The sequence below is a fragment of the Symphodus melops genome (genome assembly GCF_947650265.1).
Source record: "Symphodus melops genome assembly, chromosome: 17".
Classification (NCBI taxonomy): domain Eukaryota; kingdom Metazoa; phylum Chordata; class Actinopteri; order Labriformes; family Labridae; genus Symphodus; species Symphodus melops.
Window position 1 is genome coordinate 3,891,685 of NC_136707.1, and position 139,484 is coordinate 4,031,168.

Here is a 139,484-nt window from a genome sequence, read left to right on the forward strand (position 1 = left end):
TCAGTTAAGTGGTCTCTAATGAGGCTGAAGTTATTTGTCCCATGATAAGCCACGTGTGACTTTACTGTGTTGTGTTTCTGGCACTGCGACACATCATGAGACTTTTATCATGCCATATTTTAATAATTAAACAATGTTTGTGACTTATGAACAATCCAGGCTGGATATATTGAGTTATTGAGAGGGAGTCTAACTCTAGTTTAACTCTTAAAAATACATAGATGGAGTTTAAATTAACCACCTCAACAACTTCAAATACCTTATTATCTCATGGTTGACTACAGCATGTTCCAGACCCAACCTATTTAAAGGCCAAATACACAGTGCATCCACACAGCTGTCATTATTCCTATTTGCACATATTAAACATTAAAAAACAGGACACATCCATAATAAAAATAACTTTAGCTTTAATATTTGCCACTTTGTGTGTGCTTTTTCAAAAACGCACTATTTTTTAGTAGGCCTATCATGATAAAGAGACAGAAGGCCGGTTTTGTAGCCAGCTGAAACATGATTAATTGTACTTTAAAGTTGACTTTCTGGGCCTGATAGAGATCGACTCTCCTAAGAAGACAGCCCCCTGGTGGCCACTCTAGAAAGTGCTATTTTTGGCTTTATTCCTCATCTCCGGAGACTAACGCTTGTGTGTCTCCATACTTTATTGAAGTAGCCTATTATTATACTGATTATCTGGAACAGAGCTACCTCTTAAAGGCCACGATCAAAAAACAAATCAAAGAAAGGTAGCAGCATGGAGGCACCGATAGGATTTTTATGGGATTAAAAAACACAATAATTTTAATACAACTATAATTTATACAATTCAGTATTTGTATTTTAATATAAAGATGTTTCTTAATGCATTTACCCATCAAATACGCTAAAGCGGGCACATAGCTCGTGCATACTCCCACACTCTCGCGGCGTCCTCCTGACCGTGCACGCGCGCCTCTGGGTGCGCGCAGGACCCGTCCCTACAGCAGAGCGCAGCAACGCATCCATCCTGCCGTGGAGCCGTGAGCGTGGAGCCGCGAGGAGCGCACTGACACATACGGAGAGAGAGCGAGAGAGAGAGAGAGAGACACAGTCAGAAGATGGACGGAGTGGGATCGTTCGGAGCCGGCCGGGCCGGAACCACTATCGACCCGATTACCTTTGCAAAACAGCCGCAGACCATCCTCCGAGTGTTGTCCTGGGTGAGAACTGGGTTTTTTTCTTTAACGGACTGCTGTTTTTTCTTGTGTGTAGGTTATGTGTATGTTTGTGAGAGAGGGGGTGAGGGGGTTTCTCTCTGTTGTCGCTGCTGCACGAGATCCATGACGGTTCCTCCCTGTAAAAATAGACCCAAGAAAAGTGATAGGCTCATTAATAAGCAGTGTGTGTAAATTACATTTTAAACGGGTGTATTTATGTGAAAACCTTGCGTCCAGGGTGTAACCAGGGCCTGGTGGCTGTCTGACTGACACCCTGACCATGAAAGTGATCCCACAGCAGAGATTTTTTTTAATGGAGGAGAAACAGATATCCTTAAAAATGTTGTTTTGTTTGCTTTACTGGAAACGGGCTCAAATGTGCAATGGACCGGACCCGGATTGTGTAGAAAAAACAGATTCGCATCTTATTCGATCCTCAGCCTCCTCATTCCTGTCACATATCAGCTGCTATTTATTTTCTTTTTTCCCCCCTATTTTTCAACTGTTAATTAACATTCTCATTACACTCACACACATTGCATTAATATCTCACATACCGTATTCAGCCAATGATTTTGCTGATTTGCCCTAAACGGTCGTTGTCCGTCATCTCACCTCTGATTGGTCCGTGATTATCATTACGCTCGCGGGCCGGGCCACGGAGAAGCGTCGTGCCCTGACGTTTGATGTAACGCATCACCTTTAAGTGACACGCAGAAGGTCTCCTCTACCAGTGCAGAGATGAGGAGAGAGAGAGGATAAACTATGAACCGTGTTCACAATCCATATGATTGCATGACTGTACTGTCGTTATTATTTTACACATAACTGATTTGATTCTCTATATTGTGGATGGAAAGGTTACACAGAAACCCGATATCCGGATGAGCCAATTAAAGAGGAAAACAACAGACACCTACAATTCAAGCAGCCCAAATCATTCATATAACAATTTGGGATATCATGCTTTGAAGTTTATTCTTCTTTAGCTGCTTATGGTTGAAAACCTTCAACATGTTTAACATCATTTCACCTTGCAGGTTTATACTCAACATGCATCTGCAATATGTGTCCAAAGAACTACAATTTACTGTAAAAGTAAAACTGGTTTCCACTGAAAGTACAAAAGTCCCGCTCTCCATATCCTACGCAAATCTTTTATATAAGGCTGAGGAGACACACAGTTGATGGATCGTTGCTGAGGTACATGTTCATTAAGTCAGTGGATAAAAGTGATTTGAATAGCTGGTTAATTCTGAGCTTTTATTCATGTAATTCTCCAACTTTGGCTCAGGCTTTTAAGTAGCAGTAAATGAAAATATTCCAGGAGAGTTGCATTATCTTAAAATTGTAGAAAAATTAAAATAACTTTAAAAGTACTGGCTACAAAATATCAAGTTTTTCAAAATGGTTTGAAGTTGTCATATTTTCAATACCCATGTTTTAAAATGATACGATCTTTTTGATATTAATGGTTGATGGTAAAAAGAAAAAGAGAGGAATGAATCCTTCATTCATTCCTTCATTCATTCATTCCGGACTTATTTTTTGTTGCTGTGGTATTAAAGCAGGTATTGATATCTTTCTTTTATTTCAAACTTCAAAATTCTTTTACTGCAAGAGCCCTAAATACAAGAACACTTAAATGTCAAGAAGAACAAAAAGTTCTTAAAACAACAGGGCATGCTGCGACACTCTTCTTAAACCTTTAACCCCTCAGTGGATTAAACAAGTTTACTGATTGGGCAACATGTTTATGAGTAAAGCTGTAGAAGAACGTATAGCAAATAAGGAAACTAAATATCACAAATAAAAAAAAAGTTACCCAAAATACTCAATAGTGTAATTTCCTTTCAGCTTGACTCACACATGCATTCATTTTTCTAAAACCACAAACAGCAGTCAGTTTAAGGTCCTTGTTCTAAGTGGAGATGCAGAGCTTGGACTCATAAGCAGCGTTCTCGTGCTGATTCACTAAAATCCTGAGTGTGTATCTGCTCCGATTATACGCACACATATGATTTGTTTCAATTGTAGAGCTGACATTATCCCAATGTGTTGCCCTCCGCCATCATATGACCCACCCCCCCCATGTGTATGTCCATGTTTGTATGTGTGTGTGTGTGTATCACATGACCCTGTTCTGCCATTGAGTGTTAGTCAGCTGACGAGGTTCAACGAGCCAGTCCAGATCAGAGAAAGAAAATACAGTGAAATCAGAGCAGATCAAACTTAAAGAAGGGTGTTATTCATAAAAAGGGGAAAACAGGAAACAGAAAGTTAATAGCATGCGCTAAAGCAGCAGCCTCGTATAGCGTACACACACACACACACACACACACACATTGCCTCAGGACTGTGTGATTCTTGAGGGGAAGTGAAGCATCCACCTTCTCAGTCAGTCAAAGGGAAACAGAGGAAATTAGGTTAATGCTTTCGGTCTGAGCATGCTCAAAGAGAAGCTCTCGAGTCGTCCTGATGTAATCCTGTTTCCAGTGAGCCTGGGAAAATGTTTTTGTGAAACAGACAATGATCGATTCGATTGATCATCTATTTTTCCTCCCCTTCTAAAGATATTCTCCCTGGTTGTCTTCGCCTCCATCGTGAACGAGGGCTACGTTAACTTCGGCAGCGAGCGTCTCCACTGCGTGTTCAACCAGAATGCAGACGCGTGCAACTACGGCGTGTTCATGGGCCTGGTGGGCCTGCTGGCGTGCTCCTTCTTCTTCCTGCTCGACTACAAGTTCTCCTCCATCAGCTCCGTCAAAGACAGAAAGAAGGCCATCATGCTGGAGATCGGCTTCTCGGGTGAGGAGGCGAATCAATCAACCAATCAATCTTATCAATCTTATCTCGGGACACTTTACAAACAGCAGCTAAAAGACCTTACTCATTGTTATATTACAAAGACCCCACATTAATCCATCGTGAGCACAGCCTTAAGCTACATTTAGGAAGGAAACAGTGGAAAGAAGAGGCAGAAAACTTGAGCCAAACCAAACTCACGATGAACAGCCATCTACCGAAACTGTGAACAGTGAAAATGGGATTGGGGGAGATGGGATAAGATTCAGTAAGAAGGATAGGGACGAGTTCAGGCAGGCTGCCCACCAATGATCCAGAGGAACCTGGAACATGAGAGCTCAGGAGCTCCCAAATGTGTTCACACCTGACAGAAATAAGATTTATTTTCCCCAAGATTCAGGGGGTTCACTGGACAGCGTCCGCAATTTGATTGTTTCTTAGTCAGAATTTGAATGTCGGCTCTTTTTAGACAAGTGACAGATATGACAGTTTGTTTAAGACAAGAGTGACAGATATGACTGTTTGTTTCAGACAAGAGTGACAGATATGACTGTTTGTTTCAGACAAGAGTGACAGATATGACTGTCCTGACAACGAGGGTAACATGAACAGAAGTTGATTGGCTATAGAAACAGTTGACAAGGGGATAAAAAGGGTAAAAAAAAATCTATATATCTGACAGTTGGTAATCAGATACAGTTTATCATATGTCAACAATCACAGAATCACTATATTGTGATATTATCGCTAGCTTGAGCCTTGTATCCCATCACACAGTGAGTTACTCTGCCCTTAACAAACTAACAAGCTTATTACAGACACACACACACACACACACACACACACACACACCCACACCCACACACACACCTTGAACAATGCTCTCTTAGATGCTTGATTGGGTTTCAAAAGCAGCATTGAACGACCGTATTTCCCCAAATTGTCACTATGAGGTTCACTTCTTTCTTCTTTCGTCAGCTGCTTCCTGAGACACAAGAGAAATGAAACCTGTTGCATCTGATCAAAGATATACGAGAAATGAGACTGTTTTTAATTTTCAAAAGTGAACAAATGTCAGTTGTGAAACAATGACAGGAACCGAGAAATCAACGTCTGCGGTTTGATCTGTTTCAAAGTTAGATTGGAAATCACCTTAAAAAAGTATCATGTTTTCCTGCAGGTGCCTGGACTTTCCTGTACTTTGTGAGTTTCTGCTTCCTCGCTAATCAGTGGTCTCGGACCTCACCTGATGATCTGCCGCTCAACCAGGGGGCAGACGCAGCTCGGGCGGCCATCACCTTCTCTTTCTTCTCGATAATAACCTGGGTAAGAACGTGCGAAAAGCCCAATGTCTTTGTAAACTCACGAGCTGGTCGGTGGTGTTAGGGGCGCTGTTACGTGGTGAAACATTAACCTAAACCTCTCCTGCACCTTACCGGGCAAATATTTGGCTACTTACAATCAGTTTTTTCCCCACAATACACACCGCTATTGAATTAATACCACATGTTATCGAAGCCAGGATCAGATATTGAGACAATAGACTCCTGCGTACTGATGCATGCAAGGCCTCATTTTGTTTTGTCGCAGTAAGAGGTTACAAAACGACTTTATTTCACAACAAAACGCAGCTTGGTTACTATCTAATATCTTATGAGAAAACATCAGAGAAAAGAGATTTATAATGATGTGAGTAAAGTGATTTGGATACTTCCGTTTTTTCACTGAGCTGAAGAGAAAAGTTATTGACGTTTAAAACAGGCTCTGGATTATCCTGACCACTGCGCCTTCATCCACTCTAATAATCCTTCGATGACCTCAACTATTGACAGTAATCCATTTCTGATAGATATTTTAAACTGATCATGTTTCACTCTAAATATGTTACCCTGCACCTACTTTAAATAGTTATCAACATGGTTTGTTAGTTAACAGAATCCAACCGGTTTTAACACCTCAACCGGTGTCTGTATCATGAACATGTCTCTAATTGCCAAGGTTGTTTAAAAAAATAAAAAAAGAAGTGAAGCAAGGAAACCCACTGCCACGGGCACTGACATATTGAACAGTAGACTATGCATCTATTTTGATGCCCCTCCTGTTCTGCTAATCGAAAAGGCAAAGACCCCTCAGGTCGCCAACGTCAACAGCAGAACAGATTCCTCTGTCGGTCTTAAGGCTAAAACTAGCTGTTGTCTAACGGTAGCTAAAGAGTTATCGAGTACATTTAATTAACAAAACATGACGCATTGTTCCTCCTGATGTTCAAAGCATATGATATTTTCAGTTGCAAATAAATCTTGCAGAGATAAAATGATTCAATTTCTCAATTTCTCATTATGCTTAAACCACTAAAAGCCTGGAGCACAGCAGTGCAGCATCTGAACTGTGATGGAGGGGAAAATGGCCGCCATGTGAATATGGTGTATAATAGCTCTTAGTACTTAACAACCACCGCACAGTTTGGCAGTATTCATCAGACGTCTGTCGGGAAAGTAATTTCCTAGAATCTCTGTTGGTTGCTTGGCAAATAGTTAAAAGCCAATCGTACTGACCTAGCTTCATTGTAGATTTTCATTCTCATAAGTGTTGTGGGTTTTTTTGTTTCATACAATGAGAAGTATCATCCATTAGCGTTTCACCTGGCATGGGCTATTCAGGAAAAACGTCTGTGTGGAGGGCATGAGAGGCAGAATGCAGTCCTGCCCAAGGCAATGTCTGAACCCACTGGCAAGCATCTTGGCGAGAAGCCTTGGCTCGTAGTCATTTATCCTTAACGGCCGGAATCCCCCAGAAGTTGGCCAATGCTTCTGGAGGCCACATAATTGTCAGCCAATAACCAATGGGCTCCAAGATTGCCTTCAGGGATATCCAGGCTAGCTGTCTCCAACTGGGCCCAGTCTTTATGTTAAGCTAACCAACTGCTAGCTACTGTCTTGGTATTACTCTTGTTGTAAATGCATTTTCCAGACATCCCTTAAAGGCAAGTCAAGTCAGCTTTATGTCCTCAGTAAATATCTTGAAACAAATCTATTTTTAATTATTTTTAAGACTGTATTGAAAGGTTGCTTCTTCACTGCCCTCTGTCCCTGCAGGCTGGTCTAACAGTGCGTGCCGTCCAGAAGTATCTTCTTGGCACAGACATGACTCTCTTCACCACGGAGCACATGGACGGCGGCGCACCCACCCAGCCTTACCCCTCCAACTCACCAGTAGGTGCCACCACTGAGACCACAGAGACCTACCAGAGCCCACCATTCACCGAGAACAACGCAGCACCCACGTACCAGGTTCCTATTTACTAGAAGTGAAAGACCTGAAGAAGAAGAGCTTAAGACAGGAAGAGGAGGAAAGTAATAGAAAATTGCTTTCTGCGATGTTAAACCTGCAGTTGTTTGGGTGTTTATCTGGACTGAGTTTTCAAAAATGGTTGAACATCGGCCTCGCCTTCTTCGTTTCCTCTTCTTGTACCCTTTCCCTTCTTGACATTCCAGCTTTTTCTGCACTTTTTTAGACCTCTGTTACGAACAGTATTTCCTGTTTAGCACATCAAGTGTTGTCAGATAAGAGCAGATGAGAAAAAGAGAAAACAAGAGGAGGAAATGTAGAGGAGGAGGCCGCTGTGCTGCGCTCAAACACGAGAATATAAAAGAGATGAAGGGATCAACAGGTGTGTGACTCAACCACAAAAGCAACAGTCGACAGAAATAGAGCATAAGGCATTCACATGCAGCACCTTCATCGTTTTCTTTTCTTTCATTCAAGTGTTAAATCCCCTTTTCATGCCAAACAGTACGGGGAATGTGATTTTGTTTCAGCTTCAGGTCTGAATGCACCTCCCCTCTTTTTCCCTGCTGCAGTTAGAAGTGATCATGTGTGTTGAATCTGCATGTTTCAAAACTTAGAAAACAACTAAGTGCCATACTGTAACGTGTGTCTCAGACAGTGACTTAATTTAGTAGATTTCCACATGCTGTAAGAAACGACGACAATGTTTTGTGACGAAGTGCAATATCTCAACTTCTCATGTAGGTAGGTGTATTATACTCACTGTCTGATTTGAAGAAGAAAAAAAATGTAGACACTGTCTCAAATGACATACTAGTCTCCAATTGTGATGAGACATTTCAGGCTTATTTATAAATGAGAATATTTGACCTGACTTTGATTGAGCTTCTCAGATAGTGAGGGAACCTTTCACCCGCTTGTTGCCAATGTAGGTATCCATCAAGACACTTAAATATCCTCTCATCAAATATTATAGTCTTCCTGTATGTAGTGGGACTTTTCTTTTGAACACAATTTAAAGAATAAACAGTGTTGTGACGCAAAAAGTTCCTTACATTGGCACAGAAGCCGGATCTGTGTGATTCCAGTTCACTACGAAACAACGGGCAGTTTCTCCATGTTGTTCGTTGGGGCAAACTCTTAATCCCCCATTGAATAACTTTTCAGTGTTGTGTTTCTGTGCCAGGCATAGATGGATTACTGAATTGGCTTAGCGAGCACAGGAGCCACCTGACCCCCATGGGCCCGAAACTCTGTTTGATGTGACTTTGAACGACTTGGGTTATAAAGTCAAGCAATGCTAAAATGGCAACAAAGAGACCAAAAAGTAGACCAAGAATTACGTACAACAAACTGCAAAGAAACACAACTAAAAACAAGGAGATGTGTGAAACCTAAAAAGACACGAATTAACTCAAAGAGACAAAAGAACATCTTTGAAGAGACAAAAAAAAAGACAACTTCTGGGGTTTTATTTCTGCCCCTGAGAAGTGGGTGGCCCAGTGTGTCTCTGTTCAAAAAGGCCTGTTGTGTTACATTTCCTTTATGTTAGCAGGGACTGTTTGGAGTGTGTTATTTGAGACAGCCGTACTGTAAGTGGAGTGCTGTACGTGTTAAATCGGGGCGAGTTTGGGGGGTGGATTCTGGGGAAGTCAGGTCTTTTTATGTTTACTCTTTAGAAGCTGCCAAACTGCCCTGTTTTCTTATTGCTGTCTTTTTCTTACCATGTTACTACGATGATGTTAATGTCCATTTTAAGTGATCACAGAGCAGAATGGGGCCGCAAAAGAGAGTTCAGTCTCAGGCAAAGAAAAAAATCGGTTTGTTGGATAAGGATAGCTAACTGGCTAATTCAGGAATGGGGGGGGGGTTGGAATTTGTTGCCATGGTGACATAGACAGTGTTGGAGTGGATGAGAGTCACTCGAGGGCCCTGGATGAACTAACCATGACAACTATGTCGGTGTGTAGCAGTGTCTGTGTTGTGGTTCACGTGCACTCGCCATCAGACAACCTGTAGATTTAGTGTGTGTGTGTGTGTATGTGTGTGTGTGTATGTGTGTGTGCGTGTGTGTGTCAGAGTGTGAGAGAGAGGTGCATTAATTGTACATGTGCACACGCCAGAGAGATGTGTGGGTCTGCGTGAAGAGTGACCGTGTGTTGATGTGTAAAAAGTTTTTGTGGTGCATAAAAGTTATTTTTCTTGAACATGTGTTTGTCAAAGTTTTAGGAGGAAATCAAACATCTGTAACAAAGTTTTATCATTTCCCCAACTGTAAAAAAAAAAAAAGAAAAAAAGAAGTTTTTCTGCTTCCAATGTTATCAGTTTGCCTAAAAGTATAAAAGTAACATTTTTCTTTCCTGGGTAACAGAGTCAAAATGAACCCAAAAAAATGTCAGTGATATAACTGACGTGTAGAAAGCCTGATTTTCTTACAGATCGTGTATGAACAGTGCCCTCTGCAGAACAGAGTCGGTACTGCAGCATCAGGACATCTGGCTTTATTGAAAATATCATGAGAATAACGCATGAAAATATTGTATAGAATCATTATATATTGAATACTATGTCATTCTCAACTTGAAAATATGCTTTACAAAGTGAGATCCAGCCAACAGTGCAGCAGACAGGATCGTCTCTCGTTTGATTTATCATCGTGTAAAGTCCTGGAAAAGAGCGAGAGCCCCCTGGTCCAGTACTGTCAGCCGCTCTCTAGAACAGTTTCTGGATTTCCACTTCAAGTCCTTAAAAGTTATATTTAAGAGCAAAATGGTTTATTAACTTTCTAAATTATCTAAAACTCACAGCAAAAGAGTTTAAAGTGAGACGTAATGACTCACTTTATGACACTGCAGGAGTGTTGGAAAAAAACAGAGCCGCATAAAGATTTACTTGTGACCTTTTTCTCTTTTTTTCCAAGTTGAATCACTAAACTATTATTGAGTTCATAGTTTAAAAGGTGATTTAAAAAAAAAAAAAAAAAAAGGATAAAATAATGGCATTTTCCTGTCAGGGTTTGGATTTGGGAAAAGGTGCGACACCACAGGGTGTTAAGAGTTTTAATGGGTGGGGTTTTGGTACCATTAAATCTCTCTGATATATAAAGGACTATACTTTGTAGTTTTTCATGTTGTAGTAGAATGAACAATGAGAAAAATGACTTCCTAAAAGAAAGGGATCCTTAAAACTGCCTGCTGTCTTTATTCTAATATCAAACGAGCATGCAGCGACCTCAGACAAGAAACGTTCAAAACTGACATGAGGCTTTTTGTCAATCACTCAGGTTTGACATCTAGACAAAGTCTGTGAATGCGATGAGTTTGAAATGCTCTCTTTAAGGGAGACACGGAAAAAAAACAATTCCGATGCTGTTTAAGGTTATTAAAAATATTTAAATTCAGAATTTTACCTCCTTGTTGGTGACAAAGTTCACCATCATAAACTAACGTCATGTGACCACAGCAAATTAAAACATTCTTGCAGGATTATTGTCATTCTCACAGTAAGGAATTCAATTCTCGACAATGTGGCATGCTTTTGAAAATGTATGACATTGGATGACATTGCTAAAATATGAAAGACACCAGTATAGTTCTTTAAGTCTTATATTCCAGGTCTGCTAGTTACCTGTATACTAGTTAGACAAAGGGGGGGGGTTATTGGGTACTACTGGGGTACTATCGGGTAGTTTGGGGTACTGTGAGGTCAGGTTGTGTTATTGTTCTCAGTGCTTCAGTACGTGTGGTAGATAAAAACGATAAAAGCATTCTCTGTTTTATGTTCTGGCCCACGTACACTACTGTGGTATCGGTTGATTGTAAAACTCAGTATGTTATTGAAGTAAATGGAACCTGTTTGTGATGATGTCTCGGGTCTGCTTTGTCCTGTATTACTGAAAATAAATTGAAAACATACATAATGATTATTTATGAACATGAATTCACATACTTTGATTGCCCACTCTCGAACTTCAAATCAAAGTCTGATGTGATCATGCTGCCACTTCATTTGATCGACATAATAAAAGGTGATGATATGTGGTGACCCTGGTGCCATCAGTTGTGTGGATTCAAGTATAATTCATTGCATGGATGTAACAGTATCTCCCCCACAATATTAATAAGAATTAAATCCCCATCAACCACCAAATAGGTAAATATGGATTTTCGTAGCGTGCTTCCCCTTTAAATATGTTACTTTGTAATGGTTTCTTCCTGTTCTGAAGGTGTTCGACCTCTTCAGTGTAAAAACGCTGTACAGAGATGTGTGTCACTGTCTATTACCTGAATGTCTCTGGACTGAAGTCTGACCGTCACTTAAATAAAAAAATAAAAAAAAGATAACATCTTTTGGACTACTTGTTTGAACTGTGTGCATATTTGCGTCATCTTTGACGGGTAATTAAAATAATATTCTTTGTAATAACTGGAGATTTGGGGGCGGGGCTCTGGAGCATGTTTCATTTCATGGTGTCAAATCTGAAATTAAAAGAGCAAAAAAAAAGAAAAGAAAAGAAAGACACCATCTTCAGAAGGTGGTTGCCTGACTTCTTTCTTGTTCGTCTAAATTACATGAAGAAATAGCAACATAAATAGAAAAAATGATGGGGTCATATTTTGACCATTTGTATTAATATCGATAGTTAAAACATTTTTCCTTTCCAGTTTTGATTTGTCCTTGTATAGAAAACTTGTATTTCACAATCTCATTTGGATGATAAACACCATGCAAAACCTGCATTCGCCAGAGAACATCGGAGCAGGCAGGTTCGCTACTGGCGGTTTCAGATGAGAACGCGGGTTCACACAGGGCTCATGTGACAGGTGTGAAAGAGTCTGGAGGAGAACAGGGGGGCTAATGTTGGGCCTGCCAATTTTAGTGTTCTCTGGCAAATGCCAATCAAGCTCTGGATCGCTGTGCTGTGAGCAGAGGACACACTGGAGGACGTTGGGCCCTCATGGTCTCCGTTTCTGACAGTGTGTCTGGCCACACTGTCAGCCTGCTTGAGGTCAGGAGTTTTTTGGCAGTGCTCCTACGTTCCGACGGTTCGTCCTCGCACAAAAGGAGAAGACACCGTTCCTACTGCTGGATTGATGCCCTTCCACTGCTTCGTTGAGCTCTCGCCGTGTAACTGCTGCTCTCCTGGGATCTCCTCCATGTTTTTGGGACGAAGCTGGGAGTAACAGCAAACCTTCGTGTAACTACACAGGATGGATGTGCAACCTGACACTGTGCAGTTGAGCGCCTAAGAAAAGTTTAAACTTAAAATCCCCCCACTGGCTTGTCTACTGTTTCGGAAGTGGATGCTTGAGGAAAGAGGAAACAAGAGATTTTGATATAACATTTCAAAATAAAAGCTTTTGAATGAGTAGGGATGACAAATTAGAGCAGCCAATTCATGTTGCATGTAAATACTATAAGGTGCATTGAGAGCAGTATTAAAATGTACATGGTGCCCAGAGAGCAGTAAGAACGCTGCTGCTGCAAAAAAGTCCTCAGAGCAGATGAGCTAACGTTACAGTTTAAACTACATGTAGCTATGATCCTTTCATAGCAGCTCCAACATGGGCAAGTTCAAGCATAGCCAATAAAAGAAATCACATGTATTTGAATTTCTATCAGGCAAAGCTCATTTTGAGTAAATAACAGGACAAAACAGGAAGCAGCTGCGGCTGTTTTTTTGTGTGTTGTGAGCAACGTGATAGAAGAGGGTAAATCTCCCTGGTACCATTATTTAACTGTAAATGCTAAAACGTCTCATTTAGAGGTTTAAAATTAGACAAGTCATGACTGAAACTAATTAGTTTCTATTTGACAAACTAATAAATCCATTAACCGATAAATCACGTTTATTGCTAAATGATGTTCAAAAAAACAATTTTTACAAAAACTGAACTGAATTGAACCTTAAAGAGCTTTTACTTCTCACTTCTCTTCTCGTGCGACACCTCTAACAACCCTTTCCTCTACATCGAGCAACAAACAAGTAAAGACAATTAAACAGCTTAAAAACATCAGTGCTCCATCGTTGAATGTTTTTTTTTGTTTTTATTTTGTTGTTCAACCAAGCAGCTCTGCTGGGAAATCATACATACTTCATCGACCTTGATGTTAACAAAACAGCGTCTTCTGTTAAAACACAAAGCAAGGTAGAAAATGTTTCTGCACATTTTTGTTTTTCGAGAGAAATGATTTGTGTTAAAGCAGTCTCTCGTCTTTCGTTAAATAAATTCAAAGTGCCAGGTCCAGCTGGAGGCAGCCTCAAGAGGATGCGAGTGGAAATGAAGGTTGAAATGGAGCCACGCTAAACTGTGAAAAGCATTCACGGGAACCCGCCGATGTTATCCCCGTTGAAAGTAAAAAAACAAACCGTGTTAGATTCCTATTAAAATGATATATAAGCTCCGCGTTCCCCTCGGAGACGCTCTCACATGGACACGGGCCGCCGCGTCCCACACTGGCAGCTGAAGGGCTTTGACAGGGCATCCGAACATTTTGCCGAATGGCCGGCAAACGGATCAGAAATGGAGAAGAAATAAAGGCTAGCTTATGATACGGCTAATTGACTGCAGGGAAGGGAACTCCTCATTGTCCCGGTTGTGCAGGGTCTTGTGGGAGTTGAAGTCTTTCGGGGCCAGTACCTGTCTACAAGTGGGACACACCTGGCAGTCCAGGTCGGCTGCTGCGTTGTCGGCTGTGGTCGGCTTCTGCCAGGCGTTCTTCTTGTTCTTGTTCTTCTTTCCTCCTCCGGCGCCCGACTGCTTCTCCAGCGCCTTACAGTCTCCGTGCGCAGTCAGAAGCTCCTGCTGCTTGCTCGTGTCCGGCAGGAGAACCAGCAGCTCGTTGAAGATGCGGTTGAAGTCGTCGCCGAGCAGTTCTCTGCAGCTGCAGTGGTACTGAGCGGCTGAGATCACACCCTGGGAATCAAGAAGAAAGAGGACGACTTGAATATTAAACTGGAGTTTCAGAACCGTCATATTACTTTTTATCAACACCTATGAAATGTCACAACTGAAGAGAAAATCAGATATATTCTGAAATGTTGTGCCTCATTTGAATGACTTCGTATTAATAAGTGATGAACTTCTTACTTTGGATTAGTAGCATTAAATTATATTTGTGCTTTTATTGGTTTTATTTGTTTATATGGATCAAGATAGCTATCAGTGCCCCTTTAGTTTGTCCTGCTGTCATTAAGCACAGCCTCGTGTCATTCGTCTGAGCAGGACAGGCTGTGAAACGTTTTTTTTGATAGTCGCCTTAATAGTGTTTTTATTGATTTTCTAACGATCAATTTCATACGATAAATTGTCCGATTGTTTCATTGGATTACATGGAACCTGAATGAAATGACCTGTGAGTGACATGAACACAGAGAGTGGGTGAAAATGAGGAGAGACCTGTCTGAACTGTGCAGAGAAGTTCTTGAACTCGTTGAACTTGGACTCGTCGTTGTGGAGGTACATCCTGATGGACTGGATCAGCTCCAGGTTCCTCTGGTGAAAGTCCTCTGGGACCAGGTAACCACTGCTCGACATCTTGGGGGGTCTGAGAGATTCGGGGGGGGGGGGAGGGGAAGGACGGACGGACGTGTAAACTCACTTTGCTTCTGAAAAAGCCAATGTTGACATATGGAAAGGAGCTGGTTTGTGGAAAAAGAAAGAAGTCTCACATGTTGACTGCAGAAGGAGCCGGCTCTACCACGTTGCTGTTGAGGGGGATTCCAGTGAAGCCTGGAGGAGGTTTAGTGGCCGAGACTCCCAGGCCGGGTGGAGGTGGGGGCAAAGCCGAGGATGGGGCAGGAGCTGAGGACTTCACTGGGAAGGCAGTTTTGAAGCCTGAAAGATAATAACAAATGTTTTTTAAAAACAGTGTGAGCCGTCTGAATGGTGGTGGGGGCAGCAGTAGATAAATCTGTACGGACTTGGGTTGAGAACTTGAAGGTCACTAGTTCACTCCTGGTATCGACCAAATATGGAAATATATACTAGTTGCTGGAAAGGCAGAATTGAAGTAAATAAATTCAGCAAAGACAAACCAACTAAAAAAACACCCAAAGAGACTTTTACTACCTCGGTATTTTCAGAGATATACTTCTTCATTTCTAATTCTCATGTTCTCACATACACTTTGTATCATGCATATTGACGCCTCTCCTCATGACTAATGAATAAAATGAAGTGCTGCACCTGGTGGAGGTTTATTGGTGATGAGAGCAGGGAACTCTTCCTCCTGTTCCAGAGGGGGGTCCGCCGTGTTGGGCTTCGACTTCACTGCCACGGCCTCCTTGCTCAGTCGTGTTGATTTTTCCACGTGGCCGTTAGCCAACCCACTTGTCAGAGGTGCCGTCACAGTACCTGACGCTTTGTTCCAGTTTTTCTCGGGCACGTTCTCCTTCTGCGCCGCCGTTTCCACCGAGATTGAACTCGCCGTCTGTGTGGTCGCCGACGCCGAGGGCACGGACGTGGAGGGAGCGGGAGTGTTCTTCTGCGTTTTTTTCTTCTTGCTGGCCTTGGAGGCAGACGGGTCGTTGTTTGGGGTCGGGTCGGGAGCGTTGGACGTCCCGGTCGGAGTTTTCCTGTTCCCTCCTTTAACTGTGAGCAGAGAAGAGATATCCAACATGGTGGGCACGGCGCGGAACTCCTTCTGCGTCAATCCTCCGCCATCTTCGTCCGAGGATGGAGGAGAGCGACTGGTCGCCGCTGCTTTCCCATTCTCCCCTACTTTTTTTTTCCTGCGTGAGGACGAAGAGGTGGAGGAGGAGGAGGAGAGGAGCTGAGGGCCGAGGGAGATGGAGGACACCTGAGAGGGAGCTCTGGAGGCAGGAGGCGGCTGAGCGGTGGGTTTAGAAACAGCGGTATGACCTGACCAAGCCGACTTGTTGCCGGCTGCGGACTTCAGCGGCCGGATTTTGGAGACGAGAGCGGGGAAGTCCTCCTCGTGGAACGAGGAAGTCTTCCTCGGTTGGGCAGAGTACGCCGGGGTCATGGGGGACGATACAGCAACAGCTGAGAGGCTCGGGAAGTCGTCTTCTTTCAAAGCAGTTTGGGCTGCTGTGACTACCGCAGGAGCCGGCTTCACACTGAAGAGAGAGAAACAACTCAAATAAATATTTCAGCACAGGATGGTGTTCGAGGATTTCAGCTTGTACTGCGAGTAAATGAGTTACATAGACGGGGCTGCGGTGGCTCCCAACACTGGAAAGTCATCTTCTTCTGGATTATTGCTCTTCATTGTTCTTACTGTGAAATAAAACAACAATGAAAACCTTATTCAGCTACAAAAACTACAGACATCCCATGAGATGAGGGAATTAAAGCCACACCTGGAGGTTTGTTTGTTGGTTTGATTTGTCCGCTCCGGTGTCGGGTCTCCTCTGGTGGTTCAGCTCTCTCCCGCTCCGTTCGCTCCTCTCTGGAGTGTTTGAGAGCGCTCCTCTCCTGCATCGCTGCTCTCTCCTCTTGTCGACGCACAGCCAAGGAGGCCCGCCGAGCGGCAGCCAACTCCCTGTCCTCCTCCTCGCTGTGAGGACAAGAGCACATTCACAAGCTGTACACTTCAAAAGGAAAAAAAACAAACATCACTGGTTAATCTTAATCTAGATCTTATGGCTGGCTACAACCTTCACACCTAAACATACAGAAACAAGGGACAAACACAAACAGCTAAGATGGACCGTCACTTTTCTAATATCATCATCAATTCTTAATTCACCCATGCCTAACAAACTTCTGAAAAAAAAAATATATATCTATATATGTTCTGTCCTCTGTCTTTCTAGCGTCAGACTCTGTTTCTTCGTCCACCATGTTGGATATGTCGCAATAAATCATATTGTGATCGGACATCATTTTTTGGCACCCTCGGACTCACCGAGAGTATCTCCAGCTCTTCTGTCCTCCCTGAAGCCGTCCTCCTCTTCCTCCTCGATTCTGACGCATCTCCTCGTAGTCCTCACCTGTCACCATACCTGGGGACACGCTTGTGTTTAATCACGTTCACGGATTTTCCAACTAAACTCACACCAAGGACCATTAGAGGTGACACCTCTCAATAAAAAGGACAGATCAGTGACTTACCATCATTTCTCCTCTGTTGTCTTGGCGCATAGTTAAACTGCAGGTCGATTTGGCGGTTCTGCCGCGCCTCCGCTCGGTTCTTGCTGTGTGCTGCGGCCTTGTGGGCCTTGTAGTCGATCTCAGTGCGGAAGGCGTGGGTGAACTGTTCGGTGGCACAGCGGCCCTCCTCACACAGATAGTGACTCTCTCTGAAGTGCTCGCTCAGGTACGGATAATCACTGTCGTCAGCAAATTCAAACTTTCACAGTTAGTTTGGAGACGACTCGTACACACACTGTGTTTTAGTACTTACGACGGATCAGATGTAGCATGCAAACTATCAAATATAATAATGTCGGTTTTTTTTTTACACACCTGTAATATTCCTGCGAACCATCTGCATCACAGAAATGACAGAAGTAGTGGTCCCTGCGCAAATGCTTTAGCAGCTCATCGTTATCAAGATAGCGGTCGTCACAGAACTTGCAGAGCGGGTGACCTCGGTGGCTCGTGTCGTCCGGGTCTCCGTGCGCTCTGTGGCGCGCGAGCTCCTTCCGGTTGTACCACTTGCGCTCGTGAGAAAAGATCTGATGGAGGATGAAAGTTTAAGTTCTCTGACAGCTCTACCATGTTAAATGATCCAGTCGGATGACGTGTTGTAAAAATGAGTGAAGAGCTTCTTCAGTATACCTTGAGATGCTTTGAGCAGAGCTTGCAACAGAAGAGTTCATGCTGCTTTCTCATGTGCTGCTCCAGCTCCTCAAACTTTGAGAAAACTTTAGGCTCCGAGCAGCGGACGCACTCCGGCAACAGAAGATGCCTTTAAAAAAAAGAAAGAAAAAGAAAGAAGAGGAAGCACACCATGAGTAAACACGATCAGAGCAAAACAAACAGAAACTGAAGTCCTGATTAGAATCATGCAAAAGAGCTCCTTGCTACAGAGGAGAAAAAACAAAACAGGAGCACACTCGACAGTAAACGGCATCAGGTGAACGACCGCAAGACTACAAAGAGAGGGAAAAATCAGCACACTGAATCTCCTTTAAATTTCCTTTATCTGGGTAAGAGCAGCAAAACAACATCAGCCCATATATCGGACAATACATTTGAAAACTATTAAAAAAACAAACAATCTTTAATTATGGCCACAAAAATACAAGACCTGGGCACCCAATATTGGATCATTTCTTGTTTTTAATCAAAAACTACTGCACGTTGTCTAAAATACAAAAAATGCTATGTTTCACTGCGTGTGTTCTATTTACAGCTTAAGAACAAAATATTAAAGAAGATTTTTTGCTACGTTTTAGTGCCATTTGATACCACCGATCATTAAAATAACAGACCTTGTGTCAGTCATCTAAAAGACTTAAAACTTACTCATGTCATTGTGTCAAAATAACACGAGGCTGCTTTCTTGTTCATACAAAAGGGTAAAACATGAGCAGAATTCATTTGACAAAAGTGTGCAAGGAAATCTTCAGAATGTAAAACTAAAGCATTTCCACATGTATAGAGTCAATGTGACACTACAGGACTGCAGTCCTGTGTTATAAATATTTTCCACTGGGATTTATTTAGGACACTACTGCATGCTGAGTCGACAGAAGACGCTTCTCTGTGTGTAGCTTAACATCCTACAATAATTAGCTGCTTCTTAATCTATTTGCACTGTTAAAGCATTATAACAAATAAAAACACAACAGACCTATCCATGTTGGTGACTGTGTTTCTGTTCAGCCCTTACTCTTTAGCTACTGCTGATTGTAGTTGAGATGCTTTTGAAAGATTACATTTCTACAGTCAGGAGAAAACGTATGGAGGAGAGCAGGTACCTGTACTTGGCATAAATCCTTTCATCACCGAAAAAGATATCATGCTTCTTCTCACAGGCAAACTGCTGGTAGGGCAGACAGGAGAAGGCGTCCACTTTTTTAACAAACACCACCTGAGAACAGGACAGTCAGAGCACAAGAATGCTGAAGTTCATGAACAAAGCTAGACAACAACAACATGTTCTATTAGGGAGTGAGTACTGCATGGGTGGTGTCATATATGGAGTCATATGAGGAAAGCATTCACCTAATAAAACCCAGACAGTGAATACTAAATCGGAAAAACATGATAAATCAATTCAAAAGGTGTCAAAGTTAACATTGGTACTCTGAAAAAGGAATCACAATAGTAATGTGAGCGTCAGCAGCTTCAGAGCAAGATTTCGAAATTGAGGACGCACCACCATCTTTTGAATCGGAGGTGTGGCAGCATTTTGATTTCCACAAGACTTAAAATTAAATGTGGGTTTGCAGCCCTTAAAGCAGGGGTCTCCAACAGGTAGCTCCTGGACAGGTTTCCAGTAGCTCGCCTATAAGTTGACCAACCGAGTAAAAAATACATTAATAAATCCAATGATGGTAAATGCATCTTTTCCCACTATTCATTTATTTGGCCCATAAATAAAAACAAGTGTAAACAGTAATGTTTTCTTGGACATTGATGTGAACTTAACATTTCACACATGCACAAACAGAAGCTTAATTCAGTTGATGTGTGTTTTGTGAATAAATAAATAAAAACTAAAGTGATGTGATGCAAGTGGCTCTTGGACACTTTCATTTTTTAAAAGTAGCTCTCAGATGAAGAAAGGTTTAAATCCCCTGCCCTAAAGGAATCTATTACAGGTCATAATCTGTACACAGTCTAACATTTTCGTGAAATACATCGTAAGAATCGTATTGTAAATCGTAATATATAGAGTTTAATAAATGGTAAATCCCGATCGAAAAATGCTGAAAAAATAAAGCAGTTCAACAAATGATTGGCATGAACAAATCTAGCTGTATTTTATAAACATATTTTCCAATAATGACCGCAGATGTGACATTTATTGACCAGATATTGAGGAGCTTAGTGCCACTGTGCAACTGAGTTGACAAGTTGGTCGAAATCCATTAGACCAGCTATCTACATAGTTCCTGTACTTGAGAATAAAGATCCTATTTTCTTTAATAAGAAACAAGGTACTAACAGCCTGACACATTGAGCCCAAATGGGTTCAACACCTGCTCGCTACCTGGCGCCGCTAAAACTAAAGGTGACAGCTGAAAACCCGCTTTGACAACAGGTTTTTCAGCCTTGGCATGAAGTCAGTGAATTACCACGTCGCATTAAAAAAAACAAATTAATTAACGATTACAACAAGAAGCAAATCAATTTAACTCGAGTTGACGTACTAACTAGCAAAGCAACATTGACGGACCGGCTAACGTTAGCTCGAATTAGCTTTGCCGAGCTAATGACAGCGAGATTCACAGCTTAAGCAGTACGCAGACACTTCAGGCTATTTGTCGTGTTTACTGAATATGTGTTTTATTTATTAAGAATCCAGCTTAGTTCTTCGTTCGTGGTAATTTGCTACGACAGCGCTACCAGACACATTGCGGCCTAGTTAGCAACACCGAGCGACATCCCCGAGCCACAGTAGCGATGGAATGCCCACCTTGTCGAGCTCCTCTCGGCAGACGGCGCAGTACTTCTGGTCGCAAAGGACTCTCATCTTGGTGGAGCAGCGGTAGCAAACCGGATGGTCGCATTTTCCCAAGGCAAAGATGTCAACTTCTTGGCAACATAGGACGCAGTGCTTCTCTGTTTCTTTCGTGGTGGTTGAATCCATGATGGTGTAAAAAAGGCACAACACAACTTTAGCACTGTTATCGGTTAGCAGGGAGAGTCAGAAGCCGCTGAGTTTCTTACGTAATTATGAATGTCTGAGCTGCTGTCACGTTACGTAAATGCTGTACCTCTGATTTGTACAGCATGCGGATGGACCATCTTACTCACAGTTCCCCGCTGCTTTCCTCTATCCCACAAATTGTGCATCTGCGCTGGCTCTCGCAACTGAGCCACGTGTTTGCCAAGGTGTGCATGTCGGACACCGGGCCGAGTGTGAAGGCTGTTCACTAATATAATAATTGTTGGCTGCTTTGACAATTATTAACTTGAAAATGTATGAGTTTGTATTAACTTTAAGTTTGGGAGAGGTTTATTGGAACACACACACAGATATATATATATATATATATATATATATATATATATATATATATATATATATATATATATATATGTATGGAGTTGTCTATAGACAGAGCAAGATTCGCAACTTATGCAGTATACTTTAGATTTTTTTGGCCAAAGTGTGGTATTTAAGATCAGTGAGATAAGATGTTTTGATTGGTAAACAAAACATATGTTAATAATGTTATAATAATAATCATATAATAACATTTTTTAACCCTGACACCCTAAATCACGATATTGTCTTTCTAGATTGCTCTATTTTAGACAGTTTTGTTTATTATTGACATAGAAACCACAACATGAAATTACATGAGGAATTTTTTTTTTTTTAGCAGTTTACTGTTTTCAGTCTGCCCTGTCCTATTGTCAGAATGACACCTGTTGTCTAATCTTAATGGCTGATTATTATTTGCTTTCTCAAGAAAAAAGTAGCAGCTTACTTAGAGTTTGTAAAATATTTTATTGGTTGATGGTTCATGGTAGAAAAGACAGATTTCCAGGGAGGGGAAGCCTGTAAGCAGTCAGTCAGAGCTTTACTGCTTCAAAGTTTCCATGTTTGTTGTTCACCTTTCCAGCTAGTGTTTCTTGTAATGGTGGGTGCTCATTCCCATGACTCTAAAGGTGCAGCTGGCGATCTTCTCATAGAGAAGGAACATGAGAGCAGCAGTCAGCACGGTCTGCAGCAGCTTAGCTTCCAGGCCTTTAAACAGACCCAACATACCAGACTTCCTGTGGGAGCAAATCAGACTTTAAAGTACAAAGATGATTAAATAATTTTTGGTACAACAACAAATATTCTGTTTTAAAAGAAAATACGCCTCATGCAAAAACCACATGTAAGGATGCTGTCAAGTTTTTATCAAATGATGTAATAAGTTTGAGTGCCCACCTCACTCTGTTGACCAGCAGACACTTGATGGTCCTTAGACTGGTCAGTAGTCTGGAGTTGTCTGTTGACTCGTTGAACTGACCGAACTGTAGGGATTTTGGCTTTTTTAAATTTTTGCGAAGGCAAATGATTTTGCTTGTCTTTAAAAAGTTCAGTAGATTAAACTTTTCAGCAAGTGCACGAGTAAACAAAAACCACCAGGCGTAGACACAACACCTACCCTAAGAATGGACTGTATAGTCTGTAGTGGGTACGTAACCGTGGTAGCAATAGCTTTGGCAACCGCCCCGATGATGAAGACCTCTATGGATGAGAGCTGAGAGGGGAGAGCAGAGGGAAACAGTGTTAAACTCCATACTGTCATCATAACACAGAACCAGAGGAAACAGAAACAACAGAGGATTATGATAATTATAATAAGTATTTTATTTCAGTGGAGGAAATGTCATCATATGGGGGGTGAAATTATTCAAAATATACCACAAGAAAAGTTCCCAGAGTGTAATTGATTAGTTTCAATTTCAATGTCTGAAAATATCAGAGCAGAAACGAAACTGCAACAATGAATGAGCATGGTGATTTATTTTCCTGGAAATGTATTTCATAAGACTAAAGAAAGGAAAAAAGAAATCTTTGTAGAATTTCACTTTAAACCAAAACTAAACATTCTCTTACAAAGTGAGAGATTAAGTATCGAGTTTCCCAAAATTGCTTCATGCATTCAAAATGCATATGGTGTGAAATTGCGCAAAGACGTGGTAAACTCTCCCTTTTGTGGTTAAACTCCAAAATCATGTGATCAGAATTAGCGAGACTCTGCATGTCTCGTGTCTCCTCATCCAGATGATCAGATAACCACCATGACTTTCCCTCATTTTAACCACTGCTTTGTTTGTAACACATGAAGATTGTTCCTTAAATAATTTAATCAAAGGAAAATTTCCACTGATGTCAAAAAATGTTACAATGTTTAATATACGGTTTGATCTTTAAATGTTTTTTTTTTGCTTTCATCTGTAATATCGATACTATTTAGCTTAAATTGAAGGGGTTATTTTAAATCTACAATTAGCTGGACTCAAGAATGCACTAAAATAGTTGTTTGTATTGAAGTTATGTGACTCCAATGACTCACAGGCGACTGGGGGTGGAAACGACTCCAGGTGAAACTACATTATGAACCCAGCTGACGACTCTGATGTGAGTCATTCTTGATCATTAGCATGCACAGAGGCTTACATTTCAAGCTCCGTCCACAGAAAAGTCTAGACCTGAAGAAGCCTTTCGGAAGAGAGGTGAAACATCTACACGATCTTCAACCAGTCCAGTTGCCTCTTGTTCAAGCTTCTCAGATAGTATATTGATAATTCTTTCGTCATCTTATTCTGTTTCCCACTCACCTCCCTGGGAACTCCTCTCCTCAGCTGCCTCTTCAGGCTTTCATAAATCATGAACTGTATGCCAGGGTTCAGCACCAGCAGCAGGGATGGGAAGGTCCCGTTCCACAGAGCTCCCACACCCTCATCACGGATGATCTGCACAAATGCATCTGTAAAAACAAAAGACCAAATAAGCTGCCGTTCTTAATAGAAAAAGGAGAGGTATTAACTCGAGAGTGTTGGAGTATAAATGTAACAAACTGTGTGTGGTGAGTAAATACAGAATTAGAGTTTCAAGTTGATGACATTTTACCCAGAATGCCAGAGTAGTTGGTGGGCCGTATGTCGGTGTTGCGAAACTTGGAACCCTGAAGCTTCAGCCTGGTGTTGACGACCCACAGAGGAGTGGTAACTAGCACATTTATAACACCTAGAAGCAAGACAAGAACCCCACAATGGACTTTGATTAGTGTCCACGTCAGAAAGTGGAGAAGCGGTGTTAAAAATGAAAAAAAAAAGTATGTGAATGAAAAACACAATCCTCTCTTACCTGCAGCGATCCCTATGAGTAAGTCAGTGCCGGGTGCCGACTGTTTTCCCTTCAGCCAGACAGCCTTCAGACTGTGGAAGCAGTAGAAGTAGACAAAGTTGGAGCAGCACAGGCTGCAGATGACAGGGAACCAACCTCTGTACGGGGCTAATCTGAAGGAGGACAAACACATCTGATCTTTTTTTCTGCTTTAGTGTATTGAACATATACTTTTTCACCTTATTATGTGTAGCAGGCTGTTCGTAGTACGTGTGATGTGTAAATATAGCCGAGCATTTTCAAAATGTTGATGGAAGAGCATGAAAGTAAAACAGTTTGGGCATAAAATGCAATCAAACTCAGCATGGAATGAAATCGCATAACAAACAATATTCTGACAAAGAAATGTGCATTGAAAAATAGATGTGTACATGTAAAACATTTACATCTGATAACCCACTATGCTCTCATTTTTTACTCACAGTCCTTCTTCTTTGACAATTTCTGCCAGAATGGCATGAGTTGATTTGGCCTTCCTATTTTCATCGACTGGACAAAAACAGAACACAGGAAACCGACGTGGCATTGGTTTACATTATCAAATGACTTTTATTTTTTTGTAATATGTGTTGAATCACAACTGTGTCTTACTTTGAAGCCTTAGTCTTGCTGTATCAAGAGGGAAAAACACTGTCATGGCAGTCACACTTCCCTAAAAGAGGACACAGTCAGCATTCAACAACATGGAATAATGTGAAGACCAAACTCCATTAACAATTCTGACAACTAAACAGGAAAAACGTGTGTACAGCTCAAAACAAACCAATAATCCAAATAAAATGAATTCCCTGGCTGATGATTAAACACTCTCCAACTCGGCAAAGAAAGTTGGAAGATGTTGCTCAATCTAAATTCTGGTCAGAAAATTACACATTTATGCGTCATCATTCCTAAAATTTCAAATCAGACATCAGACATTTTGAATGAGGTTTCTGATGGAAGACTAACAGCAAATGCACACTGACCTTTATATCTAAGAAACTGTCAGTAATCCCACATTTAATAACATGAATGAATACAGAAAGTAAGTTGTACTCACCATGGCTCCTGACAGCGCGTGAACCAAACTCTCATAGGAGAAAACTGCGTCGCTCATTTTGCACCAAGTGTTGAATATATATCTATAATGCTGTAAATCTTTCAATCAGTGCTTAAATTTCCCCCAAAATAAAACACTTGTTTTACCCTCACTCGTCTTCCTGCTGTTGTTGATATCCCGCCCCTTGTTGCTGACCTATATCATTACAGCCACAGGAGGCATTTTGGGTAATGTAGTTTTAGCCGAACTGTTCCACGAGCGTTTATTTTTTGGGTCATTTTTGATAGAAATGTGTAACACAGTAACCCTACATTATTATAAATACCTTCTTTAATTATGCATTTTCTTACTGTGATTAAATTTTACCCTCATTTTAATTCCCTCTTTAATCTTATTATTGGTTTTTCGTATAACGTGTACTTAACTTGATTTAGCTTTATGCAGAGGATTGTCATTAAAAAAGTCTGCTCTTTATTTATATATTTAACAGTATTAACTACATGTGATATAAAAATCCTAGGAAAAGGTGGAATTTAATGCATGTTGAGAGTTTCAACAGGATTTGCAATAACAATTTGCCACGGACGGCCAACAACAGAACAGAAAATCTCATGAACCTTCAACACTTTTGTCACAAGAATCCTTTATTTGCAGCATGATTTGCATAAAAAGATGGATTATCTATTCAGTGTAAATGACTTGCAGTAACAAGGGTTGCATGTGACATGTTAGCTTGATTTAGACTGTCAGCAATATTGCTTAGACATTGCAATTATTTGTGGAAGCTGTTGATAGCTGGTTGAATGTGTTTCCACCAAACCCTAATTTTGTGACATTGTTAATTTTAAATAGATAAAAAATACATTGCTGTCAAGCAAATTTCAGTCTGGTCTCTGACTGTCACGCCTTTTCACACTGATCCTCTGTTTTTCAAGGATAAGCTGCTCCTGGAATAAAAATGGAATCAGTATTGCAAAACATGTTTGATGCTACTCCAGCATGTCCCCTTATTGACATAGATCAACTTACAAACTGTGTTTTTTATTTGTCTTTGTTTGTTGAGGTAGTTTTTTCTGACCCTTTCCAAAAAAAAAAGGCAAACCACTTGATGCAGCATGCAGGTGAGTTCTGATAAGTGAGATGAAGCATGTTTAAGAATACTTTCATAAGCAGACATTGAATTCATAATTTCATATACAAAATAAAAAAAAAAACAAGTCTATCAGTCTCCAGCCCATTCACTCAGCCATTCCTGACATTGCTTTTTCTGCTCCTCTGTCTCCTCCTTAGTCCTTTGTTGCCTTCCACCTTTCCTCCTCTCTTCTTCTCTTCTCACCCGCTCTCTTTCTTCCTCTCTCATCTTCCTGTCCTCCTCCATCCTTCGCTCCAGCAGCGCCTCCACGGTTGTTGTCAGTGCCCGTAGCACGCGCTGCGGGAACCACTTTGGATCCACGGTGGGGAGAAAGGGGTCTTCAGCAGAGACAAGCAGGGGCTGAGGTTCCAGGGGAATGTGGAGGAGGTGAGCATGTAGCATCATGCGGTAAGGGGCTTCGTCTGCCCCCAAGCTGTAGGTGAAGTCCCCGACGATGGGGTGGCCTATTGCGCTGCAGTGGACCCGCAACTGGTGAGTTCGACCTGGGGGAGGAAAGGTCAAGATAATGGATCTCCATGGTTTTCTGATTAGTAAGCACAGTATCTAATAGCACAGAGAGGGGCTTCATTGAAAAATACAGGGAGTCTTTCCTGACCAAATAAAGAAAAACAGTTGAATTTTGTTTCTAAATTAAGTAAAGAAATTCTGCATTTCTCTTCTATGAATAAAACAAACTGGGTGTTATTACCTGTGAGTGGCTGTAGTAGCACCTTGGTTACAGGGTCTCCTTCATACAAGCCGTGCTCCAACACTGTCAGCTCAGTTTGACAAGGCTTGGGATTCTCACAACCTGAAGTGAGATGTTAGACCTGAAGTGTTACACACAGATCTCTAACATGTAAAAGTGTGACGGGTTTCTGCCAGACTGGATGAGTTTCCTCAGAAGGCAGGGAGTGTAAACAACTATCAAGACTGCATCAACAGGTAGAAAATTATTTTCCACACTATCAATCCCCTTAAACGCAATGTGTCTCTATTTATGTCCTTTTTTTATTTCAGGTGTGGATGATGCACTCCACATCCACAAAGATACATTATTTGTCCTTTAAGGACAACAGTTCTGATCTGATCTTGTTGTGGAAAAAAAAAAAAGTTCTAACATAAATGACTGAAGAAAATGAAGTTTTACCTGTTAGGATGTCACAAACAAACACACTAAAATCTGTGCCAGGTTAATGTACCTTCTGATCCCTCGATACACATCATGTGTGTTTTCCCCTCTGAGGAATTCTTGCCGATGGGGAATTCCAAAGTTTGGGTCTCTTCTTCCACCCATCCACGAACCTAGAGAAAAGAAAGCTCAACTTTTATTCTCCTAAAAATCCCCCCACAAAACCTGCACTGTCACAAACAAATACCAGACACGTAGTATATGGTACTAATAAGCTTTTGTGAGCACATTTGTCACAGGGATTTGCTTCCATACCAGGGCAAGGTAGGCTTTGGTGACGGTGCGATCCTTAAAGCAACGGTACGCTCGAGCAGCAGCCGCCTTGTTGAGGGCGACACAAAGAGCGCCACTCGTGGAGAAATCCAACTGATGACAGAACCTGTTGACAACAATGACATAAATATTATAGCTTACTGTGACTTAATAAGAAGAGCAGGTAATCTGCTAAAAGGGAGATTGACAGTTTGATCCTGGATTCCTGTTTCTACATGCCAAAGTGTCTTTAAACAAGACACTGAACCCTTTACTCCACCTTTAATGAAGGTGTGTGTGTGTGTGTGTGGGAGCTAAGAGGGGCTATACACTCAGTGTGAGTGAGCAGATGCAGTTATTATAATTGTGATTCTAACCTGAAGCCATAGTAGGTGCTGGGATCTGCCAGCTCAGGAAAGCGGTGCCGAAGCTGCTCCTGCACGGTGAGTTTCTCGTACCACATCTTGCTGTCAATGCGGATGTCCCAGTGTTTGTCCACTATGATGAAGTCATCACTGTGGTGAAGCACGCGCAGGCTCTCCAGGCTGGCAGGCTGTGTGCTCATCATTGTGCAGCCTTTACCTGACTCACCTCGTACAGCCCTACAGAAACAAAGCAGTTGTCTTCATATCAGATTATGTGTGTTTATGGGGAGCTGGTTAAAACGTTATTTCTATAAATTTGTGGTAAGGATTTTTTTTTTACTCTACTTAGATCGCTTTAAAAAAAAATCAAGTTATTCTTTCCATTAGAATATTCACAACATTGATTTGGTACAGTAGCTATAAGCCTGAACAAGTAGCTAGTTAAAGGTTGATGTCATAAAGATTAAATGAATTAATACAAATAACAGCACGCTTTAACAAAAAAAGCAGCTCATATTTACCGAAAGCATACTAGAAGAAAGAGAGAGAGATGTAAGCAAAACAAAACAAACTTCTTCTTCTATCATGTTTTATGTCGTCGTTCTTTTCTTCTTCTTCTCCTGATAGAATTTCGGCAGGCTGCACGTTGAGAAGTGCGCTGCTGCCCTCTTCAGTTAGAGTTTGTAGTCTAACTGAGGAGGGTTTGTAGTAGTATTTTTTAGTACAGGTCAGTTGAATAACGACGTCTTGTTGTTTCTCTTTACTATTAAGAAATGCCACCAAACTACAGCCTAATGATAACAACATCATCCCTTCTTCCAATTTAATGTCTTATTTTAACAAAGGACTGCCTTAGTCTAAAGAGGATCTTACCACTGTTTAATAAATCATAAGCAAGGTGTCTCTCTCAGTCTCACATTTACTATCCTGCTAAGCTATGGATTCTACTTTTTACTTTTTCACACTTACAAATCATTTTATCTATGTTACTTTTTCCTCCATCCACACACCAGCAAATGTGAAAGGACATCTGACAGAAGGGTTTAGAGCATAACGCATATTTAACATTGAGACCAATCTTGATAACAAAGGGTGAAATTGAAGGGGATCTATATTTCTTTTGGATTTAAACAATTATAGTAAGAAACTAGACAATTCCAGCAGAAATTGTGAGGGTGGTTGCCGTGTGTGCGTGAGAGTCTGTGTGTGCGTGCATGTGTGGGACAGCAGTAAGAATGGTGCCATCTAACAGCTGAGACAGAACTCTGTCACACTGAAACAATGATGTCATCACTCTTAACTCTGAACACCTGCTGCTCACTTGACATTCAGCTTTGATCTGCCAGAACATTCCATCAATGTATTTGAATGGGCGTACCACTGCTCGCAAAACCTCAAATATCTTGAAAACTAAACATGGTATCACCAATCCGTTTGGACTGTGAGCGACATAACAAATAGGCGCACGTTTTGATGTATTGTATTTTCATCTAGCATTCAGACTGTGATCACAGTGGCAATTTCAAAACATGAGTGAATACTGGGAAATTCTGGACATCCGCTAGAGTGAGAGCCCAATGTGTGTGTATGTGGTGCGTGACTGTCAAACAAATGTCTCTCCTGGGAGACTGGAACATTTTATGTTTTTATTTTTTGCTTTATGAGTGAGAGGACACTCAGAGCTTTCTTTTGATGTATTTTGTTTATATATGCGAGCAACAATGACTTCAGGATGGCGATTTACAAATATGTTTCCAAAACTGAAGTTTTTGGCCGTTACACTCTAGGATTTCAAATTTTGCCATCTGCTTTGAATGGGGCAAATTTTGGCCAATTTTTTGTCACTTAAACTTGATTTGTGTCCAAACCGTGTGCCCGGGGTTTCCACAAAGTAATAGCACACTTTTTGGGGCCGAGCCGGTCGTTTTGATACCTTTCTTGTGTGTGTGGCGCAAACGCTGTGGGAGGAGTAGCGCGGCCCGTTTTGAGGATATAATAAGCGGAATAATAATAATATTAACAATTGTAGTAGTGTGGTTTGCCTTTCAGGCAACCACCCTAATTACTGATTCCACTTCAAGCCATTTTCTTTGTATACAAATTGTTTTTGAGATGATTTACAATCGTTTAAAGGGTCAGTACATATATTACTATTTTACTATTTTATATTTTTAAGTTTCACAAATAGGTAAAATACAAAGAGTTGAAAGTTATTAAATAATAATAAGACTGATAAGAATATTGAGTTATTCTGAGTTACTCTACCAAACAAATCAGAATAAAGACCTTTGGGCTCCTTTCTACATATTTAGTAGGTAAACATGCTTCATTATGATAATATGCTTTATTTGTATAGCACCTTGCATACAGTTGTGCAGCTCAAAGTGCTTTCCAGTAAAGCAACACATAAGATGAGCATAAACCATAAACACATGGAAAACATAAAGATAAAAGCATAAAAATAGCATCAATTACATAAAACAGCAGTGACCATAGTAAAATCAAATTTGCTATACAAATAAAGCACATTATTATGATGAAAACTATTTTCTTTTTGTAACATTAAGTCAGACTCTGCATTAAGGTGTGGTCAGGGGGGAAAAAAAACAGAAACTACTCAAACACCTTCCCCAGGAAAATTATTTTCTGTGAATCCATGATGTCAACAAGGTCCCGATACTAATCAGCTTTCCTCTTTCATTCCATCACCTGAGGACTTCCTCACAGCTCACGCTGCCAAAGAACTGATTGTTTGGAACATATGGTGCAGTTGGTTGTAATAAGTGCAGGCTCTCTCTGTAAATAATCCATCAGTGCAGCCAGGTATGACTCTGTTTTCAGCTAAGAAGATCAAGAACCATTACATAATTGGATTTTCAAAAACCCAATCTGCTTTCCTCCCTGTGGATATCTGTGTAGGACTGAAACAGGTGTTTAATTGTGGCTTTATGTCCCTATTGTTGAGTTTCTCCTTTTTGTTACATAACATTTCACAGAGCTGAGTGGCAGGTCGGTTTGTCTGAGAGATGCCTTCGAAACGTTACGGAAAAGAAGACAACAGGGAGAGAGGCATGCAGACATTACATAGATTTATGAGGATCCTTTTCAACAACTTGGATCTATTGTTTTTTCCTTGATCAAAACCAGGATTCTTTTTTGATCTTTTGACAATAAAATCATTTACTCGACATTTTTCCAAAGAGTATCTGATTGTGAAGACTCTCGTGAAAGTTATCTTTTGTTTTGGACTCTGCAAAAGAAGACCCACCTGGATGACTCGTGTACCTTGATATAATGACTTCATGTTGTCCATGGCAAAACTTTCCATCTTCAACACCTCTCCTGCTCTTGTGCTCTTTGAATATTTTGTGTAACTTAAAATCTTGAAACCAGAAGGTTTCATATACCAGTATCTTTTCTTTACAGGTTTGAGTACTCATGCTGTCTCGATGTAGGATTTTTCTTTCACTTTGAAGAGAAAAAAAAAACAAGTTTATCTCTATGCAATTGTGGTTGTGACATTGCAAACGTATTCCTGAAGATGATATAAGTAAAGTTATACACAATGCCAGAGAAGTCGTTTCTGCAGGCTCGCTGTGATGAACCCATTATGACCTCCGACTGGGGCATCCCTCTGCTCGCAGCCCTTCTCCTGCTGGCCCTGGTCTATGCCTTTCTCTACCTGCCAGCCACCGCCCAACGAGCCCTGCTGGAGCAGGCGCTCAGCAGGAACAACACAACCGTGGCCATGACGGGGTCTGAAAGGGAGGGCTGGCTCACGGAAGAATAGGACAGATGGGATGATAATAGATGGAGACTGAATGGTCACATATGTTGACCTTGAATAGACGGTGTGGATTAGTCTATCTTTAAATACGCTCTCAACTATCCCGAAGCACATTGATTGATTAGCTACACTAATATATTACGTGGAACAGTTGGATCAACTGCAAGCCTGACACTATATCTTCATACATAATGACATTTTCTACTGACAGCTGCTGAGGTAAAACTGACTGAATGACAAAGGACAAACCATGTGGGTTAAAATGGTTGAAAAATTAGGATCGTCATCTTTCAACCGGAAGGTCGAGGGTTCGATCCCCAGCTTCCGCAGCAACATGTCTGATGTGTAGTTCCCTCTGATATCATGTAACACTTGAAATTCCATTGCATTCTTGCCAATGGCTGACTGTACAGTGTTGTCCAATAAAACATTGTGTAAATATTTAAAACCAACTAAGACATGGGATTTACATTTGTCCTTCTATTTCTTTTACACTTCATACGTAATGATCGCAACAGACATCAATATTTGATTTCATTTGCTTTCTAGCCAAGAGCGAGCGCGGTGATTGTACGAAGGACATGAGGCTAATGGGCTAGCATCAGTCACTAGGTTAGGCTGAGATTAAAAACTGGTGTGAAAAGGTTCTTCCAGAGTGGAGCCTTCAGTTTGTGTTGTGTTTCTTGTTTCTACCTAAAAGGTTAAATAAAACAACTTTCCTGTTAACTGTTGTTAGTTGATATTCTGCGACAGATTCCCACATAATCATTTTTGCTGTTCAATTTTGTTCTTCGGCTACCCAGGACTGTTGTTTTTGGCTCTTTTGTGCATTTTTGGTCAATAAATTCACCACCTTATTTTTACAACGATTTTTGCCTCCTGAGAAATTCTTCTGCAAGAAATTATTTTTACTCACCAGCAGTGCAGAACAGCCACACATAAATCCCATTTTTTCATGTAGACTTAGAACTGGTAATGCTGCTCCACAAGTAATTTGGACACAAAGCAGTAATATAAGATAAATGTCGTCTGGCTGTAGAAACAAACTGAGTGATAACAACCCTGCCATCTTGCTAAAGCAACACAAGGAATAAGAACATTTGACCAAATGTGGAACAACAGTTTCTTGTCAGTGCAGGCGATATATTGCAATCATACTATTTCACTGATAGTTTGAATTGCCTTTATTAAAAGATACAGGATATTAGATTGGACACAAATATTTGAAGATTGTTACAGGCCGGGGTTTTAAGATACAGACAAATATTCCCAGGACTCTGGTCCTTTAAAAACATCCCTGTAATCTCTGTATCTTAAGTATATGGCAACAATTGACATCTGGATATTGCGTTAGTATCTTCTGCTTTTTTTATTTTATTTTTTTAAATCACATAGAATTTTACAATAAAGTCATAAAAAATGAAGAAAGAATCTTGCTTAACCATGCAACACCCAACAAGCCTACATTTACAGTTACTCTTAGATCACAACGATTTCAAATGTTTTTCACTGTTCAGTATGCTCAGCAACAATAACAATATCATATCCAAAGACTTAACACTGTAATGATTTTTTCTTATTTTTTAAAGGGTATTTAGTTGAACCCCGTTATACTTCTAAGACAGTACTCCATGTTTTTAGCTACTATCGTTATGTTTCGATAATGTTCAAAGCAGAATTGTATTCACATTTTGTGTCTTTGATATACGAGAGAGGTTTAGAAAGGGCTTACTTTGTAAATGTTTACTGAGTATCAAATCCTAAAGGACATACATGCATCTCTTTCTACAATATGCACAGTTCAGTTACAGTCTTTCATCGGTCTGCCTTTTCAGAAAAAGAAGCCTCACAAAGACTTGAGAAAACTTAAACATTAAAACCTGGATGAATCAGAATTTAAAGATAATTGTTTTTATTGGTACTATATCATTTTATTTACGGTTCAAAAAGAGAACATTTTGGGTAATTTAATTAAAAACATTTTTTTCTTGCTGCAGTTGATGATGCATTTTTTTCTGCAAAAACAAATTGTGATTTGTCGAAGGAAAAAAAAAAACTCAGAAAAAAGCCATTTAAAAAAGTAAAAAAATATCAAAGTATAAAATATCAAAGAAAAAAATGACTTTTTTTAAACGAACATTATTGAACCCTTGTCCTCGATCAGTCACAAGTTCAGTCATAAGGGAGGATGGATAAAAAAAAGAATACTAAGGCCCAAACTTTGGCTCTTAATATGACTCGCACGTTTCATTTCTGACTCCAGAAAATTGGGAAATATTCGTAACAGGTGAATAAAAGAAGAAATCAAATCGATCTAACCCTAAACGTGTGTGCTTCTCTCTTCTTCATTTTCTAAACCGGGAGTTTTTAAAGTCTGTCATTATTCTAATATAATTTATTACATTTAAGAACTAAATTTCCCACAATGCATTTGAAGGTGAAACCAGGATAACTAACATTGTAGTTGATTTGGAGAGTTTATTGATGGGCTGCAATATGAGCTCAGCTTTTGTGTTAATTTAGGCAAATTGGCTCCTTGAATAATTAGTCGAATTAACGATGAGCAGTTTTCTTGTTTATTCAGGTTTATGTTCATAGTGTAGAAAATTTTAAAACGGGAAGTTTCTCTTACAGGTTTTCCACTTAAATGGCAGCTTTTTGGAGTTGCATTTCTTTTTGAAATCATAAAACAAAATCTGAGCATCAAATTGAACTCTGTTTTAACATTCTTCGTCTCTTCTCTTTGGAAAAGTCAGTTATGTGAGTTCAAACCTTGTCTAAATAACGAATGAACTTCCTATGTGTTTAAACTGGATTCCTTTCATCAACTGTTTCTCTCGACGCGTCACAGCTTCATGACGACTGGATACATAAAAAAGATGGGAGAAAATGAACGTTATAAAGGGGATCTTACGATTCCAAAAGCCTCATTGTGTGTTATACAAATGAAGAAAAAAAAAACAGAAGGCAGAGAGACAAGGGCTGTTTTCTCTGAAGTCATCTAATGGCTTTCAGAAGACATGTACTAAACAAGACAAGGGAGAGAAGAGCGAGTAGAGAAGAATGAGGAGAGAGATGAGCAGAGAGAGAGGTAGAGCTTTAGGCTCTAAGGGTGGAGTTGGGGAACTGGGGAAGGAGAAGGAGAAGGAGAAGGAGAAGGAGAAGGAGAAGGAGAAGGAGAAGGAGAAGGAGAAGGAGGAGAAGGGAGAACGAAAGGGAAAGATGGCATCATCACTCTCAATTTCTCTGCCTTCATTGATCCCAGTCCTTCTTGATGTCTAAGTTCCAATCCCATGCCAAGTAGACAATCTTGTCGTCATCGATGAAGCGGGACTTGACCTGATAGTGACCTCGGGACATCAAGCCTGTGGGGGCTTCGTCAAGCGAGCCCACAAACTCATGCTCCTTCTCCTTAGGGCCGTAGCTTCCCACCATGTGCGACACCTTTTCCACTGCAGGAAGATACAAGTTCAAAAACAAAGCTGATTTTTTTTTTTTTGACTTTTTAAAAATCTTTGGCAGTTCTGGAGAAGAAAGCTGTATAGTGTGAAAACTTATGTGATGTGATTTAAGGCAACATCACTTGAGCAGAAAACCACAATTTTCACTGACTCCAATGGTTGCGTGAAGCTAAGGTCACTTTATGATCAGCACCATTACCAGTGTTTTGCTCAATAAGACGTTTGGCAAATGACCTTACCGGTAATTCCTTTTCTGCTGGTAACATGATGGTACTTCAAGCCAGAAACGATCTCTCTGTTCACCTGCAGACACACACAGTAACAGTGCATGTCAGAGACAACAATCGATTCAACTACACTCCCAATCTAATTCTATTTTTTTTAACAATAACAAAGGGTTATTTATTTATTGTCTCATCTTTATCAAACTCTCATTATCATCTATATGCTGACATAGCAGCTCTACATTGTGAAGCTGATTCTGTACGTTTTGTAGCATCTCGTAGAAGAATTTGCAGCGGTCCTTTGTATTTTGAAAAGTATACTAAATGACCTGAGACTAGTGATAAATGCAAACATAACCACATTGATTCTATTCTCCAGAGCTACCGAAATGATATCAAGATAGTGAGCTCATGACTGAGAGAGTCTCAGAATATAAATATCTGACCATGTGGATCGATGAAAAACTGACAACCAGCTGTTGTATTAATCATCTTAAAGGAAGGCTGCGGAAAAAAAAAAAAAACTAAATTATTTTCCTCATGTTTTGTAGGAAGAGGGCTGGGGAGAACGTTTTTATTAAAGCATTGCTTTCTTTTAATACATCTTTTTCCGCATTTAATTGATTCTGTAATGACTCGATGTCATTGTAAATAAGACTGGAGCCTGGAGTATAAATAAAGGTTTAACAAATGAATGAAAATATAAAATATTCTATAGAGCTGCGATGAATAGGATGGTTACTTTGAGTTTATATACTTAAACTTGCAGTGAAGCGGTTTGCCCTGAAGGTGTCCTCGTACCACACTGTCTGTTTAATCACTCTGAGCACATCTCCCTTACAGTATATCTGCAGTATTAATAATGCCAAAACATACCCTCTTTATACCCCTTTATTTTATGTTTATAAACACATATAAAGATCTTGGATATATTTTATTAGATGAAATGGTTGATCTAGTTTTCAGACAGTTCCTGAGTGTTTTGAAGCACTTTCACTTTATCTACGAAATAAGAACATAAGAAATCAGAACCACATCAGAACTACTACTGAACTGGTGACTCATTTATAATAATAACAAAAGGAAACTTAATCTAAATTCAAAAACTGCATAGTTTGCATCCATGGGTGGTTTTTTTTGCTTTGTGCACTTGTCCTCATTGTTTAATAAACATCCTCTCATGTCCACTTAGGATGTGGACTGGCACATCTCCAGCTACCAGACCAATTTCCGGACTTGGTGCGGGCCAAGAACCAGCAACCCTCCGTTCCCAACCTAAGACCCTACAGACTGAGCAACTGCTGCCCTGAATAACGATACGTCGATATGAAACAAGGACACAATATACAATATTTTATACAATGTTTTCGAATCGAATGCTGCACATTCTGAAGCGGTCCTCACTGAATGTATTTGAACGTGTTTGCTGGGGTACCATCAGGGACCCATAATAAGCCCACATTGGGCCCAGCTGGGCTGCTCAGATAGGGCCCATTCACCAGGCCTTATCTGACCCACATGGGCCCCCGCATGGGTGTGTTGACAGGGTATACTGCCCACCTACTGCCCATGTGGGGCCCAACAACAAAGCCCACCCTAAGCCCATGCCCACCCAAAGCCCAACCAGCCCAAGTGAGGCCCATATGGATCCCAACTGTACGTGTTTGCTGGGGTACCATCAGGGACCCATAATAAGCCCACATGGGGCCACCATGGAACCCCCGTACAAAATGAACCGGGACCAAACTGGGCTGCCCAGATGGGGCCCATTCACCAGCCATATCTGACCCACATGGGCGTGTTGACAGGGTCCAGCTTTAATATTTCCCGGCACTATAAACAGAACAGCACCGAAAAGACGTATCAAATGATATATAATGGTCTTGTTTGAAAGTACAGCCTCTCCTTCTCTATCTCTTTAATATTTAATGTGAATACCTGATTATCTGGTTTGATGTATGCACATTAACAGCTATCCATTCTTGTTGCAATGTTCAGTAAATCTCTCCATGACTAACAGTCCACTGGGTCCATCCATCTTACCTTGAAGTCTATCTTTAGTCTGTATGTCACTCCTTCCTTTAAGATAAAGGTCTTCTCCTTCAGTGCGTTCAGGTCTCCTGCACAAACAACAACAATAAACATCACTCATGGTCAACATGACATCACCTGCTACAAAATGACTCACTGTGTGATCACACTGCTGTTGTTTTTTTTTAAAACACATACATCATGTTCAACATCGTGCTTACAGGTGCGATTACTTCTGCATTCACCGTAGATTCTGTATAAATAAAAAACAAACAAATCTTATGTGTCAAATAAAATTGTCTTTGTCATGCAGTGGAGTTGATTGAGTTCATGCTGGAAGGGGAGGGAGGCATCCAAAGCCATTGTAAAAGCCCATCACAATCAGAAAAGTATCCACTGCCTAATCAGCTTATATCTCAATTTAAACCGGACCATCAGTCCTGAGTGCTTCTTAATAGACGGAAAGGAGGAAGGAAGAGAGGAGATGAAGGAGAAATAGAGGAGCAGGGTGAATACAAACGGACAGCAGGGATGTGTTGCAGGAGAGAGAAAGAAGATAGTCGAAAAGAGAAGTTCAACAGCGCATAAACTCAAGTGCATTTCTCCCTAAAAAGGCGGCAGAGAAACATTACAGATTTGATTCCCACGGGTGTCATATGTGGTAAAAATATATGCGTGCATGCATAGGCAGCCTCCAGGAAACTGCATCTTCCACTTGCTGAGAAACATTTCTGCGTTTGATGACTGTCAGAGGTGTGGGAGTAATTCACCACAACATGAAACACTTTAAACGTCCCATTACATAAAATCAAAGTGGAAGTCATTTAGCTAATAAAACCACTCCTCGAGGCTGAACATTTTTCACTGCTTTGTCTCTTTGTGAAGTCTCGTTTCATTTAGTCTGTGTCTCTCGAAGAACTGTTGCATAAAGCTCTCCTCTCCTTTGGATTCTTCTCCTCGCCCGTCTCTCGTCTCAGGGGACGAAGAGGAAAGAGAAAAAAGGAGAGATGCTGGCCTCCCCTGGGAGCGTCTGACTTGGAAAATAGGTCAGTGTGGAGTGCTGTCTACCTGATCCTCTAACACTCTAACACTCTAACACACAAACACACCACGGCAAGCCCTTTTAACATTTTAGTGGGAATAAATGTAGACATCAGTCCTTACTTTTTGACATGTTAGAAGCCGACATATCCACAATGTAATTTCAACTAGTAAAGATTCTGGTTAAAGATATCTACAATTAAATGTTCACTCATGGAAATGGTCATTGTAGATATCTGCAACTTAATTATAACTAGTCAGCTTGTGCTATTGACTATTCAAATTGAATTACAGAAATCTGTTATTCAATTTTCACATGTTGTAATTCAAAGTCGACATATCCGTAATGACATTCTAACATGTCGCAATTCTAATTGACGATATCTACAACTCAATTCTCCGTAGCAAAAATGTTAATTCTTGATATCAACATTTGTTCGAGTCAACCTGATGGGAACTGTGTCGAATATAAATCAATCTGCGGGTAGGAAGGAGGAACTCAACCTGAAAAGATTTCAACATGACACGTGATTGTGATCTTTCCTTTTCAGGGGCTGATTGTATGATCACATCAAGTCAAAGTCTCTGTAACGCCAGGGCTGAGGTCATAAAGAAGGTCTGATCTGCCTCCAACAAACAACATCACAACTATTAATCAAAGACATAATAATGTTGGATTGAAAATAGCATGATGTATTTTTGGGAGACAAAGGTTATTATTTTTCGGTAGAGGAGATGATCCTCTTCTTCCTCTACTTCTTTTTCTTCAGGGGGATATTTAATATATTATGCTTTCACAGCAGGGATTTCAACAAAGGTTCAGTATGCAGTTACTTAAAGATTTCTCTCCTATCGTTTTCACTCCCAATAAAACTCTTAAAATAACCACAAACAGTATTGATGACATAACAACACTGTGAAATAGAAATGTCGGCGTAAAGCTTGGTGGCTTATACAGTAAGAGTGGGTGGGACTGTGGCAGCATGCGTGTTCAGCGGTAGTAACCCTGAACACTGGAAACATGAAAGTTTAACAAACCCTGTGCTTACATTTAGGGCACCAGAGCGCTGAAACGTCAGACTCAAGGATATGTCTTTGTGCAGAGCCATTTGGCAGCACGCCACAGAGTGAAAAAAAACAAAAAACTACAGTATATCATAGAGCAGAGGGGGGCTTTACAAAGAATGCTTATTCAGCATTTTTACCGACATTCAATCGAAAAGAAACACCATATGGCTAAAGAATAAGATAAATAATGGATCCTGTTTGGTTCAGACTCAAGGAACTGGATGTTTCATGAACCTAAAATCATGTCCCAGTGATGTACTTATTGTATGCATGATATGTCTGTAAATGTTTCACTGGAAAAGCAAACGTTCTTTGCTCCACCTGCCCTGTTGCTGTCTGTCTTGGCAGATAATCTGAGGTGGGATGCCCTAAAGACGGTTCACACCTCCTGAAGGCACGAGGGAGCGGTTAAAAGGTGAGAAGCTAAGATTGAGACATCCACCAAAACAAACAAACTCAAACAAGGTGATGAGCTCTGAGAAAAAGCCTTTGGATAAAATGTACACAATTAGCTCTTGTACAGTACAGCTTATCTGACCTGGTGTTTTGCCACCCTTTCTTCTCCGTCTCTATCGTACACACACCCACATGCAGAGCAGTAAATGCCCATTAGCAGCGAGAGCTCCTACTGCAATGGTAACAGCCTACAGTGTATAATGAGCTCTCTAATGCATTCAGCCTTGGATGGAAAGTCCATTTCACGTCCAGCCTGGTGCCGGCTCGGCTATCCCACTGCAACACGATACACCAGCATGATGGATTATCACACTGCTACTCAATACTACTCAACAGATGAATGATTAAACACGACTTTCTCTCACACAACATTAAGCAATTTCTCTTTTCCTCTTTAGCACCGCAGCACAAATGCACAAACACATCAGCATGGATCAAAAAATACATTTTTACAGCTTGACAGGGAAATTTAAGGAAGCCTGTTTTTTTTTCTCCTTTTTTCTGTTTGATCAGCGTTGCTAAACTAGACAGCCTATGCAGTGATCTAGATTCAGTGATTTATCGCATTACAATACTGCAGAATCAGCACAATTAAAAGAAAACCAAATTTTGTCTTCAGCTTGAACATTTCTGCAAAATTTTAAGGAGAATGAGTCGTGTTTAATTTGGGGTTAAGCTTCTTGCTCATGGACACATCGGAGATGTGACCGCGGGAGCTGGGGATCGAAACCCCGAGCTTCCTGTTGAGAGACAACCAACTCAACCTTACAACCGCCCCATTTTATTGCATAGGCTTGCTTGATATTGCACATCCGGCAGTATGTGATCAACTCGACAGGGGTGAAATGAGTTCTCAGAAAAAAGCTCAATGTTTGAATGTTTGACACCCATTGCTTTCTGAGGCATTTCAACGATAGTGGTGACAATTATGGAAATGCTATCTCAGCTTTCAATCAGTCTAGTGACACAGACTGAGGAAACAGTTACACTATACATATCTGCCAGTCAACTCAGCCACATCCCTAATTTTAAACATTTATGTATACAACAGATGAAGCATAAAAAGTCACCTCCCCCAGTTTTTAACAATAAATGAACATATTTCTGTTCTAAGAACGGTTATCTAACATGATATCTAAATAGGGATTCCTTATCTTTTGCAGCTATTCTCAAGCTGACACACAACAGGAAATGTTTTCTTGGTTTGCTGCTTGGGTATGAGGTCATATTTGAGCTTTATGGCCTCTGCTGTCATTTCAAACTTGAAGAATAGCAAAAGTCCCAAAACAGTTGTTTTGTTGCTACCTCTCATTGCAGTGATGCTGTAGAAGTAATAAGAAATAGAGCTCTTTATTTATTTTCCTCACACATTTTTCTAATTTGAAGCAGCCAATGTCATTTATTCAGACTTGACTAAACTCCTCTGTGGCAACTGGAAACAACGATTCCCTGCGATGGTGCGTAAACCATTCATGCTTATGAAAGATGAAATGTTACTTTACTCCATTCTTCATTTTGTAATGGTTTTCCTGCCAGACATTTGTAGCGCGAACATCCAAGTAGAGATTATTCAATTGATCTTCCATCCGCCTCTCTCCTTCTCCCTCATCTGTGATTGAGAGCAGATCTGAAGGCCTTAGATCTATCTGGAGTGAAAGAACAGCAGGCTCTTACCTTTTTATGCAATTCAGCACAGCATCCCTTACACGCATACTTTCTATCTCTGCGTGTTTGAATCAGAGTGAAAGTCAGTATCTCCTAGCAACCACATGACCTTTGATTTTAGGAGTGTATGATTTGGTCCTGTGTTTTCTGAATGTGTGTGTGTGTTTTATTGTGCGTGCAGGGGAATCCGCAGACAAAGAAAAGTCCCTCCTTAACACAAACATACACACACTCCCATAACATTGACAGCTCTACACACCAAGTATGGACAACCTGTTTCTTGTCAACTTGAAAAAAATAATTCCAGAGAGAAATGTGTGCATATTGACATTTTGTTTTGACTTGCATCTACTGTATTTATGTTGACCTGCCCATGAGGGGTCCAAAGGCAATGGGTCTTTACTGTACCCCTTCTTTGACCCCATCAAAAACTAATAACATACACTGATCAACCCCATGAAAAACCCACTAACACAAACTGTTTAACCTATTTATCAAACCACGCTGACACACACTCGTCTATGGTAGGTGAAACTGCATCCACACACCACAGACTTCTTGCAAACACGCACGCACAAACTAACACACACACATCATGACTTTGCAGCCATCTGATTATCATGCACATTACAGTACATACACAGGCTTAAAAAGGACTCAAAGCAGCCTCTCTCCCCTGCATGTCGCCTTCCCAGGGGGGAAATGTCGATACTGCCCACTAAGCAAACATTTAGCCGTCTCTCCTCTCCAGCATGGACACACCCACTGCAGTCTCTCTGCACATAAAATGCAGCACAATGTGGACGGACGCCTTGCTCTGGGGGAAACCTGAGATTTGAAGTCAGATCCATAATGTTTAGGTGTTCAAATGAACACGCAGGTTGTGTACCTGTCAGGTCCATGGTGATTGGTCCAGGGGCCGTGTCACACAGCAGGGAAAGTCTGGTCACCTGGACATTAGGTACAGAGAGGTCTGGAGATAAAAGACAGTTTAATAGTTAGTGTACCAGAATTCTTGATTTCAATATTCACTCATGCAGATATATCACTTGTTGGAAATATTCCTTATTTGCTGTTTTATGTACTGATATCAGATTTAGCTAAGTAGTTAGCTTAGATATTTGTGGTTGAAGGTAGCTGTCCAGAACAATAAACAAACCCACCTGTCGGAATAGGTAACTTCCCCAGCAGGGTCTGCTTGTACTTGACCAGACTCTGGTCTTCTTTGTCCAGTCCCTGGATCTCCTCCAAAGACTTCTGGGCAGGGGGATTGTAGTTCAAATTTCTCTCGTCCTCTTCATCCTCAATCGGTAAATCCTTCTTGTTAGCCATCACACCTTCCAGAAAGAAACATTGAAAGATAATAAAAGTGTTACAGTATGTGTGACATACCCACATACCAAACACACAGCACATTTTGCATTAACTCTTTACTACCTGTTTGAAGGTCGAACATAAATTTAGCTCCCTTTCAAAATGTATCCATCACTTTTTGAAAACCGTTACTAAGCATCAACATTCAGCATTATCAGAGATTAAAAATGTGCCAACAAAACTGACCATTTTAATCTTTTAGAAGGGTTGGTGTTATAGCCACACAGTTTATTAAATGCTAGCAGCAGTTTTAGCCGGTCAAACCTTTTTTTTTTAAGTGTTAATCTTTCCACACATGATATCTGATATTAGAACCTGACCCAGTGAAGAAAACAGGAACAGGAAAGAAATGAACTTCTTACTGGCAATAAAAAAAACCCAAACATGATTGACTTTATCAATTTAAGTAAAACTGTTTTAAAAAAACTCATTACCTACAACGCTGTATCAAAAAAGTCAGATAAAAGCAGATAGCTGATCTACAGTAAATATTTTAGTAATGTTTCAGTGCTCCCAAAACTCAACCAACAGAGGCAAGATAGCGTTGACTCTGAATATGACTCTATACAGAGCAGCTCCAGCCATCCGGGGTTTGATTTCATCTGGGATTTTGATTCAATATCAAATTTCATTACGGCCTCTCCACCCCATCAGAGTGGATATTAGCAGACTGAAATATCTAGAATAACTGGACTAGTCTGACAGGTCAAAAGAGAGTGAACAACCAATAACTTCAGGTTATGTACACGGTCAAACATTCAGCATGTTTCAGTCTCAAGATTCCTACTTGTTTTGTTCTGAGACTTTGTGTTTTTGCTTCAGCACACACTTTCTTAGTTTCAGCATTTGGTATGTGTTTTAATGGCTTCTATATGTTTTGATGTATTTTATAGTTTCTATTTCTGCTTCCAGTTCTCTGTGCAGCACTTTAGAAAATGTTTTAATAGTGCTATATAAATGAAGTGCATTTGATTGGATAAAAGGTGCTGATAATAGTCCTTTTTTACACTCAAATCTGCGGTCATGAAAAAAAAACTTACAAGCAGCATATTTGAACCACATCAAGGCTAAGGAAAGCAAAGTCCACGGTTTTCTGGTAACAACTTACAAGGACAGCACCCACACATGCAGAGCAGAGATCATTTTGTACAATAAATGTGACATGGCTGCCGACAAGGATTCACGTTGCATACCTCTAGAATGCAATTATCTGGAGAAGAGAACCCGCAGACACAAACAACGCTGGACGTCTATTTACTGTGCTGTAATAGCTTCCTGTAATGGCCTCTGGTTCTGTTTTAACTGTTCATAATGAGACGGCTCAGTGTACATCAGCTCGGAGCTCTGCTGGAAGATAATTGGATGAGAAAGACGGTACACACAAGTGCATATGAGGGGAAATCAAAGGTGTTAAACGGGGACACCGTGCCCGAGCAAAGGTGCCCAACAAACACACACAGTTATCTGGTTTCTCTCACACTCTCCTGTGTTTGAAGGAGCAACATCACCCAATCAGGGCCAAACACGACCGAGTTTGTCAGTCACCATGGCAACTCTTTCAACTCTCTGTGCGGTGACATCACTTTTGCTGCAAATCTATTTTATGTGACAGAAAAATACGCAGTAAAGCATTCACTTTCACCTGCCACAAGAGAGATCCATGAATGCACACTGCACTTACACACATACACAACAGCACACAAAGACACATAAATCAAACAGGAAGGTTTTCTCTAAGGGTTTAAACCCTCTGGTGCTAGTTTTCTTTATAACCAATATTAAGCTAAAATGCCTCCCTAGATAGATTGTGTTTGCTACAGTCAAGTTTTCTCATTTTTCATGTATGGTAGTCTATGACCTCTTGATGTATTGTAAATTGATATAGCTTGCAGCCTTTAAGATGATGGTTTTCACAAGTGGGCTTACAGAAGATTATGGCACGGGCCTTGTGGATTCATAATCTGAAATTAAATAAGTGAAAATGGAAAAACATGGAACATTTTGCAGCCACATGGAAATGTGACGGGTGGGCGTGTGCTTGAAAAAGCTTCATGCTTTGCTCAAATACGTCAGCAGAACCTGATGTCAGATTCTGGCCGAGTCTTGAGAACAACTTTTAATTGACGGGCATTTTTTGGTGATTCAAAACATTACTGAAGTGCATCAACACACAGTTGTGTTTTACATAAAGAACTTTCATTCTTTGGGTTGACAGTTTTATGATCCTCATCATATTTTTCCAAAAGTCTTTTGCTTTCAACCAACAAATATTTTGATCCAGTTTGAAAGGATCACAGTTTACGTCTTGACATTCCTGTATTCGATTTACTATATTTACATTTAAGTTTCATTAAATCTATGTCATATTGGGATGAAATGTTATATAAGAAGGATACATACATTAACTTTAATGTTGGGCAACAATCATAGTCAGGAATAACACACAGCCTTTATGTAGTCTGTGATTGATTCATCGACGACTGCAGAGGTTAGGGTAATGACCAATGTTGTCTATTTTCTGGCTGCTCCTGTTCAGGTTTGCTGGAGGAAAAAAAAAAAATCTCCACACACACACACACACACACATCTGGATCTATATGTTATGGATGTTATATGTCTTCATAAATGATTTACTCTGCTGTAATTACGTATCAAACTCATGCACACTCTGAATGGTTAATGTGTTTCTGAGCTGCAATTATCCATCTTTATTTGTATAGTGTCAAATCGTACAACATGCATTAAAGGATTTGCTATCTAAGCCTCCTGACATCAAACACCACAAAGAAGTAACTTGGTTTCGAAGCTGCTTATTAGCTGATCTGTGTATTCTTACTGTTGACTATCATATGTATAAAGAAGCAGTTTGTAACTCACCACGCTGAGACAAAAAAATGAATTATTCCCAGATGAGAGGGCTTTTTCTTCGTCAGCGTCAATCACACAACTCCTCGCTGTTTACTTCAGCAAGCAGGTGAGCAGGTTAGAGATGCCACACAGCTCACACTGCACGCTTAATACATTTCCTCTTTGACCTCCTGACTGCTGACCTGTTACTCAAACTCTATCACTTAACATTTATCTTCAGGGTTTGCTCTGCAGGGATTGGAACTATAATGCTTGAATGTGTTTCTCTTAAAGCTGTAGCGTGTTGAAGTAGGAAATGAAACAGGGAAGAAAAATGTGTCCTGCGTTTGAACATCAGTTGCATTGTGATCTCTATTTGCAGATTTGTATTAATGTTAAATGTTACATTTCTACACAGGTTCCAGACTTTGCTTTGTGTGGTGTTCGGGTTCACGATTGTTGTATGTTTTTTTGTTTTTGTTTCAAGACTTTGGTGTCGGAAGTCTGCAAAGAGAGCAAAACCAGGGAAGGGAGCGAGTCTGAAAACAATTTATGAATCTCAAGGATTTTAACTTGAGCAAAGAGCAAAGCATCTGTGCAACACTGAGACTCGACAGACACACGTGATCAGACGTTTCATTCAATCAAGACATAACAGCACTTTTTTTACACATATCTGAAGGGGAAATTTTCATTTTGCTAATGATTATGACACATGGTTTCTTCTGATGTTATTAATTGGACTGTAAGCGCTGCAGGTTGATAAAAACAGGGCTTGGCTGGAAGTCACGTAAGGCTAAGCGGCTGTCATCAAAAATGAACCAGATGTTGACAACGTTTCCCAGAAGCGTATTTCACACACATTGTGTAAATAAAATGTGTTTTTGTAGGGCCGAATAAAAGGAGATAAAAATGTTACATTTGGATGATAAACTGTGGAAGATTTTCGGTGTATTTCAGTGCTTGCCAAAACATGAGACAGCAGCTTAATTAAATCTGAACATGCAGGGATAAAACCTTCCATATTGTGTGAATCTGGTGTAAAAAAAATCTACTAACACTGTTCGTAGTTATCCAGCAGCGTGTGTGTGCATGTGTAAGCATGTGTGTTTGTGTGTGCATGTGTGTTTGTGGTCCCTTCAACTGTTTCAGCCCCCATCTGTGATGTGACATTAACTAGTGGATTTTCTTTGATGCCCATCAAACTGCCTCATTACCCCAGATACTTCTGGAATAATCTTCTGCGTCATTACACATGTGCCTTCTGTAAAATATGTGCTACAAATGTATGTAAGTGATGCTGCAGAAAAGCCTGAAAAAGGCATATTAAAGGGAATAATGACCATTGTGACTTTTTTATACACAAAAGAAGTGAGAGAGTAAAAAAGACCTAAGCCACTTGTTACCTTTGAAAATAAATGAATACTGGGTTTGTGTTCATTATTTAACAAAACTAGAACTGAAATGCAACTCTTGTATCCTGAAATGGACTCACCTTTGTTTCTTAAGTCACTGTTTAGGCTGTTTAGATACAAGGACCTGTTGTCTAGTGAACGCAACATCATTTCTTCTTATGTCTGAGTAAAAAGTAGAAAACTGTTGCCAAATCAAATTTGCAACAAAAAATAAATAAATAACTTGAGCAAGTGAAACGACCACAATAATCCACCACGGTGTTCATCTACATAACAGCTAAACTAACATCTTTGGGGAAAATCAACAATGCAATCTGTTTGGCAGGGGGAAACATGGCTTCAGGGTAAAAAGTACTGGAAGAGCACTGCTGACATGGGACCTCAAAAACACACACCAAATATTTGTTCTTCTGCTGACTGCCTGATGCCATGAGACTTCAACAAACGTGCTTTTCTTTTTTTTTACTCCACTCTTTTACAAAGTCCAAGCTTTAGAGCTGCCAAGTCTCACACATTGGCCCTGAGAGTCAATCCACCAAGTGGACAATAAAGTTTACATCATTTTGTCTCTTCACACGGTCACAAGCCAATGCTTCTCCTTTTTCATAGTGTGAGAATCATAAATATCCACTTTTTATCTGGGTAGCTTCTTAATCATCCAGGTCCTGGTAAATTCAAAGCCTTAACCAAAGGCAACTGGACTAGTCCCTCCAACATACTTCCTAATTTGCTGCTTGCCCTACTTGAGGTGCTATTCTGCCTCTGATTGGCTTACCACGATTAACCCCAACCAATCATCAGTCCTCACGTCTAAATCTAACCAGATTGGCTGGCATGGAGGCAAGTGAGATCATTAGAAAATATTGATGGTAAAGACCAAATAATGACACTACAATAGTCTACTGCTAGTGGTAACTTCAGATACTTTAATCTGGCTTCAAACAGCTTTCACCAGTGATCGACGGTCCTTTCCAAAAAAAATCTTATTTCAAGCTCTTTTGGAAACTTGGCAGCAATGCTTTACTGCTACAAGTTTAGATAAAAGATAATTAAATTCAAACCACATTATTCTTTGAATCATTAAGAATGGTCTACTGAAGGCTGCGATAAAAACAGAGATTAATTTGTATTTGGAGTGAAAATGATTTAAAAACCTGTGCTGAGTAAGCTTAGAATAACAACATACATTTCCAATCTGGGGGAGGAAAGCCTGAGGATGAGAAGACTGATATAACTCCCATGGCTGTCTGATGCTTATGAGCGCTAGTTAGCTTAGCTTAGCACAAAGACCGACATGCAACAGCTAGCTGGGCTCAGTACAAAAGCTTCACTTCACACTGTGCTGCTCACACTCTGTTTGGACACTCAAATAGGAAGCAATTGAATCAAGCTGATTTTGTTGCTGACCCTCACTTGAGGCCAGCTATCTCTTTATTACACCACTATAATTGGTTATGATGAAAGTTGTTCAAAGTGGGAAAGTCCTGTTCCCTTCATGCTAAAGCTAAAGCGCAACGCTAAGCTACAAGCTGCTGACTGATATTAGAGTATTAATAATCTTCTCATACTTTCGACCCAAAAGCAAATAGACATTTGTAGAATATGGCTTCAATTAGAAGGGCATTTGATTGTTTAGCCATTTATTGAGAATATAACCTTTATATATATTATCATAAAGAAAAGGATATGTTTAACTTTATCTGCACTTTAAGAAATTAATTCTGAACAGCTTTCCTTCAGCTTAAGCAACCTTCCTCTATTTTCATAATTGCTTTCTGTCTGCCTTGTCTTCTCTTAACCCAGATAGCTGTTCACTGTGTCAGGAAAACACTTCTTTCTCACTACACAATCGTGTGTGTGTGTGTGTGTGTGTGTGTGTGAGTGAGTGTGTGTGTGTGTGTGAGCGTGTGTGTGTGTGTGAGCGTTGATTTGCTGTTTTTTATCGTCCTGTGAGGCCTGCTGTCACCGCTCTGATCTAATACTATAACTAGACCTCTGGGACGCTGTGACACACACGTATCCAAAAAGACACACACACACACACACACACACACACACACACACACACACACACACACACACACTGAGGGAGGATAAAATGAATCTTCCAGGGTTCTGCAAAACCAATAAAAGCTTTTACATTGCAGAAAAAAGGCAGTAAAGGAAGAATAATCAGCATAACAGCATTACAGCAGCAGGGTTTGCTTCAGTCTCCAGGCTGCTGTCAGTGTGGGGCCTTTTCCACCGTAACACTGAGAATCGATCTGTCACCTGAAGACATCCGTGTAAGGCTGCTGACAAACCATCAACACAGGAGGCGCTCATAAAACTTTATCAAACCAGCAAAACGATACAACCCTATATCTTTCTGACGACATGCTGAGATGACAAATAAGAGCCAGCTGTGTCTCATGTCTCAGATGCTGCTGATTCTGTGGACTGTATTACTGGCAATGTATCTTTAACTTGTATTGTTGCAGTCGTTTAAAGTGTTGCTGTGTTACGCAGAGGTTCAACCTTGAATGTACGGTATGTGCGTTCAAATGAGATATCCTCTTTAGAAGAAACATCGAATGAAAATAAATCACAAACCACAACAAAAGCTGAGGAATGTGCTCATGATGGATTTTGTTGGGTCTTTGTAACACAGCAGTGAGTAAGGTCTTTTACTTCGAGTCTCAAGGGTAAAGCTTCTGTGTTTCCTTCAAATACGAAAAAAAAAAAATAGAAGAAGGTGATTTAAGAACATACGCTGCTGGACATGAGATCAATCATAGCCTGTACAAAAGGTGAACATATCTCACCTATTGGTTTCTGAAGAGGTGTCACTAAGCCTCACAATGAAGGTAGCCATATCAGAAGTGCTGACTCAAACCCTCCTTGTCTAGAAACAAGCCAAGAAGATGGGTCTGAGGTGAGCCTTTAGTGACGCGCACAAATCAGTCAACTCAGCAACGCCCCAAATTATGTAAATAACTCTTCACCTCAGTCAATAAAAACATTTGCATTGCTCAACCCTGTACAGTTTTTATCCAATAAAGAGTGAACAACAGAGAGCAAAAACATATTTAAAACAGACAGTAAACATGTATATTTCTGATGTGAAAATGTGCATTTATTATAGGACCCCCATCAGGATTCCTCGGCTTTTGCAGCCAGCCTCCAGTGGACACTGGAGGAACTGCACTCACACTCTGGCGGCTGCTGCTCGATTAACATGGAACTTTTGGATTTTTCTTTGCTCACAAGCTAGCAGATATTTAACGCTGTATTTCCAGTAAGTTTCCATTACCCTAACCAAGGTCGGTGCTGTTTTTTTTTTAAAACACATAAAGTCAACTCGCTTTGCTTTTCTAGAAAGACGAGAGTGGAATAAAAGTGAAGCGAGTGACATGTTTATCCCTTGATGGAAACGAAGCAATGTGAATATACATCAACCCCTATAATTAACCTCCTCCCATGTAATGATTCTTACACACACGCAGTAATACGTCCACAGCGGCCCCCTTCAGCCTGGTTCAGACAGCTGCTTGTCTAATTGACTGATTTGATTGGTCTCGTATGTGTCTGCTCACCCAGACAATCTCATTTATCACGGCGAGCACAGAAGAGAAAAGGAGGAGGGATGAAGTCAGGTACAGTAAAGTAATGTGCCTGTGTGTACACGAGCAGTGAGAGTGAGCAGGTAGAGAGGATGGAGGAGGAAGGAAAGCATTTGAGACTAAAGGATGGAGGCTGTGTTATTTAATCTGACAGTGGGAGAGGGAAATAAGAAGGGAGATACCGGAGACAAAAGGAGAGACCTTGTGGGGAAAAGATGGAGGTAAGAATAAAGAATAAAAATTAAAAAAACAGAGAGGAAAAGGGAAGGAACAATGTGTGAGTTAGAAAAATGAAGAAAGAGAAAAAAAAGGAGAAAATGAATTCAATGAGCCTGTTTGAACGCCACAGGATCATGCTCGTGTTGTTGGTTGACAGCTGATGAAGAGGGTTGCCACAAGGGCCTCACCCACTCTCTGTCTATGCCACAGCACACACACACACACACACACACACACAGAACTACACACACACTCCCTTCTTTCCTGGAAACAGCTGCTGACACAAGACGTTGATCTCATCGGCTAATATTGCCTTTTGTGTTCTTTCATGTTAACCCTTCTTCTTCTCCCTTTCCTTCTCCACTATCCACAGCCACCTACTCATCCTCCTTTTACCACTTGTCCTCCTCTTCTTTTCACTTTCTTTTGCCCCTGACAGTCTTCTTTTCTTCTGGGTTAGTCAGCCCCCCCCCCCCCCTCTCGCTTCATCATTTCGCTGTTCACTTACTGCCATTTATCTTCCACTCCGTCTCCTCCCACGTTCCTTTCAAAATCTCGTCCTCCTCATTTTTCAAAATTCAATCTCAGCCAAGTGTTTTTGACAAGACTCCATGTGTCATTTCCATAAATACCTATACAGATACAGCAAAAACATCCCTGCATTATATTTCCTGTTTTCGTTTTTTTCCCAGGATCTCAATTTATTTATCCCCTCATCTTGGGTTAATAACCAGGTATACCCTGTATTAGTAGTAGCTCTATCCAGACTGATATTTCAAGCAGTGATATTTCGCCCCCTTGATGTTTTGACCCCCCTCTGTAGCGTCTTCGAGGGTAGTAACTGAGGCGTTACAGAGGAACCGGTATCAGCGGAGCCAGCACGTGCGTGTCTGTCTGCCTGTGTGTTTATGTGGAAAGCAGACTTTATGTGGAGCCCACGCTGTGCTGTGCTCTCTCTATGCCGAAACACAACGCCAATTCACCGACTGGGACACCAATGTTACGCAGCTGGATGCTCACAGACGTCATGACGTTACGTTGAGTTGTGGTCCTATTACAAAAAGCAGTGTGAAAATGTCTTAGGGTGAATTCTTGTATTCAAGTATTAATCATCTGGTGATCTAACAAAACACAACAGGCTGGTCGCGGCGATAGACCAGGCGACGTGCCACACTTTTGAGGAAAGTTACGCAGATTAGTTAGAATATTTCTTTTCTACTTCGCAGGTCTAGATATATGCAATAAATAAGTCTAGATCTCGAGGATAACTCGTTATCACCGGAAAACAGAGGAAATACAACTTATGGATTTTTGTTGTTGTTGTGGTTTCTTTACTGGCATTAAAAAACACATGAAAAGCAAAGACAGCTTTTCTTGTTATTACATTCATACAGCTCATGAATGATTAAATGCTTGTGTGGTGTTTCTTGGAAACGTTAAAGATTTCTTTCTTCCTTGGTATGACTTTACCAAAGAACGACAAAAGCAGCTGCGGCAGGAGTGGTTTAGGACATTCACTGACGGTTGCCTTTCTTCATCTGAACATCAAATAGAGTCTTTTTCTTTTGGTAACACTGCATCTGAAGTGTCCTCTTCTGTATTTATTGATATTTAGCATTTATTTCAAAGGAGAGTAACAGTTTACTTTCACCTCAGCTGAGAACAGAGAAAACAGCAAAACACTTTCACCTTCTCTCTGCAGTGGATCTACAACTTTCAGGTAATTGTCATTATTCCCAGAAATGACCTGATATTCTGTTTGTAATTCTAAATTGGTGATGACCCTGATGGGAGGCGGTGCTGAAAAAGACATTCATTATTCAGCAGCCAAAATGGAAAGTTGTGGCTTTCAGTGATCCATTCACAAAACTATTAGAAATTTAAAAAGTACCTGGGATGGTTTATTCATAACTGCCTGAAATCATAAATCAATTTCGTTTCCATTACTTCCTTTTTTTTTCTTCTCTTCTGTTTTTTTTGTCCTTCTCTGAGAAAAAACTTCACACACTTCTCCTTTCTTGGTTTTCTGTCTCTCTATCTTTGGCTAATCTCATTATCTTACAAACACACCTTTTTAAACACACACCTGTATGAGGGGAAACCCCAGGTCTCTTCCACCATCTGTGACTGCTAAGCAATGCTGCAGTATGCTAAGTTAACATGTGCACACACACACACACACACACACACACACACACACACACACACACACACACACACACACACACACACACACACACGTACACACGCAATCACACAAAGAGATAAATTACAGACTGCTGCAAACAAAAAAATGAAAAAAAAAGTAACTAAGAGCAGACAATAGTAACATCATCTCAAGCCATTTGGCATACGCTGTGTCATATCTCACACACACACACACACACACACACACACACACACTCACCTACTCCCTTCTCTGCTGACATTTCCCATGGACACACAACTCTTTGCATATATGAGCAGAAACATCCTCACAAAAGCTGGCATACACAGCAAACACACAAAACATGCACACGGGGTGTGTGTGATCAATAGCTATTGATCTGCTACCTTCAGCTTGTCTTGGCAGCGCCCCATGTTGGACATTAAAATGTCCACACCCGCCAGGATAGAGACATACTGCACGCGCACACACACAATCACAGATCTGAGCACAAACACACAGATGATGTGATGTCAGAATATGAGTGTTTTTAAACCACAATCATGCTACAGGATATTATGAATTGGATCTGTGAAGTTAATATAAATCACAGGAGCATTTACAACACACACACACACACACACACACACACACACACACGTCCATGAACACCCCCTCACCTCTGTAGCACATAGTAAGCCACAGCAGCTCCAGCACCTGACCCCCGAACTCACACACGTCCAATCCCAGCATGGTGCCTCTCTGCGGGGCTGCGCTCAGTGCGACGGCTGGCAGGAGAAGAACCAGAGAACCGGGTGTGGGTGTGTGGGGGGGGGGGGTGGGGGAAGACCTCCACAGGTAGCAACAAAGTAACAGAGCCGGAAAAAATCCACACAAAAAAAAGTCTTGGATTAGAAATAGAAAGGGAGACTCAGACAAGCGTGTCCTCCTTTCAAAAAAAGGATTTCAAAATGTAGTTTCTGGGGTTGAAGGGGAAGAGGAAAAAAACGTGGTGGCGTAAGAGAGAAAAATAGGGAGGGTATCCTTTAGTGTAGGTGTGGGTGTGATGGGGATGTGTGAGTGAGAAACAGAGAGAGAGAGAGAGAGGAGGAAGACAGGGAGGGAGGGAGGGAGGGAGGGAGGGTGAGGAAGCAGCAGCAGACACTGTTAACAGCCTCTTTTCTTCTTCTATTTCCACAAAGAAGCCAAAATGCTAACTGTCAGCAGAAGATGCTAAAAGCTAACACTGACCGTCAGACGCTGGTTCAGCAGGCTGAAGCCGCATGTGTGTGTGTGCTTGTGTGTGTGTGTGTGTGTGTGTGTGTGTGTGTGTCAGACGCTGGCTATCGATTCACCGCGGACCCCTCCCCTCCTACATCCCTCCCCTCCCTCCCCTCCTCCTCGTGTCATCATCCCAGAGACTGCAATGAGCTCATCCTTTACCCCCCCTTCTCTCTCTCTCTTCTCCCTCCCTCATTTACTCCTCCCCCCCACCACCTCCTCCCCCCCCCTTTTCTACACCTCATTCCTTCTCACGCTACCACTCCTCAACTCTTTCATGCTTTTCTTGTCCTCGTCATTTTTCAACACTTTTTCCTGAATTCTTGCGTGGTGTCCACTCTCTCTCTCCACCTATACATCACTGTGTCACGCCATCTCCTTCTCTCTCTCTCTCTCTCTCTCGCCCTCTGTCTCTATTTATCTCCCTCCCCTCCCCATCCCTTCCTCCTCTTCTTCTTCTTTATCTCCCTCAGTCTTTTCGCGACCACACCCTGTCAGGAGTCTGCTTCAATCTTTTCTTCTTTTTTTTTTCGCTCAATCATCTCCTCCATCATCTTGAAATGCAAAGGGGGATACTTCTCCCTTGACAATCAGACACACTCCCCCTCATACATGTCTGCATGCACACACCTTGTTAATAAGTCGCTCAGCGGTTGTGCGCTTGTCATATAGCATGTTATGTGAGGCAACTTCTGTTTTCTGTCTCTTACCCTCTTAAATGTCACTGTGATGTATTTCACACACATTTACAAACATTTAGTTTCATTACACCAACAGGATGTTGACATGCAGTTGGTGGACTCTGTGTTATTTTATTTTGAAACACTTTATGAACCCAAATTTCCCTCAGGGATTATTACTCGAATCACACACACACACACATGCACAAAGGACCTGTGGACAGGACTTAGTGAAGTGGTGCTGCAACACACTGCTAAGCAGGGAGCACACCAGAGCAGTTTGGGGTTCAGTGCCTTGCACAAGGGCACATCGTGTAAGATCCCCTCTCCAGCCACCAGAACAATTTTTTTTTTTTTTGTATTTTTAGTCCGCACCGGGACTTGCACCCAACTCAGGTTCCTTTACAGACTGAGCTACTGCTGTTATTCATTTGGATGTCTACAGAGTAGGTGTGAATGCAGCCCAAGTTTAAAGGTGCACTCACACCTGAGCCGTTTGGTTGATTTGAAGCAAATGATTGTCTGACGGTTTGTTTGGTTTGGGGTGGCATGAAAGCTCAAACGAACTCTGGTGCAAACCAAAGAACCAAACTGTGGTCCCACTTTAAAAAAATGGGGGTCTTGGTCAGTTTCCAAGAGTTCAGTCTGAGAAGGTGAGAACGCATTCTGGACCAAACAAAGGGCGTGACCCTAAATTCAATGTGATAGACATATCGGGAAAGTAACATATCTTTTGGTTCTCTGATTAAAATAACACAGCGCCTAAGTGCATCTCTCAATCTGTAAAGCCTCACTTTGAAATGGTTAACAAATATTAAACTATCCATTTTCTTGGACTTGCCCCACATATCAACCCTGACAGTGTCTACAGAGGGTCTTTTTCCCAGTCTATCCTGAAGCAAGCTGTGCCATAAACCCATTATATCATACTGCTTTATGGAAATATAAATCAGCGGCAGCAGTGGTCCCTGGTGGAATGAGTGGCGTCTATAAAATGTGTGCTTGAACAAGGTAGACGCGAATGGTGTCATAAAGAGTGTCTGAGCGTGAGAGCCCCCCCCCCCCCCCCCCCCCCCCCCCCCAGGGTTCAGCCATGCAAAGCCACATATTTCAATTCAAACTGGATAAACCTGATAAAACACTCAGCAGGAAACAGCCAAGTTCCTGCTGTGCTGAGTTTTATTTTCATAACATGGAGTCAGCAGCAGACCTGAGTCAGTGCATTTGATCTCTACTTAAGCAGGTGCACAGCTAACTCAGAGTAGCTCTCTTAAATATGAGTTAGCATTGCCTACTCTGGCTGCATATTTAACCCTGATTGGCTGAAGGTTCTAAAGGTTAAAGGTGAAGGGAAACTTAATGTACATCACTCTAGCTGGCCACTGCTGCCATCAGTTAACAAGACGATTGTTAAAATATTGATTTGTGGGCATTAACATGGCTATTATCTTATCATTTCGTATAACTGTCAGATTTTTTTCAATACAATCTTGCTAGCATCCATTTACCTTTCTGACTCGCATTTCATGACTCTCGAGTAATCATCAACATTTTTAATGCATTATTTAGGACAGTCTATGTCTATTTGTCCAGACATTGCAGTCTGGCTAAAACACTTTTGCTGAAACACAATTGCATTTTTCAACGCTGACATTTGCTTGTTAAAGGATATTTAGCATTCTGATGAAGGCATTGTGCTGACATGCTGAGTCATCTGACACATTTAAGTGGGTTTAGAACAGATCAGAACAGACTAAATTTAGCTGCTCTAGTTGCATTCTTACTGGTTCATCGTTAAATCTTTACGCAGTTTAAAGAGACCAGAGCAAAGGTTAACGTGTTCCTGCTATTATAGGTCAACATATCCTTAGTAAAAATGTGAACAAGTGAGTGTAAAAGATAAAAAAAAAATGTGTAGCCGCTGATTGAAAACAGTTTAAACTTCATGTAACTTACAAGTTAAATTTAATTAGAACAAAGAGTGGAAAAAGGGAAACAACTTCTGTTCTGCTCTTTTCAAAGTCACACAACCTGCCCTCAAAATCCACTAAAGTTTCCTATATTACACTACTTACACTACAAATGCACATCACCAATTTACAGTTCTGCTAGCTTCAAACACAGCTAGCTTCAAACACAGCTAGCTTTCACCCCATTTTCTACAGTCTTCATGCTCGTCCAAACTGCTATTTACAAAAGTGCCAACAAACCAAACTCAAGTTTCAGTATTTTCACTGATATTAAAACATCATAGTAATAAGTCAGCTTACTGCCTGGTGGACATGCTAAGCTATTAGCAATGAACAGAGCCAGTTGCTGTTGTATGGAGCTGTTCTATGCTAGCCAAAAGCTAATTGGCTGTATCAATACAAAGATGTGATGGAGGTGTAAAGTAATCTAGGTTTATATCATGAAAAAACGGTTTAAATGCAAACACGAAGTCTTGCACACAGTGCTCACTGTGTGTGTGTGTGTGTGTGTGTGTGTGTGTGTGTGTGTGTGAGAGAGAGAGAGAGGATGCAATTATACCTCTATCCATTAGGAAACATTGGGTGGCTACATCACTTCCCTCTCAGACCAGGTGTGTAAATCAGGAGACACCTGTGCCAAATACTGGAAACTGTACTCCCAAGTTGCCTATGAGCAAAAAAAAAGTTTCATTATTATGCTTGATTGATTTTGTATGTGTACCGTATTACTTTTGTGTATCAACTTTTTTTGCAGTGGTTTATATTTGCAGCTTTCCTCTATGCCCCTATTCATTCATTTTGTATTCTTGTATTAATGACAAACACTAAAACCAAACTAAATAACTTCAGTAAAACAAATACTCATTCATCGATGCAAGTGTACACAAGTAATGTTTGTGCATTTCTTTTTTTCAGCTCTGTCAGTAAAATACCAAGAATGAAAAGCATGGAGGGGTTATCCGTGTATGTCCTCAGGCTTTATTAAGGGCTATGATTCATGGTTACATTTTTGACAGCTTGAAAGAGATTATTATACTTCCAATCATTAGGTTTGAAACAAACATGGGCATCATATCATTTTTAGTAGAGTAGTTAATGAAAAATGCCTGTCTGCGCGTAAGCCAGGGCATTTCAAACACTTTTACTGACATCTAGTGGACACTGAGATAAGTGATATAAGAGTTACAAAGGTGCATTTCTTTATTTTGGTTCAGAAATACTTAACGAGCTTTAACTGGTGAAAAGCAACAAGAAAAGTTGAGCGCAGAAATACCAAACGAATTGAGTCACAACTCAAATAACAATCGATAAACTTCAACTTTATTCACAAAAGGTGAATCCAGTGGTTACAAAATGGAGCATTGTTTATATTTTTACACTAAGATCTGTACAACAGAACAAAGAGCACAAAGTACAGAAAAATAAAGACAAAAAAATATATCAGGTGGAGAAATTAGTTTAAATAACAGATTTATAAATCAGACCGTTCTGTGGGATATTACAGGAAAACACGGATTATGCGGTAAAGAACTGTTTACATTCAAATAGAGGGACTTTTTTCAGTAGTACATCAGAGTGCAAAAATTAAGTAGTCAGGAATCGAATGTTAATACCTTTGAGTAGTCCATTTGTTTCTTGACAGCTGAATAAATACAGATTTGATCAGTGAGTAAAATAAAGAAGGGAGCGTCTGTTTATTCAATAACATCTAATCTGAGCTGAATGAGAGAAAACAAACAGGGAGCTATAAACTCTCCATTCATCAGACTATTCATGTGAGAATGTCTTGAATTATGGGATGTGTGAAACCTTTAGTTTTCCTAAACGCGTTTTAGTCTAAACCACACACTTAAATTAAAACAAGCATCAACAATAAATAACAGCTTTCATTCAGTGCAAAACTACACGACAATGCAATAATAATAATCATCATCATCATCTTCATTTCCAAACCAGACCTTAAATAGATCAACAGGAACTCTCACTCATAATCAGTGAAAACCCCTCCGAGTGTGTCTCATGAGTTCAATCGCAAAACAAGTGAAGCGAGTGAATGATTGAAAACGGACTCAATGTGTAAACTGATTTATAAGCATATCGTGACCTCAAGAGGGAAGTAACATTTAACTGCTCACGTGATGCTGAGGGAACAGAAAAAAACAAAGAACTGACAGAGATGCACCAGCTGACAACAGAAAAGAGTCTTCTCTGGTTTTCCTTTTTTTAGACCTCTGAAAGGGTCTCGAAAGGTTCACCGAACTTCGTTTCACTTTGACAGTTTTTTTCCCCCCATTCTTTTCTTTTTCTGAGGTGCCTTTACATTTGAAAACAAGAACAAGATGTTTGAAATGCGTCTCCAGATTTTTTTCATAGTGACCATTTTGATATAGACAAAAAAAATTATAGCAAGAGGGACCTTGTCGACTTAACTTGTGTCCTTTAAGGCTGTATAGCTGGTGGATAACCGCTTATGGAGGCATATGGTGGTCAGAGTTCATAGACTTATTCGTGTTTGTGTACTATGTCTGGGCCAGCTGAAGTTCCTCCAGACCGTGTTTGCCCAGGTGATATCTTGCCAAGTCTTTCCTGGTCACCAGTCCAACCACCTGCAGAGGGTCACAAACCTCACAATGTAACACTGGAACTAATGTCGTCATTCTTGATATTGAAATAAACAGAGGCAGAAAAAACACTCTTACCCCGTTTGAGTCATTCACCACTACCAGGTGTCGGAGTCCCAGCGCTCTGAACAGCTTAAACACACGAGGCAGGGATGTTTCCTGCAGTAAGAAAAAAAAGACTGTTTAAATCAAAAGCTACAGGGAGCTTTAATTTTGTCTGAATACGGCGCCCACTCTACGTCTTATATCTTGTTGATTTTTGCAGTGCACGTTCAGGTGTAGTATTTCTCTTCTCTGAACCGTCCAACAGAGTGCTGTCAACCTCTTTGTCTGACATGAGGGCTCTGTTCTGTTTCTATTTGGGCCTTTATTGTAGAGACAGGACAGTGGACAGAGTCGGTAATCAGAGGGAGTGAGAGTGAGAGAGAGAGAGAGAGAGAGAGAGAGACAGACACACAGTGGGGAGTGACATGCGGGAAAGGAGCCAAAGGTTGGATTTGAAATCCTCGGGCTGCCCACCTGGAGGGCTACAGCCTCCGTATAACGGGCACCTGCACTCGCCACTACGCACCCCTTCTGTTTCTTTTTCGGTTTCTATTTCTATGTGCTGACTGAGAGACAGGAACATCTCAAACTATTTATTGAAGTCGACAAAAAGGAAAAGAAAAGTCTAAGACACTTTGGATTTAATAGTTTCAACACACTGGTTAAAGCAAATTAGGTTATTTAGTATCGGAAAAGAAAAGAATGCCTGAGTTTTGAGTTTGAGTCAGAAGCCACGAAACTGTCTATCTAAATGTCCGTGATGAAAGATGAGGTTATAAAAGGTCAGCGAGATAAGGAGGAGCCAGCCCGTTAAAAGATTTATTAGTCAGTAAAAACAAATCTTCAAATCAATCCTAAAACGCAGAGGGAGCCAGTAAGGTTAAGCTAAGACGTGCTCATATTTGTGTTTGTCTTTTAAAAGACGAGCTGTAGACGATAAGGAGCGGCTCGGCTAACACCAGCGTGACGTGCATGGCAGTAATCAAGACATGCGTCGATAAAACATAGCACCACCTCCTCAAAATCGTTGAAAGATGAAAAGAACTTAAAGCAACGTGCCGTTAATGAAACAGTCCGTATCTGCAGTGCAGTGTGACTACATGTTTGTTACCTGTGGAACAGTGTAAGGTGTTGCATTCATGAACTCTGTGAGGTCCATCATACACTCCCTCTCATCCTGGGAGACGTGGATGCTCTGAATTGGGGGGAAGCGAGGATACGCGTCTCTGAAGTCCTTCAGCTGCAGCTTCCTCGTGGTCAGCCGGGTCCTGGCCAACTCCACGAACACCTTTCAGGACAGAGCACGGGTAAAACGATGACTCAGTCCATCTAAATGACCTCAGTGGTGATGATGATGCATCTTTTTCTTTTGGCTTATGTTACCTTGTGCTTGAGGAGGACGATGAGCTGTGAGCGGAGGATGAGACCGCAGAGCTTCGGAGGCTGAATGGGAGAAAAGATCAATAAAAGATGTGATGATGGAAATAAACTATTTCCTTTAAATCTAAAATTCTGCATCTTTATCAAAGACGTCTTAAAAAATACATCTGAACAGACACAAATCCAACCTCACATCACCTGTTGATGGTTTAGTCTGTAGAATACAAAAACCTCCAAAAGGCTCTGTCAAAATACCTCATCACTAGCAGTGACCTCCACGACGACAGGGAAGCCGTTGTGATTGGTCGATGTGTTGCTCAGAATGTCCACGATGGTTCCCACCTTCTCTATCCTGTTCAGACAGGTGACTGGAGAGCTCATCACTTCTCTGGACGAGCATCAAGAAGAGAGAGAAGAAAATGATGGTGACAACATGAAAAGCGCTGAACAAAAAAAAAGGGGAAAAAAAAGAGTTAACATAAAGGAAGCAAAACAACGTCCAGGATGTTACCTGGCAGTCAGCCAGTGGGAGGTGGCAGGAGCATCCCAGTGCAGGAAGGGCACACTCTGCAGCTTGATGTGGATATCGTACAGCCCCTGAGGCAGAAAGACGCATGAGTCCCTGTGCTAACTGAACACAGAACACAATACACAGGATCTTTGACGAGCTCTGTTTGTATTTTAGCACGATTAACCTTTTAGTACAAAGAATGAATTATGCTTTGTGTGTAAATAGACGTCAGGGGAATTTGATTCCTCTTGAGTCTTGTCACTGTCACCTGAAGGAGTAGTTTTATAAGCTGCAAGCAGATCATTCATTTCTTCTCTTAAATTCTTTCGGAAGAGTCGGTCGTGTATTTTAAAGCACAACAACAATAAAGTATATTCTGCATACTCATCTGAAACTTTTCGAGTAAATGCATCCATTTTTTTTAGTGTTCTCACATTCAGTTATACAGCACCTTTTCAAAGCAGCATGCAGCGGACGTCTTCACTCACCTCTACAAAGTAGTCTCCTACTATCTTGGCAGTCATGAGGACGAGCATGATGGGAAGACCGTACGTGACGTTTCCTGTGGCCTCCACCATGATGACGGTCAAACTGAGAGTCATCCTCACAATGCCACCTGTGGACGGCAGAGCATTTTCATTTCATCAAGAAACACTGGAGAAATTATTTCAAAAAGGATTTCAAGCTGATTATTTTGACCATTTAAAAATGTGATGATACTCACAAGGTAAGGTAAAACATGACTCACCTAACTGAGCTGCAGCTCCAATCAGGGCATATTTACCAGGGACAGCCCAAACCTAACAAAACAAATCCACAACAAAGTCAAACTACAAATCAAAACATGTGAGATTTTGATTCAGTTGAATACAAACTAGGTAATAAATATTACAACACAACATTAAAGATGACATATTAAAGCCCTTTTACACCTTTTCAAACAGTCTAAGTGAAACATTTGGTCCAAATATAACACGATTTAAGCACCAGAGGAGGTGCTCCGTTTTGGTGTGTGTCTCTTTAAATGCAATGAGACCACCCCCCCCCCCCTCATCCAACAGAACAGAGCGTTGAAAACATGTAATTTACCGAGCTGGAGGGAGTGAGGGAAGCCAGCAGTATCCCAAACAGTCGTCCCCAGGCGGCTCCAATCAGCAGAGAGGGGATGAAAACTCCGGCCGAGACAGCCAGGCCGTACGTCCAACACGCCAGGAAGAAATAAGTCAGAGTGAACAAACCCAGGGTCAAAGGATTGTAGGTTCCTTCATGAAGGAGAAGAATATAAAAGGTTATTTTTTCCACACAGTAAAAAAAAGAGAGAAAATATGTTAGCACACTACTATTTGTGCTAGCTTTTCCGTACCTGGCTGGTTGTGGAAGAGACTTCGAACACTTCTCTCGGGAGTGTTGAAGAAGGCTGTTGCCATGGAGTTATACTCTCCATCTGCACAGAAGAGCTAAGAGAGAAAAAACGTCAAAACTACCGGAAAAAGACACAACTTGTCTTCCATTCGTCTATGTGTCTGCTTCAAACGGAACATGCTGTTAAGCTAACATACAGTCCTACAGATGAAGACATGAAGGACTGAGGAGCAGATCTGGTGTTGAATGGAGCAGAAGATATAAATATATATATAGAAAAAGGTTTCAAGGTTCAGGTTTGATTGATTACATGCAATTACATGCAAAGTCTGTGTGTGTGTGTGTGTGTGTGTGTGTGTGTGTGTGTGTACCTGCAGTGGATACTCCTCAGTGTGATCTGGTCCCAGAGGCTGACAGTCATCAGAGAAGTAGATCATGGTGAAAGACACTGCTGCTGTCACTGCAGCAACCAACATGGCCTCCATCACTTGTAAGCAAGGACGGTGAACATAACTGTAACACACACACACACACACACACACACACACACACACACACACACACACACACACACACACACACACACACACACACACACACACACACACACACACACACACACACACACACACACACACACACACACACACACACACACACACACACACACACACACACACACACACACAGAGGGGAAGTTTTAAAGTCAATCACATAACAGATTCGATCAATCAGATACTTACATAAAGTGGCACATTGGACTTTCCCATGTAATGAGGAAACTCTCCGTTCAATTAAAAAAGACAACAGTAAAAAAAAAAAAGAAGGCCGTGCCAACTCAGCCATTTTGTGCCTTGGGGTGAAGTCGCTCTGCAAATGTCAAGTGGAGTCAAACTAGCGTTACAAAATGTGACCCAAAAACACATCATGTGAGAGGATAAAGGAACTTCATGAGAAGCGGTACTGCCACGACATGTTCTACATACCAAACACAAAGAGACGAGTATTTATGGCCAGCAAAGCTAACCGAGGTGAAACAAACATGCTATATATAGCGTTCAAGGATTGTCTAGCTGTTCAAAGGTCGGATGTAAGGAACGATGCCTCTTTAAGAATAGAGGCGTCTTGTCATGCTGTCAGTTCAATTCATTTAATTAGCCGATCGGTATCGGCTACTTAAATCGCAGATAACGGCCGACATCACCGGATGTCAAATAAGCCTTTCATCTGCGTTCATTGTACCAGCAGAGTGGGCTATATGGACTACAACAAGCATCATCACTCTGCAGTGTGAAGCCAGTTTGCACATACATGATGCATTCTCAGCGAGCGATAACGTCTCTATCAAGCAGCTGGTGAAATCTCAATGTGTGTATGAACGCCCAGTACGTTCTTTTCTACTCATTCATTGACTCTAAATACGTCCAATCACACGCAGCGTTAATATAAAGGCAAAAACTCCACCTTTGATTAGTTTACTTTTTAACGTGTCTGACCTGAGAACCCCTCTCAGCCATGCAGCGAAGGACATCAAGTGTACAGGACGTACAGTCGAATGTGTGAATGAGAAACTGTCCTGAAACATTCTAACAACTTTCAGGAGTGCATGTGTGAAAACAGCCGATTACATGGAAGCAGGGAACAGCAGGTCTCCCAGCGATCAAACCTGATCTGTAATCACAACATGCCGACATTCTTAGAGACAGATTTAAGAGCTCATGTAAAAATGTCCTCGACTCGCGCCGCGCCCCGTCTTTGACAGACAAAGCCTTCATATGTTGTCTTGTGTTGTTTTTCTTGGCACGCCACACACAAATCTTTTCCTTATACGTCTGACACCTGACCTTCTGTTGAAGCCCTCTCCCAACTTCATTAAAGTTCACATTCATCTCTGAACTTTACCGAATCCTGAAGATGGTCAGCCAGTAGTTGAGAACATTGAACAGAGCTCCCAGTAATCCACCTGAGCAGGAGAGGGAAGACAAAGAGCTCAATTATCTTTATGATCCTACAACCGCAGGACCGCATCGACACAGGCAGCTTATGTGGAGACAAATACAAGTAAGAATTATTGTTTTACCTAAGGCACCCATAGCGATGAACAAGGGAATCTCGTAGAGTTTGTAGGCCACACCCTGAAAAACCACAAGGTGACATCAGGTCAACTTTTACACAAACAGCAAAGAGCAGGAAAAGTACTAAACATTCAGTCTTTCCTCAAATAATGGACAGGGCCCGGCTGAGTGATTAACCAGGCCCTTATTTGAGTCACACATTGTTTCTTGTTCTCGATATCAAAAGGAAGAATGTGCGAATTTTTGCTCTAGTAGATGTCGCCCCCTTGAGCACCAGTATGAAAAAAAAGAAATAATAATTGCTCTACTACAGCGACACACCTTCGAACCCTCGCCTCTTAGCGTTTGCTCACAAGAGTTATCAAACTGGGACGAGCCATAATTAAGCACTAAGCACAAGCTTCTGTAAATAAGCAGTGAGTACAGTATGTCCTTCCTCTTTTCTGTAGTCTCTCACTTAAATAACTTTTATACACAAGCAGATGAGCCGAGCTGAGTTCATGTAAACACGATGTGGATACAGCTCGTTGTGGACAGTCATGATTTTTATAGGATTTTCATTGTTTATGTGTAACATGTCGCACATTCTGCCTTTAATCAGAAAAACAGGCAATGCTTTAACATAAGGTCATTTTTGATCAGCAACATTTTACTGCATCCTGCTGATGCAGTAAAATTACTCTTCACTTGACCATTGGCTCTCATTTAAGGAGATTTGGTACGTGTAGTAAAGTTTCCTACGTCAGTCTCAAAGCGTCCGAAATTGATGAGACCGGGGTTTGAAAGGTCTCCTGGGTTGTTGTGGTAGATACTGAGGAAGAAGTTCAGGGTGAACGTGGAGGTCATGGAAGCAAAAAACTGCAGAGGAGAGATGGAGGGGGGGACAGGGGGGTGAAAAAACAAACAGAAGACATTATTTGCCATCTTTTTTTCTACCACCTTACCCAAACATTGCACAATCTTTACGAGTCAATAATCAGGGTGCACATGAAAAACAATGACTTACTATCCTCCACGTCAGCATCTGGTTCCAGAAAGATGCTCCCTCCTCCAGAGAAAACAGAACGCCACCTGTGGATCGCAGAGATTTTTGTGCATTTTGTGTGATGAGCTGATTTCAGGTCAGCTCATTCATCTCAGAGCGTTCTTTTAAGAGAGCTTAGAAGAAGCTCAACATTTACTGAGTCCACTTAAGTCTTTTGCAAGAGGTTCAGGGTCTCTTGAATGGTCACAACCTCATAACTCAAATAACTGCACCAGTGGTGAGGCTGTAACTTAAATATTTGCATATACATGCATCTGTGGATGAATAATCTAGGTGCCAGTTTTCACATTGTTCTAACATATTTGTGTCGTCCATCATCAGAATAAATCTGCCAAGGTGTGGGACGGGTGAGCAGCCAGTCCTATTATAACGAGAGCCTCAGAGGGAGTTTCCTCACAGATGTTCTTTGTCTTCAGTTTGGGCGTGCAGCCATACTGCTGCACTGTTGCTCAACAGAGGCTAAACTGCTCACACAAATTAGACCGATTAGCAACAAAGATCGTGATTATACTGGCGCTGTGTGAGACGGTTGCATTTTTTTTTATTTTATTTTTTACCGACTGGCGCTCCAAACGCAGCTGAAACTCCGGCAGCAGCTCCAGCAGACACAAAGTCCCGTTTTTCTGTGTCTCTCCGGAAATATTCAAAGATCTACGAACACAAACAGGCACTTGTAAATAATGACTTCTCACCAAAGATATATACAAACATTCATGATTCAGTTTCAGTAAATGTACCCTCAAAAACGTTTGCTTAAAAAAACGAGGTTTTCTTGCATTTAACTCACTAAAACTCAACCGGCTTATCAGACATTATTCGCACATCAAGTGACGACACAGATTTGTCACAGATGTGTGCAGATATTTCTAGTATTCGTCAGATATCAAATAGCATTTCATTTCAGCTTTAAGGTATTACACTCGCGGCTCTCTTTCTGCAGCAGAAGGGGCTTTATCGATTACAACAGGTGTGCTCTCTCTGCAGAGTGTCGAGCGGTGATGCGCGTACATGCACGGTTACCATCTTGTCGTCATTATAAATGTTTTCAACGAGTGTTTGATAACTGTATTTAAAGGATCCCACGCGTCCTGCACTGACCTTGAAGTCTCTCTTTAAAGAGGTGCTCCTGCCTTGAGAGACTCCTGCAGCAACCACGGCACCAGAATGAATCATGGGACCTTCCTGAAGAGTGAATGAGAGGACAGGTGTGAGAGAAAGTTCTTGCATTCAATGTTGAATTTAAAGGTTATATTTTAACAAACTACCAGAATGTTGTCTGTAAAACGAGAAGTGTCATTGATTTTCTATTTACCTTTCCAACTGCAAGACCACCAACCACTGAGCAGATAACACCGCACACTTTCACCACCAGAGTCTGCAAGGACGGGCACACAACATGTTACCGATGTTAAAGTGTGTGTGTGTGTGTGTCTGTGTGTGTGTGTCTGTGTGTGTGTGTGTGTGTGTGTGTGTGTGTGTGTGTTCTAGCGGTCTCTACCTTGAGTCGTACCACCCGGGGAATCTTGACTCCGTTCAGGTAACATTTGATTTGAGGGATACCACTTCCTGCTGCTATGGGCTGGAAGAAGAGTGTGGAGAAAACATAAAGTAAATAAAATCTGGAGACACAGAATGTTTGTGCTTACAGGACAGATATGAGAAGAGTCATGTGAACACATCAGTCTGTGGTTCTCACATGAAAAAGTGTTGACAGCTGACACCGCTGATCTGTGCTCGTTTAAATAATTCTGATTCAGGAGAAAATCAATTTCTTTGTTTCATTATTATTTTCTTTAAATCCACAAACCCAGCTGTGAGTCACTCATCTGGCATAAATAGAGAAACAGAACCAACTTTCCAAATGTTCGATATTTCACCATTTTGGAGTCGGCTGCTGCAGATATTCTATTGCCCAATCAGCTCTCAGTTTCCATGTGGTTTTAATAGCCGGGAATTCAGGCTGAATTAGATTCTTTTATGCTCACATTTGAGGAACACAAAAAGAGGAAGAAAACTCAAATACGGACGTGGTTTGGTTTACAAACCAGAGGTCAAAATGACCCTCACCTCAAAAAATGCTACTATGATTGAGCCCGCCATGACGATGGCAGCGTTGAGGACGGCCCAGAGAATGAGAGAGATGGAGAGGCCACCGACGTCCGTGAACTTCTCAATGTCTGTGAGGAGTCGAAGGTCAAGGAAAGACTGACAATAAATAAATTCTGTATAAACTCTACAGATTGAATATAGAACTGAGAAAGATTAGGTTGATGGAGGGGAATCGGATTTTTTTCGATTTTTTCAGTCCATTATCAATAACTTGAAGCTGTTTCAAACTTCTTTTTACTTTGTAATGTGATCCTTCCATCTACCAGAAGTTCCTTATTTTCTTTCAAAGAAAAGCTGGTTTGTATCCAAACAGGAAATAAAGTGTCAATAAAATGTAGCATTTGAAAGCCTTAAAATAATAATACTAATAATACTGTGAAAGAGTTATACAGGAGCCACTCAGTACAAAAAACTCATCACTTTAAAAATCAAAAACAAGTGGAAAGCAAAACCGTCATTCTTTGTGTCTTTCAATTAAAAAAAAAACAACAACTTTATTTGTCCCCCAATTCAAGGGCAATTCAAGGGCGCACAGAGCAGATAAGCATAGATAAGCATGTAGCTGACACAACAGAGCTTCAGGATACTCTTTTTGACCACTTGGTATTTAAATCCAGCCAGTTCCTCCACAGCGATGTCAATGAAACAGGCGATGAGACCAGTGAGGACGCCGATGAGACCGCAGACGACCCAGCGACTGATCTCCAGGCAGCGGAAACCCTGCAAATAAAAAACGAGAAGAGAAAGAGAGAAGAGGTCCGGGAGAAGTAGAACATTATAAACATGCATGTGCACACACTGAAATATTACAAGCGGAAGATAACTGACCATGTAACTCATTCTCCTCTCCTCCTCCAGAAAAAGCTGGTTCTCAATGTTATCATAGTCCAGACTCTGGAAGAACACAGTCGATAAAGCAGTTAAATAAAGAGAAAGGTGATGATGAGGAGGACGAGGACACGCATCCTTTCAACATCCTGAAACATGACAAACGCAATGTGTGTGGGAGGGATAGGATCATTAAAAAAAAAAACATATATATATATATGACTCATCATGTGAGACACTGAAATTGTTTGCCTTCATCCACTTTTTGGATGAAGGCAAACAATTTCACAGATTCCTGTATTTAACACAAAGCTGATTTTATCAAATGTTGCAAGTTTTCCATCTGCTTTGAGTAGATTACCGTATTATTTGTTGCCTAAGAAATGCTGTTTGGACTTTACTGCATTTTCTCTGCCGTTGATTTCATGACTTCATTTGTTTTTTCAAAGTATCAAATACAACACACACACATTTAAAGGGTTAAATCAGCAATAACGCCCTTGTGTCAAATCAAGGGTTTTCCTATTTAATAATCAGAACTGTGTTCGAGGGGTTTTCTTTCATACCTCAAACTTTAGCGACAGCAGTTTCTCGTTATGAGGGATCTCTTTAGGCCGCCCTCTTAAAGTGTCCTGCAGAGGCAACAAAAAAAAAAAAAAAAAAAAAAAGAAGAAGAAAGAACAGAGGTCACAATGACTTTTGAATAAGGACAGGAAGTAAGTCGCTGAAATCAGTGGGATCTACATTTTTGGATGAAACAGCAGCAATCGAAGCTGCAACATTTCAAACGACGTGAGAAAGACATTTACAACTCAGGAGGGAAAGTTTCATAGATTTGATTTGAGGTGGATAATGAAGAATTCAACTGAGCTCGATGGAAGAGCGACGGTGTGAAGGAGTGCAGAGTGACGTGCATAAGAGTCAATAACATGCAAATCCAAAGTTCAGTTTTTATTTTATTATGCATTGCTAAGTGAGTCTTTGTCACACTGCTTTGCCTCCTGCAAATCAAGCAACTAAAATGCAAAAAATATATATATAACATGCTTTTGCAAACAACAATCATGCAAATCACATGCACGGCATCACATTTCCATCAGCCAGAGAAAAACAGTTAAACAATAGCTATTTACTAGTTTTTAAAGTGAAACCAGACGAAAACTGAGCCAACGATGCGTCTAAATATTACTATAAAGCGTCAGTCAGAAACGATGTTCATGTCAAATGTACAAAACCGAAGGAATGGGTGAAAACAGGAGTTCAGTGTCGTGGAGGATTTGTATCTGTAATCTTACAATTCTCAGAAAGTGGCCTTGACAAATTACTATACGAGACTAGTTAGGAATCTACCATGTAGAAGTTGTAATTATTATCTACTTTTCCCTTCAGTCCCCCACACTGTGTAATGCATCAGTTCCCTGACCACAAACACTGGATGGTTGAGCCGTCAAGGCCATGAGCACAAAATCTGTTTTGTTCGTCACTTTGCAAAGCATCACGGTGGAAATCATCAGATTTGTTCTTTTTTTTTTTTTTAAACACACGTGCCTTTTACTCATTGTCTCTGTGCCAATCAGCAGCTCCTATCTGTACCACAGTTGAGCTTAAATTCAACCTATCTCAGGCACTCACTCACAGATGACTCTCCCTGCGCACGCTAACCTGCCAGAGCATGAGGCTGAATCACATCAAGCCCCCGACATGCTGCCTGATACTGGAGGAGTCTTTAAGGCTCAAACCCTTTCTGATTGATTCAGTTAGAAGGATGGGGTTTTATTTCGGTTTTAAATGAAAGACACTGCGTCGGGAGTTGAAAAGAAAAATCTCTTCAGGTCTTGATGGAGTGATGATCGACAGAAACGACAGACACACAAAGAGAGAGAGAGAAAAATAAAGTGTGATCGGTGTCAACTCGAGCTCGGGCTTTACCTCCTCTGTCGTCATCTCCTCCTCCAAATCCACCGTGCTGAGTCTGCCTATTTGAAATACATGTCCTCCTCCAGACAGCTACAGACACCACAGACAGTAACAGAAATATATACACGGGTATATTGCTATTTGTGTGGCTTTGTTTAGAGACGTGTGTATTCAGTGAAGAGACACAGGAGGTACAAGAAACCTCATAGCATGGAGAATAAAGTGTGAAACGATTGCACAATTCTTCAGTTAAATAATCTACTAAACTTTTTTATATAAATTTAATTTGGCTTGAGATGAAGTAAAGGTCCGCGTTTACAAATGTTAACTTAAAATGAATGAAGAACATTCCCAAAACAAGAGCGATGTGACACTTCCACTTTTGGTCCTGATGGAGCAGGAAGTAGTCATGTTTGTCTGAAGGGAAAAAGGAAGCTGGATTTTCCATTATTTCAGTCTAAAGACGGAAACTACCAAGGCTTATTATTACATTACTAGGGGTTCATTGACTTAAAAATATCCTAATTCCTAAACTATGAAAGACTTAAATCAGTCGTAGCCGTGTATGAGTTACTTTAAATATTGAAAATGTCTTCTTATTTGTGTTCTGTCCCTTTAAGGCCTTATTTATATCATTGTTTTGAGTCTTCACAGGTGTAATGTTTACATGTAAGTTGTTAAAAAGTGTAACGTTTACCTACAGACTGCCTTTCATAATTCATAACCTAACATCTTAGAAGGATTAGTCTCTTCACAAAAGTCTCTTTCATTGATGCTGCTCTTGATAACAAAGACGCTGAAGTGCATCATGCAAGTAATTGCACAAACTCGACTAATGCAATTACTTTATTAAAGCAGTCACATTCAGTCTCAAACAAAGCTTGTTGTTTCCAGCTGCAAACACACCAAACACAATTAAACCCTCTAAAAAAATAAACATTTATAAGGGTGGCAATGCATTCAAACTCGTTCAAAAATAAAATCACCCATGCATCTTAACCTTTAAAAATGGTTTATAAAACATGACACAGCGTCTTCTTGATGTTGTTAGTGTAAAAGCTTCTCTGGCTACATTTAGCCTGATATGCTAACAGTACCTGTCTGGAGACTGGCGGCAGCTCGGACCCGTTCAGAAGCGGGGTCGCCTCCCCGGGAGCTCCGGCCTCGTCGGCCCGACTGGACCACGACACTTTCTTCGTGATGTTGGCCATGCTGGCCGCCGCTAGCTCTTCCAGTATGTCCCGGGTTTATTTCAGGAATTGTAGTTGTTTCCTAGCTAACTTCTGTTATTCTTTCTCAGCTCCCCCATGATCATCCTCAACGTAACTCGTGACGTTTTTGTATGGGTCGCGCGCAGGGCCAAAAACTGTATATGCGCGATGCATCCTGGGGCTTGTAGTTACATTATTTGTCGACTAAAACTGTGAACTGTTGGAAAGTTTTTTATTATTATTGTTTTGTACAGAGCACTCAGCGTACATTACATTAAGAGTTCAAACATTTTTCCATGAATACTATATGCTGTTTGCAAAAATTAAATTTAAAGAATCTGTTTAATGTTGTCCAGACTTTCTAAAAAAAAAGAACATGAGAAACAGTCTGCACAGGAAAAATAAAAACAAATAAAGGATTTTTATCCTGTCAATGTTGGCACAGAAGAAACATTAAGTATTCTCTGCAGATATGTGCTTTGGAAAAAAATGCCTACATTTGATTCTACCTCTGTATCTTATTCACACACAATGCTCTAAACATTCACATGACACTTGCTGCACTTCTCCATGCAGCTCCTTGATGTGCTCCATGCCAAGGACCATCCCTCTGGGTACACCTCTGCCTTCTGCCACACCCTCCACCTCTGCAGGGCTCAACACCCGGTTCCACATCCTAAACCCAGCCAGCTGCCCTGCGAAACCCTCAGCAGCATCAAACCCGCCTGCAACAATGTCCTGCTCCTGCCCCAGCACCACTGATCCACCTCCAGGAACCTCCCAGCCCTTCCTGAAGTTGGAGCCTGAGGAGATGAGGTGTTTGTCACTGTAATGCCAGAAACGACCCTGGATGGAGGACCAGAGGATGCAGAGGTGGTGCCAACGAGCATCAAGCAGCGACCACACAGGGAGACGGCGATAAACAGGGTCTCCAATGACAAACTCCAGGGAGGAAGAAGAAGAGGAGGGGGAGGAAGAAGGTGAAGATGGAAGAAGAGAAGAAGAGAAAGATGCAGATGAGGAAGAAGAGCCGTGTCCGTACAGGACTAGCTGGTTGTCATTATCCTCTGTGGCATAAGAGAGCAGCGTGCCGATATGCTGGGCCTCCACACGGAGCCACAAACAGACAGAAAGTTCATGGAGGTCGGGGAGTGTTGAGGAGAAGGTGACATAGTTCTCTGCCGAGGCCGTGGGAAAGAACAGCATGGAGTCCACGTTACAGACTGCAGACAGAATGAAAGAGATGATCTGTTCAGTGAATTAAAACCCTCGTGCTAACATGTTAAGACACTATCATATTCATTTAATCTGGAAGGATACATTTTAAACACCTTAAACATGCTGACAGAATAGTTCTAACCCATAAAGCCCCTATCAAAAATAAATATGCTACCTTTTTTTTTTAAATTGTACAATACACGTACAGCAGGCCAGATAAATTAACTGATATGTGCATGAAACAAATTCCCCCAAAGGTTTCAGCAGCACAAGTTAACACAGAGGTTAAGGTAGTGTATTGATTAAAGGAAGCAGAAGTGACACTTGGCCAACATCCAACAGTATCTACCTGTCACCTGTAATTATGCATAACTCTGCACCTTTATGTAATCTAAATGGGGGAATTACTGTAACTAAAATTCTAGTTAGGTAATCATGACCAAAGAGATTATTAACCTTATAAGGATTGACCTGTATATAAAGACAGCTGGGTAAACAGATGGGACATGGGTCAAACTATAAAGTTAAAATACAAAGTGTCAATTGTCTGATTGTTTTGTGTTTCTGTTTTGTTTTGTGACAGACATGATGAAAAGTAACACGGAAGTGACTGAACTTCTGGTAAATGTGTCTGATCTAAACCAAAAGAGGAATTAGTTTTAGTGAGGACTGTACCGACCTGAAGGATCGCTGATGTTTCAGTGGGAAATGTCTGATCAGGCTGCTTAACTCGTGAACATAGTTTTATTTAGCATGTGACATTCTGTGAACCTGTGTATTGTTGTCTTTCTGTGGCTTGTAATTGGTTGCATGTTGTAATTTGTTTAGTTTTATTACAGCATTGTCATGTTTGTTGTTGCTGTTCTCAGTTTGTGTGAAAAACTCGGTGACAAAGAAAAGTATTGAACAATCAAGAGGAGGCGCAGAGGTTCAAGCTTTACTTACTGGTTGCATCCTTTTTTGGAACTGGTTTTGCAGGGATCTTTTGCCTGACAGGAAGCTGAAGCATGCTGTGGATCACTGAAGACTCTACTTTTGAGTCATTTACTTGCTCCCCTCCTCCATACCTCTCATTGGTAGGTTTAGGAACAGTTTCAGTCTGGGACAAAGGATGGGAACTAGAGTGATGCCTGTGGTTTTTTAAATTAGACTGGGATGGTTGCTGATTTAGGGGTTGGATCTGGGTGTGCAGATCTGGGACTGTCTGGTGAGAAAGGAGCTCCTCCTGCTTGGCAGGGTAAGTCCTGGTCTTGGCTCTGACTTGGATCTGCGATTGGGGGTGGTAAGGTACGTGCGGATGTGATTCTGGCTGAGGTCTTGACTTCTGTGCTTTTGGATATTTTGGCTTATTTGGTGTTCCCTGGTACTGATTGGGCTGTTGAGGGTTTCTGTTCTCAGCTGTGGCCTTGGAAGAATTTTCAGTCTGCAGGTTGGTGAGTCTTTCAGGTCTTGATTGGGTTTGTCCATCTATAAATCTTTCAAGTCCCCCTCCTCTATTAGTCAGACTCCTCCTGCCGGGCTCATTGTACTTCTGAAATTCTCCAGTTTTAATCTGCAGGACCTCCCCAAGCCGACCCTCCAGCTGAGTCACGCGTAGCACCTGGTTTTTCAGGGATTCCTGCAATCCTCTCATCCCAATGAGTAGCTCGTCCCGTTGAGCCTGGAGGGCAGCCAACCTTTCTTCTTGGCTCTGGAGCTCTAAGGTGAGAGTGGAGAAATCCTGACCAGGATCAACTTCCTGTTTGTGGCCAAAGCGGCGACTCTCTCTCAGTTTCTGATCCATCAAAGCAACACGACCCTCCAGACGCTTACTCTTCCTCTCGAGCTTCCTACCCCACTCTCTGGGATGACAACATACATGAGACAACATTAGCTTTTTATTACACATACACTACTGAAAATGCTGTACAAAATTCAAAGACAACTATCCTGAAATCTGGACGTGTTTGCATTTACTTTGTGCATAAAGATTGCACCGGTCGCTTGCTGCTCACGAGATGTCAACGTTATCACCCCCACCCGCTTGCTCATGGTAAATAGTCATACTAATTTCCTTCTGTGTTCATCCATCGGCTCACCCCAAACTTCTTGCCAGGGGCTGGCAGAAAAAGTTATTTCATCATTCGACTCTGTCTTACCCCAGTTTTAGATTCTGTCTGCTCTCATACCTCTTCATAAAGTCATTAAAAGGCCCCAAAAATCAACCTTTAAAACAGAGAGTTCCAGGTCTCTAACCTGAGACCCCCTATCTCCTGCCTTGAGCTCTGCTTGAGGTCTTTCAGGTCCAGTGACGTCTGCAGCAAACGGTCATTTAAGGCCTGAACACGACTCTCCAGCAGCCATGAAGAGTTTCTTCTGTCCTGGTTTAGGGCCAGCATGTCCAAACGGGCCTGGGTCAGCACCTGGAACTGATGAAACTAACACCCACACACACACACACAAAACCCAATAATTTATACACCTTTCTGCAGCTGTTTGGTAACTGATTTTTAATTTAAAATGTGCAGTATGTGTTAAGGCTAGGTTATAGGTCGATTTATTTAAAGTATTTTTGGTAAGATAAATAAATAAAACCACATTTAAATACAGCTATAGCAATAAAAAGTCGAAAAAGTTATAACAAGTCTAACAAGCTAAAGCTAGCAACAAGGTGAAGCTAGAGACAAATAAACCAACAAAGCTAAAGCTCACAAGCCTGTCAGAGATCTGTAGTTGTATACAGTTAGCAGCAGCCCTTTTACACTGCCTGTTCAAGATAAGATATCTCTTTTACACAAAGCAATTCCAAGAAAAATGTTAAGGGTTGATGGTCATTTTGCCACTGGGACAACAATTTGACAGTGTTGTTTGGTAGTCGAATCTTTATTCACAGATTTTACAAAGAAATGTAGAAGAAATCAAATCCAGCCTCTTTGTAACTTTCAATCTACTGTTGAACTGAACTGAGACTCAACATAAGAGCGGGCAGAACTTTGGGATGTTATGGACTAAGAAATGATGCCGTGGTTCTCAGAGTCATTTGATCTATCAGGCAGTGATAGACAATGACGGAAAAAAGGTTCAGAAATGGGGTTTGGTAGAAAAGTATAAAAGTATTTGGTGGTGTTGCTGTATAGCTGTTCAAAAAAAGCATGTGTAGTTCCCCCCAGCTCTCTCTGTCTTTTAACTTGTTTTACATCAGAAGTCAACAGGCATCAACTCAGTGTCTTTTTTGTTTGACGTTTTCTGCAGACAATCCATCATACTAGTTGGTTTGCCAAATGCTGCTTCGACTATTTTGCATTGCTGATAAAGAAATCAAAAAACACACAGCGAGCTTACCTGTTCAGTGAGTCGACGTAGCTTCTGTGACACATGATCAACCCCCTGCACCAACATGGGCTGAATATGTAGCAGAAGTATGTGGACCAGGATCAGGTGCCAGAGGCCGGGCCGCAGGTTTCCCATGGTTAACTGAATGTGGGATGGATACAGCTGTGGACCTCGGTCCCTGTGTTTTCCACACAATTTTACAGATATGTGCACACACAAGACTCCAAAGCACACCCACAAGCTTGGACAAGAACACATTTTCCATTTTCCACGACATCACTGGGGACCAAAGAGGAAATGCAGATGGATTTAACAGGTAGTCTTTCTGCCTCTCTCTCTCTCTCATGCTCCTGCACACAAACACAAAGAAAAGATCACTGATATTAATTGCCACAAATAACACTAGGTTCAAAAGTCAAACCTGCGACTCGTGCGACAATGACTGTAGCCTTTATACTCTAGAAGCCAGCTCTACCAACCAAGCTAAACCAGCACCCTGTGACTGGGCACTTAGAGCATACACACTGATTAATTAATTAAACTGAATGATAAGTTAGTTGACTCAGTCTAAGTGTGTATTCTTTGATTCCTGTGTGTAATGTGATGGCTCTGAAACAGTTAATCTCATGATGTGTGAGCGAATGCAGAATCCGCCTGTACTTTCCCCCCTTCCTCCCTGACTCATAGCAGGGGGATCCATCCTCTTCTGCTTTCTTTAGGACAAGCCCAACCCAGGAACCAGCCCTTCCTTGTGACCGGGTTGCAACACTGCTGTGCCTTTAAAGATGTCATGTAATGTCTGATAGCTGTGACACTGCCATTGAAAAGTGTTTTTAAAGTCAGAGCTACACTGAGTGGGTTAAAAATCAAAAATATGTATGACTGCTTTCGTGTATCATTACACATATCTATTACTATTTTCAATCATGAATTTGGTTGCACTTTTGAGAGGTGGTCGTAAAAGCACGGTTTCAGTTTCACTATGACCATGTTTTAGTTTCAGTCTGTCAGCATAGAAACTCCACTCTGCACAGAGGAAGTTCACGATTATCACCTGAACAAGCTGTTTTTTTTTTTTTCGCAATCACATTTTGTCCATCTAGCTCGTTGTGTTACCATTTGTCATCCTGGCCAAAAAGGAAGAAGCCACATTGGAAGGAGATTTATGAAGTAAGATCAACTTTGATAGCAGTGTTATCCTTTTTGTTTTTTTATTCGTAAATTTTAACCTTGAATGAGGGGAACAAAAACTTGAAAAGGTGTGCTGTGCTGTCGCCTGCTGCTGACATGGATGAAGAAACCCCGCTGCTGAGCAGACCATCTACATCCAAGGTTTGAACATTTTCACTGATTTTGACTAATCTTAAAATCTCATCAGTTGTCCAAAGCCGATAAGAATCATGGCTGGGTTACAGTTGATTATCTGATAACTGGCCTGTAATGTTATTTAAATGATAATTTTAGAAGCGTGTAACACAAATTGACTACAAATTCAGATAGACTTTTGAAAGGTTTCAGGCTTTGTTATATTAATGACTTGACTCCGAAAGTCAGTGACAAGGCGACTCTATGTAGTCTGCCCTGTATGATGTGGCAGGGGTGTGTTTGCATAAAGAAAGCTGGAAGTTTAACATTTAATACAAATATATAATATAAACTTCATTGTCTGTTAAGGAGGTCGCAACATATTTGGGGTTCCTCAAAAAAAAGTCAGGAAGGTTTTAGGGACAGCCTGTCAAGTTTTAGAAGTGAGATGTGAAAACAGCACATAACAGCAATTTTTAGTAGGCTATTGAAACAAAGGAATTTTTTTAAGTACAAATTGTGTCCAGATCCAAACCTTACTTTAAGGTCAGCATCTTGACATACTTAAATTCACCCAAATAAGCCCTTGTTCATAGAACCTTAAGAATCCATGTACACTAATGACCCCTGAGTTTAACTTGTCCACATCTTTCCACAACAGATCAACAACTCCAAACTGTTCCTGGCCGTCTTCGCAGCCGTCTTGGGGAACTTCAGCTTCGGCTTCTCTTTGGTCTTCTCGTCCCCGGTCCTGCCGAAGCTGAAGAGCCCTGATGCAGACCCTCGGCTCAGGATGGACACGGAGCAGGCCGCCTGGTTCGGCTCCATCTACACACTCGGTGCAGCCGCAGGGGGGTTGGGGGCCATGCTGCTCAACGACTTGATTGGACGGAAGCTGAGCATCATGATGTCAGCGATACCATCGACTATAGGGTTGGTAAACCTTTTTTTTATACTATTATTGTAAATATAAATGAACCAAGATCCATGTGTTAAATGACTGTCTGAGAGATAGTAAATAGGAGATTAGCTCTACACTGGGGATCATTTCAATTGAATGAGATTTACACAGTCTACTACATCATGTAACACCGTCTTGATTCATACTCAGCTTGCTCTGAAATGTCATCTTAGCCTCAAGGAAGTCTGTGTGATAAAACATCATCGTAAAACTCAACAGTCTGTGTGTATAAACGCTGTTTCATCCACACGTAGATCATGAGGACTGAGTGCTGAATGTGCATCTGTACATGTGTTTAGATACATGCTGATGGGAGGAGCTATGGACTTGTGGATGCTCCTTCTGGGACGTTTCCTCACGGGCGTTGCTGGGGGAATGACTGCAGCATCCATTCCTGTGGGTTACCATGGTTACAGAAACTTATTACATACATACATATAAGCAAGTTCCCTCTTCTTCTTTCTTTTTTTTTTTTGACAATTCTGCAAACAATGATAACAATGTTAACTTGGATGTTTGAACATGCATATAAACCTCATTTGTTTTTCGTTGTATTGCAGGTTTACATCTCAGAAATCTCCCACAAAACAGTGAGAGGAACTCTGGGCTCCTGCCCTCAGATTACTGCTGTGATTGGAGCTTTGGCGCTCTATGCCCTGAGTAAGAACAAATGAATGCTGCTTAATACAAATGACTTTACCTTTCAAAGACATTCAACTTAAACTCACATGCAGAGCAGATGATGAAAATATGCACAACTCATAAAAGCCTTATTGGACCAGAAAACCAAGCAACTGCATTAAGGCCCTACTCTCTCCTGGTATCTTTATCTATTTATCACATGTGACGTACAGGTCTGGTGGTACCGTGGCGTTGGCTGGCCATAGCAGGCGAGCTGCCGGCTCTGTTGATGGTTGTGCTGTTAGTGTTCATGCCCGACTCCCCTCGGAGGCTCCTCTCTCTGGGCAGGGATCAGCAGGCTGAGAGGTCCCTCCGCTGGCTGAGGGGAGAACACTACGACCCACACACGGAGTTCAGTCACATAAAGGTGAGAACACACACATCGAGCTCAGGGCCACAAAGCTAACAAGCAGCCACACACACAACCGGCTCAGTGCTGTATGGTGAGAGGAACATGCATTTCATTTCAAGGCCAATAAGAAGAGAGTTGTTAAAGAGGTCGGATTCACTCCTGAACTTCTGAATATATAATGTATTATTTTGTTCTTTGTTTCTTCTTCCGTGCTCTCCTGTCACTTCCTTTTCCACTATTCATTTTCCATTTACAAATTATTGACTCTGTTTTGTGCTGTAGACTCGTGTAGACTTTTTCCTCTTTTACTCTATGCTCAGTTCCTTTATCTAAACATGCATTACGCGTATTACTGGTATTTACATGTAACTGGATTAAATGGTTTTTCATTGAGCCTCGATACTACATGTGCTAAATCTTTATTACTTTATTTTCTAAAATGGTGCCTTTTGTGTTTATATTAATCAATATTTGCACTATAATAATTTATTCAAACACAACATAGCAGTCGCTGCTATATTGTGAAATAGAGAAACTGTAACAACCCTTCTGATTCTTGTACTACTTTGTTCAGTTTCAGCTTTATATTCCCACTTTATTTCACTACTTTAGTTTGTCTAGTGAACTTTTTTGGTTGATTTTATTCCTTTTGTTTTTATGGGTTTTGGTTGGATGGCGTTTAGTTCTCATTTAATCCTCTCTGTTTGGCCATCTTCACATACTCACTCTCTTTCTGCCCAGGCTGCCTCTGAAATCCTCCTGATCTGTTTGTTCACACATGCACCTCATAGCGGGTGAATATACCTGTCTATAGTGTCTGTGTCTGACCTGTGTTTATCCTCTTATTGTCTAAGTACTAAAACACTAATGTATGTTTAAAGAATGTGACGGATGAAGTTTGAAGGTGGAACATCACATAAGGGATTTAAGTCTTTATGTCTGAGACAAAGGTGTGTTTTTTCTATATAAAAGACAGCAAGTACATTTGTTTATCTTGTTCATTATGTCTCTGTCTCCTTCGCAGCACAGCATCAACACACAGGGGAGAGTCACATGGTCCGATCTGGCCACGCCCCTCTATTACCGACCAATCATGATCTCAGTGGTGATGCGTTTCCTGCAGCAGATGACAGGCATCACTCCCATTCTTGTCTACTTGGAGTCCATCTTTTCACACAGCAAAGTCGCCCTGGAGCCAAAGTTAGACACCTTTTCTGTTTTTCGATTTTCGTTCATGTTTTCATGTTCGTGTTCTTTCGTGTCAATTTTTCATTGTCTCTTGATTGAGTTTCATGTTGTTGATTTTTTTTAAATTAATTTCATTGTTTAAAGAAGTTTAATTAATGATTCTCTTAAGCTATGTGCATATTAAGAATCATTTTCTATTATTTTTATTTGTCAATGACTGAAATAAAGAAACAGAAAAGGTTTGAAAATAAATGAAGTATTCATCTTCAGTTCCAGGATCCTGCACCCTCACCTTGCTCTTTGTCTGTCAGGTATGATGCTGCTATCGTGGGCGCTGTCCGCCTCTTCTCTGTTGTCGTGGCAGCCAGTTTGATGGAAAAGGCCGGCCGAAAAGCGCTGCTGTACACGTCCAGCATGCTGATGTTCCTGTCCACCCTGACCCTGACCATGATCTCCCACAACCCAGATTGCCCTCCAGGCCCCACCCCTTCTAACATCACTGCTGTCTCAGACTTCAGCTCCCATGGTGTTGTGTCAGACTCTGTAGCAGGACTCCTGCCGCTCATCTGCACAATGGTGTTTATATTTGGTGAGTGTTGCGTGAAACTGATTTCATCTTCATGCTTTAACTTTATCACACATTTGTTTTTGGATTGCAACAAGGATCTGTTAATAGCAGGTAGCTAAAATATAATACAACAGCACTGGGACTTTACAATGTCTCTACAATTTACATCAGCAATCGCAAATGTAATTATGCCAGAATTAGTGAAACAGCTCATTTCATCCATGGCCCTAAGGTATGTTTATTCACATTTCAGCAAGTGGATCAAATACATTAAGCTGCTGTACCCTTTAAATCCCACAAGTAGCTATAGCTACATCATGTGCTTTGCACTTTAGGGTTACTGCAGTTACCCAGCCAAATAGCACACTTTCTAGGGGGGTTAATTTCTTGATTGGTGAATGCAAGGTTCCCTCTGGAGCCTGTTTTGGTGAGAAAAAAAAAGTCTTGCTCTTAGTCTGGCCACAAAGGCCATTAAAAAGCCAACTGTAATCTGTAAACACTATTTATCTGATAACCTGTCAGGCCTGTAAGTATGTGTTTAAAAATCATGTGCTGTTTGCTGTCAATTATCTTTTGTTTTTTTCTCCACAAGTTCAGACCTGTTATGGCCTCGGGTTATTTTTGCAATCTGAGCTATCAAAGCTTTGTTGACTGCCATCAGTTACTCGTCAGTCTACTAATAATTGTCTCTATAAAACACTGATTAGTTTGTTTGTTTATGAGCTGATCTCACGCCTTGTGTAATTAGGAAAACTCCCAAATCACAGGACGTTTTGACCTTGCCCAAAGAAAGCACTATCCAGGACCTTTGTTGCCTTTGTTGTATTGTATCGTATCATCTGCTTTGTCGTCACATTGTTGGCTGTCTCCTAGGATACGCCATGGGATGGGGGCCAATAACATGGCTGCTGATGTCAGAGGTGTTGCCGCTCGCAGCCAGGGGCGTGGCCTCAGGTCTGTGTGTCACTGTCAGCTGGTTGACGGCCTTTATGATCACCCATGTATTCACACAACTGGAGGACAAGTACGGCCTGTATGTGCCCTACCTGATCTTTATGGTGGTGTGTGTGCTCTGTCTGCTGTTTAACGCTGTGTGTATACCAGAGACTCGAGGCCGCTCGCTGGAGGAGATTGAGAACTATTTCAGGACGGGACGATCATTCACCATCACCAGGAGCCATTCCATCACACAGTCCAGCTGAAGGCCATCGATCCCTTCGATAAATCAAAAGCAGCTTTTCACATTACATCTCCAAACAGTGATTTTTGAATTTTATATCAAAAAGAGAAAGATGATGTGTCTTCAGAGTGTTAAGCCATTCAATAGGTACTACCATAATAGCAGGTCATGTTTCATTCATCTATGTCTAACAAATGTCTAATAACCATGTTACAAAAAATATTTTTTTATACATTTTTAAATGTACCTTTTATATTTGCAACAGAAGATAAAAACCTGCAAGTCGAGCACGTAAAAGCAGCTGTTATAATTGTTCCTAAATATTTCCTATCCGTTTTTTAATCAATGTGTTCTTTAACTGTATTTCTACTTCAGTTATTTCCTTCTGCATGATTGCAGGTCAGGTGATAGATGATATCATTAACCTCAAACATAGTTTAGGTCAATTTAAGTTCTGATAGGGAATGTATGTCTCTGCCATCCAACCATAGAGTGGAAATCATATTGTTGTTTTTTGTTTATTAGTTTGGATTGGTTTGAAGAACATTTAATCAATAAATATTTCTTTAGAAGTTTGTAGAATTGGTGCAGATGAAGTTGCAGGTTTAGTCATTTTTTTGGTTTCATGAATAACTCAGGAAACTGAATCACCTGATTTATCGTACAGTATGTTTTCTATTCTTGGACAACAAAGCGTAAACGAAAAGAATCAATATGTACACGCAAGCATTGTTAACATAATAGTGAGAATTAGTGATTGGCCTTCTATTCTGGGTCTGGAAAAAAAAAATAGGACAGGAAGTGATGCTGTTTAGCAGGCCAGGTCACATGCCACAGAGAGCACACAGTGTTGAAGGTTTGACTCTGACTCACACACAGTGAAGCACATCAGAGCCACCCAATCTTCACAGTACTCCTCACAAATTGCTGTCATTATGTACTGAATCAGAAATTGCTTATTTTTTTAATAAAAAGTACAAATGTGTCCAATCAACTTCAATCTAAATAAATCATGTCATGTCTACATACTAGTGGAGAATGTAAAGCATAGAGTAAGGTCAAAGGTCATACAAGTGAATGATATAAAAATATATCGTCAACATTTCCTCACCTCGCTAAGAACATCAGGTGTTGATGTGATTTAGCAACTACCAGTATGTACTGTAGCTTTCTTCCGTGAGCCTGTAGGGATTGGCCTGTTCGGTAAAGATAATCACATGATTGTAGATGATGTTATGTAAATCCATTTTGTCTGGTCTTTGATTGATTGACGTGGCGAGTTTATCAAAGAAGGCATGGCACGACTCCAGTTTCGGTATGTCAGTGAGTGTTTGTCTGTAGCTTTGATCTGCGATGACACACCTTACTGAGTGTTGTTATTTGCAACAAACAGGATAATGTAGACGGTTTAATACAGCATAAGTGCAGTTTTAGTTAAATGTGAAGATGCTACCTCTAACTGGAGGATTATTCGACTATAGGTTGTGTTGAAGTTCGTCAAAGATAAGGCTTTAAGAAACAAACACACTAACTGTAAAATAACTTTGTCTGCTAAGCATCTGTGATCAGTGATTTAAAATGGGAGTGTATTCCTCCGTATCATCGGCTACTTGTCTTGAGAAATGTTTGGAGAAATCTTGTATCCACTTTGAAATGATCTGAGGGGAAATGATTGATCTTGCCTATTTTATCTAATTGATTCATAATTTTATATAATTTTTTTTTGGGGCCTCAAATTTATGCTTGCAAATCTAACCACAGCGGTCGCTCTCTGATGCTAATACCTCGCAAACACCAACAACCACCTTGGGTAGATCATTATAGCAGACAGGCTTACTGTATGTGGGGAAAACCTGAAGTTACTTTCATCTGGAACTGTTATGTCTTGACGGGCGTTTAGTATTATGAATTCAGGCCAAGAACATTTTAAGAACCCATTTATCAAACATTTCATGTGACTGTTTCTTCCTTCTGAACCTTCATCAGGAAACTTTTTATCAGCTCGTTAGACAGGACACATTCCTTAAATCATGACCTACTGAGATACCTCAAGGTGATAGTCATTAACAAACACACCTACTGTTAAAGTAACATACATGTTGCTATGGCAGGCAGTCATCCCTTCTCAGCGGGTTCAATCAAGGTCTCACACTAACAGGAAATATAAAGAGAAGTAGGTTTTTAATTTTGTTTTTATTCAACCGAAATAAACTTAACACAGGAACCCTTAGGTTGAGACTGACAGGACCGAGGATGCAATGATGAAAAGATAATTAATGTCTTGTAAATGTAAATCATGTAGTATTTGGGCATGATTCACGTAAAAAAAGATTTAAAAAAATTACAAAATATTTAGGGAAAGGTTTCCATTATTTGTAGTTGATTCTAATTAGAAAAAGGTGAAATAAATAATGAGGATTAGCAAAAAAACAGTTAAACACAACAGGTGTGCAGAGGAACTCAATCAAATGATAAACAAACAAAAAAAGTACAATAGGAAAGAGTTAGAAAAGATGCAGAAAGCAAAGACGTAGGTTTGACTGAGACACTGTTTAGTATTTATACCCGTTGAATCAGAAGCTATTTATATTTGTGATTGTATCCTCCATGACTCCTCCTTCTCTCTCCTCCCTCTCTCCATCACTTCCTCTTTACCTGTCTGCTGACAGCTGTTGTGGGTTGCCTAGTTATAGAGATGGAGGTTGAAATATGATGTAGATGTTGATTTTCCATGATTCATGCACAATATGGCAATATTGATATCTTCAGACAAACGTTCAAAATGTATGGGTTTATATTTCTCATGGGGTCGTAGAGCCATGAACATTACAGGTGTTTCCCCTGACAAAGTAAAAAATGGGAGGGTCCCAGTGTATTGCCTTAAAAAACAGTAGACACCTGGGGAGTACGGACTATTAAGTGTTTCTGGAAAATATTTTTTTTTTAAAAAGGTTTTTATTTCATCATATTTTTTTGTTAATAACCCATCACACTCCTCATGTCTTTGCGTCAAAATTAAATGTTTTAAATCGGAAAGTATCTTTAAGGCCTAAAGCAAAAATATCTGCTTGGGGCTGAAAGTAACATCCCGTCTTTCAGTGTTTTTTATCTTCTATCTTTCTGGACAGGTGTTTTAAATGAGCATGTGCGCATGATTGAATGTTACAGCACCAAGTTACAATATTCACCCCGTTCGCTGTGGTTCTAAAAATATCATGGATAAGGCATGTATTCAAATTCTCAACATTTGCATGAGTATCTGCATTAAAAGTGTGTTAATGATTCTTAAGGAGAAAATGGAACAACCTCTGTGCTGTAACCACTTAAAAATGTACCTGTCAAAAAAAACAAAAACTTTATGACCCAGCCTTTTAAGGAATGTAAAACTCTGCAGGGATTGGTCAATTCCCTGGAATGTTGTCTATCAGGCCCTTCAAACACACACACACACACAAATTCACACCTCCACCTCACCCAGGCGACATGACGAGCAGAGGCAACACCCCACTTTCACACACACCTTTGATACTGATGTTCCTCTTTTGGGGAGGAGGAACATCTTGGAAGACAAGATTTGCTTGCAATGTCAGGCCCTCTGTCAAAGGAGTGGCTGTCAGTCAATCAATATCAATAATGTTGCCCTCACATCAGCCAACCTTAGCAGGGAGTAAATGACACCATGCAGGACGCCAGATCTTGATGAAGCTGAAGTGTTTGGCATTGGTTTGCCCCAATCTCCACTGGCCTACCTCCAGCAAACCGATGAGAGACAAACAGAAACAGCTTCCGACACAACCTACTGCAAAAGCAGCACCTTCCTGTCGCTGGGCTCTTCAGCGCTGCCATGCAAACGCCCGCTGTTGCCTCCATTAAGCAATGATAGTGGCTAGCTTTAGCTCGCTTACCTGGCAGGAGTTTTGCCCATGCCCATAGTATCTGTTCATTTCTAGCAATCTAAGGTGATGCTGGGGCACTTGACTGCCAGGTTCTTTCTTCTCCCTGCTTCTCCAGATTGCAAACACCAAGCACGCCTGAGTTTCATTGGTTCTTAATTGAAGTTTTCCCTCCAAACTTTTGTTGCTCAACTACCAATTTGACCAATTTTAATGTCTACAGCTAATCCTCCTGTTTCTTTTCATTATTTCCCATGCTATTACTTTTACACTAGTATTCAAAATACAGACCATCAATGATAATTAATCAAACCTAATATTGATAATCTTGCCTTTGATTCACTAAAATGACTTGACAGGAATGCAGCATCATTAGTCTTCTTGCACGCCACAGACGTATCACTTCAAAAATTCCTATCTTGAAGGAAACGCCTATACAAGAAACCAAACGGGGAAAGGAAAACACGCATTAGTTTGAAGTCTTTTCTGACCCAAAATGACTTCTTATGATAATTTAGTGTATACCCACAAGGTACATTCTTGGGATTTCACAGCAAGCCAAAATTCCTCAACAAAACAGAAGCCTTCTGTTAGATCCTGTTAAACAATTATTAGATTCCAATCCTTCGAATCCAAAGATGGTTATCTAACTAAATCAGTCTTCCAATCTTTAGTTTCTTGAAGGCCCCATGTTGCACTGTACATCAACTCTTCTCCCTATTAGGGAACAAAGCTTCATCCAACTAATCAGTCCCATCAAACCTCTCTCTTTTATTCAGTCACATTGATTTTACCTTCCATCTCCACGGACAGTTTAAGTCATGCCTACTTCTGCATTTGGCCTTTCATTCTTTGCAACTTGAACTGAACCTTCTTTTAGGATAGAAACATATGAATCCATCCTGTATTATTGGTCTATTTGGAACAGTTTTATACTTTCCCTTAATTTACCTTCAATCTTGGCACTGTGACCTGTTTCGCTATTCCAACGCCCTGATCGCCGTCAAAATACATCCAATCACAGCTGAGACAGGAAGTATTAGTTTCTACTCCGAACTGAAAAACTGGCAAAAATCACAAGTTATCCATGATTAACTTTGCTTCTTGGAGGACTACAGTAAGACCAAGTTCCAGTTAAAAAAATGTTTGATCTGCCTCTTACTGCATCCAGCACCCTGTTAATGGTGTGATTGTTGCAAGTGAATTGAAGCTATCTCGCATTGTAACAAAAGAAGGATTACAATTCCCCCATTTCTCTTCTGACATTTAATATTTTCACATATGGACTACTGAATAATTCTAGTTCCTACAGCAGCTTGTTCACACAGTTGAAAATGGTCATATTGGTCCCAACTTGAGTGTGTAAAGGTGTGTCAATCAAACTTTCCCAGTATCTTTCTGACCAAATTACAACACAAAAACTCTGAGGATTGCCTCAGATACTTTTTGGTTCTGTCTGTTCTAGAAACACAAAGCAGCAGGAGTGGAACTGGTTTTTCACATTTGTGTGAAACACACACACACACACACACACACACACACACACACACACGCATGCACTCCCTCAATAATCTGCCAAGAACAAAGAACAAGTTAAAAAAGACCAGTAGAACTACACCTAAACTGCTGAGTGACTCATTCCTGCTGCGTATTCACGTCTTTGTGGATGTCGGCTGGCTGTGGGCGGGGCTAAAGAGAAACCTTGTACAGGTACAGGTGAAAGAGGTGGACGTCTCAGTTATCTGGACTCTACATCAGAAGCAGCTTACACGCACACACACACACACTGCAACTGCAACACTCTACCAAGGTAAGAAATGAATCTAAGAGTCTGTTGGGTTTTGGTGGCCAACATTTTAAACTGTTAACAGGATTTAACGTAACAGTTAAGTTACTGTCAGTAGCTTTGTCTTTTGACATTTGTGGTTTAGAATTTAATTAAATCTTCTGAAAAACCAGTTTGATGATAGAAAACATACTTCGAAAAACTTGGGTCAAATCACTGTAAAGTTGGAACAGGATTAAACGAGATCCACTCAACAACAATAAATGAAATTCAAAGACAGATAACTTACAGTAGGTCCTTCAGAAAAGATTCGATCTAAGAGGGATATATTTGTTCTTTCGATGACAATGACTATTTTTTGTCTTATAAGCTTCATCGAATCTGTTGTGACCTGAACCTTTCATCTTTAACTGGAAGAAGTACAACTTCAAATTGCAGGGGTTCAACTTCAGTTTTTTTTTTTTATTCCTGGTCACACATGATTTGTTGCCTCTCCCTTTGAAATATTTGAGTTTTTAAACAACAATGGAACTGCCATGGGTGTAGCCCCGCTGGGTAAATCCAGCTGTGATAATACTTTTTGTAAAGCGTCTTGAGATAACACTTGTTGTGAATTAGCCCTATACAAATAAAGACTGATCGATTGATTAATGATAGTCCATTGATTAGATTGTTTAGATGCAGGTATTTCTGAATTTCAGGTTGGCATGTCTTTGTGCTTTGGGATCTGTCGTCATACAGATGTGTATACGTGTAAGCAACAAATGCTTTTAGATTTTGGGTGTTTCTCAAATAATGTTTTAACTATTTATCACTCTATGGATCTGTAGCTTTAGTTTAGGTGTCTCTAAGTTTTCTTCAAGTTTCCACTTTCTTAAATAAGAGAAACTGATTTGGACTTCAGGTCTTTTTTTTTTTTATTAGAGAAGCTGCTTAGTAAGAGAGTAAAAATATTCAGACCAGTTTTAACGTTACACCAGTAATTCATGATTGGATGTTTTTAGAAGGGGCATTAAAATCCAATAATGTGTTCATCATGCTGATTGGTGGAGCAAGGAAATACACCAGTTATCACGCCTTGAGAAATTAAAGACTGGAATTTTTTATTCTAAAACTGAGCGAATTGATCATCTTAATAAATTACATACATTTAATTTTCTAGAAACTTTACTGAAAAAGGAGCGTTTTTTAAACCCGATCATTGAAACGCATCATGTCGGAAGACCGAGAACGTTCCTCCCCCTGACACAGAAAAAGAGAGTCTGGTTTGACCAGCACAGATACCACATCCAGTAAAACCACACCCATAAATCAAAGTCTCGGGGTGTTAACTTGAGAGGACAATTTGGTTCATCTCACTGAACTCCACGTCAGTTTGTCGATGGACGGCCCTGTTAACCACAGTGGATTAAGAGCTGATATATTTAAATCAAGACGCCGTGTTATCTCTTAAAAGGCTTGAAGGCTTGTGTTGACATGTACAGTTTTAAGAATGGATGGAAGTGAAAAACTGGCTCATCATGGGCCAGTTTTTCTCGATCAGTCACACCCAACTGTCTTCCTGTCATCCACTTCCAGCTACATAGAATCCAGATGCTGTACTCGCTGAGGTCATGTGTCTTGGCTTTCCCATTTCTCATAAAAGATGATTTCTTTTTTTCTCAGCAGCTTTAAACTTGTGCGGTTTTAAAGCATCATTGTAATGTTGCAGATGAACTTTTGAAAAGCCGCACCCGGTGGCCGCGTCCATCAGACATGTCTGTTTTTTTCAAAGACAAACAAACAGTTAGGTTGCATGAAACAATTTTATAGACCCAGCTGTTTCCTTCTCTGACTGAACACAGCTACTGAAAAAAATATATTTCCCTTTTTAGACAGAAAAGGCAAAGCATCGTGTGGGTTAAATTGGTGGGAAAACAGTAGTAACACTATTGAGACTACAATTATTTTCACAAAATAACCTTTCATGTAAGCTCTGGAAAGTTTAGAGCTTACTGTTTATGAAACCTGTCATTTACAAAACACTGTGATAGGACTCATTCGCTCTCATTTTGCCCACAAGACAGATTTTCAGATAATTTTGTGAAAGGCAGTCTGTGAGGAAAGCATGCAGATCAGTGGCATTCCTGCACACAAACATATGGGTGTGTGTGTGTGTGTGTGTGTGTGTGTATGTGTGGGACGCACTGTGACATGATGACAAAGCAGTCTGTCATCTCTGCCAGGTTTCAAATGAACATTGCTAGCTGTGGCTACATTTCAGTGCATGGCATTAATAGTTTGAGGAAAATCTGACAGGGTATTGTGTGTGTGTGTGTGTGTGTGTGTGTGTGTGTGTGTGTGTGTGTGTGTGTGTGTGTGTGTGTGTGTGTCTTTTATCAGTGTAATAGAGAGAGAGATGGGATGTCCCCTACCAGAGACCTTTTAAATAATTGGACATCATGGTGCTGTCTCTAGCTAACATACCCCTGTGACCGGCGCTGGTGTGTTTTGCAATTTGGAACCAGAGTCTGCGCAGCATGAAACAAAAAGCTGGAATAACCACGGTGTTGACATCCTGGTGCTTCCACAGCAGAACCGATTCTTGTGTCACCTTGAAACAGACACTTGCACTATGGAAGTTTAATGACTTCTATAATAATACTCATTACTTTGCGTCTCACTGTCTCTGCCCGATACTCTTCTCATGCACACGACGATGCAGGAGGCTTATTCATCCACAGAGCAGTAAAACATGGCATTTTATATAGTATCAAATAACTCATTAAAAAAAACTTATCAGATCAAAAAAAGATAAACTGATCAAAAATCAATGTGAAGATGACATCCTTTAATGACAAAAATGGGTTTGTGAAAAGGTCTGTGACATGAATTTGGATTTTATGTTAACATAAAGGAGGTAGGGTTTATGACTGCAGCCAGTCAGCAGGGGGAGCTCTCGTTCTTTTGGCCTCACTTAAGGAGAGTAAGTCTGCTGTCCATTCCTTATACAGTCCATGCCTCCTAAATACATAAAATGAATGTGTGTGTGTGTGTGTGTGTGTGTGTGTGTGTGTGTGTGTGTGTGTGTGTGTGTGTGTGTGTGTGTGTGTGTGTGTGAGAGAGAGATTAGCGGAGTGATGCATAGTTCAGCAGCTGTGTATTTAAGGGTTTGTTTATATGGAAAGAGTGAGCCAAGGAGGAAGAAGAAGCCCAAACAGATGAGTTACAGTCATATGCATATTTTAGGCCAGTTTTTCCTGTATGGGATGGAGCTATGAAACTAATCTGATTACTTTTTTCTCTCTCACACATACAGCAGCCATGGTAGTCAAGAAATTTAGGTCACAAGTGGAGTTACCCTGTTTGTAGATCAGAAAAGTGTCACGTCAGGAGAATGCTTATTACATTTACAGTAAGAGCTTTTAGGCTGTCGGGGTTATGACAGACTTTGGTTTATCCTTCCAACACATCAACTACTGTTTAACATGACTTTATTCCTCCAACCACCCATTCACAGACCACCTGGTCTACTGTGAACTGATGGCTGTCTGTTGGTCTTGAGATGTCTTTTTTTTCCTTCTTTTTTTTAGCAAGGCAGCTATTTATTTAAAATAAATTGTTCGTCAATGTGACAGTTTTGTTCTTTATTTGTAGATTACGCCTCTTCTTTAGTTGATACAGAAAGCTGTTAGTAGGGAAACGGTTATAAACATAACGCTATTTCGGTGTGAATTGACAATGACACTAACAAACAACCTTTCATTGAGCCACCACACCTTAAACATGTCAATCATCACACCTCAATCTAAGTCCACCCCGGGCGTTTCCCCTGAGGGCTACTGACAACAAAAAACACAGCTACACAATGCAGTAAATCAACTGTACCAACCAGTGATTCACTCAGGAAGAGACAACAGTCCCATTAGCACAGTGTGACTCTTTTTAGCTCCCTCTGGAGGCAGACAGAAGATTTTCAAGTAGTTTTAAGCAGGGACAAGGTGTGGAAAATGTGTTCCAAGTTTTAAAGGTATTTTCATCAAGGCTTATAATAATAAGGTGTATTTTTCCCTTTATAAAACTTGTATCCCCTCTCTCTCTGCAGCACAATGAGTGCAGATGGAAAAAAGCAACCCCCTCCTTACATCATACCAGGTAAGCAAACACGTCGGCAGGCACATGGTTACAATCATTATTGTTTGACTGCCTCACAGACTCAGTTTTGTCTTTGTCCATCCTTTCTTAATTTTTTCTTCAATCTCTTCTGTTTTATTTGGTCATGTAGAAGGTCAAACAGATGGAGTGACGGTTTACAATGTCCACAGCCCCTTCGACGGTCATGGCCACCACTCTAGCAGTGCTAATGTCCAGCCAGGTAAACACACACCTGATGTAACACCTACTAAAGACACGTTTATTTTTTTATTAGCACTTAATTGACTTTCCTGACCCCCCCCCCCCCCCCCCCCCCCCCCCCGTCTCCGTCCTCAATTATCTCTCTGACTCTATCAGTCTTCACCAGTGGAGGTGGAGGTGGAGGTCTCGGTTCAGGTCTGGAAAGTGGTGATGGCAAAAGAAAGTATGTGAGCTACGATTCAGCGCTGGGGGATTCTCCAGGAATGACGACCTGCACTTCCTGCCAGCAACAGGTCATGACCAATGTCACCTACAAAGCAGGGACGTACGCCTGGCTCATGTGCTTACTCTTCATCTGCTGCGGGTGAGTGTGTGCTTCAGGATGCCCGTCATAGTTGGCCCATCTGGCACAGTCGCCTTATGACACCACACAAAAAGAGCGATGTGAATATCTTGTTGACCTCATCGAAGGAGAGGAAAGAGGGATTGCCCATATGCCCAAACATTCAAATGTCTTATATACCTACGAACTAGAGTAAGAATTATGATTGAATATGTAAAATAGACCAACTGATGGAAGTGAACTTTGCCTCGGTGTCCAAAAGGTAAAATATAGAAATGTATATTTGTGCTACATGTCACTAACAGTGCATTAAAATGTGTGTTGTAGGTTAGTCCTGTGCTGCTGCCTGATTCCCTTCTTCATGAAGAGGTTTAAGGACGCGTACCACACGTGCCCCCGCTGCAACAGAGTGCTGCATGTGGAGAAGAGGAAATGCTGTAAATGACGAGCATGAGGGCAGAAATGGACCCATAGAAATATGAAATAACATCCCGTTACCTCTGTCTGTGTTAGGGATGATCATGTTTATTTCTATGGATGTGCAGTGACATAAGCCTATCTGAAATCATACATCATATTATCTGCAAACAGACTGGGAGCGATTGTCAAAGCTCTGACAAGTTAAATCGAACACGCCCTTTTTGCACTTTTTGTAAGCAGTTTTTTTTTTGTCTCAGCAGAGAAAAACTTGTTATTCTTCTTAGAAACATATGCATACATAATGGTATTAAAATGAAGGCTTGTACATACACTTCAGCAAATATTATATTTTTAAGGGACTGTGGATTTGAAATAAAAAAAAAATATAAGGTTTATAAAACAGTCCTAAAAAATCCAACACAAAGAATAAAACTAGACATTTTTACAAGTCAAAAATCGAACGTAGGGAATATTTAAATCCAGTGTGACTCCTTTTATGTTATATTTATATGTTTACACCTAATTAAACTTCTCTTTTATTCTAACCTTATGGGATAATGGGCGATGTGAGTCGGTGGCAAATGCAAAGAAGTTTATTTTTCACTTAAGCTCAATCTTTACCTCTGAAGATGTCATTTTTATGCATAACAATGTAAAGAACAATGCAATATTAAAGCAAGACTACAACTAAAGAACGAAGGAAAATTGTTGAGGGATGTGACCCGTCTGCACATTTTCCACAAGATGAAACCTAGTATGTTTGGACTTCTGTTATGTGCTTATTATCTATTTTATATCATTATTTCCTAAATAAAAGTACACTAGATAATATATGCCCAAACAATTGTTGTTTCTATGTTTGTCTTCTACCTAGACCTCCATTCATTGCGCTAGACTTTTTAAAAACGATTTTTTTAACATGGACTCATGTAGCCAGTAGCCAACTCAAGGGGTTCCCAAACTCTTCAGGCTGCGACCCCCAAAATACCAGTGAAAGAAAGTGAAGACCCTGGAGGTTGTTAAGGTTTATAACTGCACAGAGCGGCACACACGCCTTTTATTTTTTTTTATGTATTAATTTATTGTGAGAAAGTCGAGAAGCAGAATTCAAGGTCTAATCTTCATTTCTAGACTGTAGCACTGAGTGGACACACACCATTTTATAAACAGACACTTGGGTTATTCATGTGTGTCTGTGGATGTCTTTACATGTGTTAAATACAGCCAGCTCAACATGACAGCAACAAGCTGTCTTAAAACCCAATTTAGGAAATCCCACACAATAAGAAACTGTGCACAGAATGAAGAATATAAGGACATAACCTAGGAGAGATATATTTAAGATAAACACCTAGTATAAAACCTGAAAAAATGCCCTAATTTTCCCTCTAAGCTTTAAAAAAAAAGTTTCTAAAAAAGTGATTTTAAATTAGCTAACATGGCTAGCTGGGACAGTTAGCATTGCCATGCCTTGTGTGTATACCTGTTTATTTACAGTCTATGCAGGGTACTCTCAGGGGTTTCATTTTCAAAAAATGTAACCACAATTTTACCTAAGACAGTTAAACTTAGTATTTTCTTCAAAGAATGAAAAATTAATTTAAACTCTTGCATGAGCATCCTACAACAACGACTCACAGCTCATCCGGTTTAGAAACCCTTACAGTATTTAATAGGTTTGAACCAGTTACCAGGAAATGTAGCCTACTGTATGTATACTGAGTGTTCAGTAGCAAATTATAGCAGGCTAATAAGTGAAGCTGAGCTGTCTGCATGCTTTTAGTATTTAGGAAAGCTTTTTCTAGGCCAGCTGTGGGCGGTCTTGTTGATTATTTTAATAAATGAATCACGTTCACCTCAAGTTAAAAGGTAGCATGAGCTGTCTTCACCTAAAGTTTCTCTGACCTCATGGGAACAAAAATCTTCTTTTAAAGACATCTCTACAATTTAAAATAAAATAAAAAAAACTTAATTAAATGTTAGCAAGTTTGAGCTGCCTGTGAAGATTATTATAACTTAAGTTAACTTGCCAGTAGCATGTGACGAAGAGTAAGGTAAACCTCCTGACCAAAAGGTGAGTTGACAGTCTCAGAAACATTTATATGCTTTGTGGCTAAAAGCTAAAAAAAATAAAAGTTTGCTAGTCTGTCAATTATAGATTAACTGTCCTCATCAACCAGTTAGCTCATTTAACACCACATTTAAATATGAATGGACATCACCCGAGTGATGTCACCAACATGAGTTCAGCATGAACCCCTTCATTTTACCATACTTCCACCATGAAACAATTGTGCATCTTGAAAGTCTAACTTTCCCTTCACGCTTTTCGATGTTGAACACTAGTATGGACAAGCAGCAGTGCTTTAGGTTTTATAGAAAATTTTATTCAACATACATTTTCCAGCAAAAGGCAATATACAGGAATAGTTGTCGTACACTGCTGCTACACTGAGGATTTTTAAACTGGAAAAGATCAAATTAGGTGTGATTCTGCAGGTCATCTTCGTACTGCACTTTTTAACAAGACAAAACCAATGCAGTTAGTTTTGAAAGAAAAAAAAATCCAAATGTAACAGAAAAAAATCGTCAATGGTACATCAGGAACGCAAAGAAAAAGAGAAAACCCTACACACAAGAAATATGAACACCTGGCTCCTTCTGTATCCAACAACAAAGGCGTGTGTTTCTCTTAAATTTTACACGTTCATATTTTTAAATATACAATTCTTAAATGTTGTCTTTACAGAGCCAGCTATGCGCTATTGGGGGAGCATTCCATCTGTGCTTTAAAAAAATAAACAAAACTAATAAATTCATAGGGCTTTAAGTGTTTCATACAATGCTGGTTTTTGTCTCTAAACGATCCTCAAACCTGCAGGCTTGAAGTGTCAGCAGCTCCCTACCAAGCACAGCACAGTTACTGCCTCAAACCACCAGGAGGCGACAGTTTCAATCAAGAGAGGAGATGTCAAAGCTCATTAATGATTGTGGTCAGAGGAGGAATGACTGAGAAAGACGTTAAACCCCCTTGGAAAAAAAGCAAAGAAAGATGGAAGAGTAAGTCAAGGGGGGTAATGTCCATGCATGTGTGTGTTCCCAACTCAAAAACACAACCAAACTGTACATTTGCCAGTCCTGAGAAACCTCTGACATTAAGTGCCTACGTGCAAGATGAAATACAGACAAATTTTATCGTCCCCCCGCCATTTATTTTTTGAACAGATGCAGTGGATTTTATTTTATTATACAAGATCTGCAGAAAGAGACAAAAAAACCTCAACATATTCCTCCAACCAAACTAAGAAAGAATCATGTGTAAACTTGGAAAAACTTTTTCTTGTTGCACTAAAAAGGATGGCAGAAAATATTTTAAGAACCACATCAGGCCAACTCAAAGACGGTCACCCAGTTCGCAGCTGTTTTTGCAAATAAAATGACCAGATCAGCCCTCCCTCTCTTTTCTGTCAGTCAGTCAGTCCTCATGAACATCCTTCCATCTCATTCTCCACACAGCAGCATGATGCCTCAGCAAAAAAAAATCTTTAATTAAAAACATTCCCCCAAAAATCTGAAGGGAAAAAGCTAGTGAGTGGGTAGGGAAGAAGGCAAAAAACTAAGTCTAGAAGGTCATATATATATATATTTTTATGTATATATATATATATACACACACTCATATTTATACGGTGACCCGCTTCATCTTCCCGCTCTGATTATTTTTGTGGTAAAATCCAATCGATCATGTCTCCCACTTCCAGACAGGCAACAAAAAGAAAAGAAACGAAGCCTCAAACTTAGAGGGAGACGATTTAAAAAAAAAAAAAAAAAAAAAAAATCAACAGTCAGGAGGTGGTTGGTGCAGTTTATTTTGTGGTTGAGGGGAAATCCATCAGCTGCAGCAAAATCTATTTTGCCAAAGACAGTGCCGGTGTAGAGCTGTAGAGGTGTCCAGGCAGGTGTTAAAAGTGATGAATACACACACACAAGCACGCACACGCAGTCTCTCACACACAAACTCACACGGTTGGTTACAGTCTGTGGTTATGGTGTTAAAGTAGGAAGGGGGGAAGGCGGAGCTGGAGCAGGAGGCAGGAGGAGGATGAGGAGGAGGACAAAGAGGAAGGGCGGGCAGCTTTTAGTTGTGGATCTTGATTGCTTTCTCCAGGTAGGTGTAGCGTCCTCTCTTTGGAGCTTTGTTGAAATGATCCAAGCCCAGCCAGGGGCGCGGGTGGGACATGTTACCTGGAGGAAATATAGTGAGTTCAAAAGTCTCCGTGCAAACAAACAAAAGGTTAAGATTGTGTGACATCATGACTGTTGAGCACACTGCACAGTGATTACTGCCCTTCACTCCTGAATCATGACATTTAAATGTTGAGCGGTTTGATTTAAATAGAGGCGAAGTTTAATGTGAGGACCATAAGCTAGGTGCTGAACATTTTCATTCTTCTTTCTTTAGGCTGTTTTTTTTTTTTTTTTTTTTTTTAACTTCATTCCAAGAAAAGAAGCGTCTAGGTGTAAAAATTTAAACCACAAAACCTAAAGAAACCTTTTAGGTCAAACACATTTGGGCATCCCCCAGGGCTCTATTTTAGGGCTTCCTTTATTTTCATTTCATGTCTACTGAATGTGTAGTCATCCTTAGAAACAACAACTGAAAGTGACAAGGCTTTTTCAGCTGTTTCTCTCAGGCTGTGGAGCAGTCTCCTGCTTCACTTTGTCCTGTTCTGAGGTTTTGAACCACATTTTAAAAAACTCATCCACTCACTCTCGCTTTTAGTCCTGCCTGATGTTTCCCCGTGATATTATCCCGCTTATAATTTTGTTTCTTTGGCTTAATGAAGTTCTCCCAATGTTCTGTTTTTTTGGTTTTTATAATTTTATATGTTGACGGGGGATGCTGTGTCTTACTTGGTAGAGTCAGTAGTCTGTCAAACAGAAGGTCAGGGGTTTGATCCCCTGCTCCTGCAGCTACATGTCGGATGTGTCTTTTGGCAAGACACTTAACCTTAAGGTGCTCCCACTGCCTTGTTGGCGGTGTATGAATGGGATGAGTTACTTTTGATGGTCACTTTGCATAGCATGACATTTTACAACATTGTTATTGTATTTCTTCTCAACACATTTATACCTGCATTATAGATTCTTAACTGGAATTGATCCAAAGCCCTTTAAAGTCAATGTGCAGCACTTTGGAAAAGCTGTTGCTGTTAAATAAATGTGCTGAAGAAATGAGTTGCTATGACTTGAGTTCAAACATCTTCCAGAAGTAAAGTCACTATGGTTATAATTAACGCTTCTTTTTTGAAGAGATAAGCTGCTGTTGACGCCGTTATTCGAACAGCAGCAGGGTGTTAAAAGCAGGAGAGAAATACCTGGCTGTGGTTCAAAGTCCTTCAGGTTGACTTCGTACTCGTCTTCAGTTATGTACTGATGCCGCCCCATCATCACAATCGCAAACTTGAACTGAGGATAAACACAAATAGAACACATTTGTTAGTAAGAACCAATTGGATTAGTTGTTTTAACCAAAAGTGAAGAAGAAAAAAAAAAAAAAAGGTTAAAGATCCATCAGAAGACATTTTTAATTCAGAAGTTGTTGTACCTTCTCAAATTCTTTCTCCTGAATCTCCAACATGGTCTGGATCCTCCTCATTACCTCCCGAAATGACTCGCCCTGAGGTGGGAGATGAAAGATAGGAAACAGCAGAGGGTGAGGGACTGAGTAATGAATGATGTTACCTGGACTGCAAACTCTCTTTTAACACACACATGCAAACACACACACACCTGTCTGATCTTGAGCAAAAAGGGGATCCCGAAGGTGCCAAAGACTTCCTTGTGGAAGTGGGCGACAGGAATGAGCATTTCACTGTCTTTGTCCAAGTCCACCTGGTCCAGAGGAATCTCCTGATAGAGAAATGGTTTCGTCAAGTCAGTTACTTAAGAAGAGGTTTTAAAACGGTTGGAAAAAGGTTACCATCTTTAAAGCTTCAAAAAATGGTTTACTTTTAATAGAAAACAAAAAACTGTTTGAAGTTAAAGGAGAACCTTGTCTGTATATGGTAGTGTAGGTGTGCCACACTAGCTGAGATGTCACCATCTCTTCTCAAAGCTCTTTATGTTTCCACGCTAAATGATATCTCAATAGAACTGCAGTCAACTCTCCAGTAGTTTTGTGCAATTATATTCCTGTTGTATCTTTTTCAATGCTTTTTTATTTGTAATACTTTGAAGCCGACTCTAGTGGAGATGTACTGTCTTGTACCTCTGCTTATGGCAATACTGGCAACATTTTTCTAGTATGATCTATTTCTGGTTTTCTGCGATGGCAGTTTAACTTCTACCTGTGCTGCCACTCCGTCAGTTGAAGTGTAAAAGACGGTACCAAACTCAAGTGACATCTGCTGGCTGAACTAATGTTCTGAAGGAGTGAAACACAGCAAGTGAAGGCTGCCGAAGCGACTGCTTGTGCAGAGAAACTTCGCGGACTGATGTGAAGTGGAGTAGCGAGTACAGGGGAAAGATTATAAAACATTCACTTAAAAAAAGTTCATTTTAGACACACACACACACCTCTATTCTGAAGGTGCGGCTGGCAGCCGGAGATAAACATTCTAGCAGCTCGTCCTCTTGGTGAACTCCGATGATTTTATAGCTTACTATCTCTAACAGCCTGGAGGGGGAGAGACAGAGAGCGCGAGGATTAATACCACACACCGGCTCTTCAAAGAAAACAGAGCAGAAAATCACATTAAACAACAGATAACATGAATTAGTAAAAACAAAAATGTAATCCCACAGTTGATCCAGACAGCGTGCTCTCAAATATGGGATAAATCATTGCGCGTCTTGGATTCGATTTGAGCACCTCTGACAGCAGACGGGAGCAAACGGCAACAAGGCCATTTAAAGTACACAGTCGGGTATTATAATCAAACAAGTTACTGGTTATGTAATGTCAAATTAATATTTGAAATATAATGGAATAATGTTACAGTGGGGAAATGGACGATGAGGTACACAATAAATAGCAGAATAAAAAGAAGATGAAGCCTGGAGTCTGTCTCAGGCCAGAGACCAACAAAACATGGAGGACGCGACACACCCTTTCCGCCGGCTTTGAAATCACTCTACTCAGTGTGTTCACGACATGAAATCACATCTCAGCACGTATAGAAGTGTGATAATGTGATGATAAGAAACAAGATAACATTCACACTCAAGCAGGGGGGGGGGGGGGGGGGGGGGGAAGAGAGAGAGAGAGAGAGAGAGAGAGAGAGAGAGAGAGAGAGAGAGAGATCATTCTAAATGCCTCACTTCAGAATGAGAGCAAGAAGCTGCAGCTGGAGCCGTTTCACAAAATAAAACGACTTTTAAAAACGACAGTCACAAAAGCCAGGACAGTCTGGCGGGTGCAGCAGACGAGGGCTTATCATCAGGAGTTGTGCTTCAAGAAAAAACTTGCAGTCTTGAGTTGAGCCGATTGAATTTGTTCATGTTGGGAAGATGAAGAACGTGTGGTTTATTGTTTATGCTAACGGCTGATCCTCACTGTGTGCTCCTGATTGTATCGCTTTGATTTCCTATGGCAGCCATGTTTTAGTCGAATCAACAAGAATAAACATGACACACAAACATCAACGCAGGGTGAATACCTGAGCTTCTCTGAGCCTTTTTCGGAGAGCTCCACTGCCTTTTTACATTCTTCCAAAAGGTCGCGAACACAGCCGTGCTTGTCAGGGTAGAGGGTGATCTCCTAAAACAAAAAACATCAGCACTTTATGACGTGTGCTCCGATCACACGTCAAAGGAGAAATGGGTATTCAGACTGACATGCAGAATGTGGCTGATAATGAGCGAGTGTGTTACCTCCTCTCTGAACTGGCTGTTGAGCCAAATGGATTTAAAACTCCTCCTGTTTTCAAAGTCTGTAATTTTCATCTTTAACTGTGGAGAGAAAAAAAAGGGGGACAAGAAATCAACAAACGGAGTGCAGTCAACGTCAAATGTGAAGTTAAACATTTTCAAGAGGATAAAAAAAGAAAAGAAAGTGCAAGTATAAATAAAGGATGAAATTAGAGCTTCAACCAACTTCGATTTTAACATGATTAATGAATCCGCTCATTACATTCTCAGCCTCTCATTTAATATCTTGATCTTTAAAATAATGACAAAATGCACAAGTTAAAATCTATTAAATGACTGAGCAGCTACCGAAAAGTATTCAACCTGCTAAGATCTAAAAGCAGCACAAAAATGTAAACTATCAAATGACATCCAAGTGTCTTTGATTGCCTAACACCTTGTTGGAAACTTTGCAGCCCTAATTTAAATCTAAAGTGTGGATAAGACACCAAGACTGACCAAGTAAAACAGAGGGAAAAGAAAATTAAGAACGTTAATTTTATAATTTTAATTAAAACTTCATTGTCATTTCTCTTGGCCAAAAACAAGCATTGTATTAAACACGACTGAAAGGTGAAGTCGCAGCGTGCAAACAGCTCCTACCTGCTGGTAGTACAGCTTCTTGGGCTGCCGAGGTTTGAAGAATTGCAGCAGGTCCCGCAGCGTTCCCTCATAGTTGTGTCTGAGAGGATTCCCTGGACCGTCCCTGTACCTGGCCACCACACCACCAGGCAGGGGGGGAGGAGGACACAAGGGAGGAAGAGGAGGGAGCCAGGAGAAGAGAAACAGAGGTTGGGGGTGGGGACAAAAAGGAAGGAAACGAGGTAGAGGCGGGTAAACAGGACCAGAAGAGAAAATATAGAGGGATAAAGAGAGTGAAGAAAGGAGGGAGGGAGAGAGGAGGGGAGGGAGGCAGAGTGGGAGGAGTTAGAGGAAAACAACAAAGAAAGGTGGGGGGGGACAGGTTACGCAACATTTCTACTGACAACTCTGAGTATCAAATCATAAGAAATGTCAACAAACAGAGATGTGTGCCAATAAATACACTTCTTTGGTTTCTGATAAGGTGAAATTCACAAAGAGAGACAATATCTGTTCATGTGTGTGTTGGGAATGAGACAAGCCTCCTACCCCTGTGACTTGAAGAACTGCAGCAGCATTGGGTCTGTGTTCAACCTCTGCGCTACTGTCTTTGCCACCTGAAAAAACCCCCACAAAACAGTCAATTTAAGTGGAGCTCATTGCATCCAGTCAGTGTTCATCTGATGTCTCGTAACATTCAGAGCATCAACAACAATTATTGTGAAGAATCAAAATAGTGTAAAAACAAACAGACGGACGCATCAAAAGCTGTTTTCACAAATGCAAGAAAATTTCATCAAGGCCCGAGATGCTGATTCATAGAAGTCCCTGGGCAGTTCTCCCCGTCTGACAATAATTACAGACACGAGCACTTGCAGGAATCAAACATTTACCTCATGTTAAATATTCACATCAGGAAGACACAGAAAAATGCTAAAACACAGATGCCAGATGAGGGTCATACCTGAAAATAGTTCATGCGGTTAGAGAGCGTGACCACAAAACCGGGGTCATTGTGGATGGTCTTGTCACAGAAAATGACGTCCACGCGGTGGTAGAGGTCCCGGAAGTAGTCCTTGGCGGTCGGCAGCTCACTGCTGTCGTTCTCTGGGTCGTCCCTGTGTGGTTTAAAGGGAGGCAGGAAAACAGAGTCATGGAGGTAGAGAAAAAGAAGAGTTGACAGGAGCAGACAAAGAGCAGAATGAGGGAAGAGTAGGCCGAGGCGTCAGCTGGGAAGCGACATGGAGGAAAGGAGCAACAGGCCAGACTTGAACCTGAGCTGCCCACCTACTCTGTACATGGGGCACACACACCTGCCACTAGGCCAATGGATGACTAACATCACAAAGGAATAAAGCAGAATACACCGAATCATAACCTGTCAAACTGTTCAAGTCAAATTTACATTGTAACACAAAAAAACAATGAACTGCACATCACAATCTAAAAACAAACACACAAAGTGAGTCTTACTTCTGGAAGACAATGATGTCCCCGTCCATGAGCTCATCCAGGGCCTTGTCCAGAGAGACGTCATAGTCCTGTATCCGCTCTGTTAAGTTGGGCTTTACTTCCTGCAACACATAAGGCATCATGGGATATGTAGTCAATGTGTCGCTGCCTTTTTTAAGTGCATGACAGCATTTGGATGAAAATGTGGAGAAAAAAAAAATCAAAAAAAAATCAAATAAACAGAAGAAGGAGAAGAAGTGTGAAGAAAAATAGAGATGCTGCATATGACAGGGTGAGAAGATGCACATGTTCGTCTGCCAGAGAGAGAGAGAGTGTGAAGAGTCGGAAGAGAGAGGAATGTGCCTGTGAGTGTTGCAGAAATAGATCACCTCATAGAGGATAAGGCTAGTTTCCTGCTGAAACCCTGCTCGCTCACACATGACTGGCAGCAGGTCTCCTGTTTACAGCAAGAAGAGAGCGTCAGACACATGATTTCACTTCTGCGTGCACATTTACTGAACACTTTGTTCAGCCTCAAGTTGGACACCACTTACTTATTTTGCAGGATATAGGTGTGTAGATATGTCCACAATAATTTAAGCTTCTGGTTTTTGGGTCATACATCTTCAAGAACAACATGACATCATCTGCAAAGAAGGAGACAAAGTCAGACAAAAGTTAAAAGTTAACTCTGTATTTCTATCTGTCCTAAAAGGAAAAGATAGAGTCCAGCTGCTTTCTGTCTTCCTACAACAGTTAGCTCTCGTGCTAACGATGGTACCTCAAAGTTTAATCAGTTTGTTAATAGCTGCAGGCTCACTGAGAATTACTCCCGTTAACAATGAATGCAAATCACTATCAACTGGCCTTGTACCAGTCATTTCAAAAAGCCGTGAATAAATCAGCAACACTTGATTCAAGCTCCTTGGCTAACCACGTCTGTTTCTATTCTTCACTTTATCACGAGAATGCTCCTGAAAGAAGCCGCTCGTCTCCAGTGAAGTGACTTTCTTTTAAAGGTTTAATCGAAGTGTTTCACGATGTAAGGTCAACCATATCTCAGTGTATGAATCCTTAAAAGTCTTGTATGCCCACCAAAGCAAGTCACGGACTATCAAAAGGTTCATTTGCTTGGACTGATTCTTTTTACTCAATAAAGATCATCTTTCCTCTTGGGAAATGTGAGAGGAATGCTACACACACTGTTATGCAGAGGATACTCAATCATACTTATCAATGCAGCCGGACAAAAACAAATCAGTTAGGTAAGCTAGTATCAATGTGTTTGTGATATTAAGAAATATTCTGTTACTTAACTCAGACAAGTTTTTGTGCTTGGCCTAAAAAAACCTCAGACACATTCGAGTGATGTAACTGCCCCAGATGGCATCAGCCAAGTCTTCCAGCTCCACCGTTAGAAAACAGAGTTCTATTTGATCAGGAGACGTCCTCCAATATCCTCCAACTCCCACGCTCGACGAACTTCAAGGACGGCCGTCCAACTTTTTTAATTTCTTCTTTAAGACATTTAACCTGCCTGACTCCAGCTGCTTCGAGTAATTCATTATAGTTTTACTTGGATTATGATGATTAGAATTCTTAATGTAAATTGTAACAACATAGCTTCATCAGCGCTCACTAAGTGATCAGCGTTATATGTTGGTGATGCTTGTATTAGACTTGTTAACGTCATTTGATAATCCATTCATTACGGTTCCTGCTAATAATACATTCATGTTAGCATGTTAGCCAGTAATGAAGTGCGGTTGCTGCTCGGTTTGTCTCAACCATCTCTCTCTCTCTAGCTTTCTCGGCCCACACGCTTGAGGTAGAAGGCTTTAACCTTTAAAGCCTGGTTCTGCCCAAGGTGTCTGCCTGTTTTGTTGCCATGGTATCCAATTGCTTGTCCACAGAGGATTCCTGTTGGCTCTCTTTTAATAATAGAAGAAAGGGTACGCTCTAACCGGCTCTCTATGAGAAGGGTTTCGAGATCGTATTTGTCTTGATTTGGTGAAACACAAATTAAAGAAATGTACTGAACATATTTCCCCACAAATCTTAATAGTAACATCGATCTTAATTGCGAGAAGCAGCGTTTCTGGTGATGTATGTTATGATGCTGTCTGTGCAATCACAACTTCTATGATAGCTTCATGCAGTCAGATAACCTCCACATACAGAACAAATCACTGAGCGCTGAGTCAAAGGCCAAAGAGCCGCTGAAACAGACGGGAGGAGGTTTGGATGCGTTGGACTTACGGTCTTTGTCAAACTTGGGTAACGTGGCCCCGCTGGCTGCCATCTCTGGATCCACAGTCTCCAGAAATATTGTCCAGGGGTTCTCGCTGTCACTCAAGTCAATCATCTGGAGCACAACAAAAAGTGTTTACATTAGACCAGGTCGGATCACACATGATTGAACACAGTAACACAAACAAAGGCAGCTTGTTCAAATGACTGAACGCACTTACGGGGGGGGGGGGCTTGGAGAATCAGGGACTTTGACCTGATTAAGGTAATGTGGACCACTTTATTACAAGTGGAGGTTACGATAAAAAAAGAAGCTCTTATTAAATGATTCACTTTACACAGTGATGCTACTGTTTGGAATCGTTTTAAAAATGTGCTGCAGTGGAAAGTGCAGACCAAATACTTCTTCATCTTTATGATGCTCTAAAACAATGTCGGCTCAATACATTTCTTTAGGTTTTTACTGCCTTTTTTTTCCACAATTAAAGACTAGAGGCTGTCAGAGATCAAATCACTGAGCTCTCTCTGTTATGAGTTCAAAACTTGACTTCTTCCACCAGGTGAGGAAAAACAACAGATTTAAAAGATTTTTGAAAGACCTTTAAAGATAACTTCCAAGAGGACTTTAGAGAGCTAAGCCTCAACAGCAAAAGAGTTTTTATGGCTTTTGTTAAGGAGGGTGTGTGGGTGCGTGGGATTGGAGGGTATAAAAAGGAAGAGCACTGGCGTTGTCCTAAATGGGGAGTTCATCACTTTTCTAGTGTCCTTTGCAATCTAATCTGCAGACAGTTTTTCGTACAGCGACTGGGAAAACAGGATTATGTTCTGCTGTTTGCAAACCCTAAAGAAAGCTAAATCAAATATGAATGCACAGATGTGAAACACTTGGAGCGCCTCAACTGATTGCGAGTAAAAACAGCAGAAGGAAATCACAACGACAAACACTCACCGACTTGTTGCAGTCGGCCTCGTAGTCGAGCATGGCAGGCCGCTTGGTCCCATTGCTCCGGGCCTGCATGGGCCACAGCCTCATCTGGTCCTGTGGGAAACCCTGCAGTACAAAAAAAGAGAGTTGAAGTTTTATTTGCATTCAAGAAAAAAAAAAGACATCATTGAATGACATGATTGAAAGTAGCAAGAGGACAAGAAGGTAAATTAATGAGTGTCTTCCTTCAAACACAGAACAGGGAAACGGAAACATCAACAAGCCTTCTTTTCACTGAAAGCAGTGAGCTGCTATAAGAACAGCTTGAAAGACGGGCAACATAAAAAATCTTTATAGTCAAACAGTAACTGCCCTGCAGCAGAGTTTGTATGGAAGCCTTCATGCTAACAAAACATCAAGCGGGCCCTCATGAGCCCTTTTCAGAGTTCGATTCCGTCATTGTAAAGTCATATTGATACCACAGCTGCTTAAGAATTATGTCCTGCTACGTGAATTCAGTCAGAGTAGTGCTACTGACTCACATGTTTCCTTACATACGGACAGAGGTAGGCCTCTTACCATGGTCTGAGAGAGGTTCTGGACAAACTCCTGCAGCGTCGAGCTCTTCAAGACCTTGAAGACCGTGTACTTGACCTTCTCCTCGTCATACATGTCGTTGCCCTGATGGCCACAGAACTGATCCTCTGTCACCATCTGTAGAGAGGGAGAGGGAAGGATGAAAACAAAACGCATGTCCAAACTGTCGGCTGGATCTTGTCACAGGACGCTGTGGTTACTATCTGTAGAAACATATGTGCCTTTGTCATGTGGTCTTCATAGCACACAGCTCTTTCTCAAAACTCCACTTTTCAGACATTTGTGTTACTCTGGTATTTACTCAATTCTATTTATATTCTGACAAGACCGCAAGAAAGGAAAGAATGTTATCGACAAAATCAGAGACTTTGAATCGCATTTCAAACTTCATTTGAGAAAAAGAAATGTAAGACTTTTTAAAGACTTTCATAACCCTGCATGTTTCCTGTTAGAAGGTTGTAGAGCCTGCAGGACCTGCTGGCAGGGATCTGAGCCAAGTACCGTAGGCAAAAAAAACCAAACATCCCATCAGTTCGGCTTTATTTGCCAAATCCAGTTCATTGGTTGACCTTTATTTTGCATAGCTTCACACGCACCTTTTTATTTTTAATGTGGAATATTTTCAGAAATATCTGGATTGATAAGACGAGGAACAAAGAATTAAGTATGCGGTATAATCTCGATGCTAGTCTAAGCAGTTTTGCACTCTGCACAGCTTCTTTAATGAGCAGCTCTTCTCTTATATCACAGCATGTAAAACCAGACTCTGCAGGCACTCAGTCTGCTGGTTTGGCTTGTTTACACTCAGTGATACAAAGACTTCAAACAGCAGTGGTTGTTGTCGTTTCCTACCTGGACCTGCATGTAGAGGTGAGCCTCTTGGCGCTCCTTCCTCTTCTGTGCCTCCACCCGTTTCTCCTCCTGCAGACGCTCCACCAGCTGCTGCGGGATGTCTACGTCAGTCATTGGCTGGAGGACTTCACCTGGGATGCAAGGAGAGACTCAAGTAAGAACTGCAGCAGCACACATTCTGCAGCTCCAAAAACCTTTGTGCTGGAGTTGGTTAACAGACCAGCAAAGATTTTAAATGTTCAAGTTTGACAGACTGGAAGAAGGACTTGGGATGGACTTCCTGTTGACGTAGCTCACAAACTCCTTGTGGGCCAAAGAAGTCAACTCTGTCACGCCTTTTTATCTTTTGTTGAATACAGCACAGAAACAGACTGCGTGCTACTCACTGAGCTTGGACTCTCGGATGTAGACCAACATGTATGCGTTGGTGCAGTGGCGCACTGAGAGGTCGTCATCGTGTCCGCCATAGTTGTGCTCTATGGCTTCCTCCTTGGTGCACCGTGAGACCACATCATCATCAAACTTGCACCACTAGAGAGAGGGTTGGAATAAGGGGGGGGGGGAGAAGAACCAGAGAGCACTTAAGACAACCATTTATGTGAAATAACTCGATTTATCAACCATGTATGCGTCATCATCTTGGCTTGATGTCAATAAAGCCCAGTGTCAACTTGCTAACTGATGAAGCTTTACTTCCTGTTCTCCTAATGCTAAATATCCACAAGCTTGTGATTGTCCTTCTTCTGGAGGATTACAACAGGGGTGCTCAACCTCTTGGTCAGTCAGAAAGTAAACTACATTAACCTGCACTACTTTGTGTTGGAATCAGGAGCTAAGTAGGTGAGCTAATAAGGTTTAAGAGCCGATCACACTTTGGATTAGAGGCAAACTGAGATATCAGTGATGTCATGAGCGCATATGGGCTAATCTTGTACATAATGAAGAGGAATATCCTGGACATCACTGTTGTCATGACAACCATTCAATGTAAATGGTGATGTATCTTGACGAATCAAAAGTGCAGAAGACGGTATTTAGTTAAAAATGATATCCATCTGAGCATGCGCCACATCCAGCACTGTCTCCAGGGACAACGGCAGTGAAGAAGTCAGCGTGTAATAATGGTGAACATCTACACAGCGTTTATTTTCATTTCGAATGCATTCACATAGTAAAATGAGGATTAAAATTTATGTGAAAAAAATAAATAAATCTTTATTTCATCCAACCTTAAAGAAAAAAATTGATTTTTATAATCCTTTTTTTCCTTTTGAAGTCAGTGTTGGTTTGGGTCTCATTGACCCCATGTCTGCAGGGCTGCACTGCAGATTAGCAGATTAAACATTTCTAATGAAAAAAACACACAGACAATACAAAGACTTAGCTTGAATAAAGTCATGTGCTTTGTCAGCAACAAAAGCTGTATTAGTCGGTGTATAGTCCACTACTGACTGGCAGAACTTATGCTGCTAAGTCACTACGACCAAACAGGCTTTGAACACGGTTTGAAAATCTTATATATCTGAAGACCAAAGAAGATTATATTTCCGTTTGTTGGTCAACTTCAGAAACTGATTCACCTAGTTGTAGCAACCCTATCTGTATTTCTAGAAGAACTTGTCAGAAGTCAAGTCCCTACATCAATCTTTAAAATTAAGTTGGCTCGTGACGTTGTAGCGATATACAGTAGCGACTTTATAATACTATTTCAAGTTGTCCCCTTTTTTTTAGTAAAATGTACCAAAGAGGATGTGTGTAGACTTTCTGCCAGTCTGATAAAATGTTTGTTTTTCCAACGAGGTTATGGCTGGATCAGTATATCAACAAACAATGACTTGTCTTGTTCAGTCCCGTCTGAACCCTTTTCATTTAGTGACTGCCGGACTAAAGCCCACAGCCCTCGTTACCGTGGTGATAGCGTTATTAATATACTACACTTGCGCTGAGCGCACACTTAAACCCTGGATTAGACTTTTCAGGTCTTCTTGCTGTTGTTTTGACTAACGCTAAACAAAGCTGGTTGTGAATAAACTACCGTACATAAAGGTGATGTGTAAAGTTTGGAACAGCGGTCGTTTGTCAGACAATCGTCTCCCTTATTGATGAGAACGATTAGACACTATGCCTCCACCACTCAATGCACACCTGCCTGTTTGTGAGAGAGAGTTCTGCACACAACTGTGCAAACGCCTTTGCAGTGTCATTCAAGGACATTGCAATAATTACTTTCATTTTTGCAGGATTTTCCAACATCACAAGTTCCAGACAGAATGATACAGCAGGTCGCAGCTCTAATCCGTTAAAAGTGACTCACAGCCTTTAGATTTCTTTAACAATGCAGAAGAAGACAGAAAATATCTCTTCAGAGAATTCCCATTACCAATTGAAGGTGTTGACATCAAAAGCCAAGAGTGCAGAAACTCCAAACATGTCCACAGAATTTTTGAGTGAAAGGTGTGTAAAAAAAAAAAGTCCTCACGATTGGTTCCTTGACACTCACTTTGCCGTCTCCTTTTGGGTTAAGGTAGACGACGTAGTGACCGCCATGGTTGTCCCCGCTGTGCACTAGAACTGCATGCAGGATGTAGTTGGCTGGATCCTTGGAGTCCGGCTTCTGAAGGAACTCATCCAGAGGTAACTGATCTGGAAACTCAAATCTATTGAGGAGGACAGGGGAGGGCAGCAGAGAGGACGGACAGACGGGGATCGATTGGGAGGAAAGTGTGAGAAGATTGAAAACAAGAATGACAGAGGCGAGGAAAGGAGAGATTTGAGAAAAAAGGAGAGAAGGTTAAGACAGGGAGCGACAACATTTAAAAAGGAATACATTGCGTGTGTGTGCGTGTGTGTGTGTGTGTAAATAAAACTCTCGGGGGGCCAGGTGTTTTGGTTTCGTCACATGGGTGACTCACAGCTTGTGGAAAAGGCAACAGACAGAATAAAACTAGTCTGCAGGCTGTATGTGTGTGCGCTCCTCATGTGTCACATTGTCCAGCATTAGCTCTCTCAAAGCACAGCCAACAGGAAACACTCTCGGTGACTCACTTTCTCTCATTGCAGGAAGTCATGGTGTGCTGTTCACTGTCCTGTTTCTGGAAATAGCCACGATCTTTTAACCTACGTTTATATAGACCAGACCTGTGACTAAAATTATGTCTGTGCACCAGCCACAGAAGCATTGTGGGAGTGTAACAGTGGGGGAGACCTAATTCAAACTTGCGGACGTGTGTGTTTGTTATGCAATACAAGCATGTAAGAAACAGGTGGTGAGAGGTGTGTGTGCACATGTTGAGCTGCTGGTTGTACCTGTCGTTGATCTTGATGTTTTGGTCGGTCTGAGGGTCGTACATGAACCTCATCAGCTGCAGGTGAAGGATCGGAGGGAAGGTGAGGAACTTCACTCCCTTTTCTGCCTCCTGCAAACATCAAACAAAAAAAAAAACATGTCAAAAACATCTTAATCCGTGCAGAAGTTGTATCGCAAGTTTTGCTCAACAGCGATTTAGTACCACAAAGTTGCACTTGTGTGTGGGATGCAGTCTGTTTTGGGGAGGAGGGGTCACCCAGAGAGGAAAACGGTTTAATGAGGATTTCCATTGTGTCCACAACATGCAGTTTATGTGCACCTCTTTTGTTTTCTGGTATTTGCATTCCTTCAATACCGGAGCGCTCAGCCTACAGTGAAAGTACGGACCCACAAGTCGAGGTGCCCGTCACTCACCGACTTTCACTGCCGAGTCTTTCAATCAAAAAAGCACTCCCCTCCTGAACGATACACCAGCATTATCAAACTAATGGGTTTTTTTTTAGCATTATGTCTAAATGAATGATGATGACCTCATGAGGGAGGGGTCGCGTCGGGGGTTGTGTGCAGTCACGTCATGACGTTGCATGTTTCAGCATTTTATACCAGACTATTGGACACACCGAGATACAGAACACAGCCAACTTGTTAAATGGAAAATATGCGTCTTATACTCTGGATTTTACATGATTATTTTCCCTGTATACGAGCTTTAACATAAATACCAATAGTGCAACAATAGTTTGAATAATTTATGTTGTTAAATAAGGTTCCGATGATCACTGCATTTCTACTTTACTATGTAGAGGTTTGGCTGTGCTGTGATTCAACAGACGGAGGAATACAATGGCTTCAATGCGTATTGAGGTGCCAATGAAACATTCAAGTGCTCTTTTCATTTATTCTGTAGCTGCAAACTCGAGAGGGTCGTGCTTCAAGAAATATTAAAAGGTTAGAAAAAAAAAAAGTTTGATTGGATGACCTTGAATAGCAAAATATTCAAAACATTAGAAAGAATGTGAACCAGAATAAAGTCACATAAATCACGTGGATCCGATCGCTGTGTATCCTCACCTGCAAGCCATGCTCTCCTGCGTCGTATTTGTTGTCCCCATCTAACTGCTCAGTTGCAACATAGTCTTTGAATGACTCGAAGACTGGAAAGAAGCAGAAACAAGAATCATCTATCGAGGTAGCTTTAAATTAAATAGCTGTCAACAGAGAACAGACAATCAAGCCAACAGCCTCAATTAGAGGGAAAGATGAACAGATGGTTAACATCACTGATTCATTCGAGAAACCAGGGATTTGTGCCGACGCGTCTACTCACTGTTCTTCTTTCCTTTTATGCTGAGCTGGATGTCATAGTAGTCCTCTATCCGCTCTGACCGGTAGTCCACATGCTTACACTGAATGTATGACTGGAGACAAACGCATGAAAGGTTAGACTGGGATACAACTGGAAATTCTTTACATGTCCTGTTTCTCCAGGTTTTTCATGACCATTTCAACAGTTATATTTATGTGTCATGTTACTCAAGAATGACCATCTGTGTTATCATGAGGACATCGACACAAAGTACCCAGAGCTGTAGAGACAAGCAATAAAGGAGGACGACGAGAAAAGAAAAGAAAAAAAAACAAAAACATACCACCATCTTTCCTCTGAAGAGCTTGGGGATTGTTCCTTCAACACAAGTGCCTTTCATTTTGTTCTCCACGTTGTCCAGGAGCTAGAACACAAACACACCGGGTCGGTGATGATTCAGCATTCAGACGCACTCAAGATTCTTTCAGACAGGAGGAGAGAACTCACCACTCTGCACAGCTCCTGTACGTCATGTTGCATGAAGCTATCTAGTGTTTCCCACCTTCACAAAAAAAGGAGAAAAAAAACATATGGAGTCAGTTAGACAGAAGAAGAAAAAAAAAAAAAAAAAAAAAAAAAATCACAGATGAGGAAAAATGGAAATGCAGTGGCCAAAAAATTATTTTAATGGAACTCAAAGACCAAAACAGTTTATCATTGTGGCACAAATTTCTGTTTTTTTTCCACCTTTGTTACAATCATACATGACATTTTTAAAAAGCAGTGCGACACCTGCACTCTTGAGCCTTTCATTTCCAGCAAACAATCACAGAAGAAAATGTACCACCACCATTACTGAACCTTAAACACTCAATGCTGGTTTAACTTCTCATTCCAGCCTGCTTTTGTTCGACCCAACACAGGCGACAGGTGAGCTGTAGATTAAAAAAAAAAATGTTTTAAAGTCACACTACCCAAAGGACTTGGTGAGTTTCTTTGTGCCGACAGGTTTGTCACTGTGTTGCAGCTCGTAGAAAACCCTCTGCAGTGCAAGAGGAACGCTCTTGGACGAGTCGTCTCCCTCTGTGGGCATCATGTACACCGCCTGGGAAGAGAGAGAGGGAGGGGAGGCACCTGGATTAGAAGCATAGATCAAGTCCTCTCATCGTAATCGTTTTGTTTGGGCACTGGCTGTATGCGACTCTGATTTCTAAGATAAACAAAATAAAGCACTAGCTGCTGTAAATAAGCTTTTAAACGTCGTATGAAGGGCCTCAGAGAAATAGGATTTCAGTGATTGGCGTGCTACGGGAAAAGAAACCCATCACCTCTGTCGAAGAATATCAACATCAGACAACATTCCAGATGTTAACAGGTACTGATCCAAAACCTGTGTGAGATCACAAACTCAACAGTACACTTCTGACCGTGTATTGTTTTAATATGATTAATATCACTGTTGTTCTGTCTGACTCTGGTTAAACTCTCTGTAAACCTTATTGTGATCGTCTAGTTTGACTTTGCCTGTCACAAGTTGAAAGGACAGAAACGGATGAATCTAAGGCTTTCATTTCAACTTCCATATGGTTAACATCTTTTGACACAGCTGTCAAACAGCAACGTTTAAACGGTTTAAAGGAGATTGCCTGTTTATTATGAACCAGGTATGAATCAGCTCTTGTTGTAAACACTGAAGGAATCCCAACCCTGCTGAGAGAACACTGGAGCCCCTTCTTTTCAACGTTACGTCCCCTGATCATTGCAGGGCTAATTTCCTGTTATCAGTCCGTAATTAAAACTATTTCAACAGTAGAAGTGGAAATAACTATTGGTGGCAACACAGAACTGAACCGTCTGTGGCTGCTCTAGAGCTCACTGATGTGAGGTGGAAAGAAAAATTGATTCCTCTTAATACAAGTGGAATTTTTTTTACAGGCCATATAAATTATGGTATCAGAATCGGCCCATAGAATTGCACACAAGCAGAGACCTGACAACGCTTTCAAGACTGCATGGAGGATGTTTTTACACTGATACAGGACTGCAGACAAGGCCAGCATAAACACACTGAATACACACCTTTATGTGATCTGAAGCAAACGCTCCTATCTGACTCTACATTACCCTCAGACTCAAATAAAAACTCAATTGATATACACAAAAACGAGGGATAAAACGTTACCCGCCGCAGCTGGTTGGTGAAGAAGAGCGTCTGAAGCAGACTGTTCATGTAGCACGTAGCTCCCTGGTTCTTGAGACCGACGTAGCCTGTGTGTTTCTTTGAGTCCCAGCTGGTAACAAGGAGGGAAAGCACATTTTAGCTATAAAGTTCATAAAACTAAAAAAAGAAACAAAATTAGATCAGAGGACAATTAGGAAGTACGTACGCCACTCCGTGTGGAGCGTCTGCCTGAACGTAGACCTCAAAGGTGACTTTGTCATCGTCGACGAAGCCTCTCTCTGGATCAGTCACATCCTGAAACACACATCGTAAACAGTCAGTGCAAGTAATACACTGAGCTTCAAATAACTTATGTGCACATATTGTCTACTCTCTGTAACAAAACAATCTTTCTTGCGGGGGTTCTTGGGCCAGCAGTGAAATGGTACTTACGCTCCAGGACATGAAGTTGGAGAAGCCCCAGTCGTTCTCTTTGTGGAAGAACAGGTGACTGATCCTGCGGCTGAAGGACTTCTCGTCATCTTTGTAGTTGATGATCTTGAGCATGGCCTGTGCGTGGCATGACCATGACCTGAAAGACAGCGTCCAGAAATCAGACAAAAGTAAAAAGTACATCAGGCGTCGAACAAACTGATCGGAGTTCATTTATGAAAAAAAAAAAAAAAAGCAGCGAGTGTAAAGGGCACTTGGAAATGAGACGTCTTGATGCCAATTAAAGTTTAGATAAAGCTTAATTATCATGCGTAATAGTCTGAACTGCCAATACGACTGTCAATTAATCCATTGTCTCACTGCACTTTTCTTACTTCCTTCTTAAGGCCTTTCTCTAAATGTTACCCTTATCCACCTGAAACTGTTTAATGCTCTTCATGTTGAGTATTTCTCTCACATTTGTTCCTCTCTTGTGTTAACCTTTGTTTGCACCGTAATGGGCGGAAAACCTGCCATAACAATTTCCTTTCGAATGAAGGCGGTTTTATCGGCTCTTTTGCGGAATATTAAAAAGCAGCAGACTTTTCAGGCTGACATAATTGTCACACTGGTGCTTCAGTTGTTTCTATAAGAGAGTGACACTGTTGAGCCAACTATAATGGCGCCCATGTTATTGAGAATTTTCACACTACATTTTTTTTTTTTTAAAGGTTTGATTGTTTAGCTCACTTTCAGTGTGGTCACTATGCAGCATGGCGGGTCGGTAGCAGGCGCATGTAGCGACGATGCTAAAACAAACTGCTGCTTAAAATGCAATGAAAGTTAGGGAGGACTGCTGTGTGAGCTGAGCTTAATGTGAATCAATTTGCAGAGATTGTTCCTTACGGACATGAAAGAGTAAGTCAGAAAGTAAAATAAAGTTCTGTCAACGGTGACTCAATGTTATAAAACTCTGAAAAGTGGGCATGTGTGGGAGGGAAGCCATTTTTTATTCGCTCCATTATGTCCATATTGTTTTTGCATGTTACGAACTAAAAGTTCAACTTTAAAACTTTAAACATGGCCAGGAAAGAAAGGAAGCAAAAACCTCTCAGTTAGAAACTGAAGATAGTGATAATAACTGTTGAAAGAAGGTTTTGTGATTATAGAGACTTTTTTCCCAATAATATCTGTCACCGTTTATATCCGAGTGTAAAAAGTGTGCATGTGTGTGTTTCTCTGCATAATCGCCCAGAATCCCCTGTCCGAACCGGAAACCTACGTTGAATCGGACTCTGCGTTACACTGCAGGAAGAAGCCCACGCTCTTCTGGTGTGGCCGGTCCGGATAGAAGCGCGGCATCACCATTATCTTCCACGGGAGGTTTCGGACAAAGCAGGACGGGCTGAGCACCGACTCACTCAGGCGGCTGAAGCGCTCCACCACAAAACGGAACGTGGCCTCTGAACGCCAACTGGTGTCTGTGGATAAGAGGTGGGATTCTAGTTCAGGACTGACAGCATGATGTGTCATGCAACTGCATCTTCAGATCCTTTACCCTTCTTACCATCCTCCATGTCCTCTTCTGTGTTGTTGTGTCCGTCTGCCATGGCCACGTTACCATTGATCACTGGGTTGGCTGGGATTCTTGGAGGGTCGTCTGTGTCCCCAGCTGTACAAAAAAGAAAACAAATATGAAGAGACTGCACAGATAATAGGGGAGCTACCTCTTGTACCGGTAGGAAGCATGTTGACACTGATTGCCTTTTGTAGGTCAGAGAGAGTGGGTCAACTTTGTCAAGTATCGGGGGCTTCAAAGGGAAATAGAGAAGGTTTCCTTTCTTTGTAACCTGAGTGTGAAATGTGAATTTATCAAGATGACCTGGCACAAACTACAAGCTGGGCCCAAAACAGATCAAACATCTGTGGAAACACTTTAATTCCAGAAAAATTCACAGAAACAAATCCCTTCAACGCAAACTTTTTCCAATTACGGTTGTCAAAACAGTCAATAGTTAAAAGCGTGAAAAACATTATATATCTTCAGTTACGCGTTTGTCCAAAAGTTAACGCAAGCTGTTTGAAACGGAAAATTAGGCAAGTTCCTGCTCATTGTTTATTTAGTTTTTTACAAAAACATCGACAATGTTCTGATATAAGCAAATATTAAGTGTTTCGGACCAGAATTGTTATCTGTATGGTCCAGAAAAATGTTTTTTTATGGTTTTAAATTTTGTTAGGATGGTATCAAAGTTTAGGAATCGGGTATCATAATAATATTACTTCTAGAATGTTTGTATGAGCCGACCCATCTGCTGTAGAAATTAAAGTACGAAGGCAGATAAAGCTTTTAATAAATTAATGGATTTATCCTTTGAAGATCAGGGCTGACTTATGATCTGATAACCATTCTAAATGGCAACAGAAATAAAAACAACAAGATTCCTTTGTAAAAAGTAATGCAGCAGCTGTCTCCCATAGATCCTTTTTTTTTTTTTTGTTTTAAGTGGGAAAACCCTGCTGAGGCAGCAAGACGAGTCTTCGTTACCAGACTGGCTGTCAGGTTGAGGACCACAGGGAGAGAACGAACGAAAGAGTGTGAGTGTGTGTGTGAATTTCAGTGCATCGCAGATCATGCAACATTACAGTAGGCTGGGTAATTATGGACACAATACAGGATTAAGCTGCAAGTCATCAGTACAAAAACAGACGCACAGGCAGAACAACAATCATCTTCGTCGCATAATGAGCCAGCTCACTGCACCGTCTCATCTATTGAAACGCCTTGATAACAGAACCAGAGGAGCTTTGAATAGGCTTCAAGGACTGAGTGAAATCTGCTCGGGCCCTGTGATGAAGACAATGATGCTGCAGAAGTCAGCCTTGAAAAAACCGCTGTGGAATGTCTGAAAAAGTGTTCCTCTGTCTCTCAGGCTGCATCTCCCTACAGCTGACAGAAGCAGGCTCCGTATCAGTGTGCGCCTTTGCAGGTAACTTTATCGACAGAGTCCTCCGGGACACTGACCTCGTTTCCCCAAGTGGATTACACCCTGCTAATGGGGTCCTGTCACTCAACCTCCACGACAACTTCTTGTCCCGCCTACTGTGTCAACCTATCCTGAAACCTCTGAGAAGTCCACACTGATGGATAAGATGATCAAATCTGCACAAGCTTTAACCAGACATATTTCTACAGTAGAGGGAAACTCTTGCGCTTCAGTTGCTTCACAAAAGGAAGTCGGTGATCTCAGAGAATGATCTTTGACAATGATAATTTAGTGGACGAATCCTCTCTGAGAGCATCCAAAGAAAGTACTGGAGCACATTATTATGTTAGATTAAACAAACATTTTTAAAGGCCATGTAGCTGAGTAGCTCTGTATGTCCCTTTAAATGTTTAATGGGCAAAATAAGTAGCATATCAAAAAGCCAATTAAAGCCAATACTTGCTTTGGTGGCACTTGTCCATCAACTGTTTGAAAACTGCACCAAACATCTTTCCAATCCAGTGACAAATGCCAAAAAGTACTTCAAACTTTCAATATATTTCACAGAATTGGAAATGGTATCATTTGAAAAACAGCACAATGTTTGCTTCTGGTCCCTTTCCATCTGCTCCTCCCCGATATATTGAAACCCACACTGCGTTGTAGCAAATGCTAAACAACCAATTAAATCATTCTGGATAAAACAGAAAAAACAAGTGCAATGTGCAGAGCATGTGTTGGATCAATGCCACTTTTTTCTGTATGGAGCCTCAGATTGTAAAAGAAAATTACTATCTGGTAGTAGCCATTAAAATGTATAGACTTAATATGTCAATCTATTTCCAATGCCCCTGTAAGGATGCACTCCATGTTTGTGGAGAGCACTTGCTTCCAGTAAGACAATAATTATAAAATGAATGGCAGATAAATAGAAATTCTATCCTGGGAAGCGTATGCATGCGTTTGTCTAAATAAAAAGAAAAAGGAAAAAAAAAGATGCAAAATATTATGGTGCAGGGTGTATTAAGAAAAGTGTAAAAAGTCAAATAAAATCACCCGTGATAAATGACGCAGTGATGCTGAGTGTTCCCTCAGGCCAATACTCTGTCCAAAGTTGACATTAGCATAAAACTTTGTTGAAGGGTGAATGGTTCTGTGACACGAGCTAAACTGGAAAAAAAAGGTGGCCCTCTCTCCAACAAAAACTGCCAAACAAAAACACAGACCATTAAAAATGGCGAGCTCCATGCCGTTTTTGGTCCTCCATACAATGAAGCAGCAAATCCCCCGCGCTGCCTCCGTGCGGGGCCTGGCTTACCGCAGCGGCGACTACCGTCACTCGCCAAGCGGCGCAGCACACGTTTCATGTGACACAGCGGCTCAAAGTTAACACTCATACAAACGACTTAACCAAAGGATAACACAATATTTCACTGACACTTCATCCAGCAGGACTAACCAACCTTGTAACAACACCGTCAATTTAGCAAATCACGACTGACGCATCTGCGTTAGCGTTAGCAACCTAGCTACGTATCGCGAGCACTCGCAGCAGATTCATCTACAGGCCGTTACTGGCTAACATTAGCTGAACTCACTTGTACCAGTTATCAACATGGGGAAAAAATGAAAAAATACCTTCCGGGATTATATGCATTGCATCTTAAGAGAAATATTTAAATCACTGAAAAAAACGTCCAGATTACGTGAGGCAGATATTCAGGGCCTAACAGTCGAGCAAAAGCCAAATCGACCGATGCAAAAATACAAGCCACCATTTTGGATCTCCACACACCCCCTGCGCGAGCTTTAGCCGGAGAGCTAACTAGCATGCTAGCAGGTACATTCACATTCAAAAGTGCAAATGGATCTTATGCCCACTAGCTCACAATTAGCTGTCACACGACGACTGTAAAGTTTTTTTTCTAGCGATATGAATACACATGGCGTATCATCACATACTGTATTTTTCCCACCAAAAAAATAAATGACTTCCCTATGAATTGTCAGAGTGAACGACGTTAACCTGTTTATAACCAAGATCTGTTGGCAGGCCTGTATTTCATGCACAAGACCAAGACACGATGCTAACCCACATTGTGTGTTTTTTAAAACTGGTATTAGGAAACAGCCCATCTTTAAAATGAGACATTTTCTCCGTCATGAGCTAATAATTAAGACATAATAAACTAAAACACTGACTTTGAAATGGGACGCAGGTGCAGATACCTGTCAAAATAGGTCCCGAAATGCGCACAAAACAACTCGAGTTATCAATATTTATTCACCTAGAGAAGCTCCAAGTAAAATACATAATATATAGTTTATACAAACAACAACATGAATGTGGTTCTATGACTGCAAAATGACTTGACTGGACAATTGCAATATTATTTGTTGTTGTTGGCACATCTCGACAAAATGGGACAGCTTGTTTTGAAGCATTATTATGACAGACCGAATGCATGCATGTTTTGTGTGGCTAGTTTCCAACATTGTGGATGGACAATTGTTTTGTTTTTTTTGCTTATCCAAAATAAAAATAAATACTTTGCACAACATAGGGAGGGAAATACCACCTCTATTGGCTTAATGAGGTCAGCTCCACCACACAAGTATGCTGCATCGGACGCACAATCAGCGAAAAAAAAAAAATGCAGCCGGCTACCCTACTAGCTGGCTTTGGGCCTATATGTTTACTAGTAAAGTTGAGCTCAGCCTGAAGTTTTTTTCGCATTTTTTTTCGTGCAGTTGTCGAACTATGAGGCAATTGGTTCGGAAAGTTCCTGTTCTCACTTTTAAAAAGGTCTTCTTACCTTCCATCTCCATGTCCTCTGGTTCACTGAGCTGCTGCTCGCCGGCTTTCTGCTGCTGCTGCTGCTGCTGCGTGTGGTGATGGTGGTGGTTCATGTTCGCAGTTGTTGTTGTGGTGGTGGATGTGATGTGGGGCTCCTTGATATCTCTGTTACCCTCGACCTTGTCCAGGGTCGCTTCGTTTGGGAACCGGATTCCGGACTGCTGCTGAGGTGTAGTAGGATGCTGAGGTGGAGGTGGGGTGGACAGGTCGAGCCTCGGCGGCCGGGCCTGCTCTGCTGCGACCTCGGCCTTGTCCGCTGTCAGCGCCGGGGATTGAGGAGGGGAGGTCGGCGGGGGAGCGGGTAGAGAAACGCGGACGTATTTGCTCGCTATTCGCCCAATCTCGGCGCCGTTTGTGGGTGCGAGTCGCTGTCTCTGACTTGCAGGGTTGTGGGGATGGATGGACGGACTGGTGGAGGGGGGGGCTCCGAAAAAGGGGGGAGGCCCGCTGAAATTTTACTCAATCAATCCGACTCAAACCCGGGAAATGTGGGGTAACGGTTCACAGCACGACCTGCACCTTCGGGAACAAAAACCCCTGTTTATAGCTAACGTTAGCGCGTGAAGCTACCTGACACTGGGGCAGCCAACTGGCGATATAGGAACAACAACAATGAAAACAAAGGCTCATTTGATTTTGACACACATTCAACAACTTTGCCTACGATATCCCCAGTCCGTGTGCTCCTCCGATTGTCCCTCGTCTGGGGGAGAGCGGAGGAAAAAGCTATCCATTCAAAGCAGTTTCCAATACGGAATAGCGCTAACGTCAATGTTGCCACGGCCCAACATAAACCAAAAAAAAAATCTACCCCAAAAACAAACACTTAACGCGATAAACGACAGTATGTGGCACCCTGTTGCATTTTCTGGCTAACCTCTTGTTTTCTTGTGAATAATAAGGTGCCCGAGCCCCCGTGTAAGCTCTCAAACCCGCTCCTCCTTCCTCCAGTACGGCTTCAGATGTGCTCAGTCTGAGGTAAATCTCTCAAAATGGCGGTCGCGCTCTTCTCTGAAATGTCACATCCGCATGGAGATCCAAACACTGGCCCAACCCCGGCTAGGTTCAGATCCATGCTAAATGATATGGATCATGCAAGTGCACATAATAAAGAGCAAAACACAATAATATTTACTTCAGCAATATTAGGAAAATTGTAATGTTATCAAATAATTATAATATTGGACCAGGCATTCTGGTGACTGCATAAAGCCTTATTCACCATTACTGAAGAAAATCATTGTCTCACTAAACTAAAGTAGCCCACTGAACTAAGTAAATGTGTTTACTCTTTTAATTTTATTTCCAAAATGGAGACCTTTTTTCAATAAAACAATTAAAAGAAGAAAAAAAAAAGCATTTGACCCCTTTTCCTGAGTTTAGAAGTGCAATGTTATTATGGCAGTGGTAATTATGGGTTGAAAGAAAATCACATGAGCACACATTCACTTTGAGTGAGTGATGCAACTTTAAACAGAATATCACAATAAAAATAAACTTGTAAATGTATATCTATTAACGGGTAGTGTTCAACCTACAAAGTGGGTACATTTGATTGAACATGAGCCTAATTAAGAATTGTTCATTTAATGCATTAGGTCTCTATTTACAATAACATATACTATGATCAATCTGTTTCCTGGAATCATAGATCTTTAAATATATTTTTCAATACCCAGTTTCTTTTAATGATCTTATAACTTTTTTGCACAGCTCCAGCTCTCATGTACAAACCCTTTAAGGCTACTGCCCACTAAATATGTCTTGGAATAATGGATGTGACCCTCCGAGGCTACTTTCAAAATGTAATCACTCCCTATCCTCTGGTCGTGTCCAACAATCCATGAAAACTGTCTGTGTTCTGGCACTAATTAAAAAATCTGACCTTGATCCATCAGAATGTAATAACTACACACCAATTCCAAATTACCTTCTTTTTTTTCTTTTTTCCAAAAGAACCCCCCCCCCCCCAAAAAAAAAAAACTCCTCAAAGCACTTGAAAAATAAGTACATTTGTGAAAAGTTCCAGCCTGGTTTCACACAAAAACTTAATACTGAGAATGTGCTTATTAGAGTAACACATGTTCTCTGAACATACAAAAGAATTGCTGATACTGGTGAATGCTTGTACTTGTGCTGCTAGATTTAAGTGCAGCATTTGTTCAGCTCTGACATGGTTTTACTCATATTCAACAGGTTGATTTGACATTCATGCCTTTCCTCACTTGGCACTTAACTGTGCCGTCCCTCAAGGGTCAATACTGGGACCAATTTTTTTCCTCAAATAATAATAACGTTTAAAAAATTAAACCTTATAAAACTGACATTTTAGTTATAGGTCAGTCACAGGGTGCATGTCCCTTGGCCCCCACCTTTTAATGTGAAGCAAAATGTCATGAGGCGAGGTGTGGCCTTTGACAGCAACCTGACTCTAAATAAACACAAAACACACTATCCAGTTATGCTTTACCACCTCAGGATTATTGTCAGGATAACATCAATGCAATCATTCATGCTTTGATCTTTTCACAATAAGATTTTTGTAAGGGTCTTTTAACAGGTAAACCAGAACTTAATTCATTAGTCGTATCCAAATTGTACATAATTCAGCTGCAAGACTTTTAACAAAAAGTAAGAAAGAGAATGCATTACTCCCCTTTTAATGACCTTACACAGGCTTACACGGGCTACTTCTCACAATTAAAGCACTTCAAGGTCTGGCTCCAGAATATACTGTTTCTACAGCAGGAATCTCCTCAGTGTTCCCAACCCAAACTTAAAAACAAAAGAGGCCGAGCATTTGCTGCTTGAGCTCCTGGGCTTTAAAACAACCTGCCTGAAGATTTCAGACTAGAAACATCAGTATCTTCTATTAAATCACCTTAAAATACTTTTTTTTAATTGTTAATTGTTTTAAAATAGTTTTCTTTGGTCTGAGAAACATTTTTACTGTCTCCTTTAATCAATCATTGTTTTAGTCTTCTTTTTTTATTTGTTGTTTATATTCTCATGGTTGGGGTTTTATTGTAAGGTAACGTATTGTTGGGATTTAAATATTTTGTAGAGCATTGTATAATGTTCTTCCCGTCAAGAAGAAAAGAAGAAACAGGTATGTCTAGATTTTGAGTAAATAGCACCATCCAGTGGCAATAAGATAGAAAGAAAAGACAGTGCTAGAGTGATTTAAAGGGGACGTATTATGAAAAATCCACTTTTAAAGTGTTTTTGAACATTTATTTGGGAAACCCAAGTGTCTGTCGACCCACACAATTTAAAAAAAATCCATCCAGTCATTTGATTGTGGTCTTAAAACAGAAAATGTTCTCAGTTTGTGACATCACAAGTTGGATTCTGGTAAGAAAATCCCCTCCCCTCTCCTGGGATCGTCACTCAATAGCATTTAAAGGGACACACACCAAAACTGAGAGTTCTGAGAGCTGGTTTCCACAGGGTCACAAGCCTCGGTGCTTGATTCATGTTATATTTGGACCAAAGCACAGCACAGATGTTTCATTTAGAGCACAGGGGACTGTTTGAAAAGGTGAAAAAAGGGTTTAATATGTCCTCTATAAATGCCTTAAGAGCCTTTATACCTGTTTTATTATCAATCATCACAATTTTTATAGACTCAGCCACATTGTCATGTTAGCCCAATTTTATATCTACAACATAGACTGTAATTATAATTTCGTACAAAGAGGTCACTTTGTCATGTATTTTGCTGAATATATTGTATGATATTATATTACTAGTTAAACATTTTTCGTCACGAAAAATGACAATAATTGTACTCTCTCGCAAGCTTAACCGACAGAATTTTGAGTGTTGTTCTTTTGTGTCAATGCTGTGACGGACTTGACGTACAGCCAATAACTTTGCGAGAAAAGATCCAAAGCCCGCCCTGCAGTGCTCAAAGCGCCAATAACTGTTGAGATGTGATGCAATGGGCGGACTTAAACGCACAGCAGGGTAGTCTGCGATATTTATATATATATATAAACAGACGTCGCCGAGTGAGCTGAAAAAAAAAAAACAGTTAGCTAAGCTGATCTGCACTTATGGTGTGGAAGAGGAGTAATGTGACGCTGGAACGCGAAATAAAACAACGCCGACTGCGTTCATGGGGTTTTCGCACATAATCTGTTAAACAGTGTCCTCATATAAACACATTAACACACTATAAGCGCAATTTTTTTGTCATCGCGCTAAATGGAGGAGAAGAAGGAAGACGGAGACTCGGAGATACAGGAACACGGACCCGAACACTGGTTCTCAAAATGGGAGCGGCAGTGTTTGGCCGAAGCGGAGCAAAGGGAGCCGAGGAGCGAGGAGGAGGCCGACAACGACCAGGATAAACTGTGGCATCTTTTCCAGAACTCCGCCACTGCTGTAGCACAGTTATACAAAGGTACACACTGCCAGCACCGCCATCTGTATCATTGTGTTGTCTGGCTGTACATTGACAAAAGTGTACGTGTGTGTGTGGTTGTGTTTGTCTTGCTTGTGGATCAACCTGCCTACTTAATGCTATGAATGCTAACAAGCTTTCGGTAACGTTTACAGCTGATTTTGCGGCGCAACATTTAGCTAGCTAGTGGTACCCAGCAAAATAGCTATAAACTCAAATCTTGTATTTTTTTGTTTTTTATTGATAATGAATTATATATACACATCGAGTGGTTTTATTTCATTTTTTTTTATTAAGTTCAATGTTTTTAGATTTTTCTTAATTTTTTTATACGTATAGCTTGTTGACACGAAGTTAGGACAGCTAACCGCGGCTAGTTACAAAATGGCGACGGTAACAACAATCGTAGCTACGGCGACATTCCCCCCTTAGATGACAAGTCTCTCTTGTAAACTGTCAGTGTTTAAACCAGGATTTCGATTATTGATGTGTTGAAATGTGCACTCAACGAGTTAAGTTCACACGTAAAGAGTGCACAATTATTATTATTTTTTAAAGCAGGGTTTGCTGCTGACTGAGCAGATTTAGAGGCAAAGAGAGCTTGGCGTTATTATCACAAAATGGCGAGGATAGTAGAAAAATAGTGGTATGTCAGCAGTCTGCTATGATTGTGCAGCTTTTAGACTGAATAAATCAACATGCACAGTGACAGACTTTTACGTGCGCTTCATTTTTTTTTGTTCTGCGTGTTTTTACGCAGCTTAGTAACTTTACTGCTGAGAAGGCACTTTAAGTTGGGTTTTTTTGCCGGTGCTTCATTTCTAAACAAGCTGCTGCCAAGTTGGTCCATCTAGCGCCCCAGCTGATAGTTATTTATACGCCCAAACCCCTCTCCATGCAATTCTAGATGCTCAACAAAATGGCGAATGAAAATGATCCTCACCTCAACCCTGTAATCTTCAAGCTGTTGTGCCTCCCCGAGTGTTTTGTTGTCTTTTCTGGGTACCTCTTTTTTTTTTTTTTTTTAAATAGCTACTGGCATCATCATGTGCAGAAACTAAACTATCTTTCCCTTTTTTCCTCCCACAGACAGAGTATGTCATCAGCAGGGCCTGTCATTGTGGGTGCCATTTCAGAACTCTGCCACAGCAGTAACCAACCTGTACAAAGGTACTTCACCACCGCTCAACCCCGTGTCCCTGTGTCCTCTAGTAAAATGTATTGATTTGCAAACCTCTAGACCTGTTGTGGTTATTGTTCTTTATCGCATATACAGACGGGCTGCAGCTGGCTGCCACTGTACTTAAGCTCATCTGACATGTAGGAAACACAAACCTTCGCAGTTTTACTCCTGTGTACCCGTATTGATCAATTTGTGACACTGGTCCCTGTCTTTCTGTACGTCAGTGAAAGAGTAAAAAAAAAAAACAGACTCGATTCTAGAAACAAAACCTGCAGGAAGTCACCAGTGAAATAGAGCTGTTTTAGAAAAGATCTAATTGTGCTGCGTACGTGTGACAAGTTTTAGGGGGCCGAAAAGTGTGAATCACCTGTTACTCTCTAGAAGAAATGTTGTTGTTGAGTTGTAAAAACAGACGTGCATTGTGTTTTTTTTTGTTTTTTGTTTTAACGAAACAATACAAACCATTTCAGGTTTGAACTATGACATGTGGTACTATAATTACCTTAAAGCAGGGGTGTCCAAAGTGCGGCCCGGGGGCCATTTGTGGCCCTTGAGTGGATTGTTTGTGGCCCTTGACTTCGTTCAAAGAATCAGAAGATTTTGGCCCCAGGCCTGATCAGATGGCATATTTCGTTCTTTTTCTTTTTCATGTTAGCGAGGGAGACCTATAAAAGCCTGACTATTCTTTCCAAAAAATTAGAACACAACAGTTTCCCACTGCAATTAATTATTGTGCATTTACATTATTTTTTGAAGTGGTCAAAATACAAAAAGTTCCTTCCAATATTTAAAAAAAGCAAACAAACAAAAAAAAACCTGTGGCCCGTGAGCGATTCTAACGCGACAATTTTGGCCCGCAAGAAAAAAAGTTTGGACACCACTGCCTTAAAGTTTAGAATAGTTAGCTCATGTTATCATATTTACTTTCCTGTGGTATGTGATCATGATGAATCTCGTACTGTCGTCCACCATAACAGAGAGTGCGGAGGCCCATCAGAGGAGCTTTGACCGGGGCTTCCAGATAGGACACCAACGGCGCAATAAGGTAAGTCCCTTTGGTCTTTATGTTTTTGTGTGGAGGGGAAGATATGAAGGAAGCAGCCGGGTGATTTGATACCACATTAAGAGTCACACAAAGGGGAGCTGAAATGAAAACGTAATCAAATGAATCCCTCTCTTGTTTTGAAGGACATGTTGGCCTGGGTGAAAAAGCGCCGGAGAACCATCCGTAGAGAGGACCTCATCAGCTTTCTATGTGGCAAAGCACCGCCCCACAGGAGCAGCAGGGCCAACACCAGGCTGGCTATGGTGGCCCCGAGCCGGGCCAATTCCCCAGCTGAGACGGGCTCGTCTGTGGAAGCAGACCTGCAGCCGTTCAGGGAGGCTATAGCACTGCATGGTGAGGAGCGAGCTTCAATGTATCTCACATACAGCATGAATATCTCTCTCTCTCATCACCACAACACCTTGCATTGTTGGATATAAAATTCAGCTTTACATCTGTACGTTGAAGTGTTGACGCCTGTGATGCTGGATGTCTGGATGTGCTCACGTTACGACTGCTCACAGGAGTTGTTGTGAAGTGCCGTCTTCTATCACAATGTTGGTCAGTCTTGACGACTGAAGTGAGGTTTGTTTTGAACAAGACCTTTTGTGTTTGTGTGTGCAGCACAATAGTGACGGAAAGATTCACTAAACTCACGATACGATTCAAGATGAACATTTTTATTGTCTCAGCAAGAGGAGGTGATCGGAGCTCCATTAAATGCTGTACCATGTTGGTTTGTGTTGTTCCCGTCTTCTTGCAGTATTTGTACACAGTGCGTCCTCAATTTCTAAATCTTGTTCTACTGCTTGCTTGCTTGTGTGTGTGTGTGTGAGAGAGAGTTATCCGGAGAGAGAGAGAGTGTGTGTGAGAAAAGGTCTGTCCTTCACATGTTGCTCAGAGATAAGGCTGTGTTGTTTACGGGTGTGTTTGTACTGGCCAATGAGGAGAGAGGGCGTCCCTGAGCGCCTTGTGTGTGTAGTAGAAAGTTATTATGTTCTTTTTTTTTTTTTTACCACACAGCTTTATATATTTCTGAAATGTCTGTTTTTAATTGATTAAAACACTAACCTATGAGGGGCGAGATCTCCTTCCTCGATATTACCTGATGTTAGAAAGTGTCGAGTTGAAGACTGTTCAGGAGTGAGATCTGTACAAAGACGCAGAGCAGCAGCTGTCATGGCCGAGTCATAGAACTGGAACTAACCGCGGACCCCAGCCTCTATAAAATAAGTATTTAGTTTGTGTGTCAGAAGAGGGTCACAGCTGATCCGTATCCTGTTTGGAACACTGACCACGGCTGGAGCTGCACACGATCCACGGATCGATGGAAACTCTTCCTTCATGGTTAAAAGTAAATGTTCTGCAGCTCAATCCCTCGGTAAAAAGAGTTCAGAGGTTACTCAGTGTGCGTTCAGTGTCAGGTTCTTGTCTTTGAGTTTGAATCGAAATAAAAGAGAATTTCTCCCGTTGGGTGTTTTGTCATCCAAGTCTTCATAAAGCTAGCGGTACACTCGTGCACTGATCCTTCCTGATCTGAAGGTTTCTACACTTTCAGAGGGGTAGCTCATGTTAGCGTAGCTGAATGATGGTCATACACACACACACACACACACACACACACACACACACGTGAGGTGTGTGTGTCAGGAGGCTGCAGCGTGCATCTCCTCTCAGGTTTCGTATCTTTTAGCTGTCAACGCCGATGATTGCGCGCGTTGGGGTTGACACATTTTCTAAATCTCTGCTTCGTTCAGTCTGTCTTTTTGAGGTGGCTTCATCTGTTGTCGATGTCTGGGGAGAAAAATAAAATAAAACATCCTGACATTGCTATTTTGAAAAACGCTGAACTCGACTCCTGCATTTCTCTGAAATCCAGACCCAGAAATAACCACCTGAGTGAGCGGGTAACCTGCCGTGGCCGGCCTCACGTAAGGGGAATACGTTACAACCGCCCCCAACTGTTCATGAGGAAACGGCATCATCAGTGTACATTTTTATCTTTGTGTGTTTTATTGAGAATTTTTTTTATTTTTTTTTATTGAATTAGTAGATGAAAAGAATTTGATATTTGGCTTTGGTTGGAGGGATATAAAGCATTTAAAAACACCCCCAACAAATGTCCATACACACAAATACTAAGACGTCAACTAATAGACGGTTGCTGCTGCTGCTGATGGTTCTCCTTATATCACCGTGCACCACAGAGGGTCACTGCTTCCTGTGGCCATCGGACTCTTAAACTCTCCGTACGAGCGTCAGACACTTAGTCTTTCACCGGGTGACGTTACAATCCGCCCGTTCAGCTGTCAGTTCACATGGAGCCTGACGCACTCGGTTGAGTATCTCCTGTATGTCTCTGTCCAGTGATTCCCTCCTCATCCTCATTCTTCTCCTCCTGTCACAGGTCTGAGTGGAGCTATGGCGAGCATCAGTGTGCGCTCCGGTGCTCCGGGGTCTCCCACGCACGTGAGTGGCAGCAGCAGTAACGGAGGCGCCGGCGGCGGAGGAGGAGGCTCCTCCGGCTCGGGTCCCGTTTGCCGCAGCAGGCGTAACGGGCTCCAGGACGTCGATCTGAACACTTTCATTTCAGAGGAAATGGCCCTGCATCTGGACTCTACAGGCTCCGCCTCCGCCGGAGGGGGAGGAACCAGGAAACGAAACTCCACCCAGTGCAGTGATGTCATCACAGACTCCCCTACGCACAAACGCAACAGGATGATCTGATGTGCTGCCTGCCTACGTTTGTGAGGGGGGGGAGGGGGGGGGGAGCCTTGGACACTGAGGCTTGGAGAGGGGGATGGATGGGCTCATGTGGGATGGATTTGCAGATGGAAGGACAGACGCACGGATGTCTGACTGTGCAGAAGATCCCCGCTGAAAATGGGAACCGGGACCGAAGTTTCAGCCTGAGTTCACTCCTCTGAGATGCGGAATGAATTTCTGTTCCTTGGCTCCTTTCCCCGAAATTATTTCTACAAGTCACTGAACTGCAATCAGATCACTCAAAGAGTGTGTTTGTGTGTGTGTGTGTGGGGGGGGAGACCGGGGGTGAAAGTACTGCAGTGCTGCGCTGGAAAGAAGACCGGATGCTTACAGTTCTCAAAGGGTGGGGGGGGGGGGGGGGTACAGTGTACTGCTTGACAAGAAAAAGCCACTTGATCCTTGACACATTAGTGCTCTTCCCTTCCCCTACCTTAACCTCACCCATCCTCACCCGCCACCTTAATAAGGAAGTGAGGGCCATGATCAAATCGACTCACTCGCAGAATCAAGTCTCTCGCCAAATGTTGATTCCCACTGTGTCAGAGACTGGCCTGTGAATGGAACCACTCTCCTCCTTTCTGTTACTTTGAGGTCAGACTGTCCGACAGGAGAACATCCGGGACGCCATCCTGCCGCTTGGACACAGTTACATCACTCGGTTAAAGACCTGTGAGGTTTTGGGGACATCGGGATCGTATTTTCTGCTTCAACAGTGGCTCAACTTCGTCTCATCCTGTCGCCCCTTTTTCCTCTTTAGTTCATCAGCCACCAGTATTAAGTTTCTAGGTTTGTTGCCACGGCTTTTCAGCAGTGAAAGCCAAGTTAACTTTATGCTCTTTCTCCCTTTTGTTTTTTTTGTTTTACTTTGTTATTGTTATACTTGAGGATAATGAAAAGGATTTTTTTTAATTATTTCTTGTGTGTGTACAGCTTGTCAGACAGCTGGTTCCTGACTGCGATGTCCTCTCCCTCCGTTTTCCCCTTTAGTCCTTTCTTTGAGAGCAGCTGCTGTTTTATGTGGTCTCGCTGATGAGTTGCAATAAGGATTTTTTTGCACTTAGCTTTCACCTCTTGCTCATGCAAACGAAATCGGCTCTTCCATTGTATCCCAGTCGTAGCCCTTTTCTTTTTTTTTTCTTTTCTTTTTTTTTTTAAACATACCAGTTTGGTGCTTAGAAGAAATAGAAATGGAGCGCTCCCTATCACCTCTGGTTTCCAAAAACAAAAAAACCCCCAACTCTTTCAAAGTATTTGAATAAGTTGTGAGTGTTTCTGACTGTCAGAAGATTTCATTTGTGACAAGATAATCAGTGAGCAGAAATCTCAGAATTGTAGCATAAAAAAAAAAGAGAAAGAAGAATGACCCATACGAAGGCAGCCGGTGTTTGGACTGGACACTGTCTGCTCTACATATAAGGGATGTGTGCATTAAAGAGACGTGGAGGGGTTTTTGTTTTGACCTGGTACAGGATGATACAACTCACGGCTTGTTTTGCTCTTTGAGTCGTTGGTTGTCTTCCATCCTTCTGTCGAGCAGGAGACACTGAAATCACACGAGTCAGAACGTGGAGACCTTCAGCCGTTGGTGAAGAAAAGTGAATGGGTGCTGGTGTCGACTGGTCTTTGCACGCTGGTTATCTGATCTGTTTCACAGGAGTCAGAAAATGGGCGCAAGAATGTTAAAAGAAAAAAAAAGTTCAGCACTGAAGCCTGCTAACGGAAATTTCTGATAAAAGGCGCAAGAGGCGAAGTGTAAACACACCGCAGGAGCGTCACACACTAAACGCCCCGCTGTACCAAGGTCCTGGCTCTGACGTTACACACGTTTTCCTCGCTGAATCTTATTTTGAAAAAATGAGTGATGCGTTAAGTGAAGGGTTAGATCACCAAGGGTGCGACTCGAGCTGTGGCCGACGGGTGAGATGTCAGTGTCTCCTTGATTTTGATTCCTTCTTTATGTGGACTTTATGACCTGGAAACAGGGGGGCTGTTTTTTTTTGTTGGGTTGTGTCACGCATGCCATTTGTTATTCTGTTACATTTCATAGTCACAGATTTCCCTTCTTGCATTTCTAGGTTGGCCTTTCTATTCGTAGATGATTACTAGCTTGTCAGAGTTAGAGAAAGAAACCAGACGGAGATCTGTTGATTCTGTCCCAATGAGCTTCAGCATTTTTCTTTTTTCTTTTTTTTTTCTCTTTTCTTCCATCTCTCATTCAAGTGAAACCGCTGTTGGGTCTCTTGATTTCTGTGACTGAGTGCCAACATGTAGACCGCAAAGGTCATGACAGTCTGGGTTCGAAAATCTGATTTCAGCTGTCACAGGTCGGACGAATAATGAAAAGAAAAAGAGCAGATCCATATTTCTAGAATTGACTCGTAAGTCCTTTAAAGTCCTGTTAACAGTTTGACACTCGTGGGTCGATACAGAATATGTTGCACCTGGCTGGCAAAGGATTAAAGACGGGAGAAATGTAATGACTGTAATGAGTTTCTATCCTCTTGTTTCTTTGTGTAGGCGGCCCATTGAACATTTCTCATGAAGTTTCTTTCTACTGTGAGTTCAACATGTCTGACTCCAGAGCGGTTTTCACACATGCGCTCCTGAAAACTTCTAGAACATAACACGACGGCCTTCCTGAGGCGCTTATTCACACGTCCCTTAAAGTAAGAAGTCTTCTTTACCTGATGGTAGAAAAGATGGCTGACGAAGCGACAGGGTCCAACACTTCAATGACAGTTTCAGACCTTTGTGTCAGTACTTGGTGACTTTCAGTGCACTGATGACGTGCACAACCATCTCACCACCCGGGTCAGTTGTGATCTTCCCCTCCTGCTCGTCTGTGGGGAATCAGCTCACCCTGACTTCAGGCAGACATTTTTTTTCGAGCAGGATTTCATTTGAATTCAGACATGAAGCTCACACCCAAAAAAAACTTGAGGACTTTAGTGCATGTGTGAAAAACTCCATAAGCCAAACCTTGTAAAGATTGAAAACTGCACTACGATCCTCAGTACTTTACACGACGGATATGATTGGATGTTAGGATTCTTTCAGCGCTTTTCCTCGACCAGAAAGGAACCCTTCACATTCAGTTTGCCTCTCTCCTTACCTTGTTTTCCTTCTTACAGATATGATCCCTTTGAGTTTAATTTATGAATCCAATCATCAGATAAAGTCAAGTAACCAAAAAAAAGGAACAAATCTGAGCATTGCATACCTTAAAAATCCCCCCCCCCCCCTTCTTCTGCTCATGCTTAGTAGCCTGTTCCCACTTCTTCTGTCTTCCTAACTTTAGTTTTTCCATTTGGACGCTCGTCCAGTTCAGGGTGCTTCACCCTGCCGGTAGTGCGAAGGCTCACCTTTTAGACATTTTCCTGTTGTTACCGGGCAGACTACATGATAAGGGAGCCCCTTCCCACAATACTTTCTGGTGTTTGTGAGGGGGAATCGCGCTCTGTGTATCTCCAGACGATTCATGATGTCATCAATTTGCGACGCTTGATTACACTGCAATGATAGAAGTCATGATGAATCATGTTTGCAGAGCGAGCTCTTACCTGAAATTCAGATTTGTTGTCCAGAACGTCACTTTAAAATTGGCTGTTAGCAACATATTGTGTCGTCTTTGAAATCCCAATCATCCGACTCCAGTGTTTGAACTGCATTGATTAGCCGGTTTACTTTAAAGGGGGCACTTAGTTTTTCTTTTTCTTCCCCTGAGCCAGTCACCGGCCTTCATTCACAGCATTTCAAAAAGGCTGACTCATGCCTGGTCTCTCTGGAGCCAACACTCTTCTCAGCTGTTTCTTGATACTTCTTTGTTTGAAAAGTAATAAATGGCTAATCTATATACTTAACATTTAATTGTCGGTAAGATAAACGTGGTTCACATTGTAAAAGAAATAAAACCATGAGTTGCAATTGGATGGACTATGTTTCATTAAAAAAAAAAGAAAAAAAGAAAGTAAACTGTGTGGTGTTCTTTGGTTGCCTTTTGAACATTCAATTTGCTTAAAATTGAACTAACATCCTTTTGTCTTGTCAAACAGGAGTTGAGGAAGAAGGGTCAGGAAGCTGCGGATATTTATGTAAACGTGAGCTCTCACCACAGGTTGCTTTTTTATGCACTTGTAATTATAAAACAGAACGTGGAAAAGAAAAGTCCTTTTCGAGTTCTCTGCATTTAGCTCTGTATGAGGGTCAGCATGTCTCACTTTCGGCCACTAGGTGGTGCCAAAGCACAGTACTGGAGAAATGATGTTCTACGATGAGAATGCAAAGACCTTTTTTTTCTTCTCATTCCTTGCGCTGTGAACTGATAGAAAAAGGAGCCATCTAAATCCATGTCTCCTAATATTTGTATGCACAGTTTGTCCCGATTCCCCACTTAGGTGACTTGACGAAAAAATTAAAGGTACTGTTGCAACAATAAGATACTGAAAATAGAAATGTTGATATAAATCAAACTTAAGTTGTTTACACTTTTCTTTTTGTTGTATAATGAGAATAAAATCTTGCAAGTGCTGCCTTCGAGTTCTCTAAAGTACCACAAGGGGGCCTCGTTCCCCATTAACACCACACTCAAGGGAAAACAAAGCTAGGACAAGTACTGTATCAGACTGGTTTTCATTAAGATTTATTTAAGTATTTCAGATTTGACATTGGCTGCCCTGCATTAATGAGCATTGATTTCAACATAGTATGAAATACATTTCTTAACCAATAGTCAGCAAACAAAATGGTTTTATAAATAAAGATTACAGAGAACAAAACAGCTTAAGTGTTCATTACAATTTTCCTGTTCTGTGGTCTAGATGAAGTGCAGACGTAAATAATGTTCCATCATTATACACAACTGTTGTTTTGGTCCATGGATGTCATTTCCAAAACACCTGTTTCCTGTCCATCTCCACTGACACAGACCACACAGAGGTCCACGAGTTTCTAGATTTGAGCTTTTCTCATACTAAAAGTAGCATCATATTGGGCTTTTTATGAGGACATGCGTTTCCTAGTTTGGATAAATTCATGTCCTCTGAGTGCAGAAGGTGGACTAAGAGAGTCCGTATTGGTCAGGTAAGAGAGACGGACATGTCCAGATCTGAAGGTGGCTGGAAATGGTGCTGAAGGTGTGTGGGACCAACACTCAGATCTGACTGAGAGGAAGAAACTTCTGGTAGTAGCTCTTTGTTACATCGATCATCAGGTCCTGTGTGCATTCTGGAAGCTCCCCTGAAAATAAACCTGAGAGAGAGAAACATGAGGTAAACGAGTCAAATCTAATCTGGAAGAAATTAATGAAAGGAGTCAACAGCGTCATAAATACCAAGAATTCAATAAGCTAGCCCAAATCTTTTTTTTATTTTTTATTCTCGTCAAAGTTTTCTTAACTTTTGGGGTAAACCAATGTTGAATAAAAAAAAGAAGCAAAAAAGCATTGCATCTGCATTATCAGCGACTTAGTTTAAAAGGAAGAAAGAAAGGGTTTTGCATGTTTGATTGTTTGTGTTGTGGTGGACCTGGGCATCCAGAGAAGACGGTGAAAGGAGGAACCACAGTCTCTGGAGGGAGCACGGTGTTATCTAAGATCTTACAGCAGTCCTTCAGCACACAGCGACGACCCTACACACACACACACAAACACACACACTTTAACATCTTATAAACCACAATCGAGAAATGCACAATTCGCGAATATGCTTGGTCTATATTCAGTACATTGTTATTCAACTGTTGAATCAACCTGATAGCTTAGTGGGTATGTTGTGCCTACAGAGGCTATAGTCCTGGTTGCAGCGTTGGTGGGTTTGAATGCGAGCTCGGCCCTTTGCTGCGTGTCATCACAAAACTAAACGCCCCCAATCCCCCGAAGAATGGCTTTGGTAAACCTAGCTATGTGAAGGTAATAGAATGTTTTCTTATTCTGCTGTGGCAAGTTGGGCAAACTTGAGTTAACATCAAATATTAAACATTGCATATTCCAGGTCAGACTCTGTGCTTAAGAGAGGCGTTCATGCAGTCTTTCAAACATGACCACCATGTGACCGTTTCACCTCAGGCGAGAGGAGACACTGCCTCTGTTTATGTCCTCGAAACCCAGAACAGAGCGTTGTTGTCTCTTTCAGTCTGCTTCCTTTCTTCTCTCTAATGGATCACTTGTGTGTGTGTGTGTTTTCGTCCCACTCACTATAACACAGTTCTTGCCGATGTGGACGTAGGAACCGATCTGCGCTGCGTTGACCACACAGTCCTCCTCGATGAAGACGTGGTCTCCGATGTGCAGCGGGAAGAAGGCCACTCTGGAGGGTGCAGGGTGCAGAGAAGGAGATAAGGATCAGGGGGTTTGTTTAACCCTGTGTGGACACAAACTTCCTGTGACCAGCCGTGATCTGTTTTGTATGTGGAAGGAAAGCTCTGCAATCAGAGGCCCAGGACACAACAGGATCCACAGAGGCTGTTTAACTCAAACATTGTTAAACTGTATGAAGGCGACATGAATGAGGTCATCATTACATTATAATATTTCAGGTTTGTCTTTCTCCCTTTTCAGATTAAAGTGTTTACCCTTTGCTGAACTTCTTGAAAGGTGGTCTGATGACGCTCCGGCTCTTCACCACACAGTGTCTGCCCACCCTGACATTAGCCAGGTCTCCTCTGATGATGCAGTCATTCATGACAATAGTCTGGAGGAAACAGAAGTCACAATATAAGCTCACAAAGTTTCTGTCTTCACGGATTGCTGTTTATGTTTTCTTACTTTGCCATTGAGAACGATGTTTTGACTTCCACACAGCACTGACTGTCTGCTCACTTTGTTGCCAGAAGCCTGAAATTAACCAGGAGACACATGACTAAAGACTTGTCAAACTTTATTGTTTATGTAGAGTAAACGAAATGTTCATTTACAGCCCCCCAACGCCCTTTTAGCTTTAGTCAGCTAAATAGCAAGCGAGCTAATAACAACTTCAATAGAATATTTTACCGTCTCGATGTACTCCGCTTTATTGTACAGTATTTCAGACAACTCCATGGTTGAAGTAAATCCAAGAAAGTATGACCTAATTAAGCGCTTGTAACAAACGCATCTGTTTTTGTTCAGCTCTGCTAGCTTCTTCTTCTTCTCTTGTGATGCGCGAACCCGGCAGACATTACAGATAGAGCGCCGAATCATCGATTGGTAGTTGTTGACGGGGGGAAATAAAACAATCTGATGATCTGAATATATAGCGCACATCACTTGAGTTGAAACTCAATTACACTGAGTTTTTAATACGTCTGCACCTTCCAGTTATTCGGTTAAGTATATCCAAGTACCTCAAGAATAGTTTTTTTGTTAGCACTTGACAAGTTTTATTTTTACTTTATTATTATTAATTTTCACCCCATCCAGCTTGATAAGTAATTACACATAATTTTTTTTTAAAAAAGGGCAAATTATAGATACAGTTTTTGTGTTGTGCATGCGTACGTTAGAGCCAAAGAATCGTTGATTCGGCGATTGATTGTAGTACCTCAAGAATATATTTTTTTGCTGGCGCTTTGCAAGTTTTATTTATTGCTTCTTTTTTTTACTCCCCCCCCCCCTCCAGCTTCATAAGTAATTAAATATAAGTAAAAATAAAAATAAAAGTGCAAAATAGATATCGCTTTTGTGTTGCGCATGCGTAGAGTGGAGCCCTTGATTGACCCCCTCTCTTATTCGCGTTGCATGCTGGGAGCTCTCACTCACTTGTCCCCCGTCATGGCGTCCCGTGCCCTGCTGCAGTGTGTCCGCTCGCTCGCCCGGCCCTCCCTGAGGCTTTCCTCCGCTAACCGAGCGGTCAGCTCCGGCCCGGCAGCGCTCCTCCACCGACCCCTCTCCTTCTCCGCTGACAGCCGGAGGACGCGGTGGCTCGGACAGAAGCCGGTAAGTCTCCGGTAACATTGAAACAGTCGTGGCCTATCCGTGTGCTGCTGTGACCTACCGACGTCTTTCAAAACGACAGGGCTCCTTCAGTGCTGCTGAAGGTTCACAAAGACATGCAAGAAGTTTCTTAAACTACAAATCAAAACGTGTTGGAGTGCCATCCTGCACGAAATCATCAAATCTCACGAGATTATATTTGATGTTACACAACAGCCATGTTTTGCTTCTTAGCTACAAAGCTAGGTGGCTAGTAGTTGAAATAAGTTGGCTCATATGTGTGTTGTTCCTGATCTCTTTCCCTGCAGCTTGCAGACATGTGGAGAACTAAACTGAAAATGTTAATATGCAGCTGCAGATAAAGATATCTCTTCTATATA

At 41.2% G+C, this 139,484-nt stretch overlaps 13 protein-coding genes across 18 annotated transcripts in view; 5 read left to right on the top strand and 8 right to left on the bottom strand.

The window, feature by feature from the left end:
- The first annotated feature begins 894 nt into the window (after positions 1-894).
- syngr3a (synaptogyrin 3a) lies at positions 895-11,420 on the top strand. The gene is made up of 4 exons (XM_079366115.1): positions 895-1,199; positions 3,770-4,004; positions 5,182-5,327; positions 7,097-11,420. Exons 1-4 carry the CDS (start codon positions 1,098-1,100, stop codon positions 7,304-7,306), a joined length of 693 nt encoding a protein of 230 aa, XP_079222241.1. The 5' UTR covers positions 895-1,097; the 3' UTR covers positions 7,307-11,420.
- A 1,897-nt stretch (positions 11,421-13,317) lies between these two features.
- znf598 (zinc finger protein 598) lies at positions 13,318-21,288 on the bottom strand. Of its 3 annotated transcripts, none has more exons than XM_079366086.1 (13): positions 21,188-21,288; positions 20,847-20,998; positions 19,183-19,295; positions 18,038-18,167; positions 17,723-17,934; positions 17,369-17,586; positions 17,163-17,259; positions 16,615-16,811; positions 16,459-16,531; positions 15,479-16,371; positions 14,962-15,127; positions 14,690-14,837; positions 13,318-14,206 (listed from the first exon to the last, which is right to left on the bottom strand). In XM_079366086.1, exons 2-13 carry the CDS (start codon positions 20,901-20,903, stop codon positions 13,832-13,834), a joined length of 2,679 nt encoding a protein of 892 aa, XP_079222212.1. In that variant the 5' UTR covers positions 20,904-20,998; positions 21,188-21,288; the 3' UTR covers positions 13,318-13,831. The 3 variants fall into 3 exon arrangements, with proteins under 3 accessions (XP_079222212.1, XP_079222210.1, XP_079222211.1); XM_079366084.1 differs by having other exon boundaries at positions 21,148-21,288; XM_079366085.1 differs by lacking the exon at positions 21,188-21,288 and having other exon boundaries at positions 20,847-21,141.
- A 579-nt stretch (positions 21,289-21,867) lies between these two features.
- On the bottom strand, positions 21,868-25,526 carry slc25a17 (solute carrier family 25 member 17). The gene is made up of 9 exons (XM_079366102.1): positions 25,324-25,526; positions 24,876-24,936; positions 24,707-24,773; positions 24,246-24,397; positions 24,009-24,125; positions 23,717-23,865; positions 22,537-22,632; positions 22,317-22,402; positions 21,868-22,156 (listed from the first exon to the last, which is right to left on the bottom strand). Exons 1-9 carry the CDS (start codon positions 25,378-25,380, stop codon positions 22,003-22,005), a joined length of 939 nt encoding a protein of 312 aa, XP_079222228.1. The 5' UTR covers positions 25,381-25,526; the 3' UTR covers positions 21,868-22,002.
- Positions 25,527-26,531: 1,005 nt separating this feature from the next.
- rpusd1 (RNA pseudouridine synthase domain containing 1) lies at positions 26,532-28,491 on the bottom strand. The gene is made up of 5 exons (XM_079366103.1): positions 28,277-28,491; positions 27,903-28,026; positions 27,658-27,760; positions 27,165-27,266; positions 26,532-26,958 (listed from the first exon to the last, which is right to left on the bottom strand). The coding sequence occupies exons 1-5, from the start codon at positions 28,465-28,467 to the stop codon at positions 26,546-26,548; spliced, it is 933 nt and encodes a 310-aa protein (XP_079222229.1). The 5' UTR covers positions 28,468-28,491; the 3' UTR covers positions 26,532-26,545.
- A 4,726-nt stretch (positions 28,492-33,217) lies between these two features.
- Positions 33,218-58,190, bottom strand: arhgdig (Rho GDP dissociation inhibitor (GDI) gamma). 2 transcript variants are annotated; one of them, XM_079366120.1, is made up of 6 exons: positions 58,091-58,190; positions 43,161-43,334; positions 42,887-42,970; positions 37,780-37,856; positions 35,752-35,815; positions 33,218-35,503 (listed from the first exon to the last, which is right to left on the bottom strand). In XM_079366120.1, exons 1-6 carry the CDS (start codon positions 58,098-58,100, stop codon positions 35,304-35,306), a joined length of 609 nt encoding a protein of 202 aa, XP_079222246.1. In that variant the 5' UTR covers positions 58,101-58,190; the 3' UTR covers positions 33,218-35,303. The 2 variants fall into 2 exon arrangements, with proteins under 2 accessions (XP_079222246.1, XP_079222245.1); XM_079366119.1 differs by lacking the exon at positions 58,091-58,190 and adding an exon at positions 54,281-55,013.
- A 639-nt stretch (positions 58,191-58,829) lies between these two features.
- On the bottom strand, positions 58,830-72,778 carry clcn7 (chloride channel 7). Of its 2 annotated transcripts, XM_079366087.1 has the most exons (25): positions 72,522-72,778; positions 71,437-71,514; positions 70,074-70,139; positions 69,508-69,573; positions 69,267-69,399; positions 68,638-68,747; positions 68,069-68,149; positions 67,883-67,945; positions 67,669-67,752; positions 67,128-67,221; positions 66,532-66,596; positions 66,267-66,383; positions 65,531-65,585; positions 65,353-65,413; positions 63,822-63,963; positions 63,452-63,545; positions 63,178-63,350; positions 62,837-62,888; positions 62,577-62,704; positions 62,089-62,174; positions 61,833-61,965; positions 61,581-61,640; positions 61,309-61,485; positions 60,231-60,311; positions 58,830-60,137 (listed from the first exon to the last, which is right to left on the bottom strand). In XM_079366087.1, the coding sequence occupies exons 1-25, from the start codon at positions 72,633-72,635 to the stop codon at positions 60,051-60,053; spliced, it is 2,400 nt and encodes a 799-aa protein (XP_079222213.1). In that variant the 5' UTR covers positions 72,636-72,778; the 3' UTR covers positions 58,830-60,050. The 2 variants fall into 2 exon arrangements, with proteins under 2 accessions (XP_079222213.1, XP_079222214.1); XM_079366088.1 differs by lacking the exon at positions 71,437-71,514 and having other exon boundaries at positions 72,522-72,777.
- A 106-nt stretch (positions 72,779-72,884) lies between these two features.
- On the bottom strand, positions 72,885-77,326 carry ptx4 (pentraxin 4, long). Its single transcript, XM_079366093.1, has 4 exons — positions 77,175-77,326; positions 76,089-76,270; positions 74,799-75,694; positions 72,885-73,858 (listed from the first exon to the last, which is right to left on the bottom strand). The coding sequence occupies exons 1-4, from the start codon at positions 77,298-77,300 to the stop codon at positions 73,158-73,160; spliced, it is 1,905 nt and encodes a 634-aa protein (XP_079222219.1). The 5' UTR covers positions 77,301-77,326; the 3' UTR covers positions 72,885-73,157.
- Positions 77,327-78,146: 820 nt separating this feature from the next.
- On the top strand, positions 78,147-83,572 carry slc2a6 (solute carrier family 2 member 6). Its single transcript, XM_079366097.1, has 8 exons — positions 78,147-78,497; positions 79,132-79,403; positions 79,731-79,827; positions 79,992-80,091; positions 80,286-80,479; positions 81,489-81,664; positions 81,964-82,241; positions 83,094-83,572. Exons 1-8 carry the CDS (start codon positions 78,453-78,455, stop codon positions 83,420-83,422), a joined length of 1,491 nt encoding a protein of 496 aa, XP_079222223.1. The 5' UTR covers positions 78,147-78,452; the 3' UTR covers positions 83,423-83,572.
- Positions 83,573-89,049: 5,477 nt separating this feature from the next.
- On the top strand, positions 89,050-95,008 carry litafd (LITAF domain containing). Its single transcript, XM_079366126.1, has 5 exons — positions 89,050-89,103; positions 93,164-93,213; positions 93,344-93,433; positions 93,571-93,778; positions 94,085-95,008. Exons 2-5 carry the CDS (start codon positions 93,168-93,170, stop codon positions 94,200-94,202), a joined length of 462 nt encoding a protein of 153 aa, XP_079222252.1. The 5' UTR covers positions 89,050-89,103; positions 93,164-93,167; the 3' UTR covers positions 94,203-95,008.
- A 1,534-nt stretch (positions 95,009-96,542) lies between these two features.
- On the bottom strand, positions 96,543-122,246 carry usp7 (ubiquitin specific peptidase 7 (herpes virus-associated)). 2 transcript variants are annotated; one of them, XM_079366083.1, is made up of 31 exons: positions 121,756-122,246; positions 117,520-117,624; positions 117,235-117,433; positions 115,974-116,112; positions 115,747-115,835; positions 115,542-115,650; positions 114,334-114,464; positions 113,867-113,921; positions 113,703-113,783; positions 113,381-113,471; positions 113,125-113,207; positions 112,053-112,162; positions 111,226-111,403; positions 109,133-109,277; positions 108,747-108,877; positions 107,877-108,011; positions 107,322-107,423; positions 106,382-106,487; positions 104,677-104,769; positions 104,512-104,579; positions 104,144-104,244; positions 103,635-103,788; positions 103,220-103,287; positions 102,692-102,800; positions 102,053-102,130; positions 101,839-101,939; positions 100,757-100,856; positions 99,971-100,090; positions 99,786-99,857; positions 99,556-99,646; positions 96,543-98,422 (listed from the first exon to the last, which is right to left on the bottom strand). In XM_079366083.1, the coding sequence occupies exons 1-31, from the start codon at positions 121,847-121,849 to the stop codon at positions 98,316-98,318; spliced, it is 3,345 nt and encodes a 1,114-aa protein (XP_079222209.1). In that variant the 5' UTR covers positions 121,850-122,246; the 3' UTR covers positions 96,543-98,315. The 2 variants fall into 2 exon arrangements, with proteins under 2 accessions (XP_079222209.1, XP_079222208.1); XM_079366082.1 differs by having other exon boundaries at positions 102,692-102,794; positions 121,756-121,983.
- A 3,482-nt stretch (positions 122,247-125,728) lies between these two features.
- On the top strand, positions 125,729-133,570 carry hapstr1a (HUWE1 associated protein modifying stress responses a). The gene is made up of 5 exons (XM_079366104.1): positions 125,729-126,204; positions 127,294-127,374; positions 128,365-128,432; positions 128,576-128,786; positions 130,840-133,570. Exons 1-5 carry the CDS (start codon positions 126,006-126,008, stop codon positions 131,157-131,159), a joined length of 879 nt encoding a protein of 292 aa, XP_079222230.1. The 5' UTR covers positions 125,729-126,005; the 3' UTR covers positions 131,160-133,570.
- A 2,251-nt stretch (positions 133,571-135,821) lies between these two features.
- dctn5 (dynactin 5) lies at positions 135,822-138,361 on the bottom strand. Its single transcript, XM_079366109.1, has 6 exons — positions 138,184-138,361; positions 137,959-138,027; positions 137,766-137,884; positions 137,389-137,500; positions 136,721-136,823; positions 135,822-136,445 (listed from the first exon to the last, which is right to left on the bottom strand). The coding sequence occupies exons 1-6, from the start codon at positions 138,229-138,231 to the stop codon at positions 136,348-136,350; spliced, it is 549 nt and encodes a 182-aa protein (XP_079222235.1). The 5' UTR covers positions 138,232-138,361; the 3' UTR covers positions 135,822-136,347.
- Positions 138,362-138,901: 540 nt separating this feature from the next.
- Positions 138,902-139,484, top strand: part of ndufab1b (NADH:ubiquinone oxidoreductase subunit AB1b) — a 2,499-nt gene continuing 1,916 nt past the window's right edge. Inside the window, exon 1 of the mRNA XM_079366124.1 lies at positions 138,902-139,107. Within this exon, the coding sequence (XP_079222250.1) occupies positions 138,910-139,107 (198 nt within the window). The 5' untranslated portion in view covers positions 138,902-138,909. The remainder of the gene's footprint in view (positions 139,108-139,484) is intronic.

Bases quoted from the DNA above. Each gene is read 5' to 3' on its own strand.
- znf598 (XM_079366084.1), bottom strand. From the start codon at position 21,226: ATGCACAATTTGTGGGATAGAGGAAAGCAGCGGGGAACTGTGAGTAAG. The intron at 20,999-21,147 runs GTACAGCATTTA...CCACCACGAAAG, and splicing joins GCATGCTGTACAAATCAGAG to AAACAGAGAAGCACTGCGTC. The intron at 14,838-14,961 runs GTGAGACTTCTT...CGAATCTCTCAG, and splicing joins GCTCCTTCTGCAGTCAACAT to ACCCCCCAAGATGTCGAGCA.
- slc2a6 (XM_079366097.1), top strand. From the start codon at position 78,453: ATGGATGAAGAAACCCCGCTGCTGAGCAGACCATCTACATCCAAG. The intron at 80,092-80,285 runs GTAAGAACAAAT...TGTGACGTACAG, and splicing joins TTTGGCGCTCTATGCCCTGA to GTCTGGTGGTACCGTGGCGT. The intron at 80,480-81,488 runs GTGAGAACACAC...TCTCCTTCGCAG, and splicing joins CGGAGTTCAGTCACATAAAG to CACAGCATCAACACACAGGG.
- usp7 (XM_079366083.1), bottom strand. From the start codon at position 121,849: ATGAACCACCACCATCACCACACGCAGCAGCAGCAGCAGCAGCAGAAA. The intron at 116,113-117,234 runs GTAGGTTTCCGG...GCTGTCTTTCAG, and splicing joins AACGCAGAGTCCGATTCAAC to GTCATGGTCATGCCACGCAC. The intron at 104,580-104,676 runs GTAAGTGGTGTC...TGCTGTAAACAG, and splicing joins ACCTATATCCTGCAAAATAA to GAGACCTGCTGCCAGTCATG.
- syngr3a (XM_079366115.1), top strand. From the start codon at position 1,098: ATGGACGGAGTGGGATCGTTCGGAGCCGGCCGGGCCGGAACCACTATC. The intron at 4,005-5,181 runs GTGAGGAGGCGA...GTTTTCCTGCAG, and splicing joins GCTGGAGATCGGCTTCTCGG to GTGCCTGGACTTTCCTGTAC. The intron at 5,328-7,096 runs GTAAGAACGTGC...CTGTCCCTGCAG, and splicing joins TCTTCTCGATAATAACCTGG to GCTGGTCTAACAGTGCGTGC.
- slc25a17 (XM_079366102.1), bottom strand. From the start codon at position 25,380: ATGAGCGACGCAGTTTTCTCCTATGAGAGTTTGGTTCACGCGCTGTCA. The intron at 22,633-23,716 runs GTGAGTGGGAAA...CTCCCCTCTCAG, and splicing joins GGAGAGGAGTTCCCAGGGAG to CTCTCATCCATAGAGGTCTT. The intron at 22,403-22,536 runs GTAGGTGTTGTG...AAATCCCTACAG, and splicing joins CTATACAGTCCATTCTTAGG to TTCGGTCAGTTCAACGAGTC.
- clcn7 (XM_079366087.1), bottom strand. From the start codon at position 72,635: ATGGCCAACATCACGAAGAAAGTGTCGTGGTCCAGTCGGGCCGACGAG. The intron at 71,515-72,521 runs GTACTGTTAGCA...TGGTGTCTGTAG, and splicing joins TGCCGCCAGTCTCCAGACAG to CTGTCTGGAGGAGGACATGT. The intron at 63,964-65,352 runs GTAAAGTTCAGA...TGTGTGTTACAG, and splicing joins CTGACCATCTTCAGGATTCG to TTATGTTCACCGTCCTTGCT.
- dctn5 (XM_079366109.1), bottom strand. From the start codon at position 138,231: ATGGAGTTGTCTGAAATACTGTACAATAAAGCGGAGTACATCGAGACG. The intron at 137,885-137,958 runs GTAAGAAAACAT...TGTTTCCTCCAG, and splicing joins ACATCGTTCTCAATGGCAAA to ACTATTGTCATGAATGACTG. The intron at 137,501-137,765 runs GTAAACACTTTA...TGCACCCTCCAG, and splicing joins TTCAAGAAGTTCAGCAAAGG to AGTGGCCTTCTTCCCGCTGC.
- ptx4 (XM_079366093.1), bottom strand. From the start codon at position 77,300: ATGGGAAACCTGCGGCCCGGCCTCTGGCACCTGATCCTGGTCCACATA. The intron at 76,271-77,174 runs GTAAGCTCGCTG...TGTGGGTGTTAG, and splicing joins TACGTCGACTCACTGAACAG to TTTCATCAGTTCCAGGTGCT. The intron at 73,859-74,798 runs GTAAGTAAAGCT...TTCTGTCTGCAG, and splicing joins TCCAAAAAAGGATGCAACCA to TCTGTAACGTGGACTCCATG.
- hapstr1a (XM_079366104.1), top strand. From the start codon at position 126,006: ATGGAGGAGAAGAAGGAAGACGGAGACTCGGAGATACAGGAACACGGA. The intron at 128,433-128,575 runs GTAAGTCCCTTT...CTTGTTTTGAAG, and splicing joins GACACCAACGGCGCAATAAG to GACATGTTGGCCTGGGTGAA. The intron at 128,787-130,839 runs GTGAGGAGCGAG...CTCCTGTCACAG, and splicing joins GGAGGCTATAGCACTGCATG to GTCTGAGTGGAGCTATGGCG.
- litafd (XM_079366126.1), top strand. From the start codon at position 93,168: ATGAGTGCAGATGGAAAAAAGCAACCCCCTCCTTACATCATACCAG. The intron at 93,214-93,343 runs GTAAGCAAACAC...TTGGTCATGTAG, and splicing joins CCCTCCTTACATCATACCAG to AAGGTCAAACAGATGGAGTG. The intron at 93,779-94,084 runs GTGAGTGTGTGC...TGTGTGTTGTAG, and splicing joins TTACTCTTCATCTGCTGCGG to GTTAGTCCTGTGCTGCTGCC.
- arhgdig (XM_079366119.1), bottom strand. From the start codon at position 54,353: ATGCTGGGATTGGACGTGTGTGAGTTCGGGGGTCAGGTGCTGGAGCTG. The intron at 43,335-54,280 runs GTGAGGGGGTGT...TCTTTCTGGAAG, and splicing joins GCTTACTATGTGCTACAGAG to GTGTGATGGCTAACAAGAAG. The intron at 37,857-42,886 runs GTACACAACCTG...TTGTTTGTGCAG, and splicing joins AATCACCATGGACCTGACAG to GAGACCTGAACGCACTGAAG.
- rpusd1 (XM_079366103.1), bottom strand. From the start codon at position 28,467: ATGATGAGCACACAGCCTGCCAGCCTGGAGAGCCTGCGCGTGCTTCAC. The intron at 27,761-27,902 runs GTATGGAAGCAA...TCTTTTCTCTAG, and splicing joins CCAAAGCCTACCTTGCCCTG to GTTCGTGGATGGGTGGAAGA. The intron at 26,959-27,164 runs GTAATAACACCC...TTCCTCCCCCAG, and splicing joins GCTACTACAGCCACTCACAG to GTCGAACTCACCAGTTGCGG.